This window comes from Schistocerca americana, chromosome 7 (genome assembly GCF_021461395.2).
Source record: "Schistocerca americana isolate TAMUIC-IGC-003095 chromosome 7, iqSchAmer2.1, whole genome shotgun sequence".
NCBI classification, from domain to species: Eukaryota; Metazoa; Arthropoda; class Insecta; order Orthoptera; family Acrididae; genus Schistocerca; species Schistocerca americana.
In genome coordinates, this window is record NC_060125.1 from 578,556,550 (window position 1) to 578,700,728 (window position 144,179).

The 144,179-nt window shown below is 42.6% G+C and overlaps 1 long non-coding RNA gene across 1 annotated transcript; it reads right to left on the reverse strand.

Annotated features, from left to right (window-relative positions):
- Positions 1-20,533: 20,533 nt before the first annotated feature.
- Positions 20,534-79,859, reverse strand: LOC124622371. The gene is made up of 3 exons (XR_006980626.1): positions 79,626-79,859; positions 40,925-41,064; positions 20,534-21,693 (listed from the first exon to the last, which is right to left on the reverse strand). It is a non-coding gene; the product is annotated as an uncharacterized LOC124622371 (long non-coding RNA).
- Between the last annotated feature and the right edge of the window lie 64,320 nt (positions 79,860-144,179).

Below are 144,179 nucleotides of genomic sequence, written 5' to 3' on the forward strand. Positions count from 1 at the left end.
TGAACAGTTTGACATCTTTTGTGTCGTGGAATGGTAAGTAATCAAGGCATATTTCAAATTGCAATTGATCTGTTCAGGAAATGAGATCTGAGGATAACACAGTGTTGTTGTTATATGCTTAATCCCCAAATTAAAATAAAACCTCTGAAATGTGCGGGAAGTAATTGCTGAAGCATTGTCACTAACCATTTCCTTAGGAGCCCCAAAACTTCCACAGATGGGTACTAACTGCCAGATGCTGTAATTGGTCGTGGTACCTTTAATTGGTAACAACCATACAAACCTAGTAAAAACATCTATAGTGACATATTATTGGCATCCCTCATGTGTGGAAGTGGACCAAGATAATCTATGAATAATTTAACCTCTGATTTAAATTCTCTGATGGAACACAAAAGCCCTTTCTTTACATCTGTATCGGGCATAGCTTAGAACTGCCCACATTTGGATACCAAACCCTTATTCTCAGATGCTATTCCTTTCCATATTAGCTGTTCCTTTAGTTTCATTTTGGTCTTGTGTGCACCCAAAAGTGCTCCGCACAAGGATTGATGGAAGTAAGCATAAACGACAGGCACCAGTTTTCCTGTCATCGTCCTTAGTGTGTTAACACAGCAGCTGCTTCTGCAAGGAGTAGACTTTCACCTCATTTCTTCCCTTCAAATGTTTGATAATTGGATTTAAGTCCTGGTATCTATGCTGTTCCTCCCCTAAACCTCCAAATTGCTCAGGATCTCAGTTACAATTAGCCATCGCCACTACTCCCCCTGGACGCTCCACCACATCTTCTGCAGGAGACGGGACCAAAACAGTCTCGTTCGGATCTTCCGTAATGACATCCTTGAGCCTACAACTCAAGGCATCTGCCACGTGATTTTGAGTACCCCTAATTCGTTTGACATCAAACTGAAAGGCCGAAATGCCAACTGCCCAGCAGGCTACTCTCTCAGAGTACCCAGCCACGCCAGGACCCAGCTTAAGGTTTGGTTACCCATTTTTAAATGGAATCTTCTGTGTTCAAGATAAAAGTTGGTTGGTTGGGTTGGGGGATTAAAGGGACCAGACTGCTATGGTCATCGGTCCCTTTTTCCAAAGACAAAGAACACCCACAGAGAATAAAAACAACGAACAGAAGAGATCACAGACGATACAGAACAAGAGATAGTGAGACAAAGACAAGACAAAACAAACTAAAACCACACAGAGTGTGACGGTGGTTGGCCGACCATAGACATAAAAAAGGAAAGGCCAACCACTTAGAAACACATTAAAAAATCAGTGTAAAACCATAGGCCAAAGGCCAGAATCAACACAAAACAATAAAATAAAACAGAAACACTCAGAGTAAATGATAAAATCCCCCTGCCCGAATAAAACGTAAAACTAAGTCAGCCATAGTGGAGTCGTCTGTTAAAAGGGCAGGGAGCGTAGCAGGCAGCGCAAATGTCTGCCAGACCACAGCTAAAAGGGGGCAGGCCAGCAAAATGTGGGCCACTGTCAAAGCTGCCCCACAGCGACATAGAGGAGGGTCCTCCCGGCGCAGTAAATAACTGTGTGTCAGCCGGGAGTGGCCAATGCGGAGCCGGCAAAGAACTACTGAGTCCCTGCGAGTGGCTCGCAGGGATGACCGCCACACAGCCGTCGTCTCCTTGACAGCACGGAGTTTATTGCGCATTGTCAGTTCGCGCCATTCATCGTCCCATAGCGCCAAGATTTTGCGGCGGAAGACTGCCCGCAAATCAGTCTCCGGGAGGCCAACGTCCAGAGACGGCTTACTGGTGGCCTCTTTCGCCAGGCGGTCAACATGTTCGTTACCCGGGATACCGACATGACCGGGGGTCCACACAAAGACCACAGAGCGGCCGCAACAGGCGAGAGTATGCAGAGACTCGTGGATAGCCATCACCAGACGAGAACGAGGGAAACACTGGTCGAGAGCTCGTAAACCGCTCAGGGAATCGCTACAGATAACGAAGGACTCACCTGAGCAGGAGCGGATATACTCTAGGGCACGAAAGATGGCGACCAGTTCAGCAGTGTAAACGCTGCAGCCATCCGGCAAGGAACGTTGTTCGGAAAGGTCCCCTAGAGTGAGCGCATATCCGACACGACCAGCAACCATCGAACCGTCAGTGTAAGCAACACCAGAGCCCTGATACGTGGCCAGGATGGAATAAAAGTGGCGGCGAAAGGCCTCTGGAGGGACTGAGTCCTTAGGGCCCTGTGCCAAGTCGAGCCGAAGGCTAGGGCGACGAACACACCATGGTGGTGTATGCAAAGTAGCCCGGAAAGGAGGTGGAACAGTGAAACCCTGGAGCCCAGAGAGAAGCTCTTTGACGCGGACCGCTATTGTACAACCAGACCGGGGCCGACGTTCTGGCATACGGACGACCGACCGCGGGAACAGGAGGCGATAGTTTGGATGCCCGGGCGAGCTTAGAACATGGGCAGCATAAGCGGCCAGCAAACGTTGGCGTCGGGACCGCAGTGGAGGTACACCTGCCTCCACTAGTACGCTGTCCACAGGGCTGGTGCGGAAAGCACCAGTGGCAAGGCGTATCCCGCAGTGGAGAATTGGGTCCAGCACCCGTAACGCAGATGGGGATGCTGAGCCATAAGCCAGGCTCCCATAATCCAGACGGGACTGGATTAACGCCTGGTAGAGCCGCAACAGTGTAGAGCGGTCGGCGCCCCAGCGGGTGTTGCTCAAGCATCTCAGAGCGTTTAGATGCCGCGAACACGTCTGTTTCAGCTGCCGGATATGAGGCAGCCAAGTCAACCGGGCATCGAAAACCACCCCCAAAAACCGGTGGGTCTCCACCACAGCAAGGAGTTCGTCGGCAAGATAAAGCCGCGGCTCTGGATGGACTGTTCGGCGCCGGCAGAAATGCATAACGCAGGTCTTGGCTGCCGAAAACTGAAACCCATGCGCTACAGCCCAAGACTGCGCCTTACGGATAGCGCCCTGTAGCTGACGTTCAACAGCTGCAATGCCAGTAGAGCTGTAATAAAGGCAGAAGTCGTCAGCATACAGGGAAGCGGAGACAGAATTTCCCACGGCCGCAGCAAGCCCGTTAATGGCTATTAAAAACAGACAGACACTTAAAACAGAGCCCTGTGGCACACCGTTCTCCTGGACGTGGGAGGAACTATACGAGGCCGCGACTTGCACGCGGAAGGTACGACACGACAGAAAATTGCGGATAAAAATCGGCAGAGGATCCCGAAGACCCCATCCATGAAGCGTAGAAAGAATGTGATGACGCCATGTCGTATCGTACGCCTTCCGCATGTCGAAAAAGACAGCGACCAGGTGCTGACGGCGGGCAAAAGCAGTACGGATGGCCGACTCCAGACTCACCAGATTGTCGGTGGCGGAGCGGCCTTTACGGAACCCACCCTGAGACGGAGCCAGAAGGCCCCGAGACTCCAGTACCCAATGCAAGCGCCGGCTCACCATCCGTTCAAGCAACTTACAAAGAACGTTGGTGAGGCTAATGGGACGGTAGCTGTCCACCTCCAGAGGGGTCTTCCCAGGTTTCAAAACGGGGATGACAATGCCTTCCCGCCATTGCGACGGAAACTCCCCCTCGACCCAAAGACGGTTGTAAAGATCGAGAAGGCGCCGCTGGCAGTCCACTGAAAGGTGTTTCAGCATCTGACAGTGGATGCCATCTGGCCCTGGAGCGGTATCAGGGCAAGCAGCTAGGGCACTGCGAAATTCCCACTCACTGAATGGAGCATTGTAAGATTCCGGGTGGTTGGTGCGAAACGAAAGGCTCCGACGTTCCAGCCGTCTCTTTAATGGAGCGGAAGGCCTGGGGGTAATTCGCAGAAGCGGAACTCATAGCAAAATGCTCTGCTAAGCGATTTGCAATGACGTCGGAGTCGGTACAAACGGCTCCATTCAGTGAGAGCGCAGGGACGCTGGCAGGGGTCCGATAGCCGGAGACGCGCCGAATCTTGGCCCAGACCTGCGAGGGAGTGACATGGAGGCCAATGGTGGACACATACCGCTCCCAGCACTCCTTCTTGCCTTGGCGGATAAGGAGGCGGGCCCGCGCACGCAGCCGTTTGAAGGCGATAAGGTGGGCTAAGGAGGGATGTCGCTTGTGACGCTGGAGCGCCCGCCGGCGATCTTTAATCGCTTCAGCGATCTCAGGCGACCACCAAGGCACAGCCTTCCGCAGAGCGGACCCAGAAGAACGGGGAATGGCAGATTCGGCGGCAGTAACGATGCCGGTGGTGACAGATTGAACCACCGCATCAATGTCAGTAGTAGAGAGAGGCTCAAAAGCGGCAGTGGAGGAGAACAAATCCCAGTCAGCCTTATTCATAGCCCATCTGCTAGGGCGCCCAGAAGAGTGACGCCGTGGTAGTGACAAAAAGAGCGGAAAGTGGTCACTACCACACAGGTCGTCATGCACACTCCATTGGACAGACGGTAAGAGGCTATGGCTACAGATGGAAAGGTCAATGGCGGAGTAGGTGCCATGCGCCACACTGAAGTGTGTGAAGGCGCCATCATTTAATAACGAGAGATCGAGCTGCGACAACAAATGTTCAATGATGGCGCCTCGACCTGTGGCCACTGACCCACCCCACAGAGGGTTATGGGCGTTGGAGTCGCCCAATAGCAAGAAAGGTGGCGGCAATTGGGCGACCAGTGCAGCCAGGACATGCTGCAAGACATCACCATCCGGTGGAATGTAAAGACTGCAGACGGTAACAGCCTGTGGCGTCCATACGCGTACAGCGACAGCCTCTAAAGGCGTCTGGAGAGGGACAGACTCGCTGAGCAGAGTGTGAAGGACATATATGCAGACGCCACCAGACACCCTTTCATAAGCTGCTCGGTTCTTGTAATAACCCCGATAGCCACGGAGGGCGGGGGTTCGCATCGCTGGAAACCAAGTTTCCTGGAGAGCAATGCAGAAGAAAGGGCGAAGGCTGAGAAGTTGGCGGAGCTCAGCTAAATGGTGGAAAAAACCGCCGCACTTCCACTGGAGGATGGTATTGTCCATGGCTGAGAAAGGCGTGAAAGGACTGGGAAGGCAATTTACGCCGCTTGTTCACTCACTGCCACCGATTCAGTACCCGTACGAGAGGCATCCATGGCGTCTGAGGGACCAGCGAGATCAAGGTCCTCAGCGGACGCTAGAATCTCGACTTCATCCTCAGACGCAGAGCGCGAAAGGTGCGGTGGGGTTGGTGCCACCGCAAGTTCTTTGGCCTTAGAGGTCTTTCTCTTGGACTTCTCTCGCTGAACCTTGGGTTTCACCGGCTGGGAAGGCTTCACCGATTCAGTCTCCGGGACAGAGGAGGATCGTGAAGCCCTACGCCCGGCAGCTGGTGAGGACTTATGCCACTGGTGGCAGTCATCCGTCCCGCTGGTGGAACCCTGGGAAGGGAGGGTCCCAAGGGAACTCTTACGGGCGAGAGTAGCTGAAGAAGTTAGACACTTCTCCGGCTGAGAAGCGGGGACGGACGTCCCCGACGGGTGGGAGGAGGTTGCTCCTGAGGTAGGTGGTGCAGGAGCAACCGGTTGGGTGGAGCCCCCCACGGGCAAGGGGGCAGGAGGAGTCTTACTGCTTATCGAGCTGGCTGGAAGTCTCGAAACTGATGGAGCTAGCACAGTTGTTGTAGCAGCTGCATAAGTAGATGTCATTCTCACAGGATGGAGTCTGTCATATTTCCGTTTGGCCTCAGTATAGGTCAGCCGGTCCAGGGTCTTATATTCCATGATTTTGCGCTCTTTCTGAAAGACTTTGCAGTCAGGCGAGCAAGGTGAATGGTGCTCCCCGCAGTTGATGCAGATGGGAGGCGGGGCACATGGAGTATCGGGATGAGATGGGCGTCCGCAATCGCGACATGTGAGGCTGGAAGTGCAGCGGGAAGACACATGGCCGAACTTCCAGCACCGCATCGGGGGAGGGATATAGGGCTTGACGTCACATCAGTAGACCATCACCTTGACCTTTTCCGGTAACTTATCACCCTCAAAGGCCAAGATGAAGGCACCGGTAGCAACCTGATTGTCCCTCGGACCCCTATGAACGCGCCGGACGAAATGAACACCTCTACGTTCTAAGTTGGCGCGCAGCTCGTCATCAGACTGCAAAAGGAGATCCCTATGGAAAATAACACCCTGGACCATATTTAAACTCTTATGTGGTGTAATAGAAACGTTAACATCCCCCAACTTGTCACAAGCAAGTAACCTGCGGGACTGGGCGGAGGATGCCGTTTGTATCAGTACTGACCCAGAGCGCATTTTAGACAAGCCCTCCACCTCCCCAAACTTGTCCTCTAAATGCTCGATGAAGAACTGAGGCTTTGTGGAGAGAAAAGACTCCCCATCAGCTCTCGTGCAAACTAAGAATCGGGGCGAATAACTGTTACCTCCATCCTGAGACTTACGCTCTTCCCACGGCGTGGCCAGGGAGGGGAACGTTTTCGGATCGTACTTCTGAGCATTAAATTGAGCCCGAGAACGCTTAGAGACTGCTGGCGGCTGGCCGCCAGCGAGAGAAGATGTACCACGCTTCATTGCGGGTCATCCGCCCTGATGCCACCTACTCCGACCAAGGGCCCTCCCCACGGGCGCCACCCAGCCACAGCAATAGCCACCTGGCAGGATGGCCATTGCCGGGAGTCCTGATGCCCCAGGGAGATGGGCATCTACTCCTTGGCATACGTGGGGAGTGAACGGCGCAGGCATCAGTAGAGCGATCCCTGTGTTGTCAGGGGGCTACAACCAAGAGGGTACATGGCGGCCCCACCACAACGGACTGGCTACCGTGCTGGATCTTAGGTGCAAAAACGGCCAAGGTCGTCGTCGCAGGTAAAAGAAACACTGCAGAGTGCAGCGTGGTAATCGCCCAAGAGATCGAAAACGAGCGGGACACCATTGCAACGACGAGAAAGACGGCTAAAGGTCTAATTGCACGACGGATACAGTGCACCATGTAAAGCACCCTTCCCCAATTGGCTCGCTCTTCGGAATAATTTAGAAAGATGGATGTCAAACCCGAGAGGGGACCATCACATAAGGCCGAAACATGTGAGACTCCTTTTAGTCGCCTCTTACGACAGGCAGGAATACCGCGGGCCTATTCTAACCCCCGAACCCGCAGGGGGTTCAAGATAAAACCTGAACTCCTCCTAGGTGTACAAACCACTAACGCCTCAAGCTCTTATAGAGAGTAATGAGTCGGGGCTTGATAATGCCCTTGATGCATAAGCTACAGGCCTATGTTCTCCCTCTTGCTCTTGCATGAGAATGGCCATGACACCAGAATTAGATTGGTCAGTTTGCATGATAAGTGGCAAATTGAAATTAGGAATACCCAAAACACGGACATTACTGAAGGCACATTTCAATGCCTTAAATGCAGCTTTCTGGGATTCCCCGCACATTCAAACCTCTCGCCCTTCCAACGAAGTTGGTTCAGGGGAACAGCAATTTGTGCAAAGTTGGGTTGGAATTTATTAAAAACATTTACCATTCCAATGAAACGAGCTGTCTTTTTCATTCCGTGACCTAGGGAACTTGTAATTACCGGTTTTCTAGCTTGGCTGACCTTCACCCCTTCAACAAATACAACATCCCCTAGGAAGGAAATCTCTTTTCCCACCAATGTGACCTTAAACAGCTTCACGGTCAACCCAGCTTCCCTAAGACAACCTAAAACTTGCTTGAGGTGTTCTACATGCCCTAGGAAGTCCAAACTATATACCACTATGTCGTCCAGATAATTGAAGAGACATTTAAATTTGATGTCTCCTAATACCAAATCCAATAAACAGTATAGCACCATACCTCCTGTAGCCAAGCTGAAATCCAATTAAACTCAAAGAGCTTATAATCGGTAAAAAATGCTGTTATCTTACACTGTTCATGTAACGGTTTCTGATAAGATGTGTGATTTAAACTGAGAACAGTGAAGATCTCTGTCCTGGTAAACCAAGTAAAGCAGTTGTGTGGGTCAGGAAGGGGTACTAACTCCAGTACTACCTTTTTATTCAGAGCCCTGTAGTCAACTACTGACCAAGACCTGGAGGCATTAGGCTTAGGCACGAGAAAAATAGGTTCTGCATGAGGTGACACAGATGTCCTAATCACTCTATCTTTTAACAGCTGGTTGACAGTCTTGCACAATTCCTCCTTTTTGGGCAGCAAGAGCCGATATGGTGGGCGTTCCAAAGGTATATTATCTGTTAATCTGATCTTATACTGTATTATTAGTTAGGCCCTACCAATCAGTAAGAGCCTGCAGAAACTCCTTTAATGAAACAATTAATTGCTGAATCTGGTCAGGCAGCAAATACTACATATTGAATGGATTTTATTTAGTCTGAACCTGCCCCACCATGGACGTGTCCTGATGAGGACAAAACAGAACTCTCTCCTGAAGCCAAAATTTAAAATACAAACCCCCACTATAATAATCCAGACATCAATGGGTTTCTTTTAAAACATCACATTCCAATATCACTTGGATAGAAAGTCCCCCCACTACAAGAAATGAAACTGGTCAAGAAACCTTCCCAATAGTAAGTTTACAAAATACACAACAAAACACCTTTAACATTTCACTCGATACAGACCTATTGCGGCAGGGCGGGGTCAGTCGTCTTCATTCTCTCTCTGAATTATCGAAAGTCCATGTACCTTGATATTCCTTCCTTCCGACATCCCTTCACTCTGTAGTAGCAGATACGTGCTAGGCAGTGTAAAGCAGCATTGATGAAACTACCTAATACCTACCACACAGAGGATGCATAACTTGAGTTGAAAGTCAGTTCCTGAAAGTTCATATTTAAAAAATTGGGCATTCGGAGGATGCAGTCTATTTACAGAAAGCATTTAAAATTTAGATTGAATCTGCTTTTTATTCACATGGAAACACATGAAATGGCTATCAGTCCATATTTAATAAGGGAAACTTTATATTTTCAAAATTCACTGTCTGTACAACACATTTTCACTTGAAAAGCAGCCAGATGTTTTGCAAGTCAGACCCAACTAATTTTCACAATCTAATAGTCACAGATCCACCACTCTTCGTGAGTTAAACATTCAGTCATTTCAGTGGTCTTCTTAGTAAGAAGTGCTCGCCAAAGTATTACGTACAGAGCACGAAATATGCCACACGGAATTGTTACTATGACTAGAAATCTCCAACTATTTAATTTAAAAACACCAAACTTTCATTAAAATGTTCGTAACTCCAATCGCTTCAGTCATGACACGTTCTAACCGAAATGAACTCACTAGTTCTTCATCTTACAGACTATTTATATGGAGCTATCTAGCATGGTGTTATCCGTAGGCCAACTAGCAAGCGACTATCTCCAGCTCCTCTACACTCTGCCCACCTTACTATATTCGCGCAGGAACAGCTTAATTCTGATTGGCCGTTGATCTAAATGACCAGTCAGAATGTTCCTTCCAGATCATTCTCGCGGAAAAACTTGCCTTATCCAATCACTAATCTGATACTAATTAATGTCATTAAAACTCCAATTTCTAGTATATTTTTTAATCAAAATAAGTGGAGTACAAATTCTTCTCCAAATTGATAAATAAACTTACTCCGTTTCTAACTTTCATTCTTGCTGCTTTTATACAGAAGAGCTCACACCAACATACATAATCTTAATCAAGGTTGCACCATAACTTTCCCCCAGTTTATTTGTACAAGATTTTACATAAAATGACATGTTAAGTTTTAACGCATGTCTGACATACACTCTCTCAATCGTTCTCATGCACTCACAACAAAATTATAAGCAAATAATAATTTTGATCCATTTTGGTAGTACTTAATGTAAAGTAACTAAAGTTTTGAAAAGAAAATTCTAATTAATTGATTTTAGGCACTGATAACTTTGTAATGGCTTCAAATGGTAATGAAAGTAAATTTATTATTGTTCCTAACTGGGTTTTAAAACATAAGCGTCAGTTTTAAGACTTTTAGGTAATTTTCATTATCTCCGGAGCTATAATAAATAAAAATCTGAAATTTTAAGAGTGCCATTCCATTAATAACAAAAGGATGTGTACCATATGTGAACAAAATCGAATAATTACTAATATGGATTACTTAGATTCATAGAGGGTATGTGTGCTTACTGCATCTCCTAATAACTTGCAACATTACACTACATGCTTTGTTCCTCGCAAGGCTGGCAAACATGCCATTATTTTATGTTTGTTACACCAATTTAAATCAATTAATAATGCACTAATACCTGAATCTATCAGTACACATACCAGTTCCCACTCCACAGTGGCACACACGAATGGGACCTGTCTGGAATTAACGTCACAAACCCTGTGATGCCCCCACGGAGGCCAGTACAAAGCAACCCCAGGGGGACACCCTAGTGTCAGCTTTTCATACGCTCCACACAGGGCTCCCCGCAGTCCTTAACAAGATGCTGAAAGCTCCCACATCAAAAACACTTAGGTTGCAGGTTCCTCTCTGTACAAGCATTTGATACATTTTCTAGCATTCCTGTAGTTGTCTTTCTGGGAGGAGTAACTTGCCAAAGCTTGTCGTCACCCCACTTAATTTCCTCCACATTAATAAGTTCTGAAAAGGTGTATAGTGTATTCAAGAATGTGACACAAGATCATACCCTCCAAAAGACTCACAATGGCCTCAGCTTCAGTCTCATCTGCACAGAGTGCAAGCTTTGCCATCTGTACTTGCTCAAGATAATTCCCCAAGAATTCATTCCCAGTCTGTACCCTGCAATAATGCGCATCTATTAATTCCTTTCTTCTATGTGGGCCTAAACATTCTGCCAAAATTCTCTTATGAATAAACTGGAGAAACTCCCTTCCTTCAGCAATCACTCTATGAAACTGACCATCCATCAATGGATATGCAACCTCAAATATCATCCTAGAGGGGATGTGCAAAAATAATTTGAACACCTGTACTTACTTGGGAATGGTTTATTAATAAGAGTTTGGACCCCCATTTGCTCTTAACACAGCTGTGGTTCTTCTTTGAATACTGGCATATAGTGATTGTATAGTCTCCAGTGAAATGTTATGTCACTCTTCGATCAGAACCTCTTCTAACCCCTAAATCTGCTCCGGAGTCTGTGCTCCAATAGTGCCCACAAGGGTTCGATAATGTTCAAGTCTGGGGACTGTGCTGGACAGGGAAGACACTGCAGTTCAGTTGTGTGCTCCTCATACCATGATTGTACTGTCCTGGCTGTGTGAATGGGTGCATTCTGTTTGATTCATGGGGTGCACCAGATCACCTAAAATGTTCACATAATCATTGGCCTTTGAGGGTAACGATGGGACCAGCACAATAGCATGATATGGCTGCCCACACCATCACACTTCCATCTCCATACTTAACTGCTGGAATCAAGCAATCAGGATTGTAGGCTTTTTTTGGTGTCCTTCAAACATAAACCGAGCCCGATTTTGGAAATAATGAAAACGTTGACTTGTCGGACCATATGACATGTTTCCACTGATCACCTGTCCAGGAATTATGCTCCTGATGCCATTTTTCTGCTTCTTTGCATTGGTTGTCATCACTAATGGTTTTGGTATAGCAGCTCATCCATAAATATTTGCTTTATGGAGATCTCAGTGGACAGTGTCAATTGATACGGGGCCTTGAAGAGGGCTACTGAGCTCTGCAGTCACATTAGCTGCTGTAGTTTTATGTTGTTTTGACACAATTCGTGTTAGTATACAATGATCTCTGTCATTTAGTTTTGATTTGCACCCACTATTATGTTTACACGATGATGTCTTTCCACGTTTTGGGTAGGCCATCATGAGTGTTAAGACAGTTTCTCTTGAAAGATTCAATAAGTTGGTTGTCTAGGTTAGCTAATCAGGCCCCAGAATCTGCCCCTATGGAACTCTGTTAGGTCTTTCATTGCACATCAACCATGGCCTCTGAATGCAAATACAAAGTGTGCACTACTCACAAACAGCCTGCACTGATGCCTAATCTGCACTCAACATGCACAGTCCAGAATGACATGTGCCTTATTGGCATTGTTGACCGTCAAACACGACCAACCCATTACTACTACTGTTCACATTATTTTGCCTATCCCTGTATGGTTCACTGACAACAATTCGGCCTGCTCCTTCAACCTGCATGTTAACCATAACACATCGGTTACGCTATTAGTAGATCTAATCAACAAAGTTCAGATACCCTGGGTGACCAGCAGGAGGGGGTTTACAATTTACCAAAGTAAAACTAAACTCTGCCCGAACAGGCCATGTCAGCCCAATGATACTGACAAGCCGCTATGTCATCTTCAGCCCCCAGGCATCACTGGATGTGGATATGGAGAGGCATGTAAATCTACCAAACGGACTCAACTTGTAAGTTAACTTCCCCTACCTCACTACATGCATTACCCCCTTCTACTTCACTTTCCACAGATATGCTATGAAGGGACAATTGCCACCGCAGAGATAAGACTTGCTCTTGCAACTTAGATAGAGCTTCCACATTCTTAATATCCTTATTTAGTGACTGGACATCATTAATCCTATTGACCACATGATCTGCCAGCCAATTTTGTGACACCACAATCAATGACAAGCCCGACTCGCTCTTTGACACAACATCCAGTGTGATGTGTCCCAGAGGAAATAGTAGAAATGCTCCCGAGACTTGCTACCTGAAAACAGTTCAATTACAGAATGAACCTGCATGTGACCAACATCAATCAAAGACAGATGAATTACTGTTCCAGCCAAGGTGAATGACCCAGTTCAAATTCCCAACTGAATGCCGATGCTCACCAAAATCAGTAGGAGTGAGAGACACTAATTTCGATGTGGTGCACTCCCTGCCATCCACTTTCAGAGTGGTAGAACACCTTTCAGAGTGGTAGAACATGTAGATGTGTTCTCTGAAGCAAATGAGTATGGTCACGTGATGTCGACTTCCAGTCGGAAACATCAGCGCAGCAAGACGTTTCACTGGCACAAGACACTACTGCAATACATGTTTGTGGTCACAGGTCAAGGGCTTCTAGACAGACTGAAGAGATTTTTTCAATATCATTGTGCACATTGCAACAATGTGATGTTCTAAATCATCTTGTGTCACCCAAACTTGTGAACAGACTTCATCTTTGCATTTAATCCTGAAAAAGATGCAGTGGTGTTGAATCAGGAAAACATACATGTCATCTGGTAATGTTCTCACATTCTACCCGGTGATCAGGAAAAAGCTGGGAGAGTTTTTTCAAGCCACAGGAGAGTGCTGAGCCAGGCACCTATTATGCTTTTACCACATGCATCTACATATTTCAAGTGATACTTACTCTAGGAGTATCTGTTGCACTTTGGTACGGTTTATTCAATGAAGTAAGGACCAGTCGTGCAAGGTCTCCAACAATCCTGCAGCAAACATACACACTCCACTTCCTGTGATGTTCAACCTGCCTTACCCAGTGTGAAGTCTCAATCCCCCAATAATGTATATTTCTCATGTTCAGCTTTCCACAATTTCTAAAAGTAGCTTCACAGTAAAGAGAACCTGTTATCCTAATGTACCAACAGAATTCCATGCATCTTTGCAATCCCACTGTTTAATCTGCTGGTGAAGTAACACATGATGACTAGAAACTGTTTTTGTGCCAAATGTGAACAAAGCTAGGCTGACTTATTCTAGAGACACTTCTAATCTCTGGAGCTAACATGTGTATTATAGAAAGCAGCTGCTATATCATCTATTTCATTTGCTCTTTTCACTGAAGCCTCTTCTCTTGGTTTGCAGAAGAAATGTTTTTTTTTTTTTTCAAATTGACCAGCATTCAGCATGTGAAAGATACTGGCAGAATGAGAACTACATTTCCTGTGTGCTTCTTTTATACTGATGTCAACAGTGCAATACTTTGTTTTATCCTTCTCTGACATGACGTATTTCCTTTTTTTGGGTATGAAATTATGAATTTATATATAAGACAGCAATGAATTTCATGTACCAAACAGCTGAATCCTAAGTTCTAAATATGTTATTTCTCTAAAACTATCAAGCGGAATTTGAAGAGGTAATGCTGTTGAATATATCTTTTAGAAATATGATACTAGCGGCAGAAATTTCTACAGTTTTATTTGGGGGAAAAAAAAAAAGATTGTTACCTGCTGTAAATAGGTATAAGTACAATATGGCCATGGAAGCCATTAATAACTTGAACACAGTATTTAAGTAACATTTACCAGGATCCAATTACGTTCACAAAGAGCTGTAGGAATACACATAGAGAATTGAGGCCCTGTGTCGCTTGGCTAACCTCAAACAGACTGGGGCCTGTTGTGGGTTCTGATGGTGATCTCTCTCTCTCTCTCTCTCTCTCTCTCTCTCTCACACACACACACACACACACACACACACACACACACACACACACACAAGTCTGAGGCACTCTCAGCAGATGACACAGTACTGCCACACGTGGTTTCTTAGGGAGGCCACCAAATCTTGAGACTTCCATGCTATGCTCCTCATCTGCTGGGCTCTAGTTAAGGTGGCATGCTGAATGGGAGTATACAATCTGAAGTGCTTTGAGCATGGACAAAATCTGCACCCACCTTGCCGTGTTAAACTATGTGGCAGCACTGGCAATGCCAGGGCTGCATCCATGTTGACCTTGGGCATTGGTTGTGGTAACGGTGCTCATGGTGATGATGATAGTATTATCAGTGGTTGTTCAGGAACAGGTGATGGAATCCCTGACAATGGTGTTGGAAGAAATAGAGGAACTGCTGGTTTTGGCAGCAGTTTGCAGCCCCAGGCAACAATTTATGGTAGTAGGCAACTTTGCCTAGAAGAACCTGAAGTTCTTTGACTGATGAAGGGTATGGAAGTGACACAATAGAAGAAACATGTTGCTGCAGGGGTTTGAGACCTTGTGACAAATTCCAAACCCAAGACAAATGATATAAGGTTGAAAAAATTGACATTTTTCTAAATTACACTTCAACCCAGACACTTGGAGGGTAGGAAAAAAGAGTACAGATATTTTGTAATTGTTTGTCAGTGGAGGCACTGGAAATAACAGCGTCATCCAATTAGTTTGCACAACGCACCACAGATGCTACAAGTTGTTCCAAAAATGTTGAAAAGTAGCATGAGTGCTGGAAATTGCAAAAGCAACAACAAGTATTGATACAGTCCAAAAAGGGTATTGACAACCAACGTATGTTGTGACTCTGTATCTAAAGGAATTTGTAAACAGGCATCTGACAAGCCAATGTTTGAGAAATATTTACCAGTTAACTTCACAGAGAGTTCATATGGGTATGGTATCAGATGTGTGTTCATTAAAAAATTGTGCGTTCACAGAAACTTTAAAATTGCCACAGAGGCATAAGTGGCCCTATGGTTTCTTTACTATAACCAAGGGGGGTAGACCACTCACTTGATGCAATAGGTTGAACAGCACCAGATTCCATAAAGTAATCTAATTCATCTTTGACTTGTTCCCTGAGTGCCACTGGAATCAGATGGGCCCATAAAACACAAGGCCGAGCAGAATGTTTCATGGTAATGTACACTCGGAAATTGTTGGCACACCCCGATCCAAGAGAGAACAAAGAGAAAAACTCAGAACATAAAACATCTGTCTGTATGCCACTTGTTCAGGCACTAAATTCATTTCATCTGAAATTGTAAAACCAAAAAACTTGAAAGCATCTAATCCAAAAAGATTCTCCAAATGTGTGTTACCTACAACAAGAAATGTAAGTGATTGGACTGCTGACTTGTAGGTCACTGAGGTAGAGAATTGGCTGAGAATAGGAATATTCTGTTTACTGTGATTTACGAACTTTGATGACACAGGGAGAAGAAGAGAGGAGTTCAAGACCTTATAAGTTTGTGAGTTTAAAGAGGTTACTGCAGTTCAACCATAATACCAATGAAAAGCTTGTTTGGCACAACAGAAATTGCTGATATAATGTTTACATCCATATCTGCATCAGGATCATTGCGCTGAATTTTTGGATTTAAAACAGAAGCAATGTGACCCTTTTTGTTGCAATTATGACAGGTTTCCCAGCTTTTCGGCAGTTTGGGTGCTCATGGTCAATGAAACAATAATGGCAGGACAGGAGCATGGAACACATACATTGCTGTTTACTGGCCTGTTTATTTCGTTGATCCACCTGCTGCTGGGAGCAAGGCCGGCCGCCTTGATGCTGTGATTGTGTGTGGACCACTGCAACCTTGCCTTCCCCCCGTGAACTATCTGAAGCTTGGTATGGAGGAAAGGGCTGGGTTGCTGGTACCTCACATCATGACTCAATTAGATTTCCTGCACCTCATGACACTTCGAACAACTGTGCAAATCCTCGGAGAGGGATGGATTTTCATACTGGAGGGCACATTTTTGCACCTCACAATCCAGAGCTAAACAAACAATAGAATCTCTAACCATATGATCAGCATATGGCTCTTTACACACATCAGACACAAAATGACAATGGCGGCTTAACCCGTGGAGACAGGACTGATGCAGTTGCTTCCTACAGTGGTAAAACTCATCCCGGGATGCAATGACGTGGGTGCACTTACAGTAGTATTTTAAAAGAAGTTCACACATTTGGCCATACATTAAAGAGGGTGAAAAGTAAAGGGGCAAGTTGACATAGGACTTGATACATTCTTGGTGATATCAATGAAAGGAACAAGGCAAGACATAAAATAGTGTCAGTAATCCCAAAACCTTGAAAGTGTTGTCACAAACATTTCTCATATACATCCTATTCCTCAATGGAATCACCATATGTAGAAAAGGGAGGCACATGACCCATGGAGGCTATGGAGGGCAAACAGCAGGTCACACTGACTGAGAAGCCATTGATTAAAGTACCTGAGTTTGATTGCCCAGTGCCTGCAATTGGAGGTACAGTGTCAAAGCAAATGATTCTTGCTGTTTGACCAACCAATGTAAAATGTCCTCCGTAAAACCATCACCCATTGTGAGAATACGCGGAGGACCAGCCAGAGTAGAAATTTGCAGGGAGAACAGGACCACACATGTTGCCAGTCATGTTGTAATTAGATATAAGTACAAAATGACCAGTATACAAGAACAACTTCATTCCATGGAAGCATTGACAGTTTGAAAACAGTATTTACGTAACATTCACCAGGAACCAATTAAGTACAGAAAGAGCTGTAGAATACACACAGAGAACTGAGGCTGAGCATAGCTCAGCTAGCCTTAAAGAGACTGGGGCCCATAGTGGGCTCTGACGGCCATCTATCTCTCTCCCCCTCCCCCTCCCCCTCCCTCTCTCTCTCTCTCTCTATCTCTCTCTCTCTCTCTCTCTCTCTCTCTCTCTCTCTCTCTCTCTCACACACACACACACACACACACACACACACACACAAGTCTGAGCAACAAGTACTCGCATATCTTCGTGAGTGATACAGCTGTGAAAAGAGACTGTATGTCATTTAGTGAAGACTTTCTCACATCCATATGGGTGTAAACAGAATTACAATATCTTAAACAGGTCCAGAAATATTTGAGGCAAATGACATAGCTGAATCACTCTGTATATACACACATCAAAAAAAGTTTTACATCACCTCGGTTCCACGAGTTCTGGAACGTGCACAGAAAATTGGAATAGAGATCAACATAAACATCATTTCTGCCCTTTTTATTGCTCATGAAAACCACACATTGCATGTTGTACCACTACATAGCGAGACCTTCAGAGGTGGTGGTCCAGATTGCTGTACACATCGGTACCTTTAATATCCAGCAGCATGTCCTCTTGCACAGATGCATGCCTGTATTCCTCATGGCATAGTATCCACAAGTTCATCAAGGCACTGTTGATCCAGATTGTCCCACTCCTCAATGGTGATTCTGCGTAGATCCCTCAGAATGGTTGGTGGGTTACATCATCCATTAACAGCCCTCTTCAATCCATCCCAGGCATATTCGATAGGGTTCATGTCTGCAGAACATGCTGGCCACTCTAGTCAAGTAATGTCATTATCCTGAAGGAAGTCATTCACAAGATGTGCATGATGGGGGCACGAATTGTCGTCCATGACTCACCAATATCAGTCAGAGGATGGCATTCATGTATCGGACAGCCTTTACGGTGCCTTCCATGACCGCCATAAGTCGGCCCCACATAATGCCACATCAAAACATCAGGAAACCTCCACCTTGCTGCACTCGCTGGACAGTGTGTCCGAGGCGTTCAGCCTGACCGGGTTGCCTCCAAACACGTCTCTGATGATTGTCTGGTTGAAGGCATATGTGACACTTGTCAGTGAAGAGAATGTGATGCCAATCCTGAGAGGTCCATTCAGCATGTTGTTGGGCCCATCTGTACTGCACTGCATGGTGTTGTGGTTGCAAAGATGGACCTCGCCATGGACGTCTACATCTACATCCATACTCCGCAAGACACCTGACGGTGTGTGGTGGAGGGTACCTCTATCAGTTCTCCCTTCTATTCCAGTCTCGTATTGTTCATGGAAAGAAAGATTGTCGGTATGCCTCTGTGTGGGCTCTAATCTCTCTGATTTTATCCTCATGGTCTCTTCGTGAGATATACGTAGGAGGTATGTTCTCGAAACTTCAACAAAAGCCCATACCAAGCTACTGAGTATCTCTCTTGCAGAGTCTTCTGCTGGAGTTTATCTATCATCTCCGTAATGCTTTCGCGATGACTAAACGATCCTGTAATGTCGGGAATAAGGTTGTGCATCACGCAGCCTACTGCGCACGTTTAAGTCGTAACAAGATGTCCTGTGGCTGCACAAAAAGCATTATTCAACGTGGTGGCATTGCTGTCAGGGTTCCTCCGAGCCATAATCAGTAGGTAGAGGTCATCCACTGCAGTAGTAGCTCTTGGGCGGTCTGAGCAAGGCATGTCATCGACATTTCCTGTCTCTCTCTCTCTCTCTCTCTCTCTCTGTATCTCCTCCGTGTCCGAACAACACCACTTTGGTTCACTCCAAGATGCCTGAACACTTCCCTTGTCGAGAGCCCTTGCTGGGACAAAGTAGCAATGTTGACACGATCCAACTGTGGTACTGACCATCTAGGCATGATTGAACTACAGAGAAAATAACTCGTGTACCTTTTTCCTGGTGGAATGACTGGAACTGGTCGGCTGTCGGACCACCTCTGTCCAATAGGCGCTGCTCATGCATGGCTGTTTACATCTTTGGGCAGGTTTAGTGACATCTCTGAACAGTCAAAGGGACTGTGTCGGTGATACAATATCCACAGTCAACGTCTACCTTCAGGAGTTCTGGGAACCAGGGTGCTACAAAACTTTTTTTTGATGTGGGTAATTACATGTAGATGATTACATGTTATATAGCTTGTAAGCATAATGACATGTCCTATGTTATGAGTTTATTGCTGTGAAAAATGTAATTTACTTGATCAGTAAATCACAATTACACAAAGTCTCATTATAAGTAACCATAACCTTAATTTTTAAAATAAAACTAAACAGAACAATAACAAATGGAGATTTCAGAATCAGAATTTTACTGAAGATGTCAACAACAACAACAGCACCAATAGCATGAAAATAAAAATCTTTGCCCAGGAATAGCTTAGGAAAATCCACATCAGAATCACTGGAACACATTAGAAGCCTCTTTATGTGGACAACTGAACTGCAGTGAGCATTAATGTAAGTTACGGAATTAATAGACAATGTAACCTTCTCAGCAGACTCTCCCTAATTTCACAGATCTTTCATCTGTCTCAATGACTGATTAAACATCATAAAAATCAGTTCCAAGCCAAGCAGCTCTAAAAAGCTTTTTTTAAATTTGAAAGCCTAGTAAGTGACACATTCACCAAATGAAAGCTCAAAATGTTCTTGACTTACTGATGCTACTACGTTTCTCAAAACTCCATTTATGAATTATTGAATTAGACAGAGAGAGATGGAGAGGGGGGGGGGGGGGGGGGGGGGGGAGAGAGAGAGAGAGAGAGAGAGAGAGAGAGAGAGAGAGAGAGAATGAATGTGTGTGTGTGTGTGTGTGTGTGTGTGTGTGTGTGTGTGTGTGTGTTTGTTTTTTACTAGATGGCAGACTTACAGAGTTGAGATGCATTGACTGGGTTTTTTTATTCTTCAGTCACAGTGGCAGACCATGCACACATTGAATTGGTTTTTTATTCTTCAGTTACATATTGTTTAAATGTTTTGATTTGCAGTGAATTTCGGATTCCACAATGTTCAATAGCTCGTTTATGTGCCTACACACTGCTTAACACTGCCTTTGGTGATCGATTATCTTTACTAAAATGAGCAATTGCATTCCGCTCAGTGTTTTCTTTTATCACATTATGCATGTTTAGTTAGTTGCATTTTCCACAAATAATTTGTACAGTATACTGAGATAATGTTAAACATATTTCTCCAGTATGGAAAAAGCTGACAGCAGAAAAGAAACACCAGAAAAATGAAATTTATATTTTATATAAAATACTCGTACAAACAAATGATTTGAGTATCGGAACAACACAATGGTATTACTGACACATGAAAAGTATTTAGTGAAGCCTCCATGAGCACATATAAATGCTGCATAACGTATCACTTTACTGACCTACTAATCGAGTTTTTTAGGTACTGGCTGTTATACTTACCCATCATTATTTGACACTGACAACTGAGGCACACAAACAGGGTCACATACAAAGTGACTGTTAGTCAGTCAATAACAAACCCTGTGAATGGACTGGCAATGTGCTGTGGAAGAAGTGGCACCTTCTACGATGATGAATGCAACATGCGCTGCCAGTAGTGCAAAGAGAGTTAGTACTACTTCAACTTCTAAAACTTTCATGTTTTCATTATTTCAGCCAACAGTGCTAAAATTCAACTCACCAAACTGAACAGTCATGTTCATTTATGTATCTATTGTACTGTTTCAAATTTCACACTGGACTACCACATAACAAGTGTGATGGCCATACTTTAAGTCCTGCTTCAGTTTTGACCATAGTACATAACAAATCTTTCTGTCTGCAGCTGAGTGTATGCTGCACTCATATTTCCTACAGTTTTATCCAAGGTAATGTTCATTCAACAAAAGAACATTATTATGCAGATCATTTGCAACAGCTCATTCAGGACCCATGTAACTAAACAAAGGAACTGAAGTTGTGTTCAAGGTAAAAGGTTTAGTTTAGTCTCAGCAACTAGAAAATTACATCATATTGTCACCCAGGCAGAATTACGACAGCTGTTTGATGTTGCCACCACAGATACCAAAAGTAGAATAGATCGTCTATTGTCAAATACACACAGCAAAACAAGAATGCACCAAGAACAAATGCCATTACACTCACTGACATAGATGGCCATTGAAAAGCAATAATGCCATCTGTCTCTTCCACATTAAAGTATTCACCATACACAACACAGTAATAGATTGATACCAACACAAAAGGAACCAAAAATATTACATAAAAGAATTGTACAAGCAAAGTGAGTGTGTCTATTCCACGATCAGCAGCCTTGGTGCAAAAAATCCAAATGATGATACTTTTGAGTTTATTGTAACGAAGCTCGTGCTTCAGTTTGAACTCTTTCCCACAAAGCTCACAAGTCTTCCGTTTGGTTTCTGTCAGCCATCTTGAGAGACAGGCCATATGGACAAAACCCATGGTACCCTGTAAGTGAAAATGGGGAGAGTAACAATAATGAGTTGTCTACAATAATTTCTCTTTTATGGGTTAACAGAGTTGAATTGTTTAAAATAAAAGATAAAATATTCTAATCATAGTAAACCAAAAATAATTGTCAAGTAAAAGCTGCAACCTGATGAGTTTAGGTGGTCTAAAAATACAAAAAAACAATAAAAGTAAAGATCAATGAAATGTGAAAAAGTTTCATATCTTGCCAGATGAGTGAATGTAGTTATTAGCAGTTTGTAAATATCAGAAAAATCTTAACTGATTGCATTGGTTTATTGCATTTTGGTTACAGAACCAGGAACTCAAATTCTTGACAAAATAACATGAACGCCGTCATAACCAACAATCAGTTTTTCCTTCTCATCCCATATGATGAGTCTCCCCTGACCCACAGTTCTGGGTGGCTTTCCCAAGATATACCCCTTTTCCTAGATCTATCCAGTCCTTTTAGTTCACCCTTCTGCCTTCCCCTTCAACCCTTCTGCCTGAAGGAGCTACTGGCTCTGAAAGTTTGACAATCAAACCAGTCTTTTGTGTGTGTGTTCTGCCACCACTTGGTGAGTAGATTTTTTTTATCTATCCAATTAAATAATTTTGTCAATAATTTATTGTTTTCATTGTTATAATATGTGTGGAAAGAATATTCAGAAGATGCTTGACATAGCTGTATCGACATCTTCAACTTTTTGTAGTCCTGTCTTCCTCAGTTGCATGTAATATTACGGCATATTGATAATTTTTACTTGTGGACCATCTGACAGCAACTGAATAAAACACAATTTTAGTGCCATACACGTTTCGCCTTTATTTTCTACAAGGCATCATCAGTGGCAGGTTGCGTGGACAATTTCTTACATATTACGCTCCTGTTGCATTTTGTGTGTTGTTGTTCTTCTTATGAACGCCAGTTTGCGGTTTTTTTTCCACATTCGACAGCACTGTGAACTGAACGCTTGTTTTAATGCATGTTTTGGTTAAACCAAAAGAAGAAGAACAACACATAAAATGCAACAGGAGCGTAATATGTAAGAAATTGTCCACGCAACCTGCCACTTATGATGCCTTGCAGAAAATAAAGGCGAAACGCGTATGGCACTAAAATTGTGTTTTATTCACTTGCTGTCAGACGGTCCACAAGTAAAAATTATCAATATACCGTAATATTCAGAAGAACCTACTTCTCTTATGATGAGATAGTAAGGGCTTTTTTTCAGTATAAAAACTACCCTTTGGGCGATACTAAAGAAGATAGGACTTGGGTGGAAAACGTTTTCTGGAAGAAGAGTTCTGCTTGAACTGGAGGGTGTAGTTGCCTGGAGATGCTGTTTTTTGAGGGAGGTATCTAAGTGCAAACCTAATGAAATTGTTTTGTTGGACAAAATGTGGATAAATGCTGATCATTCCACACCAACAGCAAGGATTGATGACACTGCAGAACAAACAATGCAAGTCCCAGTTGAAAAAGGCAGTTGGGTCAAGTTTTCATATGCTGGAACAATCGGTAGGTTTGCTCCAAATGCTTTGTGGTTGTTTACATCAGAGAAATCTGGGGAACGACAGCAGCAGAATTTAATAGTGGTTTGTAAATCCTTTGCATCCCAACATAAAAACTATAATGTTCAATTACGCTTTCTATCACTCTATTCAATTAAACAAAGTCCCTACATGCAGCAACAGTAAGTTTGACACAAGGACTGGCTAGACAAGAACAACATCGATTCATTTGGTAGGGAAGTGAAAAATGCAGAAACGCTGCAAATCATGAAATAGGTAAATCACATAATATTACTTACACCATTGACAAAATTACAGAAGAAAATGGTGTAGCAGCTTCCACCATACCACTGCCATTTCAGTGCAAAAGAAGTCATGTGGGCTCAGCTGATATCATATGTTGCAGACAGAAATAAAACTTTTAAATTAATAGATGTCAACATTTTAGTGCATGAGACATTGTGTAGTATTACTACACAACAAGCAACAATACTGTTACACACATGTGGCACATCTTAGAAAAGATCGGGGGATGATAACAGCAGCAGCAAGAGTGAAGCTAGTGATTGGGTCATAGGACATGCGGCTAATGATGACATTATCATTGAAAACCATGTTTCTCTGTCCTCTTGCATGATGTGCAGTAACAGATGCATCAAGCAACTGAAATATGTTCTGAAATACTGGAATGTTGTAATCATTACTTTGTCTCCACAATTATTTATTTTTTTTTTTTTTTCAAATCGTATTTAAATTATGAGGAGAGTATGTTTCAATCACCGAGGGCTATTAACAGTTTTTCATGCTTCAGTAAAACCGCACTGCAAAGACTCTATAATATTCTGGTGTGACATTCATAGTTGGGCAATTGACGAAGCTGTAACAACAAACAGCCATATAGCAGCATTGGCAACATAGCCACCAGCTGTCATGGATGTTCTCTCAGCGGCTTGACTATATGCACTATGTGGTGTGACTGATTTTAGTATGCTGGACTTCACAAAAGCCTTTGCACAAATTCCTGTGGCAGATGAAGATGTTCCAAAAACAGCCATAACCACATCATTCAGCTTGTTCAAGAGTCTCTTCACGACATTTGGTTTATGCAACACTGCTCAGTTGTGGCAGAGATTCACTGACTCCATGTTGCCGGAGTTGTCTTTCTATTTTGTAAACCTAGATGACATCCTCATCTTTTCTGCCACTGCAGAACAGCACCAGAAACACTTGATGGATGTTTTAAAACACTCAGAACAGCATGACATGGTGTTAAATACTGCCAAGTGCATTTTTGGTAAATCATAGACCACCTTCTTAGGTCATCTAATTTTGTCAGCAGAGTCATTGCTGCTACCTGAGAAAGCAGTAACCATCTTAAAGATCCCTCAACCAGAAAATATCAAAGAATTACACTGTTTCTTGGGAACACTGAATTTTTTCCAGTGTCATTTACACCTTCAACTGAGTTGCAAGAACTGCTGACTGCAACACTTTCTGGACCTAAGACTAAGGGGAATTCACTCATCCAATGGACATATGCGATGGGTTCTGCTTTTGAGGCAGTGAAGCAAAGCATAAAAAATGCTGCACTCCTGGCACACTCCGCATTGGATGCACCTTTTGTGTTGGTGGTTGTTGCTAGCCAGACTGCTATGGGTGCAGTATTGCAACAACAAGTTGAAGGTGTTCGATAACCACTTGCCCTCTTATAAGAGAATCTTTTCCCTTTGCAACAAAAAGTAGAGTGCTTATTGCTGTTATGAATCAGTCAAATAGTTGGAATCCAGAGGGTTTACAATATTTATGGATCGCAAGCTACTAGTCTACCCTTTCACACAGATCAACAAGTGTTCACCACAACAGTATAACCATCTGGAGTTCATTGCCCAATTCAGTACTGAAATCTGACAATTTTTCACATGGTGACACCATGGCTGCTGACTCTCTGTCTCGAGTTAGTAGAGTAACAAATGTTACTGACTCTGCCAACTGCAAAACACTCATGAATCTGATGGGGAACTCCAGAAAATGCTGAATGATGTTTCATCCAACCATCAGTTACAACTGGTTAACATTCCTTGTTCAGGAGTGATGCTATATTCTGACATTTCAAGTGGAGGGTCCCATCCTTTTCTGCCACCCACATTCTGCTGACATGCTGACAGCTGTCACAGATGTGGTACATGTTGCTATAAAGTATAGCAACACATCTCACTTCTGTTTTACTAGATCGATGAGAGATCTGTACGTGAAAAACGTGACTTTAATCAGTAGTAAATAAAGAGCATCTTCTGTGCCCAGGTTCGCTGGAATTTACATGCAGAAATGAGAAAGAAAAATGTAAGCACAGCACAGAAAGTGGCAATGGATGTGTAATTTGGACTGGCCAGCTTTCCCACATTGACATGGAATTTTGTAAACCCCGGGTTTCTTAAGCCCCAAATCATCTTTCACAGAGCCGAGCAGTGCCCTAATCTTAGAAGGTGGACAGAAAACACTCTTAATGTTAAAATTCCTTAAAATTCATCCAATCTTAAATGATAAGCCTCCAGCATAAGAAAGAAAGGCCGCCGATCTATGTTCCTCTTCACACACCTCCGGAGATGGTCCAAACTCCATAGCCCGACAATGTGGGAAAGCTTCCATTGGCCATTTGATTCACACAGGGCATGACAGGTGTGTGGAACATCGCAGTCATACAAGGCTACAACAGCCGGAAAAATCGGCAGTAGCAGAACATTGCTTAAATGACGAACACAGTATGAAATTTGATGAAACTGTGGTAGTTGCCAACATTTCTGGTTTCTGGAACATTGTATACAAAGAGGTGACTGAAATTAGGTTGGTGGATAATTTAATCAACAGAGATGGGTTTCATCCTAGCAAGACGTGGAATCCTGTATTATCTAGCATCAAAATTGAACGTTCTTCAGTGCGGCCCTGAGTGCGATATATCGTTGCCAGCAGTGTTATACTAAGGGTGACACCACCTCCCTGTCTTGGAGGGCAGCAACCGTGATGGGCGGCGCATGCACCGTGTACTGAACGGTGTTCTATATAGGACGCCGATTTGCAACCTGGCGTCAGTTCTCAGCGGGACTCATCAGCAGAAGCAGCATTTTCCTGAAGATGGCGAACAGTTGGATTGCTGCAATAATGAGTCAAGTTGATTTTAGGATCTGGCAGCAAACCCGAAGAGACTTTCAAGACTTATTATGCCGGGAAAGCCGAAGTGATCACATAAAGGGACTGTAACTTTAATCAAACTCAAACAATTTAGACTATTACCATCTCTAACAAAAGAAATACGAGTTGGCTGTAGCAACCACATCAACAACGAATATTATTATGTTGGAGTATATTCTCAGCACGCAAATCACGAGAAGATAAGCCAACTACAGAGAAGATTTTTGGCAAACAATTTTGACAATGGCAAGTGTTGTGGTGGCTTGTGATGACAACATCACATCACCACAATTGGTGGTAGTGCAGCTGACTATGGTGGCAGTTACACAGTGGCTGTCCGAGACTGTACTACACACACGGTGGCATTAGTGGGGTGCTACAGCAGCTGGTACAGCAAAATCTTCTGCCTCCACAATTTGTGTCCAGTTATTTAATCTGAAATAATTGACTGTAAATGACATTGAATAACATTGGATGATGGCATAAATTTGTTGCTAAACAATGAAGGTTTGTAGTGTGATATAATCTTCAAGTCGTACAGTAATTTAAATTACATGCCTATCACCCCAGAAGTATGGGTACTATGGTCTTAGCGGAAATTCTAGATAAACTTAAAGCATTAGAAAAACTAGATGAACAAGCAAATAAACTAAACAAGGTGTCTAATAAAATGGAGCAATTAGATGAACTACATATTTAAATATGTCTGCTTGTGTCTGTATGTGTGGATGGATATGTGCGTGAGTGCGAGTGTATACCTGTCCTTTTTTCCCCCTAAGGTAAGTCTTTCCGCTCCCGGGATTGGAATGACTCCTTACCCTCTCCCTTAAAACCCACTTCCTTTCGTCTTCCCCTCTCCTTCCCTCTTTCCTGATGAGGCAACAGTTTGTTGCGAAAGCTTGAATTTTGTGTGTATGTTTGTGTTTGTTTGTGTGTCTATCGACCTGCCAGCGCTTTCGTTCGGTAAGTCACCTCATCTTTGTTTTTATATACAATTTTTCCCACGTGGAATGTTTCCCTCTATTATGTGGATGATACGATTAATAATAAGAATGAGTTACAGAAATTATGGAAAGAATTAAAAGACACTAAACAGGAACTTAGAATCAAAGTAGATACATGTAACATAGTATTATCACCAGTATTATTAGAAGAATTACTAATAGGAAGTGGAATTAGTTGTGCTAAGCAGTTTCCAAAGTTTAAGCCAGAAGGAGACATACATCCAACATATTTCTTAAGAGTATTTTCTCGATTTATGACACAGAAATGGGATGACACAAAATAAATAAATTGCGCTAGTATGTTTACTTGCTGATGCAGTGGAATGGGGAACAGTTCACTCAGAGGAATTTAAATTATGGGAAGATTTTCAGGAAAAATTTAAGAAAAAAATGGTGTGTGAAAAAGAACTTTGTAACATTGATACAATAAAAATGTTTAGGTTCTCAGGATAATGTGCTATGTCTGCAGATTAGGTGGGATGACAACCACCAGGTTCCAAGTTAATTACTTCATTTTTTTCCACTTTAGTTTTCTATGAAGCAGTTTCTTCCTCTTGAACTGTACTATTGTCTTTCATCTTTCTCCTACTGTCTTAGAGAGATTTTGCCAACATGAAGGGTGTGTGTTAAAAAGGTACAGGTATACCTATGTTTTGAAGACAAAAGTATAGCATAATCTTGGTAAGTCAATGCAGGATGGTAAAGCTTTACTATAATAATTGAATAAAATACCAGAGTATAATAAAGTTAGATATTTATTTGTACAATCTTTATAAAAATGATCCAAATACTTTTACATATTTTGTATGTTGGATTTTGTATTTTTCCTTTTCATATAAACAAAAGGTTGCATTTTATACATGTTTCATAGGGGAGGTTACCTACTGGAATGAGTAATATATTTTTCAAAGTTGTTAAGACCAACAAAGGTGATTGACAAAGACACCAGGACAGATGGCAGAACCAAATGATGAATGATGCATGGCTACCATATCTCTACTGGCTATCCTTAGGGATGCATTAGGATCAGTTTTCAGGGTCTGCAACAGTGAAACTGTGACAGTCTCTTCTGTAGGGAATGCTAACCATCTTCTTCCTCTGGCATCACAGTCGAGAACTGTAGCAAAAAGAGGACCTTGAGTGGAGAGTGGGAAGGGAATCTGTCTATGGGGGTCTATCAAATCAAATTCTTCTCAATCCTACCATAATTATTTTTACATTTATATATTGTTACAGTCCATCCTGGATTTTCCATGTCTGATTTATTCTTACATTTCCTTTTCTTTTTTCTCTATTAGGATTATCAATTCTAGCCTAAGTCCTTCTATATGCATATACATATGTCACTATTGCTGTGGTAATGACACCTTGTTTTCACAGGTAAGGCCAAGACAGCATGACAAAAATGACAAAGTGACACAGACTAGTTTTTTTCCCCTTTAAGACACTCTGTTTTCTCCAGCAAGTTGAATGGTTTTAGTGATATCTTGAAAAGGGGGGGAGGGGGGGGGGTATGACAGAAGGAGGTACAAGTTAAGAAATTACAAAGTGATGTACTAATGCAAGCTGAGTTGCTCAGAGCCACTTATATAACACATAAATCACAACAGATCGAGAAAAATTAGTGATACAAGAAAATACGGAAGTAAGAAAATAATATTTTAGACAGATTTTGAGTAATATCATTATGCTGAGGAGAAATCTTCAATATTAGAAATAGTAAAAGCCTTATGGTCAGATTCTAGGGTCTAGGCATATGATTGTAAGCATGAAGACTGAGTGTATCCCGATTTGTAGAGAGGTAAGAGGATGAGAGGGTAGGTTTACCTTGGTAAAAGGTAACCTCTACCTGAAGACAGGTGAATCCAAAGAAGAAAAGACCTGAACCAGTTTGGTAGGAATGAGGGGGTAGGTTGACCTACGAAATCTTATTTTTTTTCACGCAGAAAGACACACACACACACACACACACACACACACACACACACACACACACACACAGTGAATGAAGGAGCACTTACCTTGTGAAGGCAGTACAACATGTTCAATGTATCTGTACAGAGACCTAGATGAGAATGCAACGAATATAAAAATACAAAACTAGGAATGTAAACTAAATGACGATAGGGAAGTATTTTCCAAAATAGTTAAAGCATTGATTTACTGGGACTCAACTGATTCCTTAGACTTTTCCTCCTTGCCTACAGATTGAGCAAGAACCTTCTGAGATTTGCAAAGTTGGAAAGTAAGATAAGATGACATGCCAACAAGTGACTCCTTAAGGTATATAGCAAGGTAAATTTAGAATCTCTTGGTAACCAAGCAAACCACTTTATTTAAATGACCTTACAGTGTGAAAGTTGGAGAAATGAAAGAGAAACTGCCTGTTGCTTAATTAAGTTTAATTTTATGATTCTAAATATCTTTCTGAAACACAAAGACAGAAATCTTTGCATGGTCAGAAGCCAAATGGTTTTGCTGACTAATATAAGAAAATTGATGACAAGTGTATGTACCACTTTGATGTTGCAAGGAATGCACTGAATTTAGGTCACATGAGCCCTCAGTATAAAAGTGAAATTAATTTATGGATTGCTTATAAGAGAAGCCGCACTGTCTTTAGTTGCGCAAGTCATTTTACAAGACATTTTTCATCTTAGTGGAGGAATCTATAGTGGTATATGTTGCTATAAAGCATAGCAATACGTCTCACTTTCCTTTTACTAGACCAATGAAAGATGTGTGTGTGAGAAAGTGACTTTCATTAGTAGTAGAGTAAAGAACATCCACTGCGCCTTGGTTTGTGGAATATATGTGCAAGTATGAGAAAGAAAAATGTGGATGCAGCACAGAAACCAATGAAAGATGTGTTATTTGGATTGACCAGTGAAGATCACTTGCATTTTGCAGTTGTGCTCTGGGGGTGCCATGGATACTAAAGAAGGAAGGGGCCTGATGAGAATAGTCAAGCAATAAAGAAAAATGAATGTTGTTATATTGATTCTAGGCTAGGCTAGCTCGAGTTAAGTATAAACTTATGGTGTTGGTCAAGCACTGAATCATCATATATGAATGTGTTGTCTGAAAAGCTTTGTTAATTATCAGTTGTAGAGAGTTGAGAACTTATCTGAATATAGAAGAATTACAGAAACCATATTTTGTGAGTTTCAGTGAGTTGTTTAAATATAGTAGCTCTCTCATATCCCTCACCCCTCTGCAGTCAGAAAAGAAGTCAGCAGATACTGCATGGCAGTACCACAGAGAAAACAAAATGGCAACTGGGAAATTCAGAAAAGAAGGTATCTGTTTTTACAGGGCATAAGTAAAGACTTGGCATCTCACAATACACCAATCACTTAAAATCAGCCCTCTACAAGAAAAAACACATCACAGTCTATATCACCCTGGCATCACATCATCAACTCACCTGGTTTCAGAACTTTAGTATTCTGATTTGTACTGTAACACCTATGGAAGTGTTCTGAGACTGAAGAACATCTGTGATCATTCTGGTAGTGTATTTATCTGCGCCTACATCATGGCTTTCAGTATTGGAATTATGGCGAACTGTCGGTGTCTAGAGTTACTAATTTCGCTGGTGGCATAAAGAGATCATCAAAAATGTTTGTTTAGTGAGCATCTTAGTGTAGGAAAAATTGAAGTTACTGATAGAGACAGACAATTGTGACTTGTAATAAGAAGAACTATGCCACAAATGTCATGGCTGAATATGATATGCACCTACAGAAAACACTATGACATAATATTTGTGGTAGAGGTACAGTGGTGAAACATCTCTCACTCCAGGTGAATGCAAGGAAGGAGATTCAGTGCTGCAAGGAGCACAAAACCTAGACTATGGCCAAATGGAAATATAATGTGGCTCATAAAGTATATCTGTATGCTGTCCCATACTATACCATGTTTTATATCATACTATAGCATGTACTCAGAAAACAAGGGAAGCAGTCAATCAAAATTTTCATTTTCCAGTGGTGAATCATGATGGAGTTTCTGTAATTATTTTGGTGGTGGCAACATAGTTTTCAGTGGGTACTATGTGCACACTGAAAGGAAATGTACCCACTAAAGTTTATAAAAGGAGCAAGGATCCATGGTGGTGGAAAAAATGCGAAAAATTATGTAAATAATATAGAAATACGTATGAAAAAATTTGCAACAAAACACAGAAATACATGGGAAAATTCATGAGATGGATAAAACGGATGCAAAAAGGGGGAAACAAGATGAAATCTGAGGAAGTCGACAATAGTGACTTGGCGTGAAGTCGCAATGAGATCAAAGAAAATATATAAATCATAAAATAATAATAATAATAATAATAATAATAATAATAATAATAATTCCCGTGGAGGCCCGGGAAAAGAATAGGCCTCCGGTATGTTCTGCCAGTCGTAAAAGGCAACGAAAAGAACAAACCACTAATAGGGCTAACCCCCCTTTTAGTGTGATTAGTTGGTTCAGGACAGAACTAAACAAGCCTCGGACAAGCGCCGTCATGGTCGGGGACGACGCTTGAACCCTGTGCCCGCCCACAATGGTAACGACACTGCTAGCCAACTGGAAAATGATTCAAATCCAAATAGAGGTGTTTTGCAGGATATGCTTCCTGCAACCACCCTAGAAGGAAAACAAAGACAGAGGATGAGATGGTCAGATGAAGTTAATCGACACCTCATGTTCTGTTATTACCAAGCAACAAACCTAGGAACCAACACAACTGGATACAGATCACAAGTATACACAACATTTATTACCAGATACCCAGAATTAAAATTTTTAACAGAACAATGACTTGCTGATCAGATCCGTGTAATAATCAAAAATAACAGGATACCCCAGTCAGAATTAGAAAACATCGAACAACAAGTACAACAAATACTGGAACAAAATAATGTGCAATCAGAAGAAGAAGAAAATACAGTAATGGACTCAAACATCCCAGAGCGAACAAACAAACAAAGAACAACACGCATCAATTAAACAGTCAGAGGAAAACGAAATCTTAAGACAGCCACCAGAACAAGCACAAATAGAACACGAAGTGACACACATGTTAGATATAGAAGAAAAATTTCAGCTGACATATATAGAATACAAAGACACAAATACAGACATTAGACCATTCTTGCATAGGCCGCCAAATAACCCACAAGTCGAAACAACAATAAAAACTATCAACACAATCATACACAACAAAATAAATGAAAACACAACTATGGAAGAGTTACAACTACTGGTTTATATAGGAGCACTCACTACACTAATTATACACACTAGGCAGAGATCAGAACCAACCAACACACAGAAGAAACCCACAAAACCAGCATGGCAACACAGGCTACAGATCAGAATAGGAAAAACTGAGAAATGACATCGGACAGCTAACACAATTTATAAGAAATGAAATGTCAGAAAAAAAATGAAAAAGGTTAGATAAAACCTCACAACAAGAAGTGATAGAGCAATTAGATGAAAAGAAGCAGAAATTACAAGCATTGGCCAAACGACTTAGAAGATACAAAAAAAGTGAAAATAGAAGGAAACAAAATCAAACATTCAGCACAAACCAAAAGAAATTTTACCAGACAATAGATAACACACACATTAAAATAGACAATCCACCAAACATAACAGACATGGAACACTTCTGGAGCAACATATGGTCAAACCCGGTACAACATAACAGGCATGCACGGTGGATACAAGCAGAAACAGATACATACAAGATGATACCACAAATGCCTGAAGCGATAATTTTGCAACATGAAGTCACCCAAGCAATTAATTCTACTCACAATTGGAAAGCCCCTGGAAAAGATAAAATAGCAAATTTCTAGCTAAAGAAATTCACCTCAACACATTCACATCTAACTAAATTATTTAACATATCTAAAAACAAAGATGATGTGACTTACCAAATGAAAGCGCTGGCAGGTCGACAGACACACAAACACAAACATACACACAAAATTCTAGCTTTCGCAACCAACGGTTGCCTCATCAGGAAAGAGGGAAGGAGAGGGAAAGACGAAAGGATGTGGGTTTTAAGGGAGAGGGTAAGGAGTCATTCCAATCCCGGGAGCGGAAAGACTTACCTTAGGGGGAAAAAAGGACGGGTATACACTCGCACACACACACACACACACACACACACACACATATCCATCCACACATATACAGACACAAGCAGACATATTTAACTTATTTAACAGTTACATTGCAGACCCATACACATTCCCTGATACACTTACACATGGAATAACTTATCTGAAACCTAAAGATCAAGCAGACACAGCAAACCCAGCTAAATATCGCCCCATAACATGCCTACCAACAATATACAAAATATTAACTTCAGTCATTACACAGAAATTAATGACACATTCAACACAGAACAAAATTATAAATGAAGAACAAAAAGGCTGTTGCAAAGGAGCACGAGGATGTAAAGAGCAACTGATAATAGATGCAGAGGTGACATATCAACCTAAAACTAAACAAAGGTCGCTACACTATGCATACATTGATTACCAAAAAGCTTTTGATAGTATACCCCACTCATGGTTACTACAAATATTGGAAATATACAAAGTAGATCCTAAATTGATACAGTTCCTAAACATAGTAATAAAAAATTGGAAAACCACACTTAATATCCAAACAAATTCAAATAATATCACATCACAGCCAGTACAGATTAAGCGTGGAATATACCAAGGAGACTCATTAAGTCCTTTCTGGTTCTGCCTTGCTCTGAACCCACTATCCAACATGCTAAATAATACAAATTATGGATACAATATTACTGGAACATACCCACACAAAATCACACATCTGCTATACATGGATGATCTAAAACTACTAGCAGCAACAAATCAACAACTCAACCAATTACTAAAGATAACAGAAGTATTCAGCAATGATATAAATATGGCTTTTGGAACAGACAAATGTAAGAAAAATAGCATAGTCAAGGGAAAACACACTAAACAAGAAGATTACATATTGGATAACCACAGCGACTGCATAGAAGCGATGGAAAAAACAGATGCCTATAAACATCTAGGATACAGACAAAAAATAGCAATAGATAATACAAATATTAAAGAAGAACTAAAAGAAAAATATAGACAAAGACTAACAAAAATACTGAAAACAGAGTTGACAGCAAGAAACAAGACAAAAGCTATAAATACTTATGCTATACCAATATCGACCTACTCATTTGGAGTAGTGAAATGGAGTAACACACACCTAGAAGCACTCAATACACTTACACGATCACAATGCCACAAATATAGAATACATCACATACATTCAGCAACTGAAAGATTCACATTAAGCAGAAAGAAAGGAGGAAGGGGATTTATCGACATAAAAAACCTACATTATGGACAGGTAGACAATTTAAGAAAATTCTTTATAGAACGAGCAGAAACTAGCAAAATACACAAAGCAATCACTCATATAAATACATCGGCTACACCACTGCAATTTCATAACCACTTCTACAACCCTTTAAATCACATAACATCAACAGATACGAAGAAAGTAAATTGGAAAAAGAAAACACTACATGGCAAGCACCTGTATCATCTAACACAGCCACACATCGATCAAGACGCATCCAACACATGGCTAAGAAAAGGCAATATATACAGTGAGACGGAAGGATTCACGATTGCAATACGGGGTCAAACCATAAACACCAGATATTACAGCAAGCATATTATTAAAGATCCCAATACCACAATAGATAAATGCAGACTTTGCAAACAACAAATAGAAACAGTAGATCACATCACAAGCGGATGTACAATACTAGCAAATACAGAATACCCCAGAAGACATGACAATATAGCAAAAATAATACATCAACAGCTTGCCTTACAACATAAACTTATAAAACAACATGTTCCCACATACAAGCATGCACCACAAAATGTACTGGAGAACGATGAATACAAATTATACTGGAACAGAACCATTATAACAGATAAAACAACACCACATAACAAACCTGACATCATACCAATAAAAAGAAGAAATTAACACAACTAATTGAAATATCCATACCCAATACAACAAATATGCAAAAGAAAACAGGAGAAAAAATTGAAAAATACATCCAACTGGCTGAGGAAGTCAAGGACATGTGGCATCAGGATAAAGTTGACATTATACCAATTACACTATCAACTACAGGAGTCATACCACACAATATCCACCAGTACATCAATGCAATACAGCTACATCCAAACTTACCAAACTTATATATACAACTACAGAAATCTGTAATTACTGACACTTGTTCAATTACCCGAAAGTTCCTAAATGCAATGTAACATATACCGTACAGTTAAAAGGAAGTCATGCTTGATCAAGGTCCGCGTCGCCTTCCATTTTTAACCAGACATAACATCTGAGACAAGAAGGAAATAATAATAATCATGGTAGCAGTGGGTGGATAAGGATGAAAAAGGGGGACAGCAGATGTGACTGGACGAGGTGGAATTAGTGGGTGCAAACTGGGATAGAACAGTGAGAGAGTGGAGGATGGGGAGGGGTTCATAGGATGAGATACAAGATCGTATGGTACCGGGAATGTGTGGGAAATAACACACGAAAATATGGGAGAGTGATACAGGGAGTGTGATCAATTAAAAGGTATATGATTAATGCGGCAGGAGTAATGTGGGACATAGGATGCTGCACCAACAATCAGTGTGGTCTTGTAGCCATCTGTTGTGCGTGGTTGAGACAGTTGATACAGAGTGGCTCATAGGCAGAGCTCGCGGCAGGATTTGTAAGGGTACAAGAGAAGCACAGGAAAGAAGAGACAGAAGGATGGACATTGAGTATAGTTCTGCTTAACAAAATAGTAACAAAGGAAAAAGTACTGGGTTAAGATTGAAGAAAAGCTGTCAGGCAAAAATCAAACAATGGAAAATCCAGGATGGAATGTAACAATATTATGAAAAGGAAAGTTGCTACACACACACACACACACACACACACACACACACACACACACACACACACGAACACAACTCATACACACACACATGACTACAGTCTAAGGCAACTGTGGCCACACCATCACAACAGCAAAAGTTGTTGCACATTACAACAGCTTCACATTCGCTACATGTGGCACCTTCAAATTTGCCACACTTGGGCAACGCACAAGACTGGTAGCACATAACTCATGAGCTACAGGTAGCAACATATGTCTGTTTTGAATGCCAAAAATGTTTGATGTTGGATGCATTCTGAAGTTTATTAATAGGTTTGCCATTACATGGCTTGACACTTTCTAAAGATTTGCATTTATTTTCAAGAAAAGCACAAGTTTCTTTAAATGTTGTGATGTAATTATGTCTTGCAAAGAGACATCTACCTGTAATGCCATCAGCACATGCATGTTGCTTGTAGCCTCATTCAGTAGTTCAAAAAGTTCACTTGCACATGTCTTCGTCATTGCTGATAGCATTATGTCTTTGTCATTGCCGACAGCATCAGAAGTTTCTTTAAGCATGCCAATGCAGTCAGTTGAGGATTGTTGCATCTGTTACAAACAAATCAGAGGCTACCTTAAAGTTAATCTTAGTCACTGGAACATGACCAATTATATTGTGTGCTTCACCTGTTATTGGACTCAGCAAATGATGGTACTTAGCAATGTCCTCTAATTCCTCATTATTTACAACGAGACTCACAAATGTATTGTAAAAATGCCATGACTGTATTACATCACTTTCAAATGATGGCAGTTTGATGGTGGGCAGCTTCATGCTACATTTTGATGCATTCACGGCAGACCCAGCATCTGACAAAACCTTGTCAGCTGTGTTGTTGTTGTGGTCTTCAGTCCTGGGACTGGTTTGATGCAGCTCTCCATGCTACTCTATCCTGTGCAAGCTTCTTCATCTCCCAGTACCTACTGCAACCTACATCTTTCTGAATCTGCTTAGTGTATTCATCTCTTGGTCTCCCTCTACGATTTTTACCCTCCACGCTGCCCTCCAATACTAAATTGGTGATCCCTTGATGCCTCAGAACATGTCCTACCAACCGATCCCTTCTTCTGGTCAAGTTGTGCCACAAACTTCTCTTCTCCCCAATCCTATTCAATACTTCCTCATTAGTTATGTGATCTACCCATCTAATCTTCAGCATTCTTATGTAGCACCACATTTCAAAAGCTTCTATTCTCTTCTTGTCCAAACTATTTATCGTCCATGTTTCACTTCCATACATAGCTACACTCCATACAAATACTTTCAGAAACGACTTCCTGACACTTAAATCTATACTCGATGTTAACAAATTTCTCTTCTTCAGAAACGCTTTCCTTGCCATTGTCAGTCTACATTTTATATCCTCTCTACTTCGACCATCGTCAGTTATTTCGCTCCCCAAATAGCAAAACTCCTTTACTACTTTAAGTGTCTCATTTCCTAATCTAATTCCCTCAGCATCACCCGACTTAATTCGACTACATTCCATTATCCTCGTTTTGATTTTGTTGATGTTCATCTTATATCCTCCTTTCAAGACACTGTCCATTCCATTCAACTGCTCTTCCAAGTCCATTGCTGTCTCTGACAGAATTACAATATCATCGGTGAACCTCAAAGTTTTTATTTCTTCACCATGGATTTTAATACCTACTCCGAATTTTTCTTTTGTTTCCTTTACTGCTTGCTCAATATACAGATTGAATAACATCGGGGAGAGGCTGCAACCCTGTCTTACTCCCTTCCCAACCACTGCTTCCTTTTCATGTCCCTCGACTCTTATAACTGCCATCTGGTTTCTGTACAAATTGTAAATAGCCTTTCGCTTTTTACCCCTGCCACCTTTAGAATTTGAAAGAGAGTATTCCAGTCAACATTGTCAAAAGCTTTCTCTAAGTCTACAAATGCTAGAAACGTAGGTTTGCCTTTCCTTAATCTTTCTTCTAAGATAAGTCGTACGGTCAGTATTGCCTCACGTGTTCCAGTGTTTCTACGGAATCCAAACTGATCTTCCCCGAGGTCGGCTTCTACTAGTTTTTCCATTCGCCTGTAAAGAATTCGTGTTAGTATTTTGCAGCTGTGGCTTATTAAACTGATAGTTCGGTAATTTTCACATCTGTCAACACCTGCTTTCTTTGGGATTGGAATTATTATATTCTTCTTGGAGTCTGAGGGTATTTCGCCTGTTTCATACATCTTGCTCACCAGATGGTAGAGTTTTGACAGGACTGGCTCTCCCAAGGCCGTCAGTAGTTCCAATGGAATGTTGTCTACTCCGTGGGCCTTGTTCCGACTCAGGTCTTTCAGTGCTCTGTCAAACTCTTCACGCAGTATCATATCTCCCATTTCATCTTCATCTACAGCCTCTCCCATTTCCATAATATTGTCCTCAGGTACATTGCCCTTGTATAGACCCTCTATATACTCCTTCCACCTTTCTGCTTTCCCTTCTTTGCTTAGAACTGGGTTTCCATCTGAGCTCTTGATGTTCACACAAGTGGTTCTCTTTTCTCCAAAGGTCTCTAATTTTCCTGTAGGCAGTATCTATCTTACCCCTAGTGAGATAAGCCTCTACATCCTTACATTTGTCCTCTAGCCATCCCTGCTTAGCCATTTTGCACTTCCTGTCGATCTCATTTTTGAGATGTTTGTATTCCTTTTTGCCTGCTTCATTTACTGCATTTTTATGTTTTCTCCTTTCATCAATTAAATTCAATATTTCTTCTGTTACCCAAGGATTTCTACTAGCCCTCGTCTTTTTACCTACTTGATCCTCTGCTGCCTTCACTACTTCATCCCTCAAAGCTACCCATTCTTCTTCTACTGTATTTCTTTCACCCATTCCTGTCAATTGTTCCCTTATGCTCTCCCTGAAACTCTGTACATCCTCTGGTTCTTTCAGTTTATTCAGGTCCCATCTCCTTAAATTCCCACCTTTTTGCAGTTTCTTCAGTTTTAATCTACAGGTCATAACCAATAGATTGTGGTCAGAGTCCACATCTGCCCCTGGAAATGTCTTAAAATTTAAAACCTGGTTCCTAAATCTCTGTCTTACCATTATATAATCTATCTGATACCTTTTAGTATCTCCAGGGTTCTTCCATGTATACAACCTTCTTTTATGATTCTTGAACCAAGTGTTAGCTATGATTATGCTCTGTGCAAAATTCTAACAGACGGCTTCCTCTTTCATTTCTTAGCCCCAATCCATATTCACCTACTACGATTCCTTCTCTCCCTTTCCTACACTCGAATTCCAGTCATCCATGACTATTAAATTTTCATCTCCCTTCACTATCTGAATAATTTCTTTTATTTCATCATACATTTCTTCAATTTCTTCGTCATCTGCAGAGCTAGTTGGCATATAAACTTGTACTACTGTAGTAAGTGTGGGCTTCGTATCTATCTTGGCCACAACAATGCGTTCGCTGTGCTGTTTGTAGTAGCTTACCCACATTCCTATTTTCCTATTCATTATTAAACCTACTCCTGCATTACCCCTATTTGATTATGTGTTTATAACCCTGTAGTCACCTGACCAGAAGTCTTGTTCCTCCTGCCACTGAACTTCACTAATTCCCACTATATCTAACTTTAACCTATCCATTTCCCCTTTTAAATTTGCTAACCTACCTGCACGATTAAGGGATCTGACATTCCACGCTCTGATCCACAGAATGCCAGTTTTCTTTCTGCTGATAACGACATCCTCTTGAATAGTCCCCGCCCGGAGATCCGAATGGGGGACTCTTTTACCTCCAGAATATTTTACCCAAGAGGACGCCATCATCATTTAACCATACAGTAAAGCTGCATGCCCTCGGGAAAAATTACGGCTGTAGTTTCCCCTTGCTTTCAGCCGTTCGCAGTACCAGCACAGCAAGGCCGTTTTGGTTATTGTTACAAGGCCAGATCAGTCACTCATCCAGACTGTTGCCCCTGCAACTACTGAAAAGGCTGCTGCCCCTCTTCAGAAACCACACGTTTGTCTGGCCTCTCAACAGATACCCCTCCGTTGTGGTTGTACCTACGGAACGGCTATCCGTATCGCTGAGGTACGCAAGCCTCCCCACCAACTGCAAGGTCCATGGTTCATGGACATGACAAAAAGGTAGAACTTTGAGATGGAACCAGGATAAACTGAAGGAGCCAGAACTTTTTGAGTTTCAGATGGAGCATTCAGCTGTGTTAGCACGATGAAAACTATATTTTCAAAGGTTTGTCTGTCCTCAGCATGAATCTCCACATATCCAAAGTGACCAATTTGCCTGTTATGTCACATTCATTTACAAACTTTAACAATTACATGAGGCTTGCTTTCACCAACAAGTATTTTAGTATAAGTTTCTTTCTTGACATTTTGTCCACCATGGAAATCTAGTAGTGGCAGGCAACAGCAGAAGCTGCAGTTACAATGATTAGGAATTACAGGTAGCAGGATAGCCACACCAAGCACTTAACTTTTAGATACTGTACGTTGTATTGATGCTGTTAGCATCACCTCCTTGTTGCTTTGTTGAAACTTGTCACTGCCATTCCACTGATGGGTGGCTGCTACTAAATTTACTTCACTGAATCCATCTCAATTTGGCCAGGAGGGACCAAAATGTTAGTATCTGCAGACAAAAATATAAAACATAAATGTACTGGAGGACTATGAATTCAGGAAGACTGGATAAAAAGTCAGATTCATTTGGATTGTGATGAATGAGTTGAGATAATCACTTGTTATTCTTAATTAGGTTAATATTTGTATGTCAAAATACGAGGGCAGTTCAATAAGTAATGCAACACATTTTTTTTCTCGGCCAATTTTGGTTGAAAAAACCGGAAATTTCTTGTGGAATATTTTCAAACATTCCCGCTTCATCTCGTACAGTTTCATTGACTTCCGACAGGTGGCAGCGCTGTACGGAGCTGTTAAAATGGCGTCTGTAACGGATGTGCGTTGCAAACAACGGGCAGTGATCGAGTTTCTTTTGGCGAAAAACCAGGGCATCTCAGATATTCATAGGCGCTTGCAGAATGTCTACGGTGATCTGGCAGTGGACAAAAGCACGGTGAGTCATTGGGCAAAGCGCGTGTCATCATCGCCGCAAGGTCAAGCAAGACTGTCTGATCTCCCGCGTGCGGGCCGGCCGTGCACAGCTGTGACTCCTGCAATGGCGGCGCGTGCGAGCACACTCGTTCGAGATGATCGACGGATCACCATCAAACAACTCAGTGCTCAACTTGACATCTCTGTTGGTAGTGCTGTCACAATTGTTCACCAGTTGGGATATTCAAAGGTTTGTTCCCGCTGGGTCCCTCGTTGTCTAACCGAACACCATAAAGAGCAAAGGAGAACCATCTGTGCGGAATTGCTTGCTCGTCATGTGGCTGAGGGTGACAATTTCTTGTCAAAGATTGTTACAGGCGATGAAACATGGGTTCATCACTTCGAACCTGAAACAAAACGGCAATCAATGGAGTGGCGCCACACCCACTCCCCTACCAAGAAAAAGTTTAAAGCCATACCCTCAGCCGGTAAAGTCATGGTTACAGTCTTCTGGGACGCTGAAGGGGTTATTCTGTTCGATGTCCTTCCTCATGATCAAACGATCAACTCTGAAGTGTATTATGCTACTCTTCAGAAATTGAAGAAACGACTTCAGCGTGTTCGTAGGCACAAAAATCTGAACGAACTTCTCCTTCTTCATGACAACGCAAGACCTCACACAAGTCTTAAAACTTCAGTGGGCTGTTCTTCCTCATGCACCCTACAGCCCCGATCTCGCACTGTCGGATTTCCATATGTTTGGCCCAATGAAGGATGCAATCCGTGGGAGGCACTACGCGGATGAAGAAGAAGTTGTTGATGCAGTACGACGTTGGCTCCAACATCGACCAGTGGAATGGTACCGTGCAGGCATACAGGCCCTCATTTCAAGGTGGCGTAAGGCCGTAGCATTGAATGGATATTACGTTGAAAAATAGTGTTGTGTAGCTAAAAGATTGGGGAATAACCTGGTGTATTTCAATGCTGAATAAAACAACCCCTGTTTCAGAAAAAAAAAATGTGTTGCATTACTTATTGAACTGCCCTCGTATATGTAATTGCTGTTTTACATGGTGCATGGTCATGAGTTATGGACAGCCAACCAACCAACGGTCCATTCATCATACCTTGTTCTCACCATTACCACAGCAAGTCTATTGTTATGTGCCCTTGGAGGGATGGCCTACTGACTATTGTTGCTCAGGGACAAATACCTCAAGAGAGGGCAGCAATTCAAGTGACTTAGTCAAATGTATAACCAAACTATTGGCCTAAGAATCATGAAGGAAGATTATATACGTAGAAGAGACCTGACAGCACTGGAAGATTTCAGCTTGATTATGTACTGCTAAGACAGTGATATCAGAACCAGATTTTAAACTATAAGACATTGTTAAGGGTAGATGTGAACTCTGATCATAATTTACTGCTTATGAACTAGAAATAAAAACTGAAAAAATTACAAAAAGGTAGGACTTTGAGATGGGACCAGGATAAACTGAAGGAGCCAGAACTTTTTGAGTTTCAGAGGGAGCATTCAGCAATATTGGGCTGAAACAGAGGAAAGAAATGCAATAGAAGACAAATGGGTGGCCTTGCCTTTGCACTTTGTCAGTTTTAGGATGCTGTGGAGTGACTGAGCTCAGAAGTCACATTGTTATGGCTCTGTAATGCATGACTCATAGAATGACACATTAGTTGCTGTGATACTGCATCATTTGCAATTCTTGATTATGGCCTGGCTCAATGTAGCACTGTATAACGAGTGGTGCCGTGCCTTCTGCAACATACCACTGGTTGAATCACACTGTATCAGCTGGATCTGATTCTCTGCCATCAGCACCGAGTAAGAAATCTAAAAATTTATTTGCACACTCATGAATTGAATTTGCAACAACTCTACCTTCTTCAAGTAATTCATCCAGAATTTTTCTTTGGTCTACCCATAACAACTGTATTTTACTTAGCTTATGTGACAGTAGATTATACCATTCAAGCTCTGTTAATATCTCATGAGAGTGAGTTACATTACTTGTTCCCACTTAAATCTAGGTTTTACTCTCTAATACAATTAAGATCTGTTTCATTCTACTTGCTATAATTTAATTACAGGTATTGATACTATTGGTTTCAGTTCCTACTTCTTAATTATGGTGTCAAACTGTTCTGCAGGGATATGGTGCAAAGGCAGGCCCAGAGGATTGTCAACTTTACGCCTCAACCACAGTTAGAGTATATAAGTTGCTATAAGAAACACTGGTATGTTAGCAGTAGAAAACTTATAGTGATGATCATCGGATGTTTTTCCTGGAAGTATGCTAGTAGTGGAAAAATTACAGTGATGATTGTCTGATGTTGTTTTTCCTGGAACTGTTCAATATGTTCGAACATCTGTTCTCTAGTAATGCACCCCTTTACTGATGCAGTTAGGTAACCTATTGACTGTAGGTGTTCCAGATTAAAAGCGTCATTAAGAAAGGTTAGATTTTGTGTAGGTAGGAAATTAAAATTCTTCTCTGACCAGTACAACTTTGCGTTGATACCTTGATCATGGTTGTACTAGTAATGGTTGCGGGTAACCAATAATTAGCTCCAGCTATATCACAAATCATGCAATTGATGGAGATACTGCTGTCATGATGTTTCATTCTTTCCGTGACTCTATGTTTCCCATCTTCATAACAGTTCATGATTAAAGTCTACATTATAAAGACTGAGAAAATCCAGTGGATAGCGACTTCCTGAAAATTTGGCTCAGCTTCCAGGACATCCCTGTGGAATGCTATTGTGTCAAGTTTACCTGAAAACAACTGAACATCTCACAACTGCGCATCCATTTGGACTATTCTGATCAGACAAATGGTAATGCTTTCTGTTCTACACCTTTTCAGTTTCTCTAATGTCATATGAGCATCTGCATCCTCGTGGTCCAAGATCACCAACACTTCCTTAGTTCGTAGTTGCACCCACTGATTCATGATTTCCCATTTCGTCAGGTATGGGTGGACGCTGTAACAATGATAATATGCATGTCTACCTACTACAGTGAATCAGATTGATACAAGCAGTCTTGTTTTATCTGTCTTCGACAGTTGCTACATGATAGAGGAGTGCTATAGTCTCTCATGTTAACTGAACTATAGCCTGAAACTCTGCTGGGAAGTTCTTCTGTGCTTGGTGTAAGCCTTTAAAAGACTACTGTGGAGGCAACAATTCTGAACTTAACTGTCTGTGCACTCACAATGTACTGTTTCTCGCATTCCTGCTACTGGACATCTTGCTTCATTAATGTTGTATGCCAGTACGTGTAATAGTCTAGTGACAATCATTTTTTCATCTAATGTTAATTGTTTCTGACAAACTGCCAAACAGTTATTTGCTGTTGCTACCATATTACGTACGCACTCTGCGAGTTCCACTGCTATCATCCATATTACTTTAGTATTGTTTAACATATTTTGCTCCAAATTCATGCATTGTGTGGTGTGCCACAGTGCTGCAGTATTAATACTTCCTACCATACCTTGCACATGACCTATCATCGCATTAAGTTCCCAAACATCCTATTCATTTGCTCAGGAAGGTTTTGAACAAGTTCCCTTCTGCCTTGATCCACCCCTTTCCCCCTAAACTGTTGATAGTGGCACTACATCTGTTAACTGCAACACCTATCCTCCTAGCTTCTAATAAGACATTTCCCATTCTTGATACTCATCACCAGTTTCTTAGAAAAAGACTCCTTTCTATGCTTCTTCACATAACTCTTTGAATCTGTGTTGTAGTCTATGGATCTCTTTCCTAACTTTCCATACCTTGACATTTAGTTCCAGCATCCAGTAGTGATCTGTCAACAAGGTTGCTTGTAAAACAAACTTTGGAGTTCAATGGTATAACAGTACAAAATGAAAAAAATAATACAATAAGGAAAGCACACAGCAACAAAACTTAATTATGAACTATAGGTTGCGCAACCTCAGTGTGCATTGTGCCTTGTGCACAGCACAAGTGCTGGGTGGTGCGTTCTCTTAAACTTCCTTGGTTTTCTGCTCTGCTGTGGCATAGATACTGGAATTTGTGGTACGGAATTGACTGAACCATCAAACAGTTTTACTCTCCTGATATGTACAATGGAAGTTTCAGTTGGTAAATGGACCTTAACATTGACCAGTTAGGTCATAATTAATTTGATATGAACCATTATATTACATCAGAAATATTTGGGTTTTCCCTTTCAGTGTGTAAGGACCGGTAACCAACACCCTTTGGCTGAGTCTTAAATGTATTAATTGACTCACATGTGGTACCATATGTTCTTGTCTTCCCAGGGCTTTTGTATTTGCTTGTCTGACCCTTTGCCAAACTTCGCAGCCATTTTCACAAACTCTTTTGCTGACTCAATGGCAGACCCTAACTTAGGTTGCAACAAGTTGAGGGAGATGGCATTTTACTTCTGTAGACTACCTCATACAGTGAGAGACTAGTACTAGTAAGCACCTTGGATATTGTACATGCCGATCACAAATTGGAGATATGTGACCTAGTCTTTATGTTGGCTGTTAACATAATAACTCATCGCCTTTGAGACTGTTCTATGAATATTCTGTTTGCCTGTGGGAGGAAGTGATTTGTCTGTAACTTGTGTACATGAAGTACATGGGACAGGTGTTTCATCTGAACAGATACATTTATCAGTCAGTGAAGTTTCTGGTACGTCAAACTTAAGAATCCAGTTATTCGCTAATGCCAAAGCAACCACAGTGACCTGCTAGTCAGTCAATTACGTTTGTTATTGTCACTGTTGCATTTCGAAATCTTTCCTGTCATCTTATTTTCTCTTTCTGTTTTTGCAAGTAGTTTCACTTTGTATTCACCTTCTCCTCTTTACCGAATCTACCATACAATTTTATCCCACCTATATATACTCAATAATACGTAACCCACTTCCAAACCATAACCAAAAAATTTTTTCCGCTTTCAACACTACCGCTGCTATAAAATCCACCATTTCCAGTTCACAAACAGTTCCTTTCAGCTATTAAACAGCCATTTCGGCTAGTTCTAATAACTTTCGCTTTTTTTCCATTTCCGTTTTTCCCACATCACTGATCTTTTTTAGCTGCTTCCCACAGGTTTTAACGTCATTATTTCTTCGTCAGACAATTGTTAGCCTCATTTTCACAATCTGCCACCACAAAACCACTCCTTTAATACATTTACACGCAGTTTTTTCGAAATTTTCCCGAATTTCTACATCCTTTAACGTGTTTTGGCGGCAACACAACCAACTAACCTTTGTGCACATAGTTGTCTACCAACCCAAGTTAACCACAGTATCAACATAGACCAGCTATAACCAACACTTTTTCGCCTTTTTTCACATCAGATCTCCAGTTGCTTTCTAGTTCACCTTTATCTCTCCCCATATATTTTTATTTTCATTTTCATTTCAGCCTCATGTTACACTTTCCACCTTCTAATACCATGTCACCCTCACAATATCCCCACAACGACCCCATTAAGTTTTATTTACATTCCTTCCACAAACACGCCTTTGCCCTAGCCAGATTACACTCCCATATTTTATTTTCTCAGGCTTGTCTGACATTTGGCATTAGCCCCAAAGGCCTCACACTTAAAAGTTCCCATCTCTGGCTGTAACCCTTCTTTCCATCAGTCCCTATACCAGTTCCAAACTGAACAATCCATTGCCCTCACCCACCTAATCCTTCACCTACACATCAACTCAGCCAATGAACACACCCGTCAACTCTTCTCCTTAATAAAAGTCCTCAATCTTTCCTCTCCCACATCCACACCGGCTCTTCAGAGCATCCTCCTACAGGCCAACCGCAAATTAGAACAGCATGCCACCCTCCACCTCAAAAAACTATCCAATCTCCTGGTTTCCCACCTCCGGAAAGGCAACTCACTCACCCTTCACAACCTTTCCAGCAAACCTCAACCTCCTCTCATTGCACACAGACCCAGTCTCTCCCATCTACTCAATCTCCCACTTCCAGCTCCACTCCCCCCGAAACCTCAAAATTCCAATCAACACAATCTGGAACCACAACACCCTAATTCAGTAGTTAACCTTTCCTCCAAACCTCTCTCCCAATCTGAAACCTCTGTCCTATCCAAAGGCCTCACCTTCAGCCCCACTCCCAGATTCAACCAAACAGCCCTTGTCAAAGATTTACTGTCCTACACCCGTACTCTCTGCTGGAAATATCACTTTGCCATGAAGAAAAATGATCCTAATCCTACTCCTAATGATCCAACTCCCCAAGACACTATCCAAATTGAACCCTGCCTGGAACAGTTCTGTCCTCCGTCACAGCGGGATCCACCTCCTCTTCCTCAAAATCACCCTCTCCAAACTTTCCAGGAATTTCTGACTTCCAGCCTTGCCTCTCAGTCCTTCTTAAAAAACCTTAATCCTACTCCCAACATCACCACTGCTGAAGCCCAGGCTATCCGTGATCTGAAGGCTGACCGATCCATCGTCATTCTTCCGGCGGACAAGGGTTCCACGACCGTGGTACTTGATCGTCGGGAGTATGTGGCTGACGGACTGCATCAGCTTTCAGACAACACTACATACAAAGTTTGCCAAGGTAATCCCATTCCTGATGCCCACGCGGAGCTTCAAGGAATCCTCAGAACCTTAGGCCCCCTACAAAACATTTCACCTGACTCCATCAACCTCCTGACCCCACCAACACCCCGCACCCCTACCTTCTACCTTCTTCCTAAAATTCACAAACCCAATCATCCCAGCCGTCCCATTGTAGCTGGTTACCAAGCCCCCACAGAACGTATCTCTGCCTACGTAGATCAACACCATCAACCCATTACATGCAGTCTCCCATCCTTCATCAAAGACACCAACCACTTTCTCGAACGCCTGGAATCCTTACCCAGTCTGTTACCCCCGGAAACCATCCTTGTAACTATTGATGCCACTTCCTTATACACAAATATTCCGCACATCCAGGGCCTCGCTGTGATGGAGCACTTCCTTTCGCGCCAATCACCTGCCACCCTACCTAAAACCTCTTTCCTCATTACCTTAGCCAACTTCATCCTGACCCACAACTTCTTCACTTTCGAAGGCCAGACATACCAACAATTAAAGGGAACAGCCATGGGTACCAGAATGGCCCCCCTTGTATGCCAACCTATTTATGGGTTGCTTAGAGGAAACCTTCTTGGTTACCCAAGCCTGCCAACCCAAAGTTTGGTACAGATTTATTGATGACATCTTCATGATCTGGACTCACAGTGAAGAAGAACTCCAGAATTTTCTCTCCAACCTCAACTCCTTTGGTTCCATCAGATTCACCTGGTCCTACTCCAAATCCCATGCCACTTTCCTTGACGTTGACCTCCACCTGTCCAATGGCCAGCTTCACACGTCCGTCCATATCAAACCCACCAACAAGCAACAGTACCTCCATTATGACAGCTGCCACCCATTCCACATCAAATGGTCCCTTCCCTACAGCCTAGGTCTTCGTGGCAAACGAATCTGCTCCAGTCCGGAATCCCTGAACCATTACACCAACAACTTGAAAACAGCTTTCACATCCCGCAACTACCCTCCCGACCTGGTACAGAAGCAAATAACCAGAGCCACTTCCTCATCTCCTCAAACCCAGAACCTCCCACAGAAGAGCCCCAAAAGTGCCCCACTTGTGACAGGATACTTTCCGGGACTGGATCAGACTCTGAATGTGGTTCTCCAGCAGGGATACGACTTCCTCAAATCCTGCCCTGAAATGAGATCCATCCTTCATGAAATCCTCCCCATTCCAGCAAGAGTGTCTTTCTGCCATCCACCTAACCTTCGTAACCTCTCAGTTCATCCCTATGAAATCCCCAAACCACCTTCCCTACCCTCTGGCTCCTACCCTTGTAACCGCCCCCGGTGTAAAACCTGTCCCATGCACCCTCCCACCACCACCTACACCAGTCCTGTAACCCGGAAGGTGTACACGATCAAAGGCAGAGCCATGTGTGAAAGCATCCACGTGATTTACCAACTGACCTGCCTACACTGTGAAGCTTTCTGTGTGGGAATGACCAGCAACAAACTGTCCATTCGCATGAATGGACACAGGGAGACAGTGTTTGTTGGTAATGAGGATCACCCTGTGGCTAAACATGCCTTGGTACACGGCCAGCACATCTTGGCACAATGTTACACCGTCCGGGTTATCTGGATACTTTCCACTAACACCAACCTGTCAGAACTCCGGAGACGGGAACTTGCCCATCAGTATATCCTCTCTTCTCGTTATCCGCCTGGCCTCAATCTCCGCTAATTTCAATTTGCCGCCGCTCATACCTCACCTGTCTTTCAACAACATCTTTGCCTCTGTACTTCCGCCTCGACTGACATCTCTGCCCAAACTCTTTGCCTTTACAAATGTCTGCTTGTGTCTGTGTATGTGTGGATGGATATGTGTGTGTGTGTGTGTGTGTGTGTGTGTGTGTGTGTGTGTGTGTGTGTGTGTGTGCGCGCGCGCGCGCGCGCGCGTGTGTGTGTGTACCTGTCCTTTTTCCCCCCTAAGGTAAATCTTTCCACTCCCGGGATTGGAATGACTCCTTACCCTCTCCCTTAAAACCCACATCCTTTCGGCTTTCCTCTCCTTCCCTCTTTCCTGATGAAGCAACCGTTTGTTGCGAAAGCTTGAATTTTGTGTGTATGTTTGTGTTTGTTTGTGTCTCTATCGACCTGCCAGCACTTTCGTTTGGTAAGTCACATCATCTTTGTTTTTAGATATATTTTTCCCACGTGGAATGTTTCCCTCTATTATATACATATCAGGAATTGTTCTCATAGCTATAAACTGGAAAAATTATCAATTATCACCATTATACACTTATTACCAGTTGGAATTCTGTTAAATGGATCCAAAATATCAAGCCCTATTATTTCAAAATGTTTTGATGCCTCTGGCAACCTTAAAGAGGAAAATTTTTATGGCCAAGATCAGCCTCTTGAGTGCATGGTATACAGTTTCAAGCTTATTGATGCACATCACATTATCTCATCCACCACCAAAACTTTTTGGCTCCTTTCTATCTGTCATTATTTGATTACCATGACCTGACAACACATTGTCACATGCCTGTTGTTGTAGCACTGTGACCATGCAGCTCAAAGGCTGCATGTTTCTTCTCAGGTTTATGTATGACTTTGTAGTCAAACTTGCTCAACTTAAGTGTTCACTTTGTCAACCTGCTAGAGGGTTCTTTCAAAAATAGCCATTTGAGTGAAGTGTGGTCTTTCACAACACTGAATTTCCACCAATACAGGTAACATCAAAAGTAAGTGGTCTCATAGATCACTTTCAACATTTCCTTCTCTGTGGTACAGTAATTGCGTTCTGCTTTGTCTAGCTGTCAAGATGTGTACACTACAGAATGCTCTTCATCATTATCTGTGCCAAGTTTTTAATGAATTTTTGATAACAGTTACAGAGGCCCAGAAAAGATTTTAACTGTTTCAGTGCTTGACGGGTTAAAAATTCAGAAACTGCTAACAGACAATGATCAGTTCATACACCCCGTTCACTAATGACATGACCCTAATACTTGACTTGAGTCTTTGCAAAATTACATTTTTCAATACTTAGCAAAAGATGTGCTGTCCACAGTTTACTAAATACTTCCTCCAGCAGTTTAACATGTATGTTCATATCGTCTGATAAACTACAAACTCACTGAGATTTACCATGCATTTTTTAGGTTGTACACCACGCAAAACCCTATTTAGCAATCTTTGGAATGTAGCTGACACATTTTTAATCCCAAATGGCATCCTGGAATATTGAAAATAACTCCCTGGGACCATAAAGGCTGTTTTATGTCTGTGCTCTGGCACTATTTCTGCCTGGTAGTAACTACTCTATAAATCCATTCTGGAAAAGAATTTATTTGTATCTGTCTGCTAAGTTATCAAGTGTCTCCATGGGACAGCTAACAGTGGTGGTGCGAGGATTCAAGTACCTATAGTTGCTACCACAACCATGGCCATGGATGCTGACCCCCCCCCCCCCCGCCGGCACCAAGGACTAATCACTGAGTTCTATGACGACTTCTATCAGCTGTCAGTCAATGAACTCTTGCATGACTGGTTGCAACTGCTTTGTTATATAATATGGTTTCCTATAAACTGGAGCATTATTCCTTGTTGACATTCAGTGTTGGGTAATCGAGATCATGGGTAACAGACGTGTGCATTAAACAAATCCGTCTGGTCACTGCCACAGTATGACCGACTTTGTTTCATAATGCAGAATCATTGACGGTATACTTGTGACTGTCATCAGTGCATGGCCTGTCTATATCCTCTCCATCCAGAATATCCAATGTGATGATCATTAAGCACTTCAGTAGACTCGCATCGTCCATACCAAAATTGTCTAGGCAGAACTGTACATTCACATTAGTTATGTGTGCTACACTTCTTCGTGCAGAACAGAGCATCATTTCCAAATGTTTACTATTTTCAAGTGCTCAACTACACCTTAACATTTCCTGTGGTAGGTCTGCACCAATAGAGACCCAAACTAATTTTGCTGTACTTGATGGAACATTATCATGGGAATACAATTTTAATGTGCATGTACACAGTACAGATGACCACACCTTGGTAACCCTGTGACATGCAACATTGCCTCACTTGAGCGGTATTACCCAACAGAAAACATGTCCCTCCAAGCTGAACTGTATGCCACAAAAGATCGATTTAGCATGAAGTTTAGTAAGAAAATCAAGCCCGAGAACTGCAGAATACCCACCAACCTGTGGCAATACCTCCATGTGCTCAGAAAAAATCTTAGACCCAATGCTAAACTTGAGCAGTGCCATCCCCAGTGAACTTATTATCATCATTACTGACTCCACATAACCTGTAACACAGAGACCCTAGTCTCTTCCTACTCACAAAGCTAGTATGACAACCAGTACATGTGCCCCTGTATCTACCAAATACCTATTTCCTTTTCTCCAACGAAACTTTACAGGCAGCATTCCATCTCTGCATCCACTCATGTAGTACTACACTTTATTGGGACAGTTTTCAGATGACTGACACATTCCTGTTTGCGTTTAATGAATGTTTTTGTTGATGCCGACTTACCCATTTATTATTCCTGCAAGCCCGTGATTTGTGAATGACTCATCCACACTTGTAGCATTCTGTCTGATGACAACATTGTTGGATATGGCCCTCATGCCCAAATCTGTGACACTTTATTACTGAAGTAAACACTCCGCAGTGACCACACCCCCTAGTTGCTATATCTATCTCTTCCAGTTGTGTGGAAATCCTGACAGCTGCGGCCAAATGAGATGCATTCTCTATTCTAGCCTTGCATGTCATTTCTATGGGAATGCCACACAAAAATATGCCAAGAGCCCTGTTCTTGGCATTGTCCTTTACTGGCTTCCTCATTGCGCATTAGCTTGTACATTTGAAGGTTGACTTTTTGGAGAAATATTCAATGGACTCATTAGGTTTCTGAGTCAATGTATTCAACTTCTTTTTGAAAAAGTGAGTACTGTTCTGCTTATGATACTGCTGTTGTAACCTCTCAGAAAGTTGTTTGAAGTTTGCACATCCTGCAAGGTCACGAGGTAAATAACATATGCTTCAGCCTCTTCAGTCAACCACAACCTGATCATATGAAGGCAAATTCTACACACACTACAATCTCATGCTGACTAACTTCAACATCGACAGGTGGAACATATGGCTGGCACAGGCTACAGCAAAATGCACACCTGACAGCTGTTAACTATGACTCATGACAGTTACCTTTAAAAGCAGGTAAGTCAGGAGGTTCACACGGTTGTACAAGTGTTACCTTCAGATTAAAATGAACATCCCTACAATCCACTGTGGCCAATGAAATGCACAATGAAACTGGCCAGTTACAGGGTACACAGATTGCTTCTCTCTCACTGCCCTGCATGGTACAAAACGTTGACTTCCAGATGAACACGATTGCTGATTACCAGTTGTAGCAGTGTGATAAGAGGCTCACTTCTTCACCAGTTGCAGCCACTTCTGACACCAGTTGTAGTGGGTTGTAGAGGTGATGGAGTGGTTGTAAGGTCCACTTCTGCACACCAGTTGTAGCAGTCACCCCTTGCATCAGGATTTGTAATGCACATGGAAGTAGAGCAGGTGAGGTGATGATGCTACTGGAGTAGGAAGCCAAGCTTGGAAGCTGGAGTGGATGGCTGTCATATGTCCTAAGGCATCAGTGAAACAGCAGTGCCTGAAATCTGATTTATTACTGCTGATTTTACAGTACAGACTGTCTTCTCCAGCACGTAGGTCTGCTGATTGCACACTCATGTCTAATAAGGAATACAGAGACAGCAACCTCGTTGGCTGTGCCAGCTGTGCAGGCCAGGACACAACAGTGATGTCATGCAGGTGGCTGGGGCTGGAGTCTATAGGTGCAAGCCTGCAACAGCTCACTGGTAGCTAGTGTGGCCTTCACGAGCACTATAGAAGAGGAACATGTGCAAGTGCCAACAGCATATTACGGATGGCAGGTGTCATGAAGGGGAAGCCCAAAAGTCAAATCAGCACCACAGCGTATAGACATGAAGGCTGTACTACATACAGCCAGGGTGGTGGTGCTGATGTTTCTCACCCAAGGGATTGTAGATGATAGTTTACAGTCACTCAGTATGGTCCTTCACCAAGGAAAGGCCCATGCTCATCCACATCTTCTTCAATCACAGAGGCAACCAAACAGTAGTGGCAGCTTGCAGCAGTTAGTCCCACTATAGTTGGCTGGTTGTGGCCTACGAGGCGAAGTCTTCTCTCGGCGCCAGGCAGCAAATTGCGATTCGCCAGTCAAGTTATCTTGTAACTAGCGAGACTGTCATTCTGTCAGAATCAGAGATGCTAACAGGATGACCAGACATTGAGGCTGAGGCTTCAGAAATGGTAGCACAATGGTTATTTCAAAAGTCCTGCACATTTTGCATGTGTTACCATTGTGGTGGTGTGATCAAGTTGAAATTCATGTCAGTTGCGAGTGATACTTTAGGCATGACAGTCATATATGTCTTTTCTGGTTTGCATGGCTGTGTTGTGGAGTAATACAGTTTTTAAATGGAAACTAAAACTGAGTCAGGTTGGATTACACATAGTGATCAGTGCTCCTACACCAGAACTGAATCTCTATGAGTAAACAACCCAATGGGAATTTACAACACTTTGAGAGAGGTGTGTTGGAATGGTATGGTGGATCATAGCACAGTATTATGGTGATCTACTCATTTCCATGAAAGCTGGCTAAGGACTGAGGACAACATAGGAAGTGGAAGGCCATCAACTGCAACAGGCTACACTTCTCCGCTTATTGTCAACGAGATTTTGAGAGAGGATTAATGAAAAACATGTGCAGAAACTGCATTTGAAGTCAGAATACCTGTCACTTCAGTTTACAGAATCATAAGCGAAAAGTTAAAAATGAGGAAATTTGCTGCCAGATGGATTCCTCACGACCTAGTGAAGAGCAGAAAGCAGATCACAAAAGAATCACAGAAGAATTGCTTCAACATTATCAAACAGAAGAAGAACAGTTTCTGAAAAGGATTGTTGCACTTCACAAAAGCTAGTTATGAGATTTTGAGCCGGAACTGGTCTCAGTTGTCACAATGGAAAAGTCCCAATTCTTCATGCCTGAAAAAATTCTGTCACCAACAATTAATGATCTTCACGTATGAGATGAATGGAGTCATAGCTACAAAAAGAGTGCCTCAGAGGATGTCTGTAATAGGCACAAACAACAAACTATTTCTGCAAAGTGTTTTGCGACCAAAAATCTGTCAAAGAGGGTTTGACATGCATGCAGCTGATGTCTTCATTTGTTTGCTAATGCCCTGTTATGAGCCCACCAGATTTAGATTTGTTTCCCAAACTGAAGGAATAAATCTGTGGTAAACATGACCCACCTATCCCAGAGTGCATCTCTTTTAAAACCAGCCATTTCAGATCACCACGCAGTACAGCTTAAATTGGAGCTCCATGAGGCCCCCACTGTCACCACAAAGCAACAGTTTGTAACTAAAAGAATAATGTATAATGACAACATAAACTGCATGCTAGCACATATAAAATGGTTTGAAAATAATAGATTCTCATATGATAGCTTTGCTGCTGACTTCTATTACTGCTTTGATACCACATGCCCAGTTGTAATCACAAAAATGAAACAAACAAAAAATATAAACAAAAATATCTGGGTAAATAGTAATGTCACTGAAGCTAGGGAAAAATAAAAACTACTCCATAGTGCAATGCTGAATAATAGAGAGATTCCTGAACTAAAGGAAGCCTTCAAAATATATCAAGCACACTATAAGGACTTACACAGACCAGGAGCAACTATGTTGCAAATAAGCTTCAAAACTCACACAACGTAACTACTGGCATCTGGGCAGTCATAAACAGTTTTAGAACCTGCAATGACAAATCCTGTATGGACTTTACTATTAACCACAATGGCATGCTCATAAAAGACCAACTGGAAATTGTAAATATTTTAATGAATATTTTTCTTCCATAGGGGAAGCCATAAATGACAAACATAAAAACATGCACTACAGTTTTAAAGGTAATACATGTGATCATAGTGTTTATCTAGCCCCCAAAAACTGTGCAGAAATAATGAACATCATTAGCTCTCAAAAACCCTCTAATTCAGCTGGGCATGATGTCCGAAATATTAATATTTTAAAAGCCTGTAGCCAAAATGTTTCTGTACCTCTGTCTGTAGCAGTCAACGATATAATTAAATCAGGCACCTTTCCAGACAGACTAAAAATAGCACAGGTAACACCCATTTTTTAAAAAAGGTGACAACAACAAAATAGAAAACTACAGACCAGTCTCAATCCTTCCTGTCTTTTCCAAAATAGTTGAGAAAGTTATATACAACAGGATTATAAACTTTCTTAACAAACACAAGCTGATGTTTGAAAATCAAAATGGATTCCTAAAAGGTAAATCAACTAGCACTGCAGCTGCTCATCTAATTGAAGAAGTGTTAGGGGGTATCGAAAGCAAGGAACATGTGGCAGGTGTATATCTAGATCTGGAAAAAACCTTTGATTGTGTGAATGTTGACATCCTATTAGATACGGTATGGAACATGGGCATTAGAGGCCTGCTTATGACCTAATAAAGTGTTATATGAGCAATAGAAAACAGTTTGTTCTGCTTAAAACAAAAAGTGGTGTCTACAAATCAGAGATCACTTGCATAAAATATGGCGTGCTCCAGGGCTCGGTGTTGGACCCCCTTCTGTTCTTAATCTATGTAAATGATATTAAATACTGTACTATAAATTCCAAAATTGTTCTGTATGCCAATGACATGTCCACTGTGTGTAAAAAGGAATCATGTAATGAACTAGAGGCTGAGTGTAATAATGTGACCAAAAACAATTGTTCAGTTTTTTAATGAAAGCCACTTAAATGTAAGCACCAGTAAAACATGTTTGATGGAGTTTAACAAAAGTAGTTTGAATAACGAAATTAAATTATACATTGGCAACAAATTGGTAAAGAAAGAGTCTAGTGTAAAATTCCTTGGCGTAACAATCCAGAGCAACCAGAAATGTGACACACATATTGACTCCCTAGCAACTAAGTTGTCAAAAAATATATTTGCAATCAGTACTATTAGCAAGTTCTGTAAAGACACTGTAGTCCTGCAAACTGCATACTATGCTCTTTTCTCCTCTCATTTGAACTACAGTATTGAAATTTGGGGGGCAACAACCAAAGCTAATCTAGATAAGTTATTCATTCTTCAAACAAGGGGTGCGAGAATAATCTGTGGAGCAAAATACAGGAAATCTTGTCGCAATTTGTTTCCAAAAACAGGGGTGTTAACTGTTATAAACACATACATTCTAAAAGCCACATTGCTTGTGAAAAGACTGCATCCAAACACTTATTCAGATTTCCACCAGTACAATATCAGAAATAAAGAAAGATTTTACATTGGCAGCCACAGAACAGCACTTTACAAAAAGGGGCCTCAGTACACAGGTATAAAATTAGCTAATGCACTGCCTAGTGCAGTCATGGCTCTTCCTACAATTAAACTGAAACATCAGCTTAAGAAATTTTTAGTAAAACACCCTTTCTACACATTATAAGAGTACCATACTTATATGAAGAACAACAAATTATTTGTGAAATTATGTGAATAGAAATCAGTAAACATCTTATTGTAATTTTGTTGTAAATTAATGACATATTCAGAAGAATGTGTCTTGTGTATTGTACAAATAACTTTAATCATTACTGTTTCTTTGTACATGTGCAGTGCACCATTCGATGTTGAATATATTATTATTATTATTTATTATTATTATTATTATTATTAATCAGATAGCTCAACAATGAAGGTCCCCTATCTGGAATACAGAAGCTGCCAAAATGCTGGGAATCTGTCATAAGCAAGAATGGACATTATGTTAAAGGCCTGTAAAGGTATTTTATAAAATGAAATTATTTTCTTCAGTTCTATCTTACAGTGTGCAGAACTTTTAAAATGACCCTCATATTTAAGCTAGACATAATGTCATCATGACTGGCAATGGTGTCATTTGCCCTCATTATCCAGATGTGTCAGCAGACTTGTCCCTGTCATGGTATCTCAATTACCATCTGTTCCCCTTGCCTTCACACTTTCTGTCACGGCTAGGATGCCATGGAGTGGCTAAACTCAGAGGTTATATTTATGGCTCCTTAGTGCAAGGCTCACAGAATGACACATTAAGTGCCATCACTCTGCACCATTTGTGTTTCTCGATTACAGCTCGGCTTGATTTGGCAGCTCATTAAGAGTGACACCTCGTCTTCTGCAACACAGCACGTTTTGTGTGTGACAGATACCAGCTGTGACACAAGCTATGAGGCAGATCTGATTCTCTACCATCTGCTCCAAGTAATTACTTCAAAAATTTATATACACACATGGGAAATGAACCTGCTATGCAACAGTCTTTTGAAGAAAAGAGAAGTGACAGTATCAGTATGAAGAGCTGAAGTGGCAAGCCAGTACTTTATTTATTTAATCGTATGGCTAGGGCCTCCGGCAGGCAGATCGTTCACCGGGTGCTGGTCTTTCAATTGGACACCACTTCGGCGACCTGCAGTCGATGAGGATGAAAGGATGATGATGAGGACAGCACAACACCCAGTCCCTGGGAGGAGAAAATTCCCCAACCCAGCCGGGAATCAAACCTGGACCCAGAGGATTGACAATCTGTCACACTGACCATTCAGCTACTGGGGGCAAGCCAGTATTAAACACAGAAGAGAAGGCTAAAGGCTGGAAGCAACATATAGAGGGTCCAGCTGAGTGGAATAAACTTAGAAAAATATAAAATGAGACGAGGAAGTACGTGACGATGAGATGAGAGGTACGATACTGTGGGAAGAGTCTGACAGAGCACTGAAAGACTTAAGCTGAAACAAGGCCCCAAGAGTGGACAACATTCCCTTGGAATTATTAAGAATCTTAGGAGAACCAACAGCGACAAAATTTTCCGTGTGATGTGCAAGATAAATGAAACATGCAAAATACATTCAGATTGCTGGAGAAATGTAATAATTATGGCACCAAAGAAGGCAAGTGCAGACAAGAGTGAATACTGCTGAACCATCAGTTACAGCCAGGGTTGCAAAATACTGACATAAATAATTTACAGACAAATGGAAAAAACTGAAAGAAGCTAACTTTGCAAAAGATCAGTTTGGTTTCCAGAGAAATGTAGGAAAATGCAAGGCAATATTGATCTGACTTATCCTAGAAGATAGGCTGGAGAAAGAAAAACCTACATTTACAGCATTTGCAGATTTAGAGAAAGCTATTGAGAATGTGGACTGGACCACACTCTCAAAAATTTTGAATGTAGTAGGGGCAAAATAAAGGGACCAAACAGTTATTTGCAATTTTTACAAGAACCACACTGTAGTTATAAGAGGAAAAGGACATGAAGGGAAATCATAGTTGAGAAGGGAGTGAGCCAGCATATCCAATGTTAATCAATTTGTATGTTGAGCAAGAAACCAAAGAGAAATTTGGGAAGGGAATTAAAGTTTAGGGACAAATAAAAACTATGCAGTTTGCTCAAGATATTGTACTTCTGTTGGAGAAGGCTAAGGATATGGGAGAGAGATGGAACTGCATGGATAGTGCCTTAAAAGGAGATTATAAAAAAAACACCAAATAAAGTAAAACAGGGTTAATCAAATGAAGTCAAATTAAATAAAGCAGTGTTGAGGTTAATTTGATTGCTAATCCAGTGTGCTAACTACTGCCACATCATTAAACATGCTACTGTAGAAGAATGCTGAATATAACATGGGTGCCGGCCGGAGCGGCCATGCGCTTCTAGGAGCTGCAGTCTGAAACTGAGCGACCTCTACGGTCGCAGGTTCGAATCCTGCCTCGGGCATGGATGCGTGTGATGTCCTTAGGTTAGTTAGATTTAACTAGTTCTAAGTTCTAGGTGACTAATGACCTCAGAAGTTAAGTCACATAGTGCTCAGAGCCATTTGAACCATTTATAACATGGGTAGATAGAATAGCGAATGAGGAGTTACTGAATAGCCTTGGAGGAAAAAGCAATTAATGGCACAACCAGAGTAAGAGAAGGAATCAGTTGATGGGCCACGTACCAAGGCACCAAATAATTATCAGTACACTAATGATAAAAAGTTGTTGTTGTTGTTGTGGTCTTCAGTCCTGAGACTGGTTTGATGCAGCTCTCCATGCTAATCTATCCTGTGCAAGCTCCATCTCCCAGTACCTACTGTCACCTACATCCTTCTGAATCTGCTTAGTGTATTTATCTCTTGGTCTCCCTCCACGATTTTTACCCTCCACACTGCCCTCCAATGCTAAATTTGTGATCCCTTGATGCCTCAGGACATGTACTACCAACCGATCCCTTCTTCTAGTCAAGTTGTGCCACAAACGTCTCTTCTTCCCAATCCTATTCAATACCTCCTCATTCGTTACGTGATTTACCCATCTAATTTTCAGCATTCTTCTGTAGCACCACATTTCGAAATCTTCTATTCTCTTCTTGTCTAAACTATTTATCGTCCATGTTTCACTTCCACACATGGCTACACTCCATACAAATACTTTCAGAAACGACTTCCTGACACTTAAATCTATTCTCGATGTTAACAAATTTCTCTTCTTCAGAAACGCTTTCCTTGCCATTGCCAGTCTACATTTTATATCCTCTCTACTTCGACCATTATCAGTTATTTTTCTCCCCAAATATCAAAACTCCTTTACTACTTTAAGTGTCTCATTTCCTAATCTAATTCCCTCAGCGTCACCTGACTTAATTCGACTACATTCCATTATCCTCATTTTGCTTTTGTTGATGTTCATCTTAAATCCTCCTTTCAAGACACTGTCCATTCCGTTCAACTGCTCTTCCAAGTCCTTTGCTGTCTCTGACAGAATTACAATGTCATTGGTGAACCTCAAAGTTTTTACTTCTTCTCCATGGACTTTAATACCTACTCCGAATTTTTCTTTTGTTTCCTTTACTGCTTGCACAATATACAGATTGAATAGCATCGGGGATAGGCTACAACCCTGTCTCACTCCCTTCCCAACCACTGCTTCCCTTTCATGCCCCTCTGCCCCTCGACTCTTATAACTGCCATCTGGTTTCTGTACAAATTGTAAATAGCCTTTTGCTCCCTGTATTTTATCCCTGCCACCTTTATAATTTGAAAGAGAGTATTCCAGTTAACATTGTCAAAAGCTTTCTCTAAGTGTACAAATGCTAGAAATGTAGGTTTGCCTTTCCTTAATCTATTTTCTAAGATAAGTCGTAGGGTCAGTATTGCCTCACATGTTCCAATATTTCTACGGAATCCAAACTGATCTTCGCCGAGGTCGGCTTCTACCAGTTTTTCCATTCGTCTGTAAAGAATTCGTATTAGTATTTTGCAGCTGTGACTTATTAAACTGATAGTTCAGTAATTTTCACATCTGTCAACACCTGTTCACATCTGTTTCGACTCAGGTCTTTCAGTGCTCTGTCAAACTCTTCACGCAGTATCTTATCTCCCATTTCACGTTCATCTACATCCTCTTCCATTTCCATAATATTGTTGTCAAGTACATCGCCCTTGTATAGACCCTCTATATACTCCTTCCACCTTTCTGCTTTCCCATCTTTGCTTAGAACTGGGTTTCCATCTGAGCTCTTGATATTCATACAAGTCGCTCTCTTTTCTCCAAAGGTCTCTTTAATTTTCCTGTAGGCTGTATCTATCTTACCCCTAGTGAGATAAGCCTCTACATCCTTACATTTGTCCTCTAGCCATGCCTGCTTAGCCATTTTGCACTTCCTGTCGATCTCATTTTTGAGACATTTGTATTCCTTTTTGCCTGCTTCACTTACTGCATTTTTATATTTTCTCCTTTCATCAATTAAATTCAATATTTCTTCTGTTACCCAAGGATTTCGACCAGCCCTCGTCTTTTTACCTACTTGATCCTCTGCTGCCTTCACTACTTCATCCCTCAGAGCTACCCATTCGTCTTCTACTGTATTTCTTTCACCCATTCCTGTCAATTGTTCCCTTATGCTCTCCCTGAAACTCTGTACAACCTCTGGTTCTTTCAGTTTATCCAGGTCCCATCTCCTTAAATTCCCACCTTTTTGCAATTTCTTCAGTTTTAATCTACAGTTCATAACCAATATGTGGTGTCACCGCCATACACCACACTTGCTAGGTGGTAGCTTAAATCGGCCGCGGTCCACTTAGTACATGTTGAACCCGCGTGTCGCCACTGTGTGATCGCAGACCGAGCGCCACCACAAGGCAGGTCTCGAGATACGATATAGCACTCGCCCCAGTTGTACGACGACTTTGCTAGCGACTACACTGAAGCCTTTCTCTCATTTGCCGAGAGACAGTTAGAATAGCCTTCAGCTAAGTCCATGGCTACGACCTAGCAAGGCGCCATTAGCCTTATATAGTTTGATAGCTATCGTATGAAATGTCTCATCAAGAAGGCTGTATTCACATCAAAGAATAAAAGATAAGTATTCGAGGAGCTGCATACTTTTCTTATTAGAATTCACTACTTATCCTGTTCCAGATTTCACGCTCGTCTGCGTTAGATTTCGGCCTCCTCTATCTACAAGGTGTTGGCACATTTACCAACACATCATTGGCGACGAGACAACGGAAAGGGTCTTGTTCTTTCTAATTGCTTACATTTACTTGTGTCATGGCTTCACCAGATGTACTGTCCGAATTTTATCGCTTGCAGAATCAGCAGACGCAGGCGTTATTGGATGCCCTTGGACAGCTCGTCCAGGGTCAACGTGCCATTCAAACCGATGCGGCAGCCGCCGCTTCACAGCTACCGCAGCCACAACATGCAGTTGCACCGCCATTCTGTAATTTTCAAGCAGACGTCGAATCCTGGACGGAATGGTCACGCCAGTTTGGATTTCATCTCGCCGCCTACAGAATTCAAGGTAATGAGCGGCAGCCGTTTTTGCTTTCGTGTGTAGGTGTGTCCACCTACCGTGTGATAGTGAAATTGTTTCCCCGACGCGACGTAGCAATTACGTCCTACGAAGAAATTTTGTCGGCATTGGACGCCTATTTCAAAGAAACAGTAAATGTCGTTGCAAAAAGGTATACGTTCTTTCGTACAAAACGTACGGCCGGTCAAACTAATAGGGAGTGGGTTGCAACTTTGCAAGGCCCTACTAGGGATTGTGCGTTTGAATGTGACTGTGGCCATCCTTATTCAGATACTATGGTACGCGATGCAATTGCACAGAACGTTTCTGATGTTCGCATATGGGAACAGATTTTGAAACTAATTAATCCCTCCCTTCAACAAGTGATAGACATATTGGATAGACAAGACACACTAGACTTTGCTCAGGAATCATTTGAAACTTCGCCAGCGGTGTGTAACATTCACCGACCCGCCGGGCGCGCTGCGCGGCCCGGTAAATTGCCCTCGCACACGTCCGTGCAGCTGCCGCCACGCTATAAACCAGGTGTGCCGCGCCAGCACACACATGCAGTGAAATCATGCCCGCGGTGTGCAACTAGACATTCGCGTGAAAATTGCCCGTCACGCCAAGCTATTTGCTTTTTCTGTAATAAGAAAGGACATGTTCAAAGTGTTTGCCAGAAAAAGCTCAGATCAGACACTCTTAATCATTCTAGGCTCTTTGCTTCGCACCGGAATCGAACCAAGGACATGAAGGCTCGTGCACCTTCGCCCATGGACATTCATGTAGTTAATTCCACTTCGTCCAGTGCCACTTTCTCTAACAGTGACTGTGTTCGTCCCACAAAAAGTGTGCGTCGACGTCGCCGGAAATCACGTCAATTAGCAAGTGATTCTGTACCAGTGTCTGTTCAAATTGCACAATACAGTCGCTTTTGTCGTCAGCAGGACAATAAACTTTTTGTAGATTTGGACTTTAATGGCAAGGTCATACCATTCCAGCTCGATACCGGAGCTGCAGTTTCATTGCTCAATCACGACACGTACAAACAACTGGGCAAACCTCCGTTGCGTGCCGCAAATGTTCAGTTAAAAAGTTATTCAGGACAGCAGATCCCTGTGTTAGGACAGTGCAGCCTTCTTGCAACATACAAGGGACAAACAAAACTTGTGTCATTTTACGTTCTTCGTTCTTCTACTGCAGTGAACTTGTTTGGTTTAGATTTATTTCAATTGTTTAACATGTCTATAGTAAATCCGGTCCTATCAGTGAATCAGACTGTGCCTTCAGACAGTGTTTCTCGTTTGTGTGAAGAATTTGCAGACATTTTTGCACCGGGCTTAGGTTGCGCTAAAAACTATGAAGCACATTTGGAACTGACAGTAAACGCGCGACCGAAATTTTTCAGAGCGCGCAATGTTCCCCACGCATTGCGTGATGAGGTCGCAAGAACGTTACACGATTTAGCATCACAAGGTGTGAGTGAATGTGCGCAATGCCTCTTCCATTTCAGCTCCGCTTCATAGCTTACGCCGTAAGGGTGTTCCGTTCGTCTGGACGACGCAATGCGAACGCGCCTTTCGCCAGTTGAAATCGGCGTTTCTTTCAAATACTTGTCTTACGCCATTCGATCCCCAGAAACCCCTTTTGTTGATGGTCGATGCATCGGATTTCGGGATCGGTGCTGTGCTTGCGCACAAAGATGGATCGCATGATCGCCCTATTGCCTTTGCGTCCAAATTGCTCTCATCTGCGCAAAGACATTACTCACAGATAGAGAAAGAAGCTTTGGCTCTCGTCTTTGGTGTTACAAAGTTCCATGATTTCTTGTATGGTCGTCACTTTACCATCATCACAGATCACAAACCTTTGACGTCGCTTTTCCATCCGTACAAGCCTGTACCTCCGTGTACAAAGCAGAAATTCATTCGCTGGTCTATTTTCCTCTCGCAGTACCGCTACGATATCTTGTATCGGTCCACTGCTAAGCACGGCAACGCCGATGCGTTGTCCCGTTTGCCTGTTGCTGAGGATAAAGCATTCGATTCTTCCGAACTTCCTTGCATGTTCATTGATTCGGAAACTGATGAAGTGGTCGAATCGTTTCCGATTGATTTTCGTCGTGTAGCTACAGCCACAGCTGCTGACCCGGTCCTTGCTACCGTTTTGCGTTTTGTTGCTACGCAATGGCCTTTGTCACAGTCTCGGATCGAGGATCCGTTGGTTCGCAGATTTTTTGCTCATAGGGAGAGACTTTTTGTACGACGTGGTGTTTTGTTGTTGCGTTCTGATAATGATCAGTCCAGAGTCGTGGTCCCATGTTCGTTACAGTCCTCTGTCTTACGGCTTCTTCACCAAGGACATTGGGGTATAGTGCGAACGAAACAACTTGCTCGTCAGCACTGTACTTGGTTCGGAATCGATGCTGCGATTACGAATATGTGTTCTTCTTGCATGGCGTGTGCCGAACAACAATCCGCACCGCCGCGAAAAGTCTTTGGATGCCCAAAAGCCACTTCCCCTTGGTAACGCTTGCACATCGATTTTGCTGGTCCATTCTGGAATGCTAGATGGTTGGTTCTGGTAGATGCCTTCAGTAATTTTCCTTTTGTTGTCCGGATGTCTTCCACGACGTCCACTGCCACCATCCAAGCATTGTCTGCTATCTTTTGCATTGAAGGTCTTCCACAGACTATTGTTTCCGACAATGGCCCACAATTCATGTCCGCAGACTTTCCGTCATTCTACCAGGCCAATGGTATTCAACACCTGACATCCACGCCGTTTTCGCCTCAGTCAAACGGTGCCGCTGAACGATTGGTCCGGACTTTCACGTCACAGATGTTAAAGTTGAAAGAGTCGCATTCTCGGGAGGACGCGTTGTTGATCTTTTTGTCTTCGTATCGCTCTCAGCCCCGAGATGGTCGCTCGCCGGCTGAGTTGCTCCACGGTCGTCCTCATCGAACCTTGATGTCTTTGCTGCATCCGCCGCATCAGGTTCCTGTGCAGCGGTAGACTCCTGCTTTTGCTCCAGGCGACGTTGTATTCTATCGCAACTATCGAGGTTCACGGCGTTGGCTCGCAGGGCGCTTTCTTCGCTGCCTCGGCCGCGCGATGTATTTGAATTTGGGGGCCTCTGATGAGGTGCGTCGGCATCTCAATCAGCTGCGCCTCTGTCGTCGCCCGGGTTCTGCCGCTCCCCGTCTGCTTTCAGCGACGGAGCCGTCCGGTCAGCGCCCTGGGGACCCATCTACTGGCTCGCCTCATCCCCAGGTGTTACCGACGATACCTTCCATTTTGCCCCATGGCGGCGCGCCGCCGCAGCAGCCGCCGCCGCCGCCTGTTCTCCCGCCGGCGCCGCCCGCAGTGGACGCTTCGCTGCAGCTGCCAAGCGCCTCCCTGGGTCATGCGCTGCCGATCGCTTCCCGTGACCAGCTGTCCTCCGCCATGGAACTCTTGCCCGCTCCGGACCACAAGACGTCTTCGCGCGTCGAGTACCCCGACGCAATGGAGGTCGACCCTTCGGCCCCTCCTGTCTCTTTATGGGCGCATACACCGCATGTTGACGTGCACCCTGGACTAGGTTTTCAGGGGTTTCCTAGATCCCCTCGGACCGAATGGCCGGGTGCGGGTGGCACAGCCTCGCCTGTTGTTAGGCTCCCCACTTCATCGCATACGTCAACATGGGGTCCTCCCCACGGCGGGCGGAAGCCTTATCGCACGACTGTTCGCCGATTTGCGGGGGAGGAATGTGGTGTCACCGCCAGACACCACACTTGCTAGGTGGTAGCTTAAATCGGCCCCGGTCCATTTAGAACATGTCGGACCCGCGTGTCGCCACTGTGTGATCGCAGACCGAGCGCCACCACAAGGCAGGTCTCGAGATACGATATAGCACTCGCCCCAGTTGTACGACGACTTTGCTAGCGACTACACTGAAGCCTTTCTCTCATTTGCCGAGAGACAGTTAGAATAGCCTTCAGCTAAGTCCATGGCTACGACCTAGCAAGGCGCCATTAGCCTTACATAGTTTGATAGCTATCGTATGAAATGTCTCATCAAGAAGGCTGTATTCACATCAAAGAATAAAAGATAAGTATTCGAAGAGCTGCATACTTTTCTTATTAGAATTCACTACTTATCCTGTTCCAGATTTCACGCCCATCTGCGTTAGATTTCGGCCTCCTCTATCTACAAGGTGTTGGCACATTTACCAACACATCACAATAGATTGTGGTCAGAAATGTCCTACAATTTAAAGCCTGGTTCCTAAATCTCTGTCTAACCATTATATAATCTATCTGATACCTTTTATTATCTCCAGGATTCTTCCATGTATACAACCTTCTTTTATGATTCTTGAACCAAGTGTTAGCTATGATTATGCTCTGTGCAAAATTCTAACAGACGGCTTCCTCTTTCATTTTTTAGCCCCAATCCATATTCACCTACTACGTTTCCTTCTCTCCCTTTTCCTACTGTCGAATTCCAGTCACCCATGATTATTAAATTTTCGTCTCCCTTCACTACATGAATAATTTCTTTTATGTCATCATACATTTCTTCAATTTCTTCGCCATCTGCAGAGCTAGCTGGCATATAAACTTGTACTACTGTAGTAGGCATGGCCTTCGTGTCTATCTTGGCCACTATAATACGTTCACTATGCTGTTTGTAGTAGCTTACCTCCACTCCTATTTTCCTATTAATTATTAAACCTACTCCCGCATTACCCCTACTTGATTTTGTATTTATAACCCTGTATTCACTTGACTAGAAGTCTTGTTCCTCCTGCCACCGAACTTCACTAATTCCGTTATATCTAACTTTAACCTATCCATTTACCTTTTTAAATTTTCTAACCTACCTGCCCGATTAAGGGATCTGACATTCCACGCTCCGATCCGTAGAATGCCAGTTTTCTTTCTCCTGATAACGACGCCCTCTTGAGTAGTCCCCGCCCGGAGATCCGAATGGGGGACTCTTTTACCTCCGAAATATTTTACCCAAGAGGACGCCATCATCATTTAACCATACAGTAAAGCTGCATGCCCTCGGGAAAAATTGCAGCTGTAGTTTCCCCTTGCTTTCAGCCGTTCGCAGTACCACAACAGCAAGGCCATTTTGGTTAATGTTACAAGGCCAGATCAGTCAATCATCCAGACTGTTGCCCCTGCAACTACTGAAAAGGCTGCTGCCCCTCTTCAGGAACCAAACGTTTGTCTGGCCTCTCAACAGATACCCCTCCGTTGTGGTTGCGCCTACGGTACGGCTATCTGTATCGTTGAGGCACGCAAGCCTCCCCACCAACGGCAAGGTCCATGGTTCATGGGGGGGGAGGTAGGGGTAAAAATTGTAGGGGGAGACAAAGGCCTGAATACAGCAAGCAGGTTCAAATGGATGTACAGTGTGACTGTTATGCAGAGATGAAGAGACTTGATGGGATAGAAGAGCATGAACAGCTGCATCAAACTAGTCTTTTGACTGAACATCACAACAATATGAAACTTACTGGCAGATTAAAACTGTGTGCCGGACCGAGACTCAAACTCAGGACCTTTGCCTGGCAAAGGAAGTTTCATATCAGTGCAAAGGAAGTTTCGTATCAGTGCAAAGGAAGTTTCGTATCAGTGCACACTCTGCTGCAGAGTGAAAATCTCATTCTGATCACAACAATGTGTTTGATTAAAATTTGGTGGCGATACTGCTGACAGTTTTAACACAACACATATTTAAGGATGTCGAATAAGTAAATATGGTCAGACTGATAACTGTGTTTAATGTATTCTAAATAAAGTGACAGCATGAAATAAACTCACATTTTTCCTTAGCCCATATGTATAGATTAGTTAGTGTTAATATATGTTTAATTAAGAAAGACATGTTGATAAACAGATAACATTAAAAATTAAGCATAATTCCAAATGGGTGTGCCTGACGTAAATACTGAAGACAACATTATGAACAGCAACTAGTTATGTATGCTATTTATATTGATATGCATATTTTTGCAAACGTTTTCTTTGTGTAAAATATCTCATCTGTGATGGCAAATTGCAAGTTTTCTTTCTTTTTTGTTGTTGTTGTTAATAAGTGCTACAAGAGGAGCATATGCGTAATTGAGGTTTTGGATTGAAGGTATTTGAATTTGCATCTTTTTGCATGTATAATTTGTATCAATTACATCCTAAGTTCAAAAGATGCAACCTTTTTATAATGTTACTAAGGTGACTGGATTAGATCAGAATTGGGGGAACTATTCAGTTACTTAGGGAATCACTAAAAAGCATTCGTTGTCTTACTGATCTGACAGTCTTACTTTTTGTTCATCACAGTGCATGGACATATGTATGTGTAACAGTAGTAGAAGCAATAGTAGTAGGGGTAGCAGCTTATTTGTTGAACAAAAATATGTCACATGAACTTCACCAGTAAATACATACCTGATGTGTACTACTCTACACAATATAACATTCAAAACTGCATAAACAAAACATATGAATTGCAGAAAAATTATAAGAAAGATATTTTATATAGAATATATATAGTTAACAGTGTATGAAAAGATAGATTGCTACTTAACATAAAGAAGACATGTTAAGTTGCAGACAGGCACAATTAAAAGACACTTATATAAAGCTTTCAGTCACAGCCTTTATCAGTAAAAGAGAGACACACATCATTCATACACTACACACAAGCTAGCACACTTCACACACACATGACCGCCAACTCCAGCATCTTGGGCCGGAATACAACTATCATGTGGAATTTAGGCAGCAATCGAAGGGGGAGGGGGGGGGGGAGAAGGGATAGTAGTGTGCAGGTGGGGAGAGAGACAAAATATGTCTGGTGGAGTGTGCAGGGATTAGAATATCAACAGGCGCTGTGTCAGGAGGTTGTGGGGCAGGGAGGTGGGGAAAAAAGAAGCGAAAAAGAAGAGTGGTGAAAGATGGGAGGATGCATTGACAGAGGGCAGCAAATAAACAGTGTGGGAGATGAGAATGGAGAGGAATGATAGGACAGAGGGGGTGGAAACTGTTGGATGGAGGGAATGGGGACAGTATGTTAGTGTGGCGTCGATAGTTCGTATCGACCATGAAACTTAATATCTGAGAACTCTATAAGTGCTCTGTCAAGCCTCCACCTTAACTTTACTTTAGTCTGTTCTCTGTTACACTTCATTCTGTATGGACACAGTGTCAAGTGTAAATATATATGAGCTACAACATATATGGGAATTAAGTTTTCTATGTCCTGATTATCGATCCTGTTCCCATAGTGGCGACCCCGCAGTTCGTTCGTGTTTCGCGTCTTCCACGCCGGATGCATCAGGTTATATGCACTACCCAATGACCACGCCAAACAATGCCTTGTTTGAAGATGTGGAAGCATAACTCTGCTCACCGAGTTTCATCATTTCTTGGCCAACGGCGTATTCATCATTTACGCACAGTGATTCGTGTTCTCAACCATCGCCGTGTGCTAACCTCACTAGTTTTCAACGGTCGATGACTACGCTGTTCAAGCAAACAACAGACTCAGGCTTCGCGTCACCGGATTATGCCCATCCGACAGTGAAATGTGAACTGAAAAATATTTCAAATTGTGTCTCTTCAAATCGAGTGTTTCAAGAACAAAGTGATCTCCATTCGAACACTTGTTTAGCCACCCACCGGCATGCTACATCAGTTACTGTTGAGCCGTGTGCAATGCTGCCATTACTACAAACCGCGCCAGATCCATTCTGCACATGTGGTGTTCCAGTTGTGTCCAATTTACATACACAATTCAGTGTTTCGCATAACATGGACCCCTTACCTCACTTCAGTGGCCCACCACATGCACTACAGGCATGTTATGCATCAGATAGTTTCCACGTGGGTGGCGTTCTCAACCCCCTGCCACCCCCCACCCCTGCCCTGCCCCCCCCCCCCACTTGCGGGGGTCCCTGTTTCCGGTTGCTGAACTGCCTGCCGCTCCCACAGCACTGCCTGCGTCTGCCGCACCAGTCTCTCAGCCTGTTCCAGAAGCAAGTCGTTTCCATCCAGCACTCGTCACTCACGGTCCAGTTTCTAGGCCCTCCTCGTGTCCTGTCTATCCGCCCGTTTCCACAGTACCGTCCATGCCTGTTGCGCCATATTTTCGTCACACACAGTGAACTATGCCAGGTGCCACTACTACGGTTTCGATCGCCTGGTTTAAATCCGGGCCTACCGTACCGGCCTCTGACTTAACCTCAGTTCAGCCGTTACCCCAGGAGACACCGAACCCACCATCATTATCTCCTCCTGGCTGCCTGCCGAAGCTACCGCTCTTATACGAAGACAACCCAGCATCTTGGTTCGTGCTCGTTGAGCATCTGCTCGAGTTACATCATGTGTCTGATGATAACTTGAAATTTCTCTGTCTCGTCACATACCTCCACGACCACTGGGATTTCATTTGTGACCTGCTCCTTTCGCCACCACCTGTACTAAAATATGAGTTTGCAAAGAAGACTATTATGGAATGACTTGCCTGCTAGCCACAGGAGTTAATAATCAAGATTCTCCATGAAGAGCACCTGGAGGACTCAACCCCACACAACTCTGGTGCCGCCTTTGATTGCTCGTGAACGAGCACACCATGCCTGACGCCACACTATGGGCTGTGTGGTCTTTTAAACTACCTACCGATCTACAGACCCATCTGTTACCACACTCGTTTGAGTCCATCGGCTCCTGCCAATGCATCGCTGACTAGTTGTATTCGCTGCTGTGGCAACATCAGCCAGTTCATTCCACACCGTTCGTCGGCACAGCCGACCCCGCATACCGACCTTCGGCCGGCAGAAGCAGGGCTCACTCTGCCGTCACCTCGTCTACTTCTCCTGGCAGCATCTGCTCACTCTCTCCACTGTCCGAGCACTCCAGGATTGTCCACGCACCTTACGTACCAGTCTATTTACCGGAACAAATCAATGAGGACAAGCCGCCCCCGCTGTTGCAGTTTCCACCTCCTCCTCACCCTGCTCACCCTTTCCGCTGGTACCACAAAGTGTTTGACGATGACACCAAGAAGTGCAGGTTGCCATGCCAACACCGAAAAGCCGACTGCAGGAACTAAGAGACGCCGAGTCCTGCGGGGAACCTAACAGGCATCCTCTTACGTTCAACTCCGTTCACTCATCCACCCGGCCGAATCTCTATGTGACTGACACTGCGTCAGGTCTAGCTTTTCTGGTTGACACTGGTGCTGACATGTTGTTCATACCTACTTCGATGGCTCCACTCGCTTCTTCACAGATGAAGTCACTTCTACGAGCTGTCAACGTGGCAGCGTTACCAGCCTCAGGCTCAGTAAGGGTTACTGTGACCCCATCTCCTTCTCTACGTTTTCCGTGGACATTCACATTGTCGACATTGATGAACTGATCCTCAGTATGAATTTTTGTCTCATTATGAGCCATCTCCGAATGTAATGCAGGGTTCAGTGCTCCACCATCCTACGAACACACACATACCGTGCACCCGCACCTATGTCCAATGCTCTGTTTCCACCGCAACATACGATATCATATGCGAGTGCTCTGCCCTTGCGGGTAACATTGTGACCTGCATTACCAACCTACTGTCAGAATACAACTCGGCGATACAACACCGCCAGGACAACGAGAAGCTGAAAGAACACATCGCATCCACTTACAGTGAGCTCATTGTGGCTTGTACCTCGCTTCTCCAACTGCAGTCCACAGCGCCGCCACCTACACAACACAAGATTGCTTGGCCGAGCCCAGCTTGAACTCTCACGAGGTTGGTCCACAGACTTGCATGTGATATGCCAACCCCAAACCCCCCCTCATCCCCCCCCCCCTTGTCGCGCTCGCATCATCCAGTGCCATGTGTTTCAAACAGTGCTGCTAATGACAGTTGTGCATGCACTGTGACCACGCCCATCTCTCGGACAGTCGGACAGCTACCGCGTGTGTTGATAAACATTCCTCCTCACTCATATACTGGCCACATGACCCAGCAGCTATCGTGGCCCCACGTGCGACCCCAACGCTGCTCTCGCCCGCACCGGTTGTCCAGTGCAATGTTAACAGCAGACAGTCGCCGTCCGTTCCCCTTCACTCGGCACTGCGTGCGCACCCACCCCATCCATACAAGCACACGCCGCACTCCCGTAAGAGACATGTGACTTGTGCTACCTTTCCCAACTCAAGCTAACAGGTTACGCCTCACTGCGCCTTACTCGTCCAAAGACTCGGTGCCAGGACGTTAACCAATCTCGTGTGCAGTTCTCAGTTTCTTCTGTCACTGATGGAATGACACACAAGATAGTTACCACTGCCAGCCCTCCTATTAGGCATAAGGTCTAACACCTCAACCCTATCAAGTTGCGCGTGGCCCAGCAGGTGTTCTGCAACATTCAGACAGCAACTGGTCTTCACCAATCCACCTCGTCCCCAAACACAACAGATCTTTCCGAATGTGCGGTGATTACAGATGCTTAAACGCTCGTACCGTCATGGACAATTACCTGGTGCCGAACAGCAATGACTTCACTCACATGTTATCGGGCGCCACAATTTTCAGTGTTACTGACTGTAAACGGGCCTACCATCAGAATTCCATGGCACCGGAAGACATTCCGAAGATGGCTATTATCACGCCGCTCGGTTTATTCCAATGCCACTTGATGCCATCCGGCCTACAGGACACTGCTTTTATTTATTGTTCTTCTGGTTTCCTGCTTAGTTTAGTTGAGATCTGCTCCCTCTTCCATTCATCACCTTGGGAAACAAAATCGACGTACCTTAATGTTTTCAGCCCAGAATTCTGGTTCTTGTGTGATTTGTAGATCTTCAAACGGAGTGCGGCACTAAGCCCAACACTCTTCAGAAATCAAGAAGTCTTGTGGAATACAGAGGGAATAAAAAGTGCTCTTAACCTAACCACAACAGACATTCTGCAAAACTCGGATCTTGCAATTCTAACAGATAGACAACTGGCAACATAAATATTTCTACAATTTTCACCTAATGGCAAAGAAGGGAGAAAGAGGACGACCCATGGGAGGACTATCTATCCTATTGAAACCCTGGATGACCCCCACCAAAAAATCACAAAACAAGATAATAGTATGCTACTATAAGCATCGAACATAAATATAAATGCAGCCATTCCCAACCGCACACAAATGCTGTAGAAATAATTGACGAAATAGTCACACTCATCAAACAATGCGACAGCAAACCCACTATTATTGCAGGTGATCTCAACTGCAGAATAGACATGGAGAACTATAAAACAAGACTGGGCATTGAAACCCTACAAGAAGATGGTTTCACCCAACTGAACAATAGACAGATAGGCCTACCTACATATATATGCCACAATGAGAAAAGCACTATTGATATCACATTAACAAGAGGAGAAATAAAAGGACATATATGGCACAACTCCATCACTCCTATACGAAAGCACATTCCAATGAAGATAAAAATAAATAACGTCACGTCACCAACAGCAAAAAAAAACCCCAAATCACACAAAGAAAAACAGATAAAGAAATATTAACAAACCAGCAAGAACAAATAACACAAATAGAAACTTTAATAGAGGAAGGAGACAATGAAAAAGCGACAGACAAAATAAAAGACCTCCTAAAAGATACAGTGATACAAACAAACCCAAAAACAAGGACAGCAAAAAGATGGTTCGATGCTGAATGCTACAGTAAAACAAACACTGTTCTAAGAACGCTCCACAGATTAAAAAACCAGCATGATGAGAAAACATGCAAATTATATGCAGAAGAGAGGAAAATCTACAAAAAACTAATAGAAGAGAAGAAAAACGAATACATAGAAGGAGAGGCAAGAAAAGAAGCAGATGAAGCAGAGAAAGACCCATACATAGCAGCAAGACCAAGAAGACTGGCTCATACACAGACATGAAGTATAGACAGGAAGGAATGGGAAGGCCACTTCAGTAGTATACTGAACAAATGAGGAATCAAAACACCCCCAAAGAAAGAGAAACAACATCAAACAAAGGAAAAAGACAATGTGTGGGAACCTCTAAATGAAGAAGACGTAAAAGAAGTAATAAAAACACTGAAGAACAAGAAAGCAGCAGGACCCGATAATATACATAATGAACATATAAAAGATGTGAAAGAGGCTCTCCAACATGTATGGATCAAACTATTCAACAAACGTCTGGAACTTGGAAGAATTCTGACCCAATGGAGGCGCTCAATAATAAAAGTTCTCTACAAAGGTAGAGGAGACCCAATGACTCAAACATGTACAGAGGCATAGCCCTGGAAAATACTCAGTTCAAGATGTTTATAAAGATAATTACACAAAAAATCGAAGCCTGTGTGGACAGTCATCTCCAAGAATGACAAATGGGCTTCAGATCTGGAAGATCAACACTTACAGGAGTCAGGCTTCTTCTAAACAACATCGACGAAATGCTACGAAAGAAGCATATGTTCAACACAGTGAACATAAACTTTACCGAAGCCTTCAACCTACTGGAGAGAGATCTCATAGTCCGAAAACTGGAAAACACAATGGGAGAAGATAGCGTATGGGCAAGAATAATCAAGTCAGTCCTTGACTACAACTTAATCACAATATCAGGCAACCTCTCTTTTTCGACCCTCATTCTGCAATCGAACGGAGTCTTACTGGGTGACCCAATGATCCCTTTTCTCCACATTCTTGCCACTGAAGAAGTATTGTGAATTGGAGATAATGAAGAAGATGTACACATATATGCATTTGCTGACAACATAGCTGTAGGATCAACAGTTATACAGAAGCTGCAGAAAATCATTGAGAAAATAGATAAATTGTGCAGTGAACACAAACTACACATTAACACAACAAAGACCGAAATGGTGATTTTCAGAATAGGAGTCAAAACACCCAGAATGCGGAAATCAACATCAGGGGACAAAAAAAATCAAAAAATCTCATCAGACTTTAAATACCTAGGGGTGACATTGCAACCAACAGCCAAATGCTTCACAAAACATAGACAGAACGTGCATCCCAAGCAATAATAGCAATACAGGACATCAAAAACACCCGCCTACTCAGTCTAGAAATGGCCATGAAATTATTCAACCCAAAAATCTTGCCAATCCTGGCCTACGGGATGGAGGCTGTATTGGACCACCTGACAGAAAAAAAAATGTAGAAACACTACAAAAGGTAAAACTGACTTATCTGAAAAGAGCACTAGGTCTCTCAAAGATGACAAGATCTAGACTAGTGTACCTGCTAGTGAGAGACACATTCCTAATTGAAGACATCAAACTTTGGTATATGATGCCACACACCAGGGCTTCCAGAAATCAACTGAAGATCATGGAGTATGGCCACAATTCTATGGCATCGAAGCAATGATGAACCGCTCATGGACAGCACCAAACTATGAACTGCGACATGTCGTAACTTGATTATCTATTCACGGCTTTCATCATCTAATCCGCAAAAACAAAACTTATCACGACCCAATCACAACATGTGTGTGTGAACTGTGTAACGAAGCCTGTGAACTATGTTACATAGTACTGTGCAGTAAAAGAGTGAAATCTATAAATAAATATGCAGAAATGTAAAACGTAAATGTAAAATGTTAAGCAAAGTAACTGTATATGGCTATTTGGCTGCAATTTTATTAAGTAAAAAATAATTTATTTGTGATCTGTGAAAGATGTCTTGACAATATTCTGCTACAGGTAGTCACTGAAGAAATCACGCATTGCTCTCTTTATAGCCAAATGCATTTCATGCAGCGTCTCTCTATCTGTAGCCCTATGCTTTGTTTTACACCTATTATGCAGTAATATCTGTTTCTTTATAAGTTTCTTTCCATTGACTGTATACCTTAGAGCTTCCCTCCCATTAGGAACTGTTCTACTGGATACAGCCAGTGCATAGTCAACTATTCTTTTAAACTCAAGCCAGAGTTCTTCTGCATGCTCCTCACCTGTGCTGAAAGTTTTAAGTTCCTCATTCAGATGTGAATTTATCATGAAATATGATAAGTTTTATGTTCACAATTGGTTCATTATAAATTACATCCCAGATCATCTCCTGTAAATTATTCTTAAAAACGTTTGTTCTAGAGTTAATTATTCTAAATGATTTCCACTGAGGAGTATTCACAGCATAAGGTACTATGTTATTTAGACTAACTAACTGTACACTATGATCAGAGAGAGTATTTGTTACTGGGTACACAGTTATTTTCTTGCTTTGAGCTTTATCAAAGAAAAAATTATCAGTTAAGGGTCCTACTGTCTTTATCCACCCATGTTGTAAAGTTCATTACTGAGATCAAATTGTAGGATCCAAAGAAGGTTTCCAGATCATTTTTTTTATCAGAATCCTTTAGAAAATCTACACCGAAGTCACCACAGACTATTCTTATTGTGATTATTATTATCTGCTTGGTGCTGTCTGACAGATAGCACAGTAAGGAATCCAGATTTCTCAATAATATAGTATATGGCTTGATATGATCTCTTGATCTGTTGTTCTTTTAAAGAACAGATAAAGATATACATATTTATGTTTGAGATGTGAATTACATGTTCATAATTTCAGTTTGGTCCTTTCATCAGTCTGCACCTTATTTTTTTCCCTTATGTCTGAACAGCTGATTTAAACAGAAACAGAATTTGCTGAAAGAAATTGAGGGCAAGAGAAAAAATGATTGTCAAACAGAATTCTGATCACAATTTTGCTTATAAACAATCTAGTCACTTTTCATAACAAAGGTGACAGTTTGTCTGAAGATGGTTTGCAAATCAGGTTTGAATTGGTTGTCTTTATAGTGTGAACAGTTTGTGTGGTAACCGCTCCAGCATGAGTATTATGTGCATTTGTCCATTATAATAACTGATTATGTAAACTGTTTCCTTCTTCAGTGAAACGTGCACCGATATGAAACTTCCTGCCAGTTTAAAACTGTACTGGCAAGTGCTCTACCAACTGAGCTACCCAAGCACAAATCATGACTCATCTTCTCAGATTTACTTCTGCCAGTACGTCATCTACTACCTTCCAAACTTTACAGGGAAAAAAATTCTTTCTGGAAATATCTCCCGGGTTGTGGCTGAGCCATGTCTCCACAGCATCCTTTCTTCCGGGAGTACTAGTCCCACAAGTTTCACATGAGAACTTCTGCGAAGTTTGGATGGCAGGAGAAGAAGTACTGGCGAAAGTGAAGCTGTGGGGATGGGTTGTGTGTTCTGTTTGGGTAGCTTAGTTGGTAGAGCACTTGCCCATGACAGTCCTGTTCCTGCACCCAGTTGTAATCTCTCAAGAAGTTTCATATCAGTGCACACTCCCCTGCATTGCGAAAAATTCATTCTTTAGAACAAACATTAGTGAAGACACTTGGCTAAAATACTTGTTACATTTGACTTTTATTAGCTCTATTCAAATACAGTCTTCATAGGTAAACTCAGCGACTAAGAATAATGAGTCTCACTCCATCACAAAATTAAGATAACAAACCACTATCTACTTAGGTTTGTACACATAATTACTGGGACTAACCAGGATGTTCTTATATTCACTAATTTGGAAGAGTAGGGTGACGACTGTTTCAGGATTATTCCATTGAATTAGCAGGTTTCAAGTGCTGACTTAAATAGACAGCTCATGATAAAAACTAAAAATCCTTTGAATTATGAAGTTTACACCTGCAGATACGATACAGTTTCGTAGTGTACAGTAGGGGACTGACCATAAGACTGTCACACTGTAATACGTTAGGACCTATGGTCTGCAAAGCCTGACAACAGTATATTACGTTGTGCTTAGCAGCAGAAGCTGGAAACCTAATAGTGGGAGAGAATGAACATACTGGCGTATCTGTCTGGGTGACACATTTTTAAGGCATGAGTGGAAACTTAAAACTGGCAAAATAAATAAAACAGGATTGCAAACACAACAAATGATTATAGATTATCACTACTCTTAATTCAAACGAACAGCCTTAAATTGTGCGTGTGCTCCTGGCCTACATCATTTGGTGTTCTCCCTAGACTGCTCATCAAAAATATTCAGTAATAGGGTGCAGTATTTAAGTCTAGTTCGAAATGCTGAACGATCTAGACGTTGCTGTTGTACTAAATGCACTATTATGTTGCATGCAAAAGAGAAAAAGAAGATGGATGGAAAGTTGGGCGTCAACAATGCCTGCATTTTGTTCTAAACGGTACATTTCTTTTTTTTTAAAAAAAAATAAAAATAAAAAAAGGTATTTTCTCCTAGCTGTAGGTTGCCGTTCTCTGTGTTAAGTCAGCAACAGTTCTTAAGAATCATTCTTTATTTTTCGTTCTGATCTTTCTTCTTACTGGTATTTCGGAATCATTTTCGAAGGAAATAGATAAATACAACAGCAAACAAAAAGAAGCCTACTACGAGACGTGGGCGAATTATAACGATTTTGTCAACCATGTCCACAAAAACTTCTCGGCTAGCGCAATATTTTTCAAAAAGATTTTGATCTGTTCGTTCTTATTGCACAGCCTCTCAACTTACCCCTCAGTTTCAGTATAGTGCCAAATCCAGAAACATTGAGTCATGATGCTGAACGCCAAGGGGCCGCTCTATGCAAACAATATGGCAACGTACTAAATCTGGTTTAATGAGACTTATGACGAACTCTTCCTTCGAAGGTTCGAAAAATGCACAATTTTATGTCGATGATCTGTTTTCAAGTACTTTAAAAATACTGCACAATCGTGCACACATAATCTGAAACAATATTAATACCAGTACGCCTACTTTTGATGAAAAACTACCGGTTAATCTTCTCCCTAAATTCTGGGCGGTGCAATACGAGGCCCGTCGATTGGGCATGTTCTGTATCGACAAACCGACTTCGGTATAACTCTCTGAAAGGAGTCACTCAAATGAGGATACACAACTGGCGTTTGACTGAAATCCGTCGATTTAGTTGTGGTGACAAACTGATATGTAGCGTAACCCGAGGACTACATTAGGTTGAAATGTGATACTTTGTTGGGAACTGGCGAAGCCAAAGAATGTGAATGTCAAATAAAGGCTGTGGTAAGAGATTGACCTGTATTACTTAAGCGAGAGAGAGAGCTGTCACTAGATCCGAACGCCAGCCGAAGGTCATTAGCGTCCTCAGTTTTATCGCTCGTCACTTTCAACATGTCGTCGCGATTTTCTAGCAACACACCTCACATCAGTAAAACACAAAACTCGAAAGCAGTCGACAAACGTGCTGGAAAAATACACGTCAGTTTGGCTTAAGTGCCAAGTAAGCTTCCAGTGAAACTAGTTTCTTCCTCACGCTTATCTGCAAATGGTAGGTCGGAATCGGTCGTTACACTTTTGACCACAGAACAGCTTGCTACAGTAAAGGTAAAGCAATTTTCGATGTACGTACCTTGCAGTTACAGTTCGAAATAAGTGGTCCGTTGTCAGATCCCTCCTGACATATCCGACACACATCTTCATCTAGCGACTCACTACTCATAGTAGGCCCCTCATTTTCATTCTTTCAGGTTCCACTTTTTAACAATTTCATCTCAGAAACACTCTCTTGGGAAGTAGAAATTTGTTTCTGGTGGCTATGTACAAACATTGCTGTTCATTTGTGCGGCTGTTTTCACTGGGAAGCGTGAGAAGTAAACAGAGATTACGGTCGATATTGCGGAACAGGAACTGCGACTGTGTGATCTGAGCGCAGTTCAATTGTTTTTGAATTCGCTCAACGATACGCAAGTTATTAGATGTTAAATGACAAGACAATTAGCCTAATGTCCACAATTGTGTTGTGACAACTACACATAATTAATTTGTAAACAGCAGTGCATTGCGCTTTAGTGGAAGGATGACAAGAGTGCCACTATCCATTCAGTTTACATTTAGTGAAAAACACGACAATGCTAAGACGGTATTGCGTACTGACTTACGGTAACTTTTTTTAACAATTCATGGCATTCAAGATCTACAAATTAAATTACACAGACCTTTCCTTGACTTCAGACTTCTCTAGCACGCACTTTTACTCAGTCCGAAATTACTTCAGGATGCTGAGTGTTTGACCATTGATACCATATATAACTTTAAGTAACCAAGAAATAGGACTAGGTCAGTCCGCCTCCGTTAGCTGAATGGCCAGCGCGGCGGAATACCACGCTAAGGGGCCCGGCTTCGATTCCCGGCTGGGGCAGGAGATTTTCTCCGCTAAGGGACTGGGTGTTGTGTTGTCCTCATCAGCCGGCGAAGTGGCCGTGCGGTTCAAGGCGCTGCAGTCTGGAACCGCAAGACCGCTACGGTCGCAGGTTCGAATCCTGCCTCGGGCATGGATGTTTGTGATGTCCTTAGGTTAGTTAGGTTTAATTAGTTCTAAGTTCTAGAGGACTAATGACCTCAGCAGTTGAGTCCCATAGTGCTCAGAGCCATTTGAACCATAGTTTGTCCTCATCATCATCGTTTCACCCCAATTTCCGACGCGCAAGTCGCGCAATGTGGCATCGAATGCAGTAAGTACTTGCCCTCGGCGGCCGAACTTGCCCGAATGGGGGACTCCCGGCCCACAATGCCGCACGCTCATTTCCATTTCCAAAACCAGGTCTTGTTGAGGGAATTTCTTCAACACATGAAACATATTTGTCACAAGAATAGGACTGAATGCAGCTCTCTTCGATTGTAATGTCAAATGTAAGAAACTTAAAACGAAATCCATCAAACAAATAACAAAAAAATGGCTCTGAGCACTATGGGAACTTAACATCTGTGGTCATCAGTCCCCTAGAACTTAGAACTAATTAAACCTAACTAACCCAAGGACATCACACACATCCATGCCGGAGGCAGGATTCGAACCTGCGAGCGTAGCAGTCGCGCAGTTCCGGACTGAGCGCCTAGAACCGCTAGACCACCGCGGCCGGCTAGTAAATAACATTTGGGAAGATATGAAATCTCAGAAACTATTAGCACTATATGTAACAAGTTGCGTTTTATGTTATGTATTTATCCTATAAGCGATGCAGACTACACAAGTCGCTTCAAGTTAAATTACATAATTAAATATTGTATAGTTGACAATTTCAATCACCGCTGTCACCTAGAACATAAAAAGCTCTCAGATGCACGTTAATACCATCACAAACAAATGAACATAATCCAAGTAACAAAATCACAACTTAATTTGCAGCAAGAATGTGTCATAAAAGAACATTGCATATTTGTTAACTGTTGTTACACAAGAACGCTATGACAGAAGTTGACTGAGGGAAATCAGTAATCATACCAAAGACCTTGTAAAAAATAACTAGACTCACTGATGGCGCTGCAGTCGCGGGATAATTTGAACCTTCGGCTGGACGCCATTATAGTGGTTGTAGTCTGATGTGTTGTGTAGTACTGTTGTTTATGAAGACCCTGATTCAACGTTGTATATTTTTTGGGGCGTACATAAAGTATTTGTCACTCGTAATTATACTGTCTGTACGTTCCAGTCAAAAGAAGTACAATGGTGAAGAGTTGTGCAGCGATTAATTGTACAAATAAATTCGAGAAAGGGACGAATATTACATTTCACAGGTATGTGGATATTTTAAGTTGTTTTGTACGTCAGTGCACTTGCTTAGTAAATGTTTTTGGACACGGTATTAGCATAATGTCTGTGCATATATTTGCAGGTTTCCTTTCTCAAAACCACAGCAGTTACAAAAATGGTTACACGCTGTCAGGAGGCAAGATTTCCGACCGACAGAATACCATTTTATATGTTCCGATCATTTTGAAGAAAGTTGTTTCCTTGAAAATTACGTAAATCGCAGAAAGCTGAAAGATGATGCTGTTCCATCCATCTTTCGTTTTCCAGACCATATACAGCAGAAGATAAATTTTTCTTTGTGAACCACATTTTATTTTAACTATAAAAGTTGAGTTGCAAGCAACACGAAATTTGAGTTAGCAGGCTTTTTATCGTTATAAAATGCAACTGAATGTGTGTAATTGTAATCTGATTTCACAACTTCTCTCGATGGAACAGTTGTTGAGTTTTATTTATTATATGAAAAAACCACACGTATAAACTGAAGTGTACATCTTCGAAAGTAAATATTGTGACTAATGCGATACTGCATACCTGCCTGAAATCTTGTTTGTTGTAGCTGGCTGATCGGTAGTGTTTTCATGGTCTAGGTTAGGTTGAAACTTGATAATTTGGTCGTGAGTTGCCAAAGCACTACGCCATATATAACGCACTTTTCGTCATAAAATCTAAAGCAACGTAGAGTCAGAAAATATCTATTAACATAGTGGGCAAACCTTCGAGTATTTTGATGCATTTTGCATACATTTATCGTAAATGAAATACGAAAAATGCTAGGGGTCCAGTGCATAACTTTTAGCTACGGCAGATTCCATGTACTACGTAACATAAATTCATAAACAGTGACTAGTTGCTGTTTGTTCATAAATTAAAAACTATATTGTAGTAACGTATTTAAATGAGGCATTATGTTTGTGACCTAACTCTAGGGAAGGCATTTTATAACCAAAAGCGATGTATAAACATTCGAAATTCGCGCGTCAGTTTACCACTCTAATGGCCGCCGGCCAGCTATTCAATTTGTCCGCTCTTCACAGTCGACCACTCGTGCGGTTGTGGGGGCCTGAATCATACAAAGCCAAACTTCTATAGGCCTATTGCCTGTGAACGAAAATAAAGACATTGATACTGGTAGCTGTCGGTGATACTTCAACCGATTCCAACCGCGACAGCAGTGATACTTCACTGCTGCCGCGGTTGGACAAGTACGCGTCATTTCGACTTCACTGCCAAGTAAGCTTCTAGTGAAACTAGCTTCCTCCTCACGCTTATCTGCAAATGGCAAGTCGGAAACGGCCGTTACTCTTTTGATACTTCACGGTTGTCGCGGTTGGAGGAGTGTAGCAAATGAATTTCTTGTACGTGTGTTAGGGAGCTGTTATACTTGTATCTTGGCCCAATAATAGCTGTCATTCCTTACTTGTGGCAGTTGACTTGGAAAGAACTGTAAGCCGAAATAAAGGGTGTGTCAGAAGGTATGGTGAAACTATAATGTGTTGTAGCATCAAAATTAATTAAGATATGCACACCATGTTTGGCTTATGTACCACACTATGTTACAAAGTTTTTATTCCTGTCAGTCATTTTCTACATGTGCGCCTTTGGTGGCACACACAATATCCAGTCTCTATTCAAGCTCTATAGACAGTCGACGCAACATGTCTGCATCAACTGTGGCAATGACAGCTTGTAATATTTCTGGCTTATTCAGCCATCATATTAGGCTCCAGGAAGTTATTCCCAGGGCAGTGGAGATACAAGAAGCATAGAGATGACGCAATGTGGGATGAGGTACCGGTGACAGATGTTAGATTCGGTACAATTCCCGTGAGAAAGGCCGCCTGCATGATGTTGCTGCTCTGTGATTGGCTGCTGTGTTCGGCGGTAGAGCGCCAAAACGTTAAACTTTAGTTGCTATTATTAATTAAACTTGTCATCCAAATTACTTCATTTTTTTAAAATAAACATCTCTCAACAGCCAGCTATCAATCAGTCATTTCAAAATTATTAAAATAAAAGTATTACTGAAACAAAAGACTGCCGATTTACTTCGGTGGCGTTCGGGTCACGCCTTGCTGGCTTGTCGCCCGAAGTGTCTCGGGCAGTCCGGCTCTCCAGTTCTGACCGTTTCAGTAGACAGACATGTTGTCTGTTACAGCAGTATTTGTTTCATGCAATTTTATTTACTACAGTTCCGACCGTCGCTAGGTACAGACATGTTGTGTATAATAATAGTATTTGATTTACGTAATTTTATTCTCCAGTTCTGACGGTTCCAGTAGACAGACATGTTGTCTGTGGCAGGATGTATTTCATCTTATTTTAGCCAGATATAATTACTGTGGAAAGATATGTTCAATACGTTGTGATCAAGAAAAGTTTCTCGTGTCTATATTAATAAAAACGTGAGTGGCATCCCAAATGAGTTATACTTTATTCGTAGCAGCAGTTCCTTGCGAAGTTAATTTCAGCCTCAAGAAAAAGAATTCACGACCTGCGTGCTGTTTTCTGCGCTGGGGACATCGTCATCATGAAGTCAGCAGGTTAGTGAAGTGCACAAGAACTTATGTATTCCATACAGGGCAGTGGAAACAACTAGGCACCTCACGTGTACTGCATGCACAGTACAAATGTGCTCAGTGACACGTCATCTGCAGTAATGCAGAGGAGGTAAAGAAGGATGACAGTATTAACACTATCTCACTTTAATTCCTTTTTTCTTGCTATAAGCGACGACTTGGTTCTTTAAATCGTTGACGTGGTTGACAGGCGTTTGGTACACTCCGTCCTTGACATGCCCCCGCAGAAAGAAGTCAACCTAGGAGAATCACCCCTGCCAATGCAACGATCTGGAAACGCGTAGTCTATGTCGCAAATTGAGGCGCGTATAGAGGTTCAAATGCGACCGCGCAAACTGCGACGCGACGCGACGCGACTGGGACGCGACACGCCAGGTCGCGCGGCGTTGTGGTTGTGGCACAGTTTCTCGCGAGAAGGGTGAGGCGGGCAGCGGGAAGGCAGTCCTGCCATATGTTCACTTCGGCATGGCGCATATGGGCAGTGGAAGTATTGCCCATCTGAAAAATACGCCCCTCGTGTATACTGAATTTTATCATCACTGAGTAGTGTTTCGTTTTTCGCCGTTTAAGCGCTCCATCTCTTTTCGTTAATACATAATAGTTTTCGCTTACATATATCTCTACAGTTTTGTTTCTTCTTTTGTCAAGAACAATGTACAGTTCAATAACTGGTGAGCCATTAGCCACTGGGATTATATCTTCTGCCGACACAATGTTTTCAGATCGTAAGAAGGGACAGACGATTCTTCGTGAAGGTAGTGAATAAGGAAATAAAGAATATTACAAAATCATGTGATTTAGAAGCAAGGCAGGAAAGTAAAACAAGGTTATCTACTTGCTGCCTGTTATGCTGACGCACCTCTACGATCTGTTGCAAAAAAGTCGAAAAGGCGTAATTTCCACAGATACGACCCGTTTGTGCATCTGGTGAAAAGCTCCCAGCGAATGAAATATAGAAGTTCCACTATCGTTACGGTGGATATGGATGTAATAAGAGACATTATACAAGTACATGAGGACATCAAATTTCCACTGCAAGCTAGAAACAGTCGAAAAGCAGTCACAAATAACAATGTTTTAATTGGCTCGCCGTGTTGACAAGCATTTCAGTTGTTGCATACACATTATCGGCATTAATAAATTAATTATAAAACAGGCCATACAAATGGAAAAAATGGTCGGTATTATTACGAAAGTAGGAGTATCCAGAAAAAGTGTGGTGGTTAGATATATTTAATTTGTTGAAATGTATTGCTGACAAAGACAGAACTACTTTCATGACAATGTTTTTCGATCTCCCACTCACAATGCACACATGGCTAGCTTCCTCTCAAATGGTTCAAATGGCTCTGAGCACTATGTGACTTAACAGCGGAGGTCATCAGTCCCCTAGAACTTAGAACTACTTAAACCTAACTAACCTAAGGACATCACACACATCCATACCCGAGGCAGGATTCTACCTGCGACCGTAGCGGTCGCACGGTTCCAGACTGAAGCACCTAGAACCGCTCGGCCACTCCGGCCGGCGGCTAGCTTCCGCAGTCCTTTCGCACGCATTGTGCTCAGCTGTTGACAATGCACTGACCATTGTGTTGCGCGACATATCAATTGTTTATTTTTCTCACTAACAACTATTTTATTCGCGAATCACACATTGTCAGTTTGGCAAGCCGCAGATGAGTAGCCAGCATCTGGCATGTGCCTATTATTCCACCTGAAGGGAATGGTAGTCATTATTTTAATACTGCTCAGATCAGGAGAAGGAATAAAATCCATTCAATTCGTTCAGTATCAAAAAATACGATGGGTTACGGGGATTCAATAAAAATTCCAACATAATTGGCAATTTATTTATGTGTGAATTGTTAACATTTTCTCATTCGAAGAAGCATCACCATTTATGAGTAATGGCCACATTTCTCTTGTTGACAGGTTGAATTGTACTTCCTTTGCCAAAACACAGTGTAATTTGCACAGACCCATCTCACAGTAGCTATTGCAACAGAATTCTGAAACAGAGTGCCTCATTAAACAAGTAATAGGCAATCAAAGAGCTAAATAGCTTACGAAAAACCTCATACTGTCGGTTTGCAGTAACATAAGAGAAGAAATTTCATGTTTATTTTCATACTAGGAAACTCTTGTTTCACTAGCTGTGGATAACTTTTAGAAAATTACAGTGACTGGAGTGAAAAAAATAAAAAGGGAAGTATAACTACTGGTATATCGCCATGCATAAGAAAGTTCCGTGCGTTTACGAAGTGGCAAAATACTCTCCTCCTTGTGTACTATCATACGCCAAACTCTCGTTTCTATGTCTCGAGCGGTTTAGGAGATATGAGAGATGTTAATATTTCATTCTCGCGGGCGTGAGATCGGGAGTGAGCTACATTTTCTCGAAATCGGAGGCAGATAGACTTCCTCCCAAATCTAAAGAAAAGTTCTACATGTTAGCTAAATTTCATAGGCAGCAACATACGGTGTAATACGCACCAAACGCAAAACATAGCGACCCCTATTTTTCTTTGCAAACTTTTCGAATTTTGCGTAGCGTCGTACTAAAATGTGTATACCACAATAAGTATAACCATTAGCGAGATTATGGGGATATCGCCACAAAGCTGACATATAACGCTACAAGCAAGGTAAAAATGAAATATTTTTACAGAATAGTTCCTGTAAAATCGTTTGAGAAAGATTACAGTTTGCGCGCGCTTCGTTTCTGTCAGCGCAGAGCATCGCCAACCCGGCGCGTGCTTAAAGTGTACGCGTCTCAATATGCGTTGCACCCGCGCGACACGTGCGCGTTGCGCTGTATTGTCATGTCACGTCACACGTGCTATACGCGTAAGGCTAGGCGCAAATTGAGACGCGTATAGCGCGTGTGACGTGACGCAGCGCAGCGCGTGGGTTTGTAACATCCCAGGTTCAAATGGGACCTCGCAAATTGCGACGCGACGCGACTGGGACGCGACACGCGCCTGCGCCAGGTCGCGCGGCGTTGTGGTTGAGCCACAGTTTCTCGCGCCGCGCGTCGCGCGTGCCTCGCTAGCACCGTGGGAAGTTTGAGGCGGGGAGCGGAAAAGTAGCTCGGCCATATGCTCACATCGGAACGGCGCATTTGAGTATTGCCCATACGATAAATTTTACCTTACTGTGTACTAAATTTTATTCCCTTTGGGTAGTGTTTCGTTTTTCGCCATTTAAACGCTCCAAATTTTTTCGTTAGTATGTTATACTTTTCTGTTATTTATATCTGTATAGTTTTGTTCTGTTTTTCTTCTGTTAAGAAAAATGCATACTTCATTAACTGATGAGCCATTGGCCGTTGGAATTGCATCATACGCCTCCGCGATGTTTTCAGATCGCAAGAAGGGACAGAGGGTAGTGAACAAGGAAGCAAGGAATATTATAAAATCATGTGATTAAGAATCAAGGCTGGAAAGTGAAACAAGGTTATCTTCTCACTGCCTAGTATGCTGGCGTATCTGTACGATGTCTTACAAAAGTAACCAGTATCTGGCATGTGCCTGTCATTCCGCCTGAAGGAACGCTCGTCATTATTTTAATACTGCACAGATCAAGAGAAGGAATAAAATCCTGTGGTAAGTTTCCATTGCAGTCGCTCAGTGTTAAAAATACGATGGATTACGGGGATTCCACCAAAATTCCAACAGAATTGCTAATCTGTTTTTGTGTGAGTTGTTAACCTTTTCTCATCCAAAGAAGCATCTCCATTTATGAGTAAAGGCCACATTTCTCTTGGTGACTGGTTTAATTGTACTTCCTTTGTCACAATGTAATTTGCCAAACTCATCTCACAGCAGCTATTGAGACAGAATTCCGAAACGGAGGGCCTCATTAAACAAGTAATTGGCAATCACAGAGCTCAACAGCTTACGAAAAACCTCATAGTATCGGTTTGAAGTAACATAAAAGAAGAAATTTCATGTTTATTTTAATACTAGGAAGCTCTTGTTTCGCTAGCTGTCGATAACTCTCAAAAAATTACAGTCACTGGAGTGAAATAAATAAAAAAAGAAGTACTGATATATCGCCACAGATAAGAAGGTTCCGTGTGTTTAATAATTGGCAAAACACTCTCCTCCTTGTGTGCTATCATTCGCCAAACTTTCGTTTCGATGTCTCGAGCGGTATAGGAGATACGAGAGATGTTGCGAGTATTTCATTCTCGCGGGCGTGAGATTGGAAGTGAGCGCGCTACATGGGATCCATTTTCTCGAGATCGGAGGCAGATAGAGATCTCCTCCCAAGTCTAAACAAAGATTCAGCATGTTAGCTAAATTTCATATGCAGCAACATATGGTGTAATACGCACCAAACGCAAAATCATAGCGACCCCTAATTTTCGTTGCGAACTTTTTGAGTTTTGCGTTGTGTCTTACTAAAATGCGTACATCACTATAAGAATGGTCATTAGCCAGGTGATGGGCACTTCGCCACGAAGCTGACGTATAACGCTACAAGTAAGGCAAAAATCATATATTTTAAGAGAATAGTTTCTGTAAAATCGTTTGAGAAAGATAACAGGTTGCGCGCGCTTCGGCTCAGTAAGCGCAGAGAGTCGCAAGTCGGCGCGTGCGAAGTATGGTGTACACGTCGCAATATGCGCTGCACCCGCGCGACCCGTGCAGCACGTGCGTGTCGCGCTGTTGTGTCGTGTCACGTCACACGTGCTATACGCTTCTCAATGTGCGCCTAGCCTAAGACGTGTTGCACAGTCCAATGTGGCGATGCACCGTCTTGTTGCGAAGCGACTAGACTTGGCCACTGTTACTACGTTTCGTTACAGTGTATCGATACGTGGAACTGTTTCAGTGTTTCGGAACGGCTGTGGTTCACTGTTTCGAAACAGTGGTGTTTCATTCCGCCCCTGTCTCGGATATCCGGACCAGATTCGATTTCGAGCCAGACACAGAAACTGTATCGTTGTTTCAAAATAAGGCTGTTTCAGTCGACCTGTGCTTGGAACGGACTGATTGTATCGAAACAGTGACGTTTCATTCCGCTCTGTGTCTGACGAGATTCGGGCTCGGCACAGGTACTGAAACACAACATACCACTTCGTGAAACACTTTCAAGAGTGTCGAAATCGTTTTGACAAGATTCGGGCTCGGCACAGGTACTGAAACACAACATACCACTTCGTGAAACACTTTCAAGAGTGTCGAAATCGTTTTGACAAGCAATAGCATGAAGCTTAGGATATCCGAAAATAAAGCTTCGTTTCTAGATGATTGTCCTATTCCGAAATGGCGTAACATTTGCTTTATAAACATTAACCAAACAATAAAACAACGCATACTATTCACATTCAAAATAATAAATATGTGAAAATCGTTCAGTTAAATTACACTTTTTTTATAACATACGTTTCTCTGTTCAAGTACAGTAATTATATTAAGAAACGCAAGTAAGCCTAGAACATTTTGAATAAAAAAAGGCGTAGAGTGACAGTTATTATACATATACATAAATTTAATGTAGGTATAATTGCAAGCAATCTGTTTGACATATCACTGATAGTGTAATGGTGAACGGGAAGGGCTGGGAAGCATGGTGAATTTATAGTTACGGTTCGAAACACTTTGAAAGACAAAAATTTTTCTGTTGTATTTTGTTATTTATTCGAATTATTTGGTATTATTTGTGAGTCTGTAGTCACTGTGCCTATTATCCACAATGATTCCCTTTGTGTGCATGGGAATTAGCAGGATGGGTATATTCCCATACTAGCGGAATGTGGGAATCCCAGTACCATATCCGTTGTTTCTGCAGTTCGCTCCCACCTCCAGTTCCGTTCGTGGTGGTTCTTCTGTCTTCAGCTATTCCTGTCCTCAGCCAAGTATGAAAGTCACACGACACGAAAGCAGCGCATTTGCTGCATGAAATACGAAATTGCCAAGACGCCTAAGTGATAGTTTCGTACTTTCTGCGATATGATTAGCGCTCTCGCACCTCATTTGTGTTTATATGGACATACCTATACAGTAGACATTCAAGATGATAAAATGTCTAGGTTTATTAGATTACAAAACACAAACTGTTTCACTGTTTCGAAACAGCGTATCGAAACATTACATTGTACTGTTTCATTTGTTTCGAAACAGTTACGTGTTTCAGTTTGTCCATCTCTAGAAGCGACTGTGTCTCAACGGTCAGCCAGTTGTGGTAACAAAAGCAGCTCCAGCGTATCGAGGTAATTGTTGCAGTTAACTGTTTTTCTGAGAAAAAAAAAAAAAACCGTACCACAGTGCGACCAACCATCAAACAGCACCACACATTCAATTTCGGGCGGTCACGTACGTCTTCCGTCACAGTATGCGGATTGGTTGTGCCTGCCCCAGATCCGAACATTGCGTTCGTTTGCCTTACCAGAACGCGATTCCGCTTCGTCAGAAAGTGTAGGTTGTTTAGAAAATTTCCATCCGCATGTAAACAGTGAAGAACGTCCACCGCGAAGTGCATACTTAGTGGCTTGTCGCCTGATTTCGATGCTTCCAACAGTGGCAATCGGTATGGATAAATCTGTAAACGTTTCCGAAGGACCCGGTGCACTGTCTCTCTGGTGATTTGCAGCTCCTCTCTGGTGATTTGCCTTCGAATAGAATTCTGCAGGGAACATAGAAAAGCCAACCGTATCCCCTCTGCATCGGCTTCACTTGTCCCAAGTCGTCCACTACGATGCTTCACAACAACGCTTCGAGTCTGCTTAAAACTCCTGTACCACCGGCGTATCGACGTCCACGGATGACGTTGCTTCATATACCGTATCTGAAAGTTCATTTGAACCTGCGTGTCTGATTTAGCATGAACAAACCATTCCACACACTCAGCCTTTTCTTGAACCGTTGCCACTATACTTCACTCCTAGCCTGGAACACACAAAAACAAAACTTCGCGAGTTCATCTGTCACGTAAGCCAAATATGGTTAAATAAAACTTTCTGGCAGATTAAAACTGTGTGCAGGACCAAGACTCGAACTCGGGACCTTTGCCTTTCGTGGGCTAGTGCTCGACCAACTGATCTACCCAAGCACGACTCATACCCGGTCCTCACAGCTTTAATTCCGCCAGTACTTCGTCTCTTACTCCCCAAACTTCACAGAAGCTCTCCTGCGAGGAACTGGCCGAATTAAAGCTCTGAGGACGAGTCGTGCTTGGGTAGCTCAGTTGAAGCTGGCACGGTAGCTCAGCGTGTTCGGTCAGAGGGTAAGCTGTCCTCTGTAATAAAAACACTGAGTTAATCGACCAACAACGAACCTAAACGGATGTCTTACGACGTCCGCCCCGAGCAGATGCCACGAACAAAAGCGAACAAAATGAGATATAAAAAAAAGTTGGTAGAGCACTTGCCCGCGAAAAATGGTTCAAATGGCTCTGAGCACTATGGGTCTTAACATCTATGGCCATCAGTCCCCTAGAACTTAGAACTACTTAAACCTAACTAACCTAAGGACATCACACAACACCCAATCATCACGAGGCAGAGAAAATCCCTGACCCCGCCGGGAATCGAACCCGGGAACCCGGGCGTGGGAAGCGAGAACGCTACCGCACGACCACGAGCTGCGGACATACCCGCGAAAGGTAAAGGTCCCGAGTTCGAGTCTCGGTCCGGCACACAGTTTTAATCTGCCAGGAAGTTTCACATCAGCGCACACTCCGCTGTAGAGTGAAAATTGCATTCTATGATGTAAATATCTCTTACTAGGACGTTGTAACGAGATGAGAGTGTCTCAATTCTTCTTGCGATTTAAACGTCTCTCTCTCTCTCTCTCTCTCTCTCTCTTTCTCTTCCTCCCTCCGTCCCCCCTCTCTCTTTCTCTCCTCTCCCCTCCTCTCCTCTCATTGCTCTCTGACAAACTAGACAGATTCTATCAGCAGGAGTCATATCACGAACAGTTCTGCCCCAGAGCGGCGAAATTTCGAAGGCGACATATTTTGTTTGTAAGTCCAGAAAATTAAAAAAAGAAAAAGTTTCTCTCTTCGTTACCGAGTTTTGCAGTCCCGCCTTCAGACAAGCATTATTTAAAAACATTTTTCTTGGGCTCCCATCTGACAGTTACACGCCGATCAACAATGTCCAAGCAGAAACGGGGTCGCCTATACTCTTCTATTTCATATCGTCCGTGTTGACGCCTACACTCCTGCAGTTGTTTTGGACTGTCGCCGTAGGCGTGTAGCATTGTGTTGAGGGTTTTAGTTTGCTGTTATATGCGCACCTGTTGTTTTTCTTCCGCGGTCGCTTCTGTGACGATCGTTAATTGGTTGTCAGTGGAAACTTGTTTCAAAATCACCTTGACTCGCAGCGACATTCGCTGCGGCGTCTATCTGTCACATTACCTGCTCGATCAGAGTGACTATGTGGATCGCAGGTTCGAATCCTGCCTCGGGCATGGATGTGTGTGATGTCCTTAGGTTAGTTAGGTTTAAGTAGTTCTAAGTTCTAGGGGACTGATGACCACAGATGTTAAGTCCCATAGTGCTCAGAGCCATTTGAACCATTTTTTGACTATGTGGAGCCTCTGTCGTTCGTTATATTGTAGTCCAAACCATACTGAAGCAATATAACTCTCCCAATGACACACAGCTCAAGCGCTGTAATGTTTACTGGTGATATGGTTGCCATACAGTGCACAATATGCTCCCACACGGTAGAAACGTGGACTGGTTCCACTAGACTTACATTAGAAATAAACAGACGTATTGATTTCATAACGTATTTCTGGATCATAACGTTCAGTATTAACTTTTTGCAATACCCAACATTTATTTTGAGCATTTTACAAATTATGACTAGTACTAAGCTACTCAAACTGACAACTGTGGGAATTACTTCTAGATGGCTTTGTTTCGGCGGAAAGCAGTTACTTTGAAAGAAATTAGTACTCCTCCTCCTCCTAAGGTGCCCAGTTGTTGTATTTGTCGGCTGCTTAAAATAAATCGTTTATGTAATTGCTTATGACTTGCGTACTTAGTATATTCATCACTGCATTTATACATCTCGGTACCAGAACGAACTTTTCCAAATGAGTACTGTTTTGGCCCCACTTGAAAAGTAAGTTGCACGCATTTACGTATCCCCTTCCTCCATTTGCGCCCGCATCTCGTGGTCGTGCGGTAGCGTACTCGCTTCCCACGCCCGGGTTCCCGGGTTCGATTCCCGGCGGGGTCAGGGATTTTCTCTGCCTCGTGATGGCTGGGTGTTGTGTGATGTCCTTAGGTTAGTTAGGTTTAAGTAGTTCTAAGTTCTAGGGGACTGATGACCATAGATGTTAAGTCCCATAGTGCTCAGAGCCATTTGAGCCTCCATTTGCCATCGTCTACACATTCTGGAGCACTTCTGGTGTTGGAGTGTTGGGTATGTGTTGGAAGGTTGAGTTTGGCAGTCTTGAAACTGATTTCGCAAGAAAAACGGACAATTTTTCTGTAACACAGAATAATCGGTAACATTTGGTATAATCGGTTTGTACAACTGTGGAAAGATATATGTTAACTCTGAATAACTCGTAACCATTACTTTGACGTGCTTTAAATAAGGGTACTGTAACTCTAAATAGTCGCTCTGATTAAGACGTCCAAGAAAATAGGAAACAGTAGCGAAGGTGATGGTGTTTTTGTTTCCACCCATTACCATGTATTCTGACAGAGTTCGGTATCAATTGCCAGTTAAATGCTTTTCTTGGGCCTTCCAACAACAGTGAAACATCACAACAGTGAAATCCCCTTGTACCATGAAGGCGACGAACTGTCAGACCCTCGCAATCGTAAGTCGGTTTCACAGCGCGAGTATTCGAACGCCGTTTGTAGCTTCAGTTACCGAAGACCGTATGTATGATGATGTGAGAAGTCAACTCAGCCGAGAACCAATGGGGCCCTGTTACAAATCGGTCTACGAAACGCCAACACGGGAAGGACGAGGACCAAGTGTTTCTCAAGGCCAGTAAACTTCCACGCATACTGTCCACTCACAGTCAGCCCACAAGGGATACTCAACTGGCAGTCACGTACGTATGACCACGCACGCACACACACATACACACACACACACACACACACACACACACACAAATGGCAGACGGAGCGCCCAGACTATAAAAATGCGTCCAGTGAACATAAATGAGTTGAACAACATTGGCCCTTATGTAATGTTTGTGGAAAACACAGAGAAAAACACTGCTAGGTTACAATGGATGGCACTCGCAAAAAATTCATGCAAAATGACGGGAACACAGAAAACCATATACTGAACAACTCATCACCTGGGGAATAGAGTTAAAATTGTGGTTGTAAGCGGTGCAACTGCAATCGCCCTCATTAGCAGTGAAGTAATCTCTCTAAACAAGTTAGAAGCTTACTTAAACCAAATCCCTAAGGACGATGTAAGGGATACTTCCCAATGTCTGTTATGTCAGTAAGGAGGTTTCGTAAGATCACTCCCAAAGGTGATGCAGACAGGAGGCCTCAGCTAGTCGTATATACGGTTACATTCAAAGCACAGCAAATACCATGCTATGTTACAAGGGGCCTTAAAGAAATAAGTTACACGTTATTATGGCAGGCGAAGTAACTTCTACGATACCTGTTTGGTACTTTATACGTGTCATGCGGATTAGTGGTCTGGGGTTGGGCAGTGATAAGTCTAAGCTGCCTGCCACACTGTATTTAATACTACGCCTTGAAGGCAAAATAACACCGTAAAACACATTGGCAATGAAAGATTACTCGTGCTACTCTGTGCCCTAGCAGGTGACGATCAATTACTCAAATAATTATATCAAACTCCTTCCACTTTGGAAAATGCCTAATAATGGCATTTGTTTTACAAGGAAAAACAACGTCACAGCACAGCCACAGCTTAGAAGTGTAGAAAGTACTGACGATATTTTTTTATTATCGGATTGCCTCATCAGTTAGTTGCTGGGAAGAAAAGATAGCACTAATTTAATTTATATTCAATTAAAATACTTTATTACTCAATACAATTACAAATTGTTGGGTACGAGATCAAGATTAATTGGCATACAAGTGCGCAAGAATTATTGAATCAGTTAGCAGTATGAGATTATTCTGGACTGCTGATTATCTTTACTGTGGCGAAGGCAGCTGAATTTCATGTGTGCGGGCTAAATCAAACGACTCGTGGACGCCTCAGCTAGGGCGATTGATAAAATATCGGTGTATAGATGTTTTTTCCCAAAAATATCGACATTACATTGATATATCGATGTCGAAATGGTATCATAAAGTGCACATATTTTTATTTTATATTTTTCGCAGTTTTCGCTAAATATTTGAAACTGTTTTTTGAAATTGTAGTAGAACAAAATGTGAAACAATCTTATTACTTTTCGAGCTTTCATCATGCCCAATCTTTCTCTTTGACTGTTAAGCAAGTACAAGTGGCATAAAGAAGAATTCCGATTTACACTGGTGGGACCAGGGGTGGGGGGGGGGGGGGGGTGAATGGAATAACAAGATTCCCGATGTGAAGAAATAGCACATGGCTTGCCTTAAAAACAAATTTCAGTGCATCTAGTGTGCTATTTCTTCACATCGGCCTTCTTCAAAAACAACTGCTGAAAATGACGAACATAAATCTTAAAACAAGACTGGTCTTTGTGGTGAACAGTGACATGTGAAGAGAAACGCTGACGTAATGGTCGCTCAGCCGATTTTTTATAGGCCGGTACGTCGATATTTTTTCCGTCTGCGTATCGGTACATTTCTTCGCTATATCCAGGACCGATAACGATATTTCTTTTAAATATCGGTATATCGGATTCCCGATATTTTTAGAAATATCTGAGCAGCTCACAAATGCTACTAAACTGGGGAAGGTTGATTCACAATTCCTGTAGTGAAATCTCTTTGATTAATAAGAGAGCAAGTCCCTTTGCTGAATAATTACGTAAATTACGAGTTGCGGAGAGCATAAAGCAGCGAAAAGGCTAAATGCAACACTTATTCAAAATAACCGCGCCGGAACAACAACAATCTTAAGCTGGGCGCCTCTGGATCTCTTCGTATGCGCTAACATGTCGCCCCGCAGCCGCGAACACCGAAAGCAAAGTGTTTAGACGTCGTGCCGAACACCAAGTCTGTAACGAAGAGAGGCTAATACATACTTCTTCTGCGTCCTGTTCTACTCCTAAACACTATCTCGTGGAGGAGAAGACTTGCATGGCTTGCCACACTGACGCCGGAGAATTTCTCCGTTCTCTTTGAAATACCGAGAAAAAATGCAGAATTTTCTCAATAGGCAGCCTAGTTAATGTGTAAACTCGTTAGCGGTCGGCCCTGTGCAAGCTCTTGACGTCATTGGCTGCTAATTTTTCTGGGAGTGGAGGCAGCGTACGGAAAACCGACGGAGACTCTAACATGCATACTCAAGAGGCCCTTTCTAACTTCGCTCAGGGACTCACCAGGACCTTAATTCCTTTTGGAAATACACTTTGCATCTCCGGCTTAGGATCGCTGCATCTGAAGCGAAACCATTCAAGTCTTTCGGCCACGAAAACAAGGGTGCCCTTCTCCGTAATCCTTGCTTTGTGCGCACACTGCCTACAGGCCTGCAGGTAGCTACTTCCGCATAGCGCCAACAGCTGAGAAATTCTGCTTTCACTTTTCAAACTTAAGAGATCTTGTGCTTTTTCCAGGAAAGTAACACATAATACTACAGCACTCAGTTTATTTGTTGTCGATTTCTGACAGTGGACTAAACAGTTAGGTCACAACCCACTGGAATGTAGAGTTACATTCAAAGCACAGCTAATGCCACGCTATGTTACACGGGGCCTTAATGAAATAAATTACACATTATTATTACAGCTTTTATTGAATGCTACAGTACACTTCAAAATGACAGAGATACATGACACAATTGTTGTTGAGTGTGCTCCCTGCCGCCGTTGGATAAGCATCTGCAGCAGCAAGTCGTATACTCCTAGCTCACTCATTTGTTACATAGTTTAATTCTTAATTTCTTTGCGTGTTTTTGGGTACTTGCATTGTTTAATTCATAAATTTCGGGCGTATTATAGTATTTGAGAGTTGTAGCATCGCGCTTTAGTACCTGGATAGTGTAAATTCGCGTAGTCGTCTGTCTTCTGTTTTTGTTTTGAACAGCCAGTGTCGGTTGGTCACAGCCAGTGTGCTCCCTGCCGCCGTTGGATAAGCATGTACAGCAGCAAGTCGTATATCCCTAGCTTACTTATTTGTTACACAGTTTAATTCTTAATTTCTTTGCGTGTTTTTGGGTACTTGCATTGTTTAATTCATAAATTTCGGGCGTATTATAGTATTTGAGAGTTGTAGCATCGCGCTTTAGTACCTGGATAGTGTAAATTCGCGTAGTCGTCTGTCTTCTGTTTTTGCTTTGAACGGCCAGTGTCGGTTGGTCACAGCCAGTGTGCTCCCTGCCGCCGTTGGATAAGCATCTGCAGCAGCAAGTCGTGTACCCCTAGCTGACTTATTTGTTACACAGTTTAATTCTTAATTTCTTTGCGTGTTTTTGGTACTTGCATTGTTTAATTCATAAATTTCGGGCATATTATAGTATTTGAGAGTTGTAGCATCGCGCTTTAGTGTTTACTTCGTAGATTCTTACTTAAATTCCGTGAGAGTTTCGTATAGTAGGTGTAATTTAGAGTTTTAGTTACTGTAATCGTAAATTCAGGCAGATTGTAGCGCAGTCGTTAGGCATTTGTACAGGTTAGTTCATACATTCTTTGCGTTTTTCTCTTGCGTTATCTAGGCACGGACTCGTCTTTCAGTAACTGTTGTTCAACATCGATTAGAATGGACAGGGACTGCAATTGCTGTGTTCATATGAGGGCTGAGTTGGCATCCCTTCGCTCACAGCTGCAAGCGGCGCTGACTTCGGTCGCGCTGCTTGAGGCTGTTGCCAATGGGCACCACTGTAGGGAGCCGGACTTGGGTATCACGGGGATGTCAACCTCGTCCCGTCTGTCCCCAGATCGGTCTGCCGCTGTGGTTGCCCGCAGTGGGGCTGAGCCCTCGCCTGTGGTTGATTGGAAGTCGTTCCAAGGCGTGGCAGACAGCGAAAGACGTCCCCGGAGGCTGATCAGAAAGCCTCCCCGGTGCGTCTGACAAACAGGTTTCAGGCACTGTCTCTGGCTGAGCCAGATGCAGCTGCCTGCCCTGTTTCAGAAGATGATTCTCAGCCTTCAAGGTGCAGGCAATCGCAGAGGGTGGGCTTATTGGTAGTTGGGAGCTCCAATGTTAGGCGCGTAATGGGGCCCCTTAGGGATATGGCGGCTAAGGAGGGGAAGAAATCCAGTGAGCACTCCGTGTGCATTCCGGGTGGAGTTATTCCTGATGTGGAAAGGGTCCTACCGGATGCCATGAAGAGCACAGGGTGCAGCCAGCTGCAGGTGGTGGCACTTGTCGGCACTAATGACGTGTGTCGCTTTGGATCTGAGGAAATTCTCTCTGGATTCCAGCGGCTATCTGATTTGGTGAAGGCTGCCGGTCTTGCTTACGAGATGAAGGCAGAGCTCACCATCTGCAGCATCGTTGACAGAACCGACTGCGGACCTTTGGTGCAGAGCCGGGTGGAGAGTCTGAATCAGAGGCTCAGACGGTTTTGCGACCGTATTGGCTGCAGATTCCTTGACTTGCGCCATAGGGTGGTTGGGTTTCGGGTTCCGCTGAATAGGTCAGGAGTTCACTACATTCAGCTGGCGGCTACACGGGTAGCGGAGGCTGTGTGGCGTGGACTGGGCGGTTTTTTAGGTTAGAAGGCCTTGGGAAAGTACGGGGTGGGCTGCAAACTCAAAGGGTGCATGGCAAATACAGGACGTGCTTGGATAAAGGAACAGTCGGAATTGTAGTTGTAAATTGTTGTAGTTGTGCTGGGAAAGCCCCTGAGCTACAAGCACTAATAGAAAGCACAGAAGCTGAAATTGTTATAGGTACAGAAAGCTGGCTAAAGCCTGAAATAAGTTCTGCAGAAATTTTTACGAAGTCTCAGACGGTGTTCAGGGAAGATAGATTAGGCAGAATTGGTGGTGGAGTGTTTGTGTCTGTCAGTAGTGGTTTATCTTGTAGTGAAGTCGAAGTAGATACTCCTTGCGAATTGGTATGGGTGGAGGTTATATTTAACAGCCGAACTAAGTTAATAATTAGCTCCTTCTACCGACGCCCAGACTCTGATGATATAGTTGCTGAATAGTTCAGAGAAAATTTGAGTCTCGTAACAAATAAATACCCCACTCATACGGTTATAGTTGGTGGGGACTTCAACCTTCCCTCTATATGTTGGCAAAAATACTTGTTCAAAACCGGTGGTAGGCAGAAAACATCTTCCGAGATTGTCCTAAACGCTTTCTCCGAAAATTATTTCGCGCAGTTAGTCCACGAACCCACGCGAATTGTAAATGGTTGCGAAAACACACTTGACCTCTTAGCCACAAACAATCCAGAGCTAATAGAGAGCATCATGACTGATACAGGGATTAGTTATCACAGGGTCGTTGTAGCTAGGCTCAATACCGTTTCTTCCAAATCCACCAAAAACAAACGCAAAATAATTTTATTTAAAAAAGCGGATAAAGTGTCACTAGAAGCCTTCCTAAGAGACAATCTCCATTCCTTCCGAACTGACTATGCAAATGTAGACGAGATGTGGCTCAAATTCAAAGATATAGTATCAACAGAAATTGAGGGATTCATACCTCATAAATTGGTAAGAGATGGAACTGATCCCCCATGGTACACAAAACAGGTCCGAACGCTGTTGCAGAGGCAACGGAAAAAGCATGCGAAGTTCAGAAGAACGCGAAATCCCGAAGATTGGCTAAAATTTACAAACGCGCGAAATTTGGCACGGACTTAAATGCGAGATGCCTTTAATAGGTTCCACAACGAAACATTGTCTCGAAATTTGGTAGAAAATCCGAAGAAATTCTGGTCCTATGTGAAGTACACAAGCGGCAACACGCAGTCAATACCTTCGCTGCGCAGTGCCGATGGTACTGTTACCGACGACTGTGCCGCTAAAGCGAAGTTATTGAACCCAGTTTTCCGAAATTCCTTCACCAGGGAAGACGAATGGAATATTCCAGAATTTGAAACACGAACAGCTGCTAGCATGAGTTTCTTAGAAGTAGATACCTTAGGGGTTGCGAAGCAGCTCAAATCGTTTGATACGGGCAAGTCTTCAGGTCCAGATTGTATACCGATTAGGTTCCTTTCAGATTACGCTGATACAATAGCTCCCTACTTAGCAATTATATACAACCGCTCGCTCACTTATAGATCTGTACCTATAGATTGGAAAATTGCGCAGGTCGCACCAGTGTTTAAAAAGGGTAGTAGGAGTAATCCATCGAACTACAGACCTATATCATTGATGTCGTTTTGCAGTAGGGTTTTGGAGCATATACTGTATTCAAATATTATGAATCACCTCGAAGGGAACGATCTATTGATACGTAATCAGCATGGTTTCAGAAAACATCGTTCTTGTGCAACGCAGCTAGCTCTTTATTCGCACGAAGTAATGGCCGCTATCGACAGGGGATCTCAAGTTGATTCCGTATTTCTGGATTTCCGGAAAGCTTTTGACACCGTTCCTCACAAGCGACTTCTAATCAAGCTGCGGGCCTATGGGGTATCGTCTCAGTTGTGCGACTGGATTCGTGATATCCTGTCAGGAAGGTCGCAGTTCGTAGTAATAGACGGCAAATCATCGAGTAAAACAGAAGTGATATCAGGTGTTCCCCAGGGAAGCGTCCTGGGACCTCTGCTGTTCCTGATCTATATAAATGACCTGGGTGACAATCTGAGCAGTTCTCTTAGGTTGTTCGCAGATGATGCTGTAATTTACCGTCTAGTAAGGTCAACCGAAGGCCAGTATCAGTTGCAAAACGATTTAGAAAAGATGGCTGTATGGTGTGGCAGGTGGCAGTTGACGCTAAATAACGAAAAGTGTGAGGTGATCCACATGAGTTCCAAAAGAAATCCGTTGGAATTCGATTACTCGATAAATAGTACAATTCTCAAGGCTGTCAATTCAACTAAGTACCTGGGTGTTAAAATTACGAACAACTTCAGTTGAAAAGACCACAGATAATATTGTGGGGAAGGCGAGCCAAAGGTTGCGTTTCATTGGCCGGACACTTAGAAGATGTAACAAGTCCACTAAAGAGACAGCTTACACTACACTCGTTCGTCCTCTGTTAGAATATTGCTGCGCGGTGTGGGATCCTTACCAGGTGGGATTGACAGAGGACATCGAAAGGGTGCAAAAAAGGACAGCTCGTTTTGTATTATCACGTAATAGGGGAGAGAGTGTGGCAGATATGATACGCGAGTTGGGATGGAAGTCATTAAAGCAAAGACGTTTTTCGTCGCGGCGAGATCTATTTACGAAATTTCAGTCACCAACTTTCTCTTCCGAATGCGAAAATATTTTGTTGAGCCCAACCTACATAGGTAGGAATGGTCATCAATATAAAATAAGAGAAATCAGAGCTCGAACAGAAAGGTTAAGTGTTCGTTTTTCCCGGAGTGGAATGGTAGAGAGATAGTATGATTGTGGTTCGATGAAACCTCTGCCAAGCACTTAAATGTGAATTGCAGAGTAGTCATGTAGATGTAGATGCTCAGTTTTTCTATGGTAGTAATCTGCTCCCCGGTCATGGAGTCATTCGAGAACCGCTGTGTGAGTGTGAACGTACTCATCTTGGAAAGTCCCCCCGCCCCCCACCCAACGCCACCCCACCCAGACGTTCTTGAAAAACAGGAAATTGCATGGTTCAAGTGACGTCCATCTGCTATAGAACAGCAGGTTGTGACTTGTGCACATAAATTCGGTGTATTTCGAGACAGTGGTAACATTGGGCTATGGAGAAGAGATGGAAAAACTGTTATTTTACTCTTCAATGCATGGCCCTCACTAACCCTCAAGTGCTGTAATTATTTCAGTGATTTTATTTAAGTTGTACATTTTTGCTTTCATCTGGTGGTCGGTTTGTGTGTTGAATGGCTTGGTATGTGCCTTCTGCTCAGGTGTTATTTCGTGGATGCTACCTGTACAGACCCAAACTGTTGCTGACTTGCGTTTTCTGCCAAGGATAGCAAAGCAGGAATGAGGGAGTCAAAGATGTGTACGTTCTGCAGGTGTGGAGATTTGGTAGGCCATAGTTGGTAGAAAGCCGCTACCCCCCCCTCCCCCCCTCCTCATGCCACGTACGAAAGCTGGATTGGTCGCTGCTGCCGCCATGCTAGGCACTCAGACTCTGGGGCTAGAGGTGGGCAGCTGACATTAGTAGTTATGTGCCCCACTAATTTTGCTGACGAAGTGGATATTGTTTATGGGATATTTAAGTTGAATTACATACTAATACATTGCTCTTTAGGAAATATTATGAGTAAATGAGAGGGTAATTCTTTTAATTTACTCAGACAGGAAAATTGAGCAGGAATGACTTATACAAAGGGCATGCTTTGCAACAGGGCTTTCTAGTCTTAAGGTGAGCTTATCGGCGCGTGGAGTGCAGAATTAAGCTGAGTTTACTTGCATGTGATTTCTTTTGAATAGGAGTATGGTGAGTACTTTGAAAGTCTGTGGTCTCCAGTGGACCTCGTGGTCGCTGGCGTTACAGACAATATCGTCAGTGTGTGCTTGATCAGAATTCAGATGAGGCTTGCTTGTGTAGATTATATGCTGAGATTATCTGCATGTGGAGTGTGAAATTAAGCTGAGTTTACTCACGTGTGAAACCATTTGTGTGGACAAGCACATATACGTGGTGAGTACACTGAATTCTCATTGTCTCTGGCAGACCTTGTGGCTCTTGGTGACAGACAATTATTAGGGAGAGAGCATTCTTGATCCGAATTCAGATGGGGTTGGAGAGTACTATTTTGACGTGTATTACTCAGCAGGTGACTTGATTAACTAGCTCATGACTTTTTATTTTGAAGGGGAAATATGTTACGAAACTGCTTATTTAATTTTATTTATTCTTGAAGGAATTTTTGTTCTGTCGTTGCAACTACAAAATGCTGATTTTTTCACCAGACGCATTTCACATTATTGTGGTAAAACATCATCAGTGGTCTGTAATTAAGATTTTATATTTTGATTTGATTTTAGATTGAAAAACAGTTTGTTAAGAATATGTTCATTTGTACTTACAGTGACTTTCATTTGATTTTTCGCTTACATCAGGAAACGCCATCTGCTAGCACATCGTTGTTTTTATGATAATTTTAGTCTAATTTTTAGTTGTTCTGCAGCATTATACATTTTTTATGTTTTTCAAAACACACTTTTATGCACACCAGCGTATTCTGTTTGTTTTTTTACTTCTGAGTACGTGTTGTTTTTGTTCTGTAGCGTTATCAACATTACCTTTCCACTACTTTGTCTTTGACCTAAACCCTTCTTTTTATTATTAGATTATTGTATGTGTTCTATTCAATTATATTTCTGTATATTTATATACTGTGTAAGAGTAGGAAAAGAATAGTGATGGAGGGATTTCTTTTTACCCGGTGTAGGGTAGGAAGAAACTGTGAGTATTGGGACAACAAGGTTTCTGCGCCAAGTACTGTTATCCAAGATAGCGGCGATGACGTTATCCAATATGGCGGTGATGAAGTCATTCAAGATGGCAAATTTTGGCGGGAGATTTGAATTTTGGCGGGAAGGTGCCACGGCCCCCTCCCCCCGAAAAATGGTGGGAAGTTCAAATTCCAAGTGGATAATGCACCTCACCCTGGTTATCTCTATTAAGCAAGAAAAAAAAATTGCCAGAAGATAGGTCACTTGGTCTGCCTCCACTAACCTAAGTCGCCCGACCGCCACTTTCTCCTACAAACTGGCACCAAGTTTGAATTTTGGCTGTAAACAAAAGTCAATTCGCATATCTCTATTAAGCTAAGAAAATGATGCGAAAGAAAACACACTTGTACTAACCTCAGTCGCCCGACCGCCACCTACTCCTCCTAAGGATTTGTGGGCAAAAAGGACTTGTCTTTATTATTTAAACAGTTTCAAGCAGGTGTATTCGTCAAGTGGTCTGGATTCCAATCAGCTTAGTACAAATCGCTACCACCAGAGGGCCCTCTCATAACGTAAGGTGATGACGCAAGTACCGTAATCCAAGATGGCGGCACGCAGTGTGTTCACTACTAGGTCCAGAGCCCAACTGACTTAGTACATTTCGTCGCCACCAGAGGGCGCTACCATGACGTCAGCTGATGACGCAAATACTGTTATTAAAGATGGCTGCATACATTTTGTTTGCCATGTGCTCTAGGACACAGCCACTGCATGATCCCTTTACGTAATCCAAGATCGTCGCTTGCAGTACGTCAAACACATGTCACCCCTGTAGTCAAGAGCTGAGAGAGAGAGAGAGATACTGTAATGCTTACTCTCTCACACGTCTACAACGGCGTGTGCCCCACGTGTAGAGCCCCACAGATAATCTTCTGGAAGTATGCTAGCGAAAGTAACTGAACACATGTGACACCCACATCACGCATCTAATGTATCAGTTACCTAAGGACTTCATTCCAAATCAGTTTTAATGACATTCCATAAATGAATGTGTTCATTCATTCATGACGTGACACCCCCTCCCCCCACCCCTAGAATGCTGCACTGCTATTGGCTACTGCGTTAGTCACGAGATTCTACGTCATAGAATTCCAGATGGTGGTCTGTGGGGGAAAATGGCGCTAAAATGACTCAGGCTGCGCTGGGCTGCAGTGAAGAGTAAGGAAGGAGTGCACTCTATTTATTTTGGAACAGTTTATTTATCACACTGATACAAAAGACATGTTTGGGGCCGTGCCACACAGCCCACAGATCTGTAAACTACTCCTAAATAACGCTCTCCAGACACGCAAACAACTCCTAATTTACCCAAATAATTTAAGTACAGACATGCAGACTCCTCCTAAATAATGCAACACAGTGATGTGTGGACACACTCAGAACTCGTAAACTGTCCAGATACCGCATAGCACAGCCTACAGACCTGCTCGCAAAATATTGCAATCTATGCACGCAAGCACCATCCGCCAACCCCTTTCTAGTAGAGCGCACAGGCAACCCCAATGAAGTGGCGTGGCCGTCAACCAGTGTAACTACAATTAAATATTACCATTGCTGCTACAGTATGACACCGACCTATCTACAGGTAATGTCTCCTTTTGACGACTCTGCTTCTTGAACCAATCTCATTATCTATAGCACACATAATTTTCCTCGTAAAAAAATCTCTTCCTTTTATCTATGTTCTGAATCTATACATCCCTCAAGATAGGACACACAGTCATCCTCTCTAATCATACCACAACATAAACCACAGTAACTTTACAATACAATCTGGTGGTATATCATGTCTCATACATTCTACACACCAAAGTGAACAGCCCAATGATTCTTGGAATTCTGAGGGAAGTTTATTTATACCTTCTGTCTTATTTTACCTGAAGTCATCCAAAGCTTTTTTAAATGCTCACTCTAATACTTGACCCCTATCTGTTCCCTGTCGACTCTTGTTTATTCTTCTAACATGTCCTCACCCTCTCCCCCTACCTCTGCTTAGGTACTTCACACACTCCTATCAGGTGTTGACATTTCAATTCTACTACAACACGCTACCCATCCACTGCTGGTGGTGGCTGACCTTAATGTCCATCACACATCATGGGGATGTGAGAACAATGACTACAATGATGAGCACTTAACGACAATCCTGAAAGACGAAAACCTTGTCCTGAATGACGGATCCTCCACAGGAATAACTCTACCGTTACAGACAAAATTAGCAATAGACCTGAACTTTGCACTGTCATATATGGGCCGACTACCCTGCTGGGAAGTAAATGTAGAGCCCCTCACAATTAGACACCTGATCTAGTCTCTGACAATTCCAAATTAGCACAGTCCGTAACTGAAGCTGCCGTAAAGGCAATTACTCAATATGAACTATTTTGCATTATTTACACAGTCCTGTGTGGTGGGTTAGAGAATGTCAGAGACCCCTCAAGAAAACATTGAGGAAATACAGTATATAGTACCCAGCAAAACAACGTCAGCCACAAAAAATGCGAATGGAAACAAAGAGAATTTTGACACAGAAGAAGAAGGTGAATTAGGAGAACATCAACACCTCTGTAAAAAGGACACTACAGTATCAAGTGTGTGGAAGAAGGTGAGAGCTTAAAGTGACTCTCAATACCACGACACTACAATTTACGGCCTACTGGTTATTGAAGAGATGCAACGAAAGTGGGCACCTCTCTCTATCAAACATCTGCCTAGCACAAAGAATTCTAATCCTGTAGACAGTCACCCATTTCTAGAGCCTTCCTGCTCTAGTGAAATACTTCTCCTGGACCAGATAATATCAACTACAGTTGAAACGTCCCCTTTGAACAATTTTACAAGACTGTGCTTAAACTGACACACAATATTTTGTTAGCGCAACGCAATCTGACTTTCAAAATTCCCTACAAAAGAATGGCCCTGACTAACATTAAACTATACCTTTCACAAATCACTTACCTCACAAAAATCTTCGCTGCTCAAGCTACTGCAATACAGCGAGCGCCACTACTGCCAGCTAAATAAAAGATTCAAACTATGGAAGGCACTAACTACTGATAGGGATAGTTAGCAAATGAAAGATATTAGTAGAGAACAAATAATGTATTTACCTTGATATCATCATATATAAATATAGCAGTTCATGCCAAATTACAAAACTCCGCCATCTCTCTCCCCACATCCACCACTGCTGGCGGCTCACCTCCAACTGCGCAACGCTACGCGCTGTTCACAGCCAGCTGCCTAACACTACAATGGCAGACAACAATGCAAACTAGCCACAGACTGCACACAGCACAGCCAGTGATTTTCATACAGAGGTGGCGTTACCAATAAAAAAACCTAAACAGCCTACTTACATAGCCCCCATGCTCCCCACAAAAATTTTTACAAATTGGATTGGGCAGTGGCCAATACAGATTTGAAAAAAATTTTTCATAATTACAATAACAAAGAAATCAAATGCACACACTTATTGATACAATGTTGGTCAAAAGCTATAAATTTCTCACAGTCCATAAAGACAGTCCACATTGTTCATCACAGTAAAAATGCAGAGTTTTTCTCAAAGTCTGAGCAGTAAAAGAAAATGCACATAGAAGTAGTGGATTTCCATGCAGTCTTGAAGAAGTAGTGTTGTCCTTCCAACGGAAAGACAGTGCTGACTCTTGACATGCAGACAGGTAATGGGCCACAACATAGCAAACCCACAGCAGAGTCATTCGACGTTTTGAAGAATATTGGTAGGTAGGTCATCACAGAACAGACCCACTGTAGTCCTGGTAGAGATTACGGTATTGGTGGGCCACCAGAGGTGCAGACCCACTGGAGTCCTGGTAGAGATTGTGGTATTGGTGGGCCACCAGAGGTGCAGACCCACTGCAGTCCTTGTAGAAATAATGGCGTTGGTAGGTCATCATAGATGCAGACCCACTGTAGTCCTTGTAGAGATAATGGTATTGGTGGGCCACCAGAGGTGCAGACCCACTGTAGTCCTGGTAGAGACGGCCAGCAGCCATCCGTTGCGACTGTGCAGGTGCACAATCACCATCGAAGATTCTTGCAGAGAATATAGCAAGTCCATAAACCACCACTTGTGCACTCAGAAAGTTTTTCTTTTAATTGTCCTTAGAACCAGCAATGCTGTTATCCAGTCCCTTGCTGAATTACCAACACACGTGCAAACACTATCAGTCCCTACTTCTCACATATTGTCCATATACTATGACCAACAGAAACGTGTGCAGTGAAATGGAACTTACAAGTTAATAATATCATGAACTGGTGACAATTACAATTTTATAACAGAAGAATACAATAACAAAGGTACAAAATACATCATTAAAGAACATAACAATACAGATAACATTTGTAGTAAAACAGGCGTTACAAAAGAATAGAAATAGACATATACGTCAGTGTTACAAAAATAGTGACATAAGTACATACATAAAATAATGAGAATAGTTTTCGAAACATTAATTTCACACATGAACATTAAACAGAACGGAATTAACAATATCTAACATCTTTACAAAGTAAATAACATATTATTAATGCCAATTATATTCGAGGATAACAGTATTCCTCATCATAGTGAATGTAGCTTAATATTAAAAGAGAAAAAAAATTCTATGAAACTACACAGAGACAGGAAGAAAACAACTACACAAGGGTACACAAACACATAGTGGGATAACACCAATAGGAAATCATAGGGTTCGTTTTCAGTGTAACATTTGGTACTGCAGTCCATCCCAAAACTTCATTCTATAGATCTTTCGTCTTATTTCAACCTTTGCTTCCACCAAAAAAATCTTATCCAAGCATGCTTTCTGTATTCTGTTCATATTTCTTTCAAAATAATTATTTCTGATTGTACAATACTCATTTGGGCCCAAATCCTTTTTATATAACTTCGCAATGCATTCTTTACCTATTCTCCATAGTCAGTTTCTCATATAGTCTACCCCCTCTTAAGCTAACTTAAATCTACTGAGCTCAGATGCTAAACTAAGGGACGAGGCAATGCAGCAGCACAAAACAATTAACACAAGCAGCAATGACAAAAAATACAGATTGGCAAAGCTAGCAGCATCAAATGTAATAACTTATATCAAAACATGACATAGCTCAAGCAGAAAAAATAGTACACTAAAGATAACAATACAGATAAGGGAAATGTATAATCACATCTTAATGTCTATGTAATTAAAGTGGTGCACCACAAGAAGTTATTCTACCAAAAAGTTACCAATTACTTGAAAAGAAAATTATGAATGCAGTTACTAGTTCCTTCTTATTGTTCTTTCCTTTCCAAGTGCTCCTTTTTTAAAGAATGTGGATCATAAAATAATTATTTAATTGATCTGTTGACAGAAAGTGTTCACATTAGCAAATGCATTTAATTTTATTTTATGAAACCAATGCTGCAACACAGCTGGAAAACAGATGTCAAATGAAATAAGCAATTAAGCAAACCAAAGCATAAAAACATCATTCAATAGCTATGTGGCATTTCGTAAGTCAGTAGCTCTCAATTCTCGTAGAAAGACACTTGTCATTATCAGGTTTGCAGATGTAAGAATATTTCCAAGGATAATGGCCTCCCCTTTTTTTTTTGTGCTACCTGTGCCGCTGAAAAGGGCTCGCAATAATGGCTTTTTCTCCAGGCGTCTGACACAGCTGGGTGCCCGCGACGCATTACGTGCAGGTGGTCACTTAACTTTCGTACGGAAATATTTACGACAGGAGATTCTGCTACCGTGGTAGTCTCATTTAAAAATATTTCACAGGTCAAGAATTAGCGTTGCAAATCTGTAGAAACAAAATACTATAAATATAAGTGTCCAAAAAAAAATATTCGTCAGCATTGTGATACAGTCACACATTTCATAACTCTTAAAGTACGTTTCTTGGTTTCCAACATCCTTTTCATAAATCAGAGTCCCTAAACACTACTCATTATTCCTTACCTCATTACACATATACATATTCGTCGACACTTCTTCAATATTTCATCGTGAGAAATACGTAGCATAATAAACATTCCTCAACAACATAATACACATCGTCGTCGTAATAATAACACCATAACACCTCAGTCAAATCTCAAAATCGTCGTAACTTCCTCCAATAATTTCTGAGCCTAAAAAAATTCTCTGCTCATTTCAATAGTGTCATCTACCTCAAACGTACTTTAAAATCATGCTCCCTTACGAAATACGTCATTCAAAGCTCTCATAGTATCACAATGATTCCGAAAAATATGAGCGTTTCTCAAAGTACAGACAAAATACAGTTTCATAAGTGTGAAGTTACCCAACTGTGTATTGCGTAAACATGTGTCACTGATGTAGTAAAAAGAATGTTTGTTTCTCTGTCAAATAATCAGATAGCTGTGTAATTCTGTGTTAGAGAAATATGGTACCGATGTGTAAAGTTGTATAAGCAAATACCATATTAGCTAGGGTTCCTTGTGGTTGCCACACACATGGTACACAAAGTAAGCGTGTACCCCCCTGAGGATAAATGTAATTATGCCCTCAGGTGTTACAAATTACAGCAATGGAATGAAATGTATCACGGAAAACTTTCTTTGTAATTAAAAAATCTTTAAAAATAAATGTTTCAAGTACAAAATTAATCACTCAAATACGTGTACTGTAGCGCTAAATGTGCGTCTTGTTGCAACATAATCTGTGTGGAAGTGTCGTAGTTATCGTCCTCTGAAAGCTAAGTTCTGCAGAAGCCAATGTACTTACCTCATGATAAACAAAAGTGAAATGCTTTGCGTAGAGATATCTTAGTTATTACGCTTATTGTTGTGATGATGAAAGTACTGTGCTGTAACGTATTGTTGTGCTATGGAAAAGGCTGTCTCCTTGTAGCTATACCACAAAAGTTACTAATAAAACATGTTTTGATTTCCAGAAGAATTCAGAAAACTGTGCAGATATAAAACAGATACACCGCAAAAGCAACATTGTAAATTGTGTCACACATTAGTAGCGTCGTGATAAAATCGTGTAGCTGTCACATAAACTAACACTGTGTCATCTGGTATCTCACAGAAAGCACTTTAAATTCAGAATGTATTTTCAAATAAACCAAAATGTTGCATTAAAATCTCATTAGCAGTACTGGTAAATGTTCTAAGTATGTGAGCCTTATAGTCGTTACGTAATTGTGCAACAAACAAGCAAGAATGTACACACACAATAACACTGTGACGTCTGTTTACTATAACAATGCATTCGTCATTTCTGTTTAAATAAGTTCTCTTGGTTCTTGATTGGATATTTAACTTCAAACATTGTTGTATGTTAACAGATTCTAAGTCTGACAAAGCATATTAGTAATGTGAAGCGAAAAATTTTATGACAAAGACAAAGTTAAAAAGCAGATTATCTTTCAATAAATGGTTTTACATGTGAAACCTGGTGTAAACCTTTACTCTTCATAGTACTCAGAGTTTGAACTTGAATGCAATTGTCATGCGGTATACGTCGACAAAGAATACTGGAATTTTTCTCAAGGTTAGCGTCTATGTTATTTTTCTCTGAGCCAGCCGGCGCACGTGGGTGCCTGCGGCGCGAGTCATTGTCTGTCTCTTTGTTGGCGCGCGTTGTTATTGGGATTAGGAGACCTAACTTCTACAAATTCGCCTTGCCGAGAGGGCCCAGCTCTGTTAGAATCCCGCCAGTTCTGATGAAATTCACGTCTGTCGTTTTGTCGGTAGTTTACATAGTTTCTTGTTTGTCGGTCATGTGGTGGAGAATTTCTCCCTGAATCGTAACTCTGCGCCGAACTGTTGCGTCTCAAGTTATTCTGCCTCCCTTGATAATACTTGTTTTGGTTCCCATATTGTCCGTTTCTCTGATTGTCTCTGTGATAGTCATTACTACGGAAATGCGATCTTTCTCTGTAACTATTATTACTCTGCCAACGGTTGTCGTACGGGTGGTGTCTATTTTGGTCACGATTTGCGTTGTAAGAATAGCCTTGTCGCGTCCAGTTATTATTTCTTTCATCGCGGAATTGCGACTGATGTGATCTGTAATTGTTGTGTTCCTGCGTTCTGCGATTGTCAGTGTCACTTTCCAGTTCTTGTAACAGTCCCTGAAAAGCTTCAATGTCGTCTTTGCAACGTCCTGCCAAAATAATATGTCGTAAATGTTCAGGCAGTTTGATTAAGCAAATGCGGATGAGTTCTGAGGGGCTGTATGGGTTTGACAGGTATTGATTCTTGTGCAACATGTCTTCAAAATATTTCACAAGACTGGAAAATTCAGATTGTTCGAAGTGTTTCATCATTATGATGTTATGTTTTACACGGTCTTGTGTAGCTTGAGACCAATATGCTGAGAGGAAGGCATGGTAAAACTCTCCTTCACTGTGGCAATCGTGAATTACCGATCGCATTCTTACAGCTGGTTCATTCTCCAAGTAGCCACACATAAATTCTAATCTGTGTTCTAACGACCAGTTGGGAGGAAAACAATGAGAGAATTGATGGAGCCATGCTTGTGGATGAATGTCGTTGCCAGAATTCTTAAATGTTTTGAATTTACGTGTAGTAATGAACAGCTTATAGTCAAAATCATCATGTCGGCGAGTCGCATATCGGTCATTGTTAGGTCGTGTCGGCCGTTCCATCTCAAAATTCGGTGCACATTGCCAATTTCTTTCATAACTTCCGAAATGCCCTGTGTTATTATTTTGCGGCTTTTCCGTGTTTCTAAGTCCCTCTTCCCGTGTTGGAGCGCGAGTGTCTTCTGAAATACGTAATTCTTGTATTACCTGTGTCAGCTGATCTTGTACTTCCCGGATTTCTCTTTGGTGTTGCGTATCAATTTGATTCAGATTTTGTTTCAGTTTCCTAATTTGTGCATTCTGTTCTGTGTCATTAAAGACTACCGGTTTTGCGTCATTCAGATTATCATCTACCTTCGCAGATAAATTATTTAGCTGATCCGAAAGTTCAACTACTTTCTCTGATAATGAACACATTTCCTCAGTGTGTTTTTCTGAACCAAGTTTCAGAGTGTCCATTTGTGTTGAAATCGAATCTACTGTGTCCTTTAAGTTATCCTGAGTTTTTGCAAGTTGCGTAACTGAATCGGTAGATGCAACTGAGTCAATTTTAGCTTGCAAGGTGTTGTGATTTTCATGAACAATAGTTTGCAGTTCTTTTATAGCTGCTTCATGATTCTGTAATGCATTTTCATGCCGCGAAAAAATAGGTTGAAAATGCTCACAAATTTGTGTTTTTACGTCATTACAGACTTTTTGACATTTCGATTCAATGTTATGTAACTCAGTAGTTAAATCTTCACGTGTTTGTTCAAGTGTTTGTTCCAATGAGTCTAACTTTTTAAGATTTTGTTCCACTGTGTCTAACTTTTTGAGATTTTGTTCCACTGTGTCTAACTGTTGCTGTGTTTGTCTCTGATTTTGTTCCAATGTGTCTAACTTTTGCAGCTTTTGCTGTGTTTGTCTCTGATTTTGTTCCATTTGTTGCATTAGTTGTAATAACAATGCATTAGTGTCTGGAATCTGTTCCTCTACTCTTTTCGGCAGTGCATTTGCACCGGCAACATTCACATTTTGACAAGCTGAAAATGTGTCTTGACTTATTTGAGAAAACGGTGAGGACGCAAAACCTGAATCTACAGTATTTGCAAAATTGTGTCCTGTCATTTCGGATTCCTGAGGCGAGCTGTTGCCGACCAATTGATCGATAACGCTTCCCTGTTCACTACCTGTTTCACTGTCTACGCCATTGTTTGCCGCCCGCTCCATTTCCCTATGCACAATTACCAAATTACTACTTTGAACATCAGTTAATTCATTACTCGGTGGCGCTAACACACTGCTTTCATTTTCACTGTCATTTCTCAGTTTACTTTGGAGCCTAGTATTACGTTTTTCACACGCCATTATTGTCACAGTATTTCACACGACAACACAGAAAAACACAATTTGAAGATCAAAAATAAGAGAACACATTAATATAGCACTGAAAATAATATCTAGTTAACTGCAAGCGCAGCTGCGAAATACTTGGTGCAAATCTACATGCATGCCACAACTGTTTTACTGTACAACAATGAAAGACTGCAACTACAAAGGAGATTTTCTCTACAATTACGCGCTAGCAATAAACAAAATCTACACTAATTACACAAACTACAACAAAAAATCAGAAGATTCCAGTGAGGTATCCTCGGCTAAGGGTCGACATATGAAACGTCCCCTTTGAACAATTTTACAAGACTGTGCTTAAACTGACACACAATATTTTGTTAGCGCAACGCAATCTGACTTTCAAAATTCCCTACAAAAGAATGGCCCTGACTAACATTAAACTATACCTTTCACAAATCACTTACCTCACAAAAATCTTCGCTGCTCAAGCTACTGCAATACAGCGAGCGCCACTACTGCCAGCTAAATAAAAGATTCAAACTATGGAAGGCACTAACTACTGATAGGGATAGTTAGCAAATGAAAGATATTAGTAGAGAACAAATAATGTATTTACCTTGATATCATCATATATAAATATAGCAGTTCATGCCAAATTACAAAACTCCGCCATCTCTCTCCCCACATCCACCACTGCTGGCGGCTCACCTCCAACTGCGCAACGCTACGCGCTGTTCACAGCCAGCTGCCTAACACTACAATGGCAGACAACAATGCAAACTAGCCACAGACTGCACACAGCACAGCCAGTGATTTTCATACAGAGGTGGCGTTACCAATAAAAAAACCTAAACAGCCTACTTACACAGTATACTGTCATTTCTGCCATATACCTACTCTGTAATTGGAGTAAAATGTAGACTGAATATTACAAAACTGAGTCATTAAAGACAGGTAGGATAGTGATGTGTTGGTAACTAGAGTGGCCAATAAAGAGAAGCACACATCTACAAAATGTAACACATTAATAATTTTATTGACAACATTTACACTTAATAACTGAGATGTAGATAACTTGAATTGCTGTGGGTTCTTCTGTGATGCTGAGGTATGTACAAGGAGAATTCTGTCCTCAATATAAACAGACAGTCTTGAATGCTGCTGCAATCAGACAACTCATGTTGATGTGTTTTCTCTCATTGTATTCTTCTGTATTAAGGTTGATACAAACGTGAATATCCACTGAATCTGGGGGCGAATCTCTGAGAGTAACTGCTTAAAAAGATTCACTAGCTAATCAGAGTTGCAGGCAGTGAGGTCATGTGAATATGGCATCCCCCAGTGGTCAGTGGTGTGTATGCATGGCGATATCTCCCCCCCCCCCTCCACCCTCCCCCCTCCCCCCTCCCCCCCACCCCCCCAATGCAGACAGCGAGCGAAAGACGGGCAAGCTCGCTGGCAGTCTGCTGGCAGGAGGTTTAAATGTGCCATCTCCCTTGTAGCTATGTGTGGCATGTGGCATGGTGGATCCAGTTGATGAAGACACCATTAATATTACAGATTGTACCTGTGCTCATACCTGGGAAGGATCCTGATTTTGTGGCATTTTACTGGTCAGTAACATTACTACAATGCTTCTACCAGGTGATGAAAAGAATAGTCATTTACTGGTTAGGATAATGACTTGAGTGACATTATTTGTTACCTAGTAATCAGGTGGGTTTTCAGAGAGGGAACGGTACTGAAGATGTTCTCATGCATAAAGCTATGTTTCAGTTGCAACACCTTCTACTAGCTTTGCTTCTGGACCTAAGCAGTGCCTCTGACAACATTGTACTTGCAGTGCTAGCCATAGAACTAAAGGAAGAACTTGTACATTTTTTGCAGAGCATTTGCTATCATTTCTTTCTGATCAGTTGCATCTAGCTGTACACGAAGGATGTACAATAAGATCATTAACTATGAGTATGGGTTTGTCATAAGAATCTGTTTTGGCACCTCTCCTGTTTAATATCTACATCACTATGCAACTTCCATAAATGAGGTGGCATACAGAATGCTAATGTGACCTATCCTTGAGTACTGCTCAAGTGACTGGAATCACCACCAAGTTGGATTAAAGGAAAACATCAAAGAAATTCACATGCATTCTGCTAGGTTTGTTTCCAGCAGTTTTGATCAGCACTCAAGTATTATGGAGATGCTTTGTGAACTCAAGTGGGCATCCCTGGAGGGAAGACGACACTCTTTTTATGAGGAATTGTTGAGCAAATTTAGGGAACCAACTTTTGAGGCCAACTGCTGAACAATTTTATTGCCGGCAGTATATATTTTACACAAAGACCACGAAGATAAGAAGAAAGGTATTAGGGGTCTTGTGGAGACATGTGGACAGTAGTTTTTCCCTCGATATGTTTGCGAGTGGAACAGGAAAGGGAACGACTAGTAGAGGTACAGGGTACCCTCCTTGTGAATTATATGTGCAGATGTAGATGCAGATAGTAAATATCCAGGGAAGGTGAAAGTTTTGCAATATGCAGACAATATACTGTATGTACTTATATGGAAAGTACTTTAATAGAAGGCTGTAAGACAAAAGTGCCAACAGCAATATTCGCACTCCAGCAGTGGCTCACAAAAAACCGATTGGATGTATCCACAATTAAATCAAATGCAGTATTTTTTGTATGCACAGAGTGAATCTTGCTTGCAGTAATAGCCCTAGGATCCAGCCACTTCCTTACAAATATAGTGGTCAAATACCTGGGACTCTTCACCAGTTGTAAGCTATTCTTGAAGGCATACACAAAATAAGTGGCCAAGAAACGCGAAATTCTCTCAATGTAGACATATGATGGGACTTCAACTTCAGTACAGTGCAAACTCTATACTGTATGATGATACTTACAGTCCTCGATTATGGGAGTGGCTGTTATGCATCTGCCACTGATAGTTACCTCAGCAGAATTAATAAATGCCAATATAAAACACTGATATACTGTTTGAGAGAAATGCACTATGAACTCAAACACTACCAATGCACTCTTAGTTGAAGCTCATGAACCTCCAATCTTTCAAACTAGGGGTGGACAATAAACCAGGTTCTTGTTAGAAACCACAGTGATGGAGAAATACAGTTTTCACAATAACAACTTTACAGTATCTTGCTGTGATTTCAGGCAGTTAGAAGTCACAAGTAGCAATTAAAAGCCGCATTTTAATTTCAATTCTGTGTGACATGTGTTGGTCAAAGTTCATACTCTTTCTAAAACCCTTGTGTCACTCTTTTGAGTCTGTCTGCAATTTAAGTGACAAGCCACAACTGTAAGTCGCAAGCAGCAATTACAAGTGGCATTTAACAGTCCTCCAAGTGATGTCTGCTGACTGACCTTTGTTCTTCATTTTAAGAACCTTGTGTCTCATGGTCTAAGAAATGAACCAAAGTAGTATGCTATGCATGTCCTGACCATCTAGCATCATCAAAACTCCACTACTCCTCCTCAGTGATGTCATCCTTATCAGTGGACAGCTCCATTTAACCCTCCACCTCCCCCTATTTCTAGTCAGTCATAGTGCAGTATAAAAATGAAAAAACGAGACAAATACAAGATGGCAGAAATAGTGCAATTACGCTAGCGAGAGTTACAAACATTCACATATCCTGCCAATTATTGTGTAGTATTAAAATTAAACAACCAATGAAAAAATCAAAGACTGTGGAACTAGCCCAACTATGTTAATGGGAAATTAAAAATTCTCTCCCCCTTACATTCCCCTCCCTTCTTCTCCACCTACCGCCAACCAATCAGAGCATAATATTCAAATGAAAAAACTATTGAAAGAAATCCAAGATGATGGAACTGCACCTATTGAGTTATACCTACTAACCCCCATCCTCCTTCCTGTCATTCATAGCATTAAAATAATACACCAGATATGCAGTAAAAAATTACATAACCTCAACTTGAAAAACAAAAATATGCATTACTTCCCAGAAAGATATTCGTTATATCCAAAAGATATAATCTCTGGCATAATACTATTATTATTACGATGATGAAAGTTAATGATGAGTGTGTGCACAAAGATACCTCTTGGGTAATATTACAATGATTCCACAGTCAAATATACGCATTATATATGGAAAATGACACACACACACACACACACTCACTCAAATTACATAGTGTTCCATCCTGCTCCACTCCCCCTCTCCCCCTCCCCTCTCCTCCCCACCCCTCAGCTCCTCTCACCTCTCCTCCCCTCTCCTCTCATCTCCTCTCCTCTCCCATTACTGTAAATCATTCTTCCCATAAACCATTCACGTATGGAACAGGAAAAAGGGGAAGTGTACTAGTACACGAAGTACCTTCTGCTAATCACTGTAAGGTGTCTTGAGGAGTATGGATGTAGATGTAACTGCAGATGTAGATGCAGATGAAAGACGTGGTAAGTAAATGTGAAACACGCTGTGCGTGAATAATGAAAATTCCATTCTCCCCTTGTTAAAGTCATCCCATACCCTAAATTTTCTTGCAAGTAGTTACTGATAAAGACTTGGTTAAATGTTTTAAGGTTGATGATACGCAAGTGAAAAAGAGTGTGAAGTACAGATCTTCTAGTTAGTAATAGACATCGGAAATATTTTAAGTGCAATACTTGCAGGTACACACATTACTTAACTTGTGTATTGCAGTATTGGAAAAAAATCTAGCTTGTAAACACAGAACCATTAAGCATTTGGTAAAATGTACACAGTGCACCCTCCATTGTAGTTTTCGTAGTTTATGTACGATAGAGGTGTGTAACACTGAATAAAATATTTGTCGAAGTCTTATCCATTATCTGATATCTGTTTTCTGAATTTACATTGCAGTTTTAGTTTTTATGATGAAAAGGCTTAGGTACAGGTTCCACTTTAAATCGCTCCGTACGCATGCTCATAGATATTTTGTAGAAGTAACACGTGTTCGGCGTATAGCTCTACTGCATCTGCAGCAACAATCTTAACAGTTGGTGCCACCACGGTGACACAACGAACTCATACAAATCTGTTACTTCGAGGACAGCTCCGAGCCAGACGCCCTGTAGCGTGCATTCCACCGCCGTTTGTGACTTAAGTGGTGTCAAGCGAGAGCTCACTAGAGGGCAGGCTGGAGATCTATTGTGTTTTCTGGTGTAACCTGGCTCTGCCTCGGTGCCAGTCAAGCCGTGTGTGGGTTAGAAGGGGGCCAGCTGAGGACCTGCAACCAATCTGTGTGCGTGCTAGACACACTAGACCTACACCTGGAGTTATGGTCTGGAGTGCGATATCATGCGTCAGCAGGAGCACCCTCGTGGCTATCCCAAGCACCGTGACTGCAAATTTGTACGCGTCTGATAGTTAGACCTGCTGTGCTACCATTCATGAACAGCATTCCAGGGGGAGTTTTCCAACAGGACACTGCTCGGCCACATACCACCGTTGTAACCCAACACGCTCTACAGGGTGTCAACATGTCCCTTGGCCTACTCGATCGCCAAATCTGCCTCCAATCGATCACATGTTGGACATCATCCGACGACAACTATAGCGTCATCCACAAAAATCATTAACTTTCTCTGTATTGACCGAACTAGTGCAACAAGCACGGAACACCATCCCGCAAACATCCAGCACATGTACCACACAATGCTTGCGCGTTTGCATTCTTGTGTTCAACATTTTGGTGGCTACATCAGTTATTAATATACCGGCATTTCACATTTGCAATGGCTTACGTCACTCTTACATGAACCTCTGCTCTTGCAATGTTAACCACCGCCGAGCCGAGAGGGCGCGCAGCAGAGCAGCAGCAGCACTTGTGTGATAAACTGTAAATTAATTTAGTCTTTATTTTTTGTTCACGTGATTCCGCAAAGAAGCGAACTGTACGTGTATATTGTACTGTGTACACTAGTGGTTAGAAAATTAATCTTAGTTTTTGTTTTTTCGGAAGTCTTGAGAATATCCTTGTGTAGGGTGGCTTCCTAGTGTAAATATTCCTTGTAGAGAAATTTATTTCTGTTTAATAGCTTGCGGTCTCAGAGTTCAGTGAGAAATCTGTACGCCAACTTTCAGTGTTACTTTCTTCTCTTTTGGTATATTTTCAAACTCAGTAGTGCCATTCGAGACCTTATATCTATTTTATGAACAGTACGATATGGCTAGGGACTGTGGTTGATGTGAGCGCACACAAGGACAGTTGGTTGCTGTCAGTAAACAGCTGGAAGCTGCGTTGGCTACCGTCGACGAGCTTCTAGCTAATGCTCAATGTTGCGGTGAGGTCGGGGCGGCAGTGACGGGACCTGCGACACTCTTGGTGTCACTGGAAACCCCCGGTCGCGCGGACGTCACTGCGGCTTCTGATAAGCAACATCTGACCGGTCTGTCCTGACTCCAGAGTGGGTGTCAGACAGTGGTGGGTTCGCGGGCCACGGGGCGGAAGGCGAAAGAATAGCCAACTCTCGTAGTGGTCAAGTCGGCAAAGAGGTTTCCGCTACTTGTGAGAAATCCACCTGCGTTAGGTTGGTGGCGGAAATGGCATCTTGGGGTTTTCCGGTCCACGCGGAGCGTGGAAGAGGCTGGAGAAGCGGGAGGCAGTCTGCCGCCGGTACGGGAAGCGTCCACAGCTGTGCTCAAGTCGAAGAAGGGTGAGTTAGACTGACCGCGTGGCGCGTTGTTACTTGGCGAGGGGAGAGCTGTTAGCCTTTGGTCTCGATTTTCAAATCTGGAAGATTGCTTTGCCTTGTCGCAGCAAGGAATGCAAAACTTTGGCAGATTTTTCTTTTAGCAAATTTCTGTAGCAGACTTGGATCCGCCGGAAGAGCGCCACACAAAGGTGTCGATAAGAAGTGAGCACTCGCTTCTGTATGAATGTCTGTTTGCCTTCAGCTGTGCCTGTATAAGCTTTCACCTTTCTAAATATTTAGAGCCTTGCCTTCTCGTAAATTTTCCTTACTTTCCGTGTCTTTCGTCCGTGGGGAGCCAACCACGTGGTAGAACATTATAGTTGTTGGGCTACCGGTGTCACTAACTGTCCGATCGCATGTTTGTTTTAGATAATGTTAACATGATTGTGTGATGTGATATTGTCGGAATTTGGCACTATACCTAGAAATTGTGTCTCCACAAACCACGTGTTATCAGGAATCGTGTACATGCCTCATATCCTTATCTTAGGAATAAATGATTTTATCTACAATTTTCTCTTGTGTTCCGAGATTACGTTTTTGCGCCTAAGCCACTCACCTCGTAGCTTTCCCGTTAGCACATCCAATGCGTTTCCTTGTGCACAGGTCCAGTGATTAGTCTCCCCTTGTATTTTATAACAAATGCTGTAGATTAAGTCTTATTTTCAGGTGTGTTGCTGGGAGCTGATCTTCTGCACAGTGTTCTTGCATGTGCTATTTCATTTTAAATGTTTGATTGTCGTGAACAGTGCACGGGGAACACTATTAATTACATCTTATCCCATATGAGCGACATAACAACGTATGCATGTTCGTGAGTTTTTGGTTTGTGATCAAATTAATTTATTTTCCGACTCGACCAAATCTTTGATTAGTTGTATGGTTAGAGTCGGTGGCGACCCTATTCTTCTCACGTTAACTTCATAAGCAATAAGTATTTCCATTCCCAATAATAAGGAATAACCCGTAGCAACAGGTTAGTTACAATGTCTCATCCGTGATGTGGAGGAGGCCCTTCCGGCGACTGTCGAGCGCACTGGGTACAACTGGCTGCATGTAGTGACACATGTCAGCACGAATGACCCCTGCCGCTTGGGTTCTGAGACCATCCTCGGCTCCTTTCGGCGGCCGGTTGATTTGGTGAAGGCAGCTAGCAACGCAGTCTATTTGTAGCATCGTACCCGGGGTTGATCGCGGCCCTCGGGTTTGGAGCAGAGTGGAAGGTCTAAACCAGAGCCTCAGACGGCTCTGCGACGGTATCGGATGCGAATTTCTCGACCTCCGCTATCGAATGCAGAATTTTAGGGTTCCACTTAATAGGTCAGGCGTGCACTACAAGCAGGAAGCGGCTCCTAGGGTAGCGGAGTACGTGTGCCGTGCACATGGAGCATTTTTACGTTAGAGGACCCCTCCCTTGGGAGCAAATACGGTTTGCCTGTTAAATCAGCCACAGCGACCTCAGAGAATCTTGGTCCCCGTAAATCAGAAATAGAAAAGATTAATATGGTTTTAGTAAACTGTAGGAGCATCCAAGGCAAGGTCTTATAACATCATAGATTAAGGGTCGACCTACGACAGCAATCGCACAACTTGCGTACGGGCCGCTAGACGCCGCCGCGAGCGCTAAGTGCATTGCGATCGCAGGCGCGCGTGTTGCGTACGGGCCGCGAGGTGCCGCAACCGTATATACACTCCTGGAAATGGAAAAAAGAACACATTGACACCGGTGTGTCAGACCCACCATACTTGCTCCGGACACTGCGAGAGGGCTGTACAAGCAATGATCACACGCACGGCACAGCGGACACACCAGGAACCGCGGTGTTGGCCGTCGAATGGCGCTAGCTGCGCAGCATTTGTGCACCGCCGCCGTCAGTGTCAGCCAGTTTGCCGTGGCATACGGAGCTCCATCGCAGTCTTTAACACTGGTAGCATGCCGCGACAGCGTGGACGTGAACCGTATGTGCAGTTGACGGACTTTGAGCGAGGGCGTATAGTGGGCATGCGGGAGGCCGGGTGGACGTACCGCCGAATTGCTCAACACGTGGGGCGTGAGGTCTCCACAGTACATCGATGTTGTCGCCAGTGGTCGGCGGAAGGTGCACGTGCCCGTCGACCTGGGACCGGACCGCAGCGACGCACGGATGCACGCCAAGACCGTAGGATCCTACGCAGTGCCGTAGGGGACCGCACCGCCACTTCCCAGCAAATTAGGGACACTGTTGCTCCTGGGGTATCGGCGAGGACCATTCGCAACCGTCTCCATGAAGCTGGGCTACGGTCCCGCACACCGTTAGGCCGTCTTCCGCTCACGCCCCAACATCGTGCAGCCCGCCTCCAGTGGTGTCGCGACAGGCGTGAATGGAGGGACGAATGGAGACGTGTCGTCTTCAGCGATGAGAGTCGCTTCTGCCTTGGTGCCAATGATGGTCGTATACGTGTTTGGCGCCGTGCAGGTGAGCGCCACAATCAGGACTGCATACGACCGAGGCACACAGGGCCAACACCCGGCGTCATGGTGTTGGGAGCGATCTCCTACACTGGCCGTACACCACTGGTGATCGTCGAGGGGACACTGAATAGTGCACGGTACATCCAAACCGTCATCGAACCCATCGTTCTACCATTCCTAGACCGGCAAGGGAACTTGCTCTTCCAACAGGACAATGCACGTCCACATGTATCCCGTGCCACCCAACGTGCTCTAGAAGGTGTAAGTCAACTACCCTGGCCTGCAAGATCTCCGGATCTGTCCCCCATTGAGCATGTTTGGGACTGGATGAAGCGTCGTCTCACGCGGTCTGCACGTCCAGCACGAACGCTGGTCCAACTGAGGCGCCAGGTGGAAATGGCATGGCAAGCCGTTCCACAGGACTACATCCAGCATCTCTACGATCGTCTCCATGGGAGAATAGCAGCCTGCATTGCTGCGAAAGGTGGATATACACTGTACTAGTGCCGACATTGTGCATGCTCTGTTGCCTGTGTCTATGTGCCTGTGGTTCTGTCAGTGTGATCATGTGATGTATCTGACCCCAGGAATGTGTCAATAAAGTTTCCCCTTCCTGGGACAATGAATTCACGGTGTTCTTATTTACAGGAGTGTAAGTGCCGACGGAGTTCGGCCAGCTCATTTTGTTGGCATCTCATTTTTGCGTATTGTCTTATTTGCTTAGTTGCTTAGCTCTTATTCGTTTATGGCTCATGTTATTGTGCTCTCTTTCAGCCATTCTGATTGTTTTGATTTACTCATTTTGGCATTTCACTTTTGCATATTTCTCATTTTGCTAATAATATACTCCTTAGCTTTTTACAGTTGAATTGATTAACATAGTCTCATGTACTGTTTGTTCATTTCAGTCCATAATTTGATGTTCTTCAAATACTGTAATAATTATCGGAAGCATTTCTTCTTGTACTTGTACTTGAGTAAAGTATTCTCGATGTAGGGATAAGGTTTTGAATATAAATTAAATACGAAACTGTGCTTTAAAAGAAATTTATTTTTTCAGTTTGTACTACATCAGACGACAATTTGTGATATTAGGGAGAAATATGAGGGGCGAACCCATGGAAATAGTCTTATGTGATCCCCTTTAAAAATAAAAATTTGTGTGACACTGTAGGCACCGAAAATTTATATATATAAAATTATACGTCACAGGTCTCAGAATTAGTATCGCTTATTGAAGGCTATAATGCACAGCTAGTATTGGGAACAGAAAGCTGGTTGAAGCCAGATGTCAATGACAACGAAATCCAAAGTTCAGACTGGAATGTTTATCGTAAGGATAGGTTAGTAAACAATGGTGGTGGCGTGCTTATTGCAGTAAAAAATTCGATAAAATCTAGCGAGATTATCACGGATTCCGAATGTGAATTAATCAGGGTGAAATTGAGTATCAAAGAACGGTCAAAAATGGTGATCGGATGCTTTTATAGACCATTTGGGTCAGGATCTGTAGTTGTAGAGCGCTTCAGACAGAGCTTGCAGAGTAATTTTCCTGATCATGCCGTTGTGACTTCAACTTGCCAGCTATAGATTGGGAGTGTTATGCCATCAAAACTGGTGCCAGAGACAGGGAATCGTGTGGCATTGTTGTGGATGTCTTGTCCGAAAATTACATTGATCAGATAGTTAGAGAACCAACTCGTGAGGGTAAGGTCTTAGACCTCCGGGCAACAAACAGAACTGAACTTATCGAATCAGTTAACGTAGAGGAAGGTATCAGTGATCATAAGGCTGTGACAGCATCTATGATGACGGGTCCTACAAGGAATATGAAGAAAGGTAGGAAGATATATTAGCTCAGCAAGGCTGATAGGATACAAGTTTCAGAATATCTCAGCACTCAGCGTCAAATATTCGGAGATGAGGAAGATGTGGAGAACAAATGGAAAAAATTCAAAGGCATCGTTCAATATGCCCTAGACAAGTATGTTCCAAGTAAGGTTTTAAGGGATGAGAAAGATCCACCATGGCTTAATAGCCGTGTTAGGAAAGCGCTACGTAAACAAAGAGCACTTCATCTCAGATTCACGAGAAGTAAAAACCTAGCTGACAAACAAAAGCTGAACTAAGCGAAAATGAGCGTAAGGAGAGCAAGCCCCCCCCCACTCCCCCCCCCCCTCCCCCATCCCACCGAAGAAAAGCTGTTGTATTCATCACTGTTTGTGTCGTCCTCCGTTTCAGTGCCGGTATGGTCACAAAGCGTTCAATGATTTCGAAAGTAAGACGTTGTCAACCGATCTGAGTAAAAACCCTAAGAGATTTTGGGCGTATGTAAAATCAGTAAGTGGGTCAAAATCATCAATTCATTCTCTCAGCGACCACACCGGCACCGAAACGGAAGATAACAGAAACAAGGCTGAAATACTGATTTCGGTCTTCCGAAGTTGTTTCACCGCGGAAGGTCGTAACACTGTCCCTCCATTCAATCGTGCGAACGTCGAAATGGAAGATATTGGGATAACCGGTCGCGAAATTGAACAGCAGCTCCAATCGCTTAGTAGTGGAAAGGCTTCAGGAGCAGATGAGATATCTATAAGATTCTATAAAGATTACGTGAAAGAACTTGCTCCCTTTTTAGCAGTAATTTATCACAGATCGCCTGAGCATCGAAAGGTACCTAACGACTGGTAAAAAGCGCATGTCATTCCCTTTTTTAAGAAAGGCCATAAGACAGATCCACACAATTATAGACCTATATCGTTGATGTCAATCTGCTGTAGGATCATGGAACATGTTGTATGCTCAAGAATTATGACGTTTTTGGAAAATGGTCCCTCTATAAAAATCAACATTGATTCCGCAAACAGAGATCCAGTGAAACTCAGCCCGCTCCGTTCCTCCATGAGATCCACATCGCCGTGGACAACGACGCTCAGGCTGATTCCGTGTTCCTTCAGTAAGGCATTTGACACCGTCCCGTATTGCCGTTTAACGAAAGGAATACGAGCTTACGGAGTATCGGAGCAGACCTGCGATTGGATTCAAGACTTTCTTGCTGATAGAACACAACACGTGGCTCTTAACGGAACTAAACCGACAGCGACAGAGGCAAAGGTAATATCCGGAGTACCACAGGGAACTGTGATAGGACCGTTGCTGTTCACAGTATATATAAATGATCTAGCAGAAAGCGTCGGATGCTCTTTAAGGCTATTCACAGATGATGCAGTTGTTTATACCAAAGTTGCAACGCCAGAAAATGGCAAGAATCTGCAGAACGACCTGCAGAGAACTGATGAATGGTGCAGACTCTGGCAGTTGACACTGAACGTAAATGAATGTAACATATTGCGCATAAATAGGAAAAGAAATCCACTACTGTACAGCAACACTATTGATGACAAATAGCTGGAGACAGCGTCTGCCGTAAAATATCTGGACGTAACGATCCAGAGCGACCTTACGTGGAATGTGTTGTGGTTGGCAGGAGAGCCAACACCGTGTTACTAGAGGAAGCCGAAAGACACGCGTTTTAGCTCACGCAGGCTGGCGTGAGGCCTGGAACAGGACAAGGAAATTAGAATTTAGAAAAAAACGGACGTAGCTGGTGGAATACTTAACTTTAATCCCTTAATGGTGAACGTCGCTCTTGACGGTACATTATGCACAGTATCAATAGTAACTGGTAATGGCGCCTTGCTAGGTCGTAGCAAATGACGTAGCTGAAGGCTATGCTAACTATCGTCTCGGCAAATGAGAGCGTATTTTGTCTGTGAACCATCGCTAGCAAAGTCGGTTGTACAACTGGGGCGAGTGCTAGGAAGTCTCTCTAGACCTGCCGTGTGGCGGCGCTCGGTCTGCAATCACTGATAGTGGCGACACGCGGGTCCAACGTATACTAACGGACCGCGGCCGATTTAAAGGCTACCACCTAGCAAGTGTGGTGTCTGGCGGTGACACCACAGAATGACCATATAAAACAGATAGTGGGAAAAGCAGAATCGTAAGGAAATATAACTCATCCTAGAAAGAAGTGCCTTATAAGTCGCTTGTTCGCCCGATTCTTGAGTACTGTTCATCTATCTGGAATTCCTATCAGGTAGGACTAATAGATGAGATAGGGAAGATCCAACGAAGAGAGGCGCGTTTCGTCACGGGATCGTTTAGCTGGCTAGAGAGCGTTACGGAGATGCTAAACAAACTCCACTGGCAGACGTTACAAGAGAGACGTTGTACAGCACGGAGAGATTTACTATTGAAATTTCGGGACAGCACTTTTCAGGAGGAGTCAGACAACATATTACTTCCCCCCACATACATATCGCTTATTGACCACGAGGAGAAAATTCGAGAAATTAGAGCCAATACTGAGGCTCACCGACGATCATTCTTCCCACGCACTATTCGTGCGAGTGGAACAGGGTTGGACGGATCAGAAAGTGCTACCGAAAGTACCCTCCGTCACACACCATTAGATGGATTGCGGAGTATGACGTAGGTATAGATGTAAAATGTCGCCTAGACAAATATATTCCTAAAATTTCATTACTCTACATTAAATAATTTTTTGGTGTTGCGATTTTTTCCGACGGTGTATTAGGAGCGTTGCTATATTTCCATCCCCCACCCCGCCGAAGAAGAGCTGTTGTATTCATCACTGTGTGTGTCGTCCTCCGTTTCAGTGCCGGTATGGTCACAGAGCGTCTGAAAGATGGCTTCGATCTGTTTGTTGATTTAACAGAAGACCAAAACTTCTTAGGATCGTCTGTGAAGTCGGTGGACAGAATTTCACTTTCTAATTCGTTCAATCCTTCACGTATAGCTCTGCTTATGCTAATTTTTCCATCGTTTAATTTTAGACTTGTCTGTAAGTGTTTGGTTACGTTCAAATTTGCAGAGCTCTCTTTGCTTTTGCACCAGCTTTCTAACATGGCTGTCGAACTCAGTGTTGTGTCTAGACAAGACAGCCTAGACACAATGAGAGGAAGCCGAAAGGCACGCGCTAAGCTAAAGCTGGATGGGCGTGAAGTCTGAGACAGGATACGTAATGAATGCTATAAAGAAAAGTACGTAGCTTCTGGAATACTTAACTTTAATCCATCCTTTTTGGTACATCTGGAGATTGTGGCGATACAAGTGAGACTCTTTAGATACATGCAATGTTACTAATGGCGCCTTGCTAGGTCGTAGCCATTGACTTAGCTGAAGGCTATTCTAACTATCTGCTCGGCAAAGGAGCGAGGCTTCCTCAGTATAGTCGCTAGCTACGTCGTCCGTACAACTGGGGCGAGTTAGTCCGTATCTCGAGACCTGCCTTGTGGTGGCGCTCGGTCTGCGATCACACAGTGGCGACACGCGGTTCCGACATGTACTAATGGACTGCGGCCGATTTAAAGCTACCACCTAGCAAGTGTGGTGTCTGGCGGTGACACCACACTCAGGAGGGTCCTTACCATCCCTGGCAACTTCGCTCTGCACATACCAGTCTAAAGGGTATTGAACAAAGCTCTTGAAATCTCTCCATTGATGCTCAATGTTGTTAGTGCTGGGGATGAAAATTTTATGCTGATCCTTCAGGCTATCCGAAATCTGTTTCTTTTCGCTCTTTCTAAGCCGAAAGATCTTGCTACCTTCCGTTGTATTCCTATTTACAGCGGTATTCAGTGATGTTGTAAAGTTATTATGATCACTGATTCTTTGTTCTGTGGTAACTGAGTCGAAATGTTCGAGTCTGTTTGTCACTAGCAGATGTAAGATGTTGCCTTCATGACTCGATTCTCTGATTAACTCCTCAAATAATTTTCAGATAAAGCATTTAAAACAATTTCACACGAGTGCCTGTCACTACTGCCCGCCCTAGTCACGTGAATCTCACAGTAGAAATCTCCACCTAATACTACAATATGGCCAGAAAATATACTTGAAATGTTCTCCAAGTTTGCCCTCTGCTCCTGAGGTAAGAGGTCTATAAAAGTATCTGATGACTATGGTTGTCCACTTTTATCACTTGACTTCACCAAAATTATTTCGCGCTTGGAATCTGTACCAGTCTCACTAGATATTACTGCAATTTTTACGGTTACAGACGCGCCATGACACCAGCGCCCAACCTGTCTTTGACACATACATACTGCTGTTTATATCTGGTTTCATCCAGCTTTCTGTAGCTAGTACTGAGTGCCCTTTGTTAGCGTTTACAAGCAAAACTAGTTCAACACATTTAATGACACACTGTTGAAATACTTAGCTTGCACACTTTACAGTAGAAACAGATCACTTCCGTTGCACTGACACAGTTCACATGGTCAGAAATAACATTTAGCAGATATACTTGCCAGTGTCCGTCAGTTGCTACTTTCGACTAATCACAGTGTAACACCTACGGCGATAAAGCGCAGAAGTAGCAGAGATCGCAGTCTAACGTCGGTAGAGTGCGGAGCGAATACAAGTTGTGAATTCGTGAACTGCGATTTTAAACTGTGACAAATCGATGCTAAAAATCGCAGTTACCCAAAAATTGCATCCATGAAAATCATTGACACCGGAAATTCACAGTTTAGGCCAGCCATACTCTAGTCCGTCTGCGACGGCGGTACTTCAACGGCCGTGCCGTTGGTGCCGATAAGGGATCAATATCAGTCCAACAATCTGCAATGAATCACCTTAAACCTAATTGTACAATACTTAACTGGACGCTTCTGGATCGCTATACCTTTTTCTGCCTTAGTTCTCATAAGATTTCAAGGAAGATCATTGGGGTACCTAGACTAAACAGTCGCCGGCGGCGGTGGCCGTGCGGTTCTAGGCGCTGCAGTCCGGACCCGCGGGACTGCTACGGTCGCAGGTTCGAATCCTGCCTCGGGCATGGATGTGTGTGATGTCCCTAGGTTAGTTTGGTTTAAGTAGTTCTAGGGGACTGATGACCTAAGATGTTAGGTCCCGTAGTGCTCAGAGCGATTTAAACTAAACAGTCTTAGCGTCCCGTTTCCATTCCGTTTGTCTTAGGCGAACGTAATAACTGAGATTACCTTTGAACATGAGGCCCACATAAACATTAAAACTTTGGCGTAGTTATTAAGACAGCACCCGGCAGCAGTCTGTATCTTTATTCACGGCTCCAAAACCAACGTGCGAGTATCACAAGAATTTTGAACGCGACGTGCCGATCCACTGTCACCCCAGCTATCCGCACATGAGAAAGTCTCATACAACTTTTTAATCTACAATGTTTGTACTGAATTGGTCTATCTGTATGTTTTGCCAACAATGTGTGTGTGTGTGTGTGTGTGTACATGCATATTTTATCTAAGAATAAGATGAGGGTATGGTGCAAGCTACAGGCCAATAAATATAGTTAAAAATATATTGTATAGTGCAGTCATTAGAGAATGTGTACCAACTTAATTTGGGAAGCACGAGGAAAGGAATCGACGTTACCCTTACCGAAGGAACCTTCTCAATATAAGCCTCCTAAAGTGATTTAGGAAAACCAAGGAAAACCGAAATTCCCCCACATAGGGATACGAATCCTTAGGATTCGTATCTTTAGGATACGAGTTCAATGTCTTAAACAATGCGCCACCCTCCAGTGATCCCTTGAGTTTCAGAACGTAATGGCAACTTCCAGAATGAGAGTTTCACTCTGCAGTGGAGTGTGCGCTGATATGAAACTCCCTGGCAGATTAAAACTAAGTACCGGATCGAGACACGAACTCGGGACCTTTGACTTTCGCGGGCAAGTGCTCTACCAACTGAGCTACCCAAGCAGTTGGTAGAGTACTTGCCCGCGAAAGGCTAAGGTCCCGAGTTCGAGTCCCGGTCTGGCACTCAGTTTTAATCTGCCAGGAAGTTTCGTAATGGCAACTATCTGAAAAAATAAACTATTCGGTTTTTTCAGTGTTTCTGTTGTTTCTGTTACTTAGATCCTACTGATACGTTGGTGAGTAGCGTTTCATAGATATCAGTCCTTTTCCATTAAGAATCGAACAGTCGAGCCCTTAATTTGAATTTCTCTTGCAAGAATATTTCACCCATTCTTGTCTTCATTGTCACGATACCAAATTATCATCCATGTTTACCGAAAACTCTAGCTTTTCGGACGATCATTCAGTGGAATACTCGTGCTTCTATGGCAATTCTGGTAAATCTGCTATCATGGCTACAGTTAACCTAATAAGATATACCGTAAAATGGGTAGCATACATTTTCTATTGTACTACAAGTCCTGTCAGATTTATTCCTGGTCGAAAAAAAAGACGATAGTTTTTACAGTCTGTTAAGCCATCATTTCGCCAAAAATTATCTTCATTAACCTTAACCGATCGGCTTTCGTGGTATTCTTAAATCCTTCAGCGAAAACAGGATCTGTGATCCAGTTCATGAAAACTGCTGAGTAAATTTCTGTCCTCCTCCTCAGAACATGGTACTACAGGGTCCAACTTTAATATAATCTCAGTTTCTTCTGGAGCTCCTACCAGTAACAGCACCATATAACAGCGCATTGCGTTGTATTGCTGCTCGGAATTGTCACTGATAGTGACACACATATTTCATACATTTCAAAGACATTCTCCGCTTCGAGCAGCTGCTGCCTGCCAATTTGCTGGCGGTAAAAAGTCCTCACTCCATGAAGATGGCGGACTGCTTCTTGTAGCGCCTGCTGTACGGTATTTTTAAGATGTGACGGCCCACTTTATGTGAAGGAACTAGTAAATGTTGTGTGTCATGATTGCATTTTATCGAACGCAGCTTCCATCACAAAATACGGTGTCAGTAAAAAATTTTCTTGTCAAACAGCTATGTAATGGTTGCTTGGGGCGGCGTAATTTATTATGTTTTGTATAAGAAAGAGCAGTATTGGAGGGTTGTGTAACATGGACTTGTTATGGATTGAGTACATGATATTACGACAATTTCCAAGCTCGACGTATATCACATGCGAAAAGTTTTGACTTTTTACTTATACTCCTGTGCCAATCCTTCCTTTAATGTGTCCTCGCGTGTAACAATGATAATTAGACCTCTGCCTACCGAAAAAACGTTTCGCAGTGGTCTACTTTCTTTTCTTTCTTCCTTTTAGGGTTCTGTACCTGAACTGGCTCTACAGCGGAGTGTGCACTGATATGAAACTTTCTGGCAGATTAAAACTGTTTTTCATGTCAGTGCATACTCCGCAGCAGAGTGAAAATCTCATTCTGGAAACATCCCGCCGGCTATGGCTAAGCCATGTCTCTACAATATCCTTCCTCCCAGGAGTGCTAGTTGTGCAAGGTTGCGAGGTGCCGGGGCTAGCAGTGTATTTAACACTAAATTATTCTAGAATCTACATATGTAAATGATGCTCTAAGCTCCCCCTATTCTAACTCCGACTTTTGCTGTTGCACATGGATTAAAAATATACGCGAACTGACTGTAATCAACCCTGCAAGTGGAGTAGAAAAGAATTTGGCACCTGCAATAATTTAATTTGATAAGTATGTTAAATAAAGGAAGGTTTCATTAATGTAGGGGGAAATGATAGGGTTGCTCTACGGATTAACGGAATGAAAGTTCTGTCCAAAACAACAATATGATTTATTAAGACTAAACACAAAATAATAAACAGAAACACATGAAACATTTACAATACATCAAATTGGCTCAAATTGGATACTCAAACAAACGCTGTGAAGGTGAAATTGTCCCTAAACTAGATTGTGAGGTTTATGACGAAGTGGTATGTGGAGCCAATTCCTTGCCACTCAAATCTTAAGAGAGACACACAGCTAACCCAACATTAATTGCTGCTACATTAGTGAGAATTCACACAATGAACACCCAAGACAGAACAAAGTTAGAAAAAGACGAACAGGCGCGCTCTGCTTAGCTCTGATTATCACCTAGGAAAATCCCTATCTGCCGGTGCTGCGGACATACATTACCAAACTGTCTTCTTAACTGTAAGAACACGATCTGGCGTACCGGAGGCGATGGCTGGTTGCTTCGACGTCCTGTTGTGGTGATGATAATGTCGCAGGTATAGCCCGTAACTAATTATCCTGGTCTGGTTGTTCCAGACTAAAGACTTCCTAGCAATACAAATGCACCTCTGAGGGAGGAGAAGAAGGCTCGCCACACAATCACTGACGGTACAGTGATGGATTTTAACAAGCGAAGTCACACTGTAACTTCGATACAGTCAACTTTAGCCAAAACTGCTCAAGACAGTCAACATAGGCCGCTTGTACGCAGAACGCTCAATTGCCAACTGTACTCGGAAAGTTATGTTGAAGTCGAAACTTCAGCAACTTCGTCAAACAGTTACAATTAAAGTAAAAGTGTGTTAGACAGCAAACGGAAGGCAGGTTGTCCAGACCACCGAGAGCTCAGTCTTGTAACCTTCTCCTACCGAAAGGCGAGAGCCGACTACCCACAAGAGCACCCATACAAACCGAACACAGAACATTCCTGCCTCCACGACAGTGGCCATGGTTAAACGTTCCAATCAGCAACTCGAAAACCGGCGGAAAATTCCACTCTATTGCCAGAGCACTACCATTCCACCAATGGAGATTCTTGGCGCCAATTTCTGCGCCGATTTTGCTACGTCACAGAGCTATGCCCTGAGCAGGCCAATCACAGTTACTATACGGCAGAAAACGCGGGAATTTGCGCGCCAAGGCTGCTTGGGAACACAAGTCATTCCCACGTCTCGCTGGTAGCCCGCCAGAAAGCGTTTTCGCTAAGTTTCTGCGAAGTAACGGAACCTCTAGCCCAGCCGCTACATCAGGCCCCTCCGGGCGTGTCTTTTGACAATGTCGGCGTCTGCAAAGCATTCACTCGACTCCCTCACACCCGTCGGCATACCCTTTCAAGATCGGCAGAGCCCGCCTGTCACCGGGCCACCTGGGTGACGAAAGACGCTGCGTGAGAAGTCTGCGTGTGAAGGAATAGCAACTTTTCACTGCATGCAATTAGAGACGAAAATCGTAAGATAGAAATATGGGAGGGGGCTCATGCCACCTCTCAAGGTTCGCAGGAAAGCTTCTTTAAAGTTTGGAAGGAAGGAGACGAGGTACTGGCAGAATTGAAGCTGTGAGGATGCCCTGTGATTCGTGCTTGGGTAGCTGAGTGGTAGAGCACTTGCCTCTGAAAGGCAAAGGTCCTGAGTTCGAGTCTTGGTCCAGCACACAGTTTTAATCTGCCAGGAAGGTTCTTGGAATCACTTTGATGTCTGTGTGTCTACCTTCCTGTGTTTCCGTCCTTCAGTTAAGACACATTATAGTCAGGAAGGGGTAAGTGTTCAGAGTTGAAAAATGTTTGCATTCTGAGATCTACACCCCCTTGGCTGTTTGAAAAATTTAAGCTACTAAGTCAATTCAATTAAAAGATACGGCCATTACACTACTGGCCATTAAAGTTGCTACAACAAGAAGAAATGCAAATGATAAACGGGTATTCATTGGACAAATACATTATACTAGAACTGACATGTCATTACATTTTCACGCAATTTGGGTGCATAGATCCTGAGAAATCAGTACCCAGAAAAACTACCTCTGGCCGTAATAACGGCTTTGATACGCCTGGGCATTGAGTCAAACAGAGCTTGGATGGCGTGTACAGCTACAGCTGCCCATGCAGCTTCGACACGATACCACAGTTCATCAAGAGTAAAGACTGGCGTTTTGTGACGAGCCAGTTGCTCGGCCACCATTGACCAAACGTTTTCAGTTGGTGAGAGATCTGGAGAATGTGCTGGCCAGGGCAGCAGTCGAACATTTTCTGTATCCAGGAAGGCCCATACAGGACCTGCAACATGCAGACGTGCATTATCCTGCTGAAATGTAGGGTTTCGCAGGGATCGCATGAAGGGTAGAGCCACATCTGAAATGTAACGTCCACTGTTCAAAGTGCCGTCAATGCGAACAAGAGGTGACCAAGACATGTAATCAATGGCACCCCATACCATCACGCTGGGTGATACGCCAGTATGGCGATGACGAATACACGCTTCCAATGTGCGTTCACCATGATGTCGCCAAACAGGGATGCGACAATCATGATGCTGTAAACAGAACCTGGGTTCATTCGAAAATAATGACGTTTTGCCATTCATGCACCCAGGTTCGTCGTTGAGTACACCATCGCAGGCGCTCCTGCCTGTGAAGCAGCGTCATGGGTAACCGCAGCCATGGTCTCCGAGTTGATAGTCCATGCTGCTACAAACGTCGTCGAACTGTTCGTGCAGATGGTTGTTGTCTTGCAAACGTTCCCACCTGTTGACTCAGGGATCGACACTTGGCTGCACGACCTGTTACAGCCATGCGGATAAGATGCCTTTCATCTCGACTGCCAGTGATACGAGGCCATTGGGATCCAGCACGGCGTTCCGTATTACCCTCCTGAGCCCACCGATTCCATATTCTGCTAACAGTCATTGGATCTTGACCAACGCGAGCAGCAATGTCGCGATACGATAAACCGCAATCGCGATAGGCTACAATCCGACCTTTATCAAAGTCGGAAATGTGATGGTATGCATTTCTCCTCCTTACACGAGGCATCACAACAACGTTTCACCAAGCATTGCCGGTCAACTGCTGTTTGTGTATGAGAAATCTGTTGGAAACTTTCCTCATGTCCGCAAGTTGTAGGTGTCGCCACCGGCGCCAACCTTGTGTGAATGCTCTGAAAAGCTAATCATTTGCATATCACAGCATCTTCTTCCTGTCGGTTAAATTTCGCGTCTGTAGCACGTCATCTTCGTGGTGTAGTAATTTTAATGGCCAGTAGTGTATGTCACACGTTTCAGTACTCGCAGAGTCATTCATCGAAACCGGCGGGGTACTACCCGATATCCTAGAACTATGCAATTTCATAAGAAGCAAGGTTTCATAGTACAAGTAAAGGAAAAAACCTAAACTTGTTTATCTGTAATTATATCATAAAAAATATTTTTTTGCCATTTGTTGTCTGTCTAACCGTCCGTCTGTGGAAGACCCCTTTTTCTCAGTAGCTGGTGCACGTCTCAATTGAAATTTTTATCAAGTACTAAGATCTACGGGCGCTTGGCTGTGTCAGCTTGTAGCATAGGCCAGTGACTCATGGTCTGACAGATTGCCCACACACCAAGACGTGGGCGCTTCCCATGCGGCAGATCCACTGTGAAGGAGGCGTGACTGCGGAGCGTGTGTGATTGATCCACACCCCGTATTGAGAGTGCTCTGGCCCTCTCTGGTCACGACCGAGTTGTCCCATTAGACAGACTGCGGTGTTGGGTGCCAAGATGTGAGATTTCGTGATGTACACTGATCCCGGTCTGCTGATTCAGTCTGAAAAATGCTCAAGTATCGGAGCAGCTCGTGCCCTGAACTAGAATGGTGTTGGTGGACTCATTAATTACCCATCAGTGGCAGCTTCAGACCTGGATTCGTGCATCAGTTATCCATGGTTACAGAACCGTTGTCATTACGCCAGCCAGCGAGAATATTACTGGCCTATTGTAACAATACTGGAACAATCCTACACAAGATGTTAGAATACAATAATCAAAGAATGGAGTGCAAACGACATGGATGTCATCGATCCTACTACTCGATTCCTCGAGGCTGGCTGTTTGGGTATTTATTGAACTGAGGACAATTTTCACTTTTTCCCTTGTCTACTAGTTTAATATCTTACATAGTTGCAATATCTTTTACTCTTGATTTCTGATTCCTTAAATCAACAATAAAGGTCTTAATCTATTTAATATAGTCTTCCTAGACTGATTCTTAAACATTTTTTCTAGAATTTCTTACTTACTAGTGCGATTCCATTCCTTGGGGATTTCATGAATGGTTGCTTCAGTTGCATGAGTGATTTTCCTTTTTGGACAAAAGTAAACTGCACAAATGAATGCTAGTACCAGGATAACATTTCTGATATACTGACTTCTAATGATACTCTGTCTACATTTTTCATGATTTTTTCGTACTACTGCAGCATTTCATCTGCTGAAATATGTAATTTTTCCAAAATAAATAATTCATTGATTATTTGTAGTAAAGTGGATACCAAGAAGCTGTTCAGGAAGGTTAGTTTTTGTATTGTGCATGACTATGTGCATAATGGCAATGAAAGGTGGGCAACAGAGTTGTGTGGTAACTATCATTGTAGGATGCAAGCTAGCCTATGGTGGCAGCAGTTCTCCATCTGCGGAATGACTAAGAAGTCGTAACCACCATACACAAGAAGTGCCACATTTGTCAATAGCGCAAGGAAATCTGACATTAACCAGTGGCTTCTGTATGTGTCACCCCTGAGTTGGCTAACTAGACATAAAATTAATTTAATTACTTCAAACTCACTAAAAAATAAATGACATCATAGGAAATGAGAATGGGTGGCATTGAAATAATTAATAACAAGGACCTGCGGTATCACAAAGAGAGTTATTAACCAATGTCAAGGTCAAGTGAGAACAAACATATAAACAGAAACTTCAACTCTGTAACATTGCATTACCACGAATTCAGGTTTCTTGGCAGTAGACTTGCGGAACCTAACTGAAATTTAGGTGTAAATGAGAGTGGCTACCGTGAGTGGAAGGATGGGAATCTAGGCAAGCCCACTCTATTGTATCGTCCCACTGATTGGTCTCTCACGTCAGAATATAATTAAGCATGCAATGGACACTGGGAGTGACTACTGCGAGTACAAGGCTGCTATGAAAAAAGATGGTCATGAAAAGGATTGATTAGATTAGATTAGATTTACTTACATTCCAATTGATCCGTAGTGAGGAGGTCCTCCAGGATGTAGAACATGTCAGAAAACCAACAATACATGACAAATATTTACAACTCAAACAAGTAAGCTAATGTACCATTCCACAGGTCCCAAGTGGCATGGTCGTCATTTTTTGATGAACACTATATGAAAGAATCATTTTACAAATACTAATGCACTGAATTTAAAATAAATTATTTTTATTTTTTTATAAGTTAATAAACGTGTAATACAACTACTAAATACTTATTTACAATGAACACATTATTGCAATGAACTGGTGCAGAATTTAGATTGTACTTACACACACACACACACACACACACACACACACACACACACACACACACACACTCACACCACACACACACCTATTTACAATGAACAAATTACTGCATTGAAATTGTGCAGAAGTTATATTGTACACACAAATCAGTTGGTTCTACTGAGAAATTCATCAATGGAGTAGAAGGAGTTGGCCAGCAATAAATCCTTTAGGCTTCTCTTAAACTGAATTTCATTGGTTGTTCAGCTTTTTATGGGCTACTGGCAAGTTATTGAAAATGTGTGTTCCTGAATAATGCCCACCTAAGTGACTTTAAATCCTTGTGAAGATTATTCTTATTTCTAGTATTGATTCCATGAATTGAGCTGTTGGTTTGAAAAAGTGATATATTTTTAATGACAGATTTCATTAAGGAATAAATACATTGGGAAGCAGTAGTTAGTATCCCTACTTTCCTAAACAGGCTTCTGCAAAATGTTGTTGAGTTCACACCACATATAACTATTACTGCACGTTTTGTGCCCGGAAAACTTTAGCTTGGCTTGATGAATTGCCCCAAAAAATAATCCCATATGACATTATGGAATGAAAGTAAGCATAGTATGCCAGCTTTTTCATTTTTATATCCCCTATGTCTGACACAATTCGCATTGCAAATAGAGATTTGTTAAAACACTTTAGCAGTTCTGTGATGTGCTCCTCCCAGTTGAATTTATTATCAAGCTGTAATCCCAAGAACTTAACATCGTCCACTTCTTCTATCTGCTGGTCATCGTATGTTAGGCATATACTCGTGTGACACCACTTACAAGTCCTGAACTGCATGTAGCGTGTTTTTTCAAAGTTTAGTGACAAGGAATTGGCTAGGAAACAGTGATTAATGTCCACAAATATTTTACTAGCTGATCTTTCTAAGACTACACTTGATTTGCTATTTATTGCAATGTTTGTATCATTGGCAAACAAAACGAACTTTGGTTCTGGTAATGTTACTGATGAAAGGTCATTCATATACACAAGAAAAAGTAAGGGCCCTAAAATGGAACCTTGTGGGACCCCACATGTAATTGTTTCCCAGTTGGATGATGCCTGATAGCTTGATACATGTCTCTTTCCTAATAACACCTTTTGTTTCCTGCCAGAGATATAAGATTTGAACCATTTTGCAGCATTTCCTGTTACTCTATAACATTCTTCTGAATTTTGCGCAACGTTACCGATATAGCTGGCGAAAGACGAGACGATGTCGTCTGTGTGCGGGTGCTGCTGAAGCGTCATTTTGCAGGAGATGACCCCACGCCGCTGGTGATTTCTCGAGTCCGCGAAAATAAAAGTTTCGCCCGGGTGTCCAGAGTTCTTTACTACTAACTGCTCTCTCCATATAAACGGAAGAGCCCTAGCGACTGTACTCTGCGACAGTCGAGAAACAAGTCCCAGATTCTCCAGTTGCTCAAAACCTTCCAAAAAAGCGGCTGTTTCCCCCGATTCCTAGAATAAACCTATCATGGACCAGCAGTGGTTAACGTACCAATCATGTTTTCTATCAAGGCGGCCTGATCTTCCTCAACCAATCACTGCAATACAGTACACTTTCTGTTCTCCGAAAAAACAGCATACAATGCCTGGAGGTTCTGCAGCCAAACCCCTGGTGCATTTCACAAGATAAGGGAAGCTTCCCAGTGAAAACAAGCTCCGACTCGGCCATAAAACGATTTAGAGGGCGCCGTTTTGGCGTGGCTTGGCGGCATCCAAGAAACGTGACATCCGGAAAAATTCCTCGTCCTGTCTCACACGGTACACTGCTCTTGTAATAAACACATTAGCCGAGCGCCAGTCCGACGCCGATTTACCTGGACCCGCACACCGGAGACCCGCACACGGGAAATGGACACCAGACTCCCACAGCACGTCCACTCACTAATAACGCCGTTAGGCCGGTGACAGGATGCCCGGCGCAGCCGGTTTCTAAAGAAGTGTCATTTCGCATTCAGCCACAGCGTTCCCACTCTCTTGCTCAGTTGTTAGCGGAACAAGGCTGGCCGTCAGAATGTCGGCCCATAAACCACTGCACTGCCAGGCCCACGGCCCATCTGGTGACTCCAAAGGAATCTGCGAACTGGCTTGCTGCTCGGGGAAAGTTCTAAAGCTAACCCTAATGCAATGATCACCTCCAGCGTCCAAAAATCTGTCTCTATAGCCGAGTTTAATTTTACAATTACTGCTCAAGTCATGCAAGTACTGTGAGATAAATCAGTGGTTTAACCTAACTCTATTAGTCCATCAGATTAATAACAATCAGGTAAAAATTACATACAACAAAGGCGAATGAAATTGTACACTACTGGCTATTAAAATTGCTACACCAAAAAGAAATGCAGAGGATACATGGGTATTCATTGGACAAATACATTATACTAAAACTGACATGTGATTACATTTTCACGCAATTTGGGTGCATAGATCCTGAGAAATCAGTACCCAGAACAACCACCTCTGGCCGTAATAACGGCCTTGATACGCCTGGGCATTGAGTCAAACAGAGCTTGGATGGCGTGTACAGGTACAGCTGCCCAGGCAACTTCAACACGATACCACAGTTCATCAAGAGTAGTGACTGGCGTACTGTGACGAGCCAGTTGCTCGGCCACCATTGACCAGACGTTTTCAGTTGGTGAGAGATCTGGAGAATGTGCAGTCGAACATTTACTGTATTCAGAAAGGCCCATACAGGACCTGCAACATGCGGTCGTGCATTATCCTGCTGAAATGTAGGGTTTCGCAGGGATCGAATGAAGGGTAGAAAATGGTTCTGAGCACTATGAGACTTAACTTCTGAGGTCATCAGTCCCCTAGAACTCAGAACTACTTAAACCTAACTAACCTAAGGACATCACACACATCCATGGCCGAGGCAGGATTCGAACCTGCGACCGTAGCAGCAGTGCGGTTCCGGACTGTAGCGCCTAGAACCGCTCGGCCACCCCGGCCGGTCAATGAAGGGTAGAGCCACGGGTCGTAACACATCTGAAATGTAACAGCCACTGTTCAAAGTGCCGTCAATGCGAACAAGAGGTGACCGAGACGTGTAAGCAGTGGCACCCCATACCATGAAGCTGGGTGATACGCCAGTATGGCGATTACGAATACACTCTTCCAATGTGCGTTCACCGCGATGTTGCCAAAAACGGATGAGACCATCATGTTGCTGTAAACAGAACCTGGATTCATCCGAAAGAATGACGTTTTGCCACTCGTGCACCCAGGTTCGTCGTTGAGTACATCATCGCAGGCGCTCCTGTCTGTGATGCAGAGCCAGGGGTAACCGCAGCCAAGGTCTCCGAGATGATAGTCCATGCTGCTGCAAACGTCGTCGAACTGTTCGTGCAGATGGTTGTTGTCTTCAAACGTCCCCATCTGTTGACTCAGGGGTCGAGACGTGGCTGCAAGATCTGTTACATCCATGCGGATAAGATGCCTGTCATCTGTTGGTGATACGAGGCCGTTGGGATCCAGCACGGCGTTCCGTATTACCCTCTTGAACCCACCGATTCCATATTCTGCTAAAAGTCACTGGATCTCGACCAACGCGGGGAGCAATGTCGTTAGATGATAAACCGCAATCGCCATAGGCTACAATCCGACCTTTATCAAAGTCGTAAACGTGATGGTACGCATTTCTCCTCGTTAGACGAGGCATCACAACAACGTTTCGTCAGGCAACGCCGGTCAGCTGCTGTTTGTGTATGAGAAATCGGTTGGAAACTTTCCTCATCTCAGCACGTTGTAGGTGTCGCCACCGGAGCCAACCTTTTGTTCCAATGGTTCCAATGGCTCTGAGCGCTATGGGACTTAACATCGGAGGTCATCAGTTCCCTAGACTTAGAACTACTTAAACCTAACTAGCCTAAGGACATCACACACATCCATGCCCGAGGCAGGATTCGAACCTGCGACCGTAGCAGCAGTGCGGTTCCGGACTGAAGCGCCTAGAACCTCTCGGCCACAGCGACTGGCCAGCCTTGTGTGAATGCTCTGAAAAGCTAATCATTTACATGTCACAGCATCTTCTTGCTGTCGGTTAAATTCCGCGTCTGTAGCACGTCATCTTCGTGGTGTAGCAAATTTAATGGCCAGTAGTGCATGATAATCACAGAAACAAAATGAAAGGGGCGGTGCCTGACGGGTATTACCACGGCTGTGGCCTGCCTGGAAGGCATCGGCATCTTTTAAGAAAAGCTGGATAGGAGCAGAAATGACCAGCGAACAAGCTAATCAAAGTAAACAAAAGATTTACCTAACTTGTATTTCTCCAAACATACTAAGACTCACTGCTAATGATTCAGCAAGAAATTACTGCCCAACCATCACAATGTCAGCTAGGATGAAGCTCGCTTTACTAGGTACCATTGATGGTGTGGTCACATCATGGCTCCAAGCACGAGTGGGACCGCGCTGCTGCTGCCGGCCAACCTACACAGCAGCGGCAGAGGGCGCTCAAGGCATGGAGCTTCTGGAGGCGTGGCTCAGCAGGCGCGCGTGACTGGGTCCGCCAGACCCCACACGACTGCTGCAGGTGTCAAATGAAAACTTGCAATTCCGTTACCAATGTAACGACGCCTATGTGGTGGTATCGGTATGTGATACCACGTTTTTCATGAGTACTACACTTAGAAATTTCTTCGGCCATTACAACATTGGTCAAGTGCCTGTGGTTATAGTGGTTCCTGTAATCGTAGAGGAAAAGTGAAATTGGGCCGGCCGGTGTGGCCGAGCGGTTCTAGGCGCTTCAGTCTCGAACCGCGCGACCGCAACGGTCGCAGGCTCGAATCCCGCCTCGGGCATGGATGTGTGTGATGTCCTTAGGTTAGTTAGGTTTAAGTAGTTCTAAGTTCTATGGGACTGATGACCTCAGATTTTAAGTCCCACAGTGCTTAGAGCTATTTGAACCATTATGTCACACTTGGTTCCATTAATCGTTAATCAATAATCCACTATGTTATAATTCTAATTTCGTCATACCTGTAAGTGTTCTTTTATCATGGGAATTAACTACTACCGATTCTCGCGAGAACACAGAATAAATCCAGTGATTACCAATCCGAAGAAAGTGTGGTTGTCGCATTGATGTTAGCCTCTTGCATTCTGGTGCTTCAATTTTCCCTA